The sequence below is a fragment of the Oncorhynchus mykiss genome, chromosome 17 (genome assembly GCF_013265735.2).
Source record: "Oncorhynchus mykiss isolate Arlee chromosome 17, USDA_OmykA_1.1, whole genome shotgun sequence".
Taxonomy (NCBI): Eukaryota; Metazoa; Chordata; class Actinopteri; order Salmoniformes; family Salmonidae; genus Oncorhynchus; species Oncorhynchus mykiss.
In genome coordinates this window covers 36,775,783-36,906,236 of record NC_048581.1, presented here as the reverse complement: position 1 = coordinate 36,906,236, position 130,454 = coordinate 36,775,783, and the positions used below count along the sequence as shown (strand labels likewise).

The 130,454-nt window shown below is 41.5% G+C and overlaps 3 protein-coding genes and 1 long non-coding RNA gene across 6 annotated transcripts; 3 read left to right on the top strand and 1 right to left on the bottom strand.

Moving 5' to 3' along the window:
- Positions 1-25,654: 25,654 nt before the first annotated feature.
- On the top strand, positions 25,655-26,979 carry LOC118940421. Its single transcript, XR_005036974.1, has 3 exons — positions 25,655-25,819; positions 26,143-26,191; positions 26,830-26,979. It is a non-coding gene; the product is annotated as an uncharacterized LOC118940421 (long non-coding RNA).
- Positions 26,980-33,851: 6,872 nt separating this feature from the next.
- Positions 33,852-99,090, top strand: cpne1 (copine I). Of its 3 annotated transcripts, none has more exons than XM_021568362.2 (16): positions 33,852-33,935; positions 58,819-58,950; positions 77,423-77,602; positions 77,757-77,831; positions 77,948-78,019; positions 78,152-78,235; positions 82,500-82,589; positions 82,962-83,060; positions 83,426-83,512; positions 84,334-84,393; positions 84,890-85,023; positions 85,498-85,552; positions 85,648-85,699; positions 88,869-89,002; positions 94,711-94,947; positions 95,205-99,090. In XM_021568362.2, exons 2-16 carry the CDS (start codon positions 58,819-58,821, stop codon positions 95,316-95,318), a joined length of 1,605 nt encoding a protein of 534 aa, XP_021424037.1. In that variant the 5' UTR covers positions 33,852-33,935; the 3' UTR covers positions 95,319-99,090. The 3 variants fall into 3 exon arrangements, with proteins under 3 accessions (XP_021424037.1, XP_021424036.1, XP_021424038.1); XM_021568361.2 differs by lacking the exon at positions 33,852-33,935 and adding an exon at positions 55,428-55,687; XM_021568363.2 differs by lacking the exons at positions 33,852-33,935; positions 82,962-83,060 and adding exons at positions 55,429-55,687; positions 82,800-82,895.
- LOC110493847 (RNA-binding protein 12) lies at positions 33,857-48,809 on the top strand. The gene is made up of 2 exons (XM_021568360.2): positions 33,857-33,935; positions 45,206-48,809. The coding sequence occupies exon 2, from the start codon at positions 45,231-45,233 to the stop codon at positions 47,838-47,840; it is 2,610 nt and encodes an 869-aa protein (XP_021424035.1). The 5' UTR covers positions 33,857-33,935; positions 45,206-45,230; the 3' UTR covers positions 47,841-48,809.
- A 4,847-nt stretch (positions 99,091-103,937) lies between the features above and the next one.
- Positions 103,938-110,398, bottom strand: LOC110493846. Its single transcript, XM_021568359.2, has 7 exons — positions 109,589-110,398; positions 109,281-109,343; positions 107,428-107,512; positions 107,125-107,339; positions 106,854-107,022; positions 106,588-106,715; positions 103,938-106,415 (listed from the first exon to the last, which is right to left on the bottom strand). The coding sequence occupies exons 3-7, from the start codon at positions 107,474-107,476 to the stop codon at positions 106,275-106,277; spliced, it is 702 nt and encodes a 233-aa protein (XP_021424034.2). The 5' UTR covers positions 107,477-107,512; positions 109,281-109,343; positions 109,589-110,398; the 3' UTR covers positions 103,938-106,274.
- Between the last annotated feature and the right edge of the window lie 20,056 nt (positions 110,399-130,454).

The following is a 130,454-nucleotide window of genomic DNA, read 5'->3' as shown; positions in this document are numbered from 1 at the left end:
AGCATGTATGTATGTATACACACCAGTGCCTTCAGAAAGTGCACACCCCTTGACTTTTTCTTCCACATTTTGTTGTGTTATTCTGAATTTAAAATGGCTTTTAAAAAAAATGATTGTGTCACTGATAAAAAATAAAAATGTAAAAAATAAAAAGCTGAAATGTATTGAGTCAATAAGTATTCTTATGTTACGGCAAGCCTAAATAAGTTCAGGAGTAAAAAAATTCTTAACAAGTCACATAAAAAGCATGGACATGGAATAATAGTGTTTAATAGGATTGTTGAATGACTACACCATCTTTGTACCCATCACATACAATTATCTGTAAGGTTCCACAGTCAAGCAGTGAATTTCAAGCACAGGTTCAACCACAAAGACCAGAGAGCTTTTCCAATGCCTCGCCAAGGCACCTATTGGTAGATGGGTAAAAATTATACTAAGCTAAAATATGGTATTGTTTTAAGGTGGCCATACCATGGATCATTTAGCTATTTGATTTGGAATTTTAGGACCCCTTTGGGTGTACAAAAATATGTAAATATGTAAAAGTTATTTGATAAAATCTTTTATTTGGCCTTTACTACTACAGCCCATAGAAATGTACTGAATAACACATTCATACATGTACAAAATAAATCATAATGTTGTCTAGGAGATATAAGAAAGCTCAGGAAAATTTCACTGCTCAAAAAATAAAGGGAACACTTAAACAACACAATGTAACTCCAAGTCAATCACACTTCTGTGAAATCAAACTGTCCACTTAGGAAGCAAAAGTGATTGACAATACATTTCACATGCTGTTGTGCAAATGGAATAGACAACAGGTGGAAATTATAGGCATTTAGCAAGACACCCCCAATAAAGGAGTGGTTCTGCAGGTGGTGACCAGACCACTTCTCAGTTCCTATGCTTCCTGGCTGATGTTTTGGTCACTTTTGAATGCTGGCGGTGCGTTCACTCTAGTGGTAGAATGAGACGGAGTCTACAACCCCACAAGTGGCTCAGGTAGTGCAGCTCATCCAGGATGGGACGTCAATGCGAGCTGTGGCAAGAAGGTTTGCTGTGTCTGTCAGCGTAGTGTCCAGAGCATGGAGGTGCTACCAGGAGACAGGCCAGTACATCAGGAGACGTGGAGGAGGCCGTAGGAGGGCAACAACCCAGCAGCAGGACCGCTACCTCCGCCTTTGTGCAAGGAAGAGCAGGAGGAGCACTGCCAGAGCCCTGCAAAATTACCTCCAGCAGGCCACAAATGTGCATGTGTCTGCTCAAACGGTCAGAAACAGACTCCATGAGGGTGGTATGAAGGCCCGACGTCCACAGGTGGGGGTTGTGCTTACAGCCCAACACCATGCAGGACGTTTGGCATTTGCCAGAGAACACCAAGATTGGCAAATTCGCCACTGGCGCCCTGTGCTCTTCACAGATGAAAGCAGGTTCACACTGAGCACATGTGACAGACGTGACAGTCTGGAGACGCCGTGGAGAACGTTCTGCTGCCTGCAACATCCTCCAGCATGACCAGTTTGGCGGTGGGTCAGTCATGGTGTGGGGTGGCATTTTTTGGGGGGCCGCACAGCCCTCTATGTGCTCGCCAGAGGTAGCCTGACTGCCATTAGGTACCGAGATGAGATCCTCAGACCCCTTGTGAGACCATATGCTGGTGCGGTTGACCCTGGGTTCCTCCTAATGCAAGACAATGCTAGACCTCATGTGCCTGTAGTGTGTCAGCAGGTCCTGCAAGAGGAAGGCATTGATGCTATGGACTGGCCCGCCCGTTCCCCAGACCTGAATCCAATTGAGCACATCTGGGACATCATGTCTCGCTCCATCCACCAACGCCACGTTGCACCACAGACTGTCCAGGAGTTGGCGGATGCTTTAGTCCAGGTCTGGGAGGAGATCCCTCAGGAGACCACCCGCCACCTCATCAGGATCATGCCCAGGCGTTGTAGGGAGGTCATACAGGCACGTGGAGGCCACACACACTACTGAGCCTCATTTTGACTTGTTTTAAGGACATTACATCAAAGTTGGATCAGCCTGTAGTGTGGTTTTCCACTTTAATTTTGAGTGTGACTCCAAATCCAAATTTGATTTCCATTGATAATTTTTGTGTGATTTTGTTGTCAGCACATTCAACTATGTAAAGAAAAAAGTATTTAATAAGTATATTTCATTCATTCAGATCTAGGATGTGTTATTTTAGTGTTCCCTTTATTTTTTTGAGCAGTGTATATATTTTTGTTGGCACAAAACTACCTCCATGCTTCCATTCATTTGTGTGGTTTAAATTCAGAGAGTCCAGTGGCACTGTTTGGTGTCGTAGACCAACCATTATCATGTTTGTGAGAGTCTTCCCTTTCCAACGTGGGGTCATATTAGTTTGTAGCACAAAGGATTCGAACGCTACAGACGTTTTCGTAAGACGGCAGATTTTCAGGATATCTCATGGTCTGACAAAACACCACTGTCGCTTGGCGACCTTCCAAGACAGATGCGGACAGCCGTTAATTGACAGGTTTTTGATGGGGATTGTTTTTTGTTACTTATAGCCTGTTATTAACGGCTGTGATAGGAGAAAGCTGAGGATGGATTAACAGTATTAGTTATTACACAATACTAACCTAATTGACAGAGTGAAAAGGAAGCCCGTACAGAATAAAAATATTCAAAAACATGCATCCTATTTGCAACAAGGTACTAAAGTAATACTGTCAAAACTTTGGCTAAGCAATTAACATTTTATCCTGAATACAAGGCACAATGTATGGAGCAAATCCAATAGAACACATTACTGAGTATCACTCTCCATATTTTCAAGCTTAGCGGTGGCTGTATTATGTTATGGGTAGGGCTGTTACGGTGACCGTATGACCACCACACCAGCGGTCACGAGTCATGATGGCAGTCAACTTCCGCGTGACCGTTTAGTCATGGTAATTAGGCTTCTCCAAGCGCTGATGCAGCGGATGGTCATTAGTAGCCTACCAAACTTGCTAACTGCCTGGTACTCAGCACTCCATTGTCCCTCTAATCACTGATATCAATGCAAATGTTTCGGAAATCTAAATCAAACACTTCATGAGAGCCCATGTTGCGCAACATTTCTATAGGATATGGCACAGCGGTCTAAGGCACTGCATCTCAGTCACTACAGACCTAGTTCGATTCCAGGCTGTTTCACAACCGGCCGTGATTGGGAGTCCCATAGGGCAGCGCACAATTGGCCCAGAGTCATCTGGGTTAGGGCTTGGCCAGGGTAGGCCATCATTGTAAATAAGAATTTGTTCTTAACTGACTTGACTAGTTAAATAAAGCTTAAATAAAAGATCCCATCGGCTTTCTATATGCTAGGCCTATTATATTTATTTATCAACTTTCCTAATATTAAGTACAATGCATCTCTTTACAACAGGAGGGCAATGCAAATTAAGTAAAGGAATAGCTTCCTCCAGTCGCTACTTAAGTGCATAGATGACATGTTTTTCCCGTGCCTGGAGACAGGTGCATGATAATGGTCCATTTTAAATCCAAACTAATTTCGGAAAGTATTCAGACCCCTTCACTCTTTCCACATTTTGTTACGTTACAGCCTTATTCTAAAATTATTAAATAAACACAAATTCTCATCAATCTACACACAATACCCAATAATGACAAAGCAAAAACAGGTTTTTAGAATTTGTGAATTTATTACAAATAAAAAACAGAAATGCCTTAGCCGAGACTCGAATTTGAGCTCAGGTGAATCCTGTTTACATTGATCATCCTTGAGATGTTTCTACACCCTGATTGGAGTCCAGCTGTGGTAAATTCAACTGATTGGACATGATTTGGAAAGGCACACACACCTTTCTATACGGTCCCACAGTTGACAGAGCATGTCAGAGCAAAAACAAAGCCATGAAACAAGATTCTCTGATCGGATGAAACCAAGATTGAAATCTTTTGCCTGAATAGCAAGTGTCATGTCTGGAGGAAACTTGCCACCATGCCTACGGTGAAACATGGTGGTGGCAGCATTATGCTTTGGGAATGTTTTTCAGCGGCAGGGACTGGGAGACTAGTCAGGATTGAAGGAAAGATGAACGGAGAAAAGTACAGCGATCCTTGATGATAACCTGCTCCAGAGCACTCAGGACAGACTGGAGAGAAGGTTCACCTTCCAACAGGACAACAACCCTAAGCACACAGCCAATACAACGCAGGAGTGGCTCTGAATGTCCTTGAGTGGCCCAGCCAGAGCCTGGACATGAACCTTTTCTAACATCTCTGGAGAAACCTGGAAATAGCTGTGCAGCAAAGCTCTCCATCCAACCTGACAGAGCTTGAGAGGATCTGCAAGAGAAGAATGGGAGAAACTGCCCAAATACAGTTGTGCCAAGGTTGTAGTGTCATACCCAATAAGACTTGTGGCTGAAATCGCTTCCAAAGGTGCTTCAACAAAGTACTGAGTAAAGGGTCTGAATATTTCTAAAAAAACTTTTTTTGCTTTGTCATTATGGGGTATTGTATGTAGATAAATGTTTTTAAAGCTTTAATACATTTTAGAATAAGACTGTAATGTAATGTTTTGGGGTAACAGTAAGGCTGTCTGAATACTTTCCGAATGCACTGTACATTATTTAGTATATGTAAAGACGAGATTAAATCAAAAATAGTCTGATGGTGACAATATTAGCCTATGACTTGTGAATGATGTATTTGCCGCTGGGAAATTCAAGTGCTTGTCAAATTGCGACTCGTTTCAGGAAACTAGGCATAGTCACGACTTCACAGGAGAGGCATTTGAACATTTATTATTATTTATTAAAAAAAATCATTTTTGGCAGAATTGCCTTCTGGAACATGTGAACTTTCATGTGCTTACATAACAAACTTGTATGCCATCTTTAAATACGAATAAAGTCGTTAAATTCCTAGCCTGGTTGGTTTAGCCACAGAAAAAGTCAGGAACCTTCCTGCTAGCCATGATTGGCTGAGATAATGAATGGGCTGGACATTCCGAGAGATGAGTTTCGGATTGGTCTGCTGTGTAGCATCTGTCTATAAAATGGAGCTGCTCGTTATGTGTAGATAATCCTTTCTACTGCAATATTTTCTAAAGATATAATGTTAGCCATGGAGAACTGCAAATGCATTGCTACTGCTCTCAACCAGAGTGACTTTGACACAGTGGGCCAAGCAAGCGAAACAATAAAAATGGAATGACACAGGACTAATGAAAGGGGTTGCAGTCTGCCAGATAGCATTCATCCATGTACAGTGGCTTGCAAAAGTATTCATCCCCCTTGGCGTTTTTCCTATTTTTTTGCATTACAACCTGTAATTTAAATGGATTTATATTTGGATTTCATGCCAGGGACATACACAAAATAGTCGAAATGGTGAAGTGAAGAAAAAAAAAAATTCAAAAAATGCTAAAAATAAAATACATTTTTTTGCATATGTATTCACCCCCTTTACTATGAAGCTCCTAAATAGGATCTGGTGCAACCAATTACCTTCAGAAGTCACATAATTAGTTAAATAAAGTCCACCTGTATGCAATCTAAGTATAACATGATCTGTCACATCTCAGTATACAGTAGGGAGAACAAGTATTTGATACACTGCTGATTTTGCAGGTTTTCCTACTTACAAAGCATGTAGAGGTCAGTCATTTTAATCATAGGTACACTTCAACTTTGAGAGACGGAATCTAAAACAAAAATACAGAAAATCACATTGTATGATTTTTAAGTAATTCATTTGCATTTTATTGTATGACATAAGTATTTGATCACCTACCAACCAGTAAAATTCCAGCTCTCACAGACCTGTTAGTTTTAAGAAGCCCCCCTGTTCTCCACTCATTACCTGTATTAACTGCACCTGTTTGAACTCGTTACCTGTATAAAAGACACCTGTCCACACAGTCAATCAAACAGACTCCAACCTCTCCACAATGGCCAAGACCAGAAAGCTGTGTAAGGACATCAGGGATAAAATTGTAGACCTGCACAAGGCTGGGATGGGCTACAGGACAATAGGCAAGCAGCTTGGTGAGAAGGCAACAACTGTTGGCGCAATTATTAGAAAATGGAAGAAGTTCAAGATGACGGTCAATCACCCTCGGTCTGGGGCTCCATGCAAGATCTCACCTCGTGGGGCATCAATGATCATGAGGAAGGTGAGGAATCAGCCCAGAACTACACTGCAGGACCCGGTCAATGATCTGAAGAGATTTGTGCCCACAGTCTCAAAGAAAACCATTAGTAACACACTACGCCGTCATGGATTAAAATCCTGCAGTGCACGCAAGGTCCCCCTGCTCAAGCCAGCGCATGTCCAGGCCCGTCTGAATTTTGCCAATGACCATCTGGATGATCCAGAGGAGAAATGGGAGAAGGTCATGTGGTCTGATGAGACAAAAATAGAGCTTTTTGGTCTAAACTCCACTCGCCGTGTTTGGAGGAAGAAGAAGGATGAGTACAACCCCAAGAACACCATCCCAACCGTGAAGCATGGAGGTGGAAACATCATTCTTTGGGGATGCTTTTCTGCAAAGGGGACAGGACGATTGCACCGTATTGAAGGGAGGATGGATGGGGTCATGTATCGTGACATCTTGGCCAACAACCTCCTTCCCTCAGTAAGAGCATTGAAGATGGGTCGTGGCTGGGTCTTCCAGCATGACAACGACCCGAAACACACAGCCAGGGACACTAAGGAGTGGCTCCGTAAGAAGCATTTCAAGGTCCTGGAGTGGCCTAGCCAGTCTCCAGACCTGAACCCAATAGAAAATCTTTGGAGGGAGCTGAAAGTCCGTGTTGCACAGCGACAGCCCCGAAACCTGAAGGATCTGGAGAAGGTCTGTATGGAGGAGTGGGCCAAAATCCCTGCTGCAGTGTGTGCAAACCTGGTCAAGAACAACAGGAACATGATGATCTCTGTAATTGCAAACAAAGGTTTCTGTACCAAATATTAAGTTCTACTTTTCTGATGTATCAAATACTTATGTCATGCAATAAAATGCAAATTAATTACTTAAAAATCATACAATGTGATTTTCTGGATTTTTGTTTTAGATTCTGTCTTTCACAGTTGAAGTGTAACTATGATTTTTTTTTTTAATTACAGCCCTCTACATGCTTTGTAAGTAGGAAAACCTGCAAATTTGGCAGTGTATCAAATACTTGTTCTCCCCACTGTATATACATACACCTGTTCTGAAAGGCCCCAGAGTATGAAACACCACCAAGCAAGCGGCATCATGAAGACCAAGGAGCTCTCCCGGAACAGGCAAGCAGGGCATCTCTGCTGTGCCACAGCAGAGATTGGAGTATCTGTCTTTAGGACTACTTTAAGCCGTACACTCCACAGATCTGGGCTTTACGGAAGAGTGGCCAGAAGAAAAGCCATTGCTTAAAGAAGAAAATGAGCAAACACATTTGGTGTTCACCAAAAGGCATGTGGGAAGTCTCCCCAAACATATGGAAGAAGGGTCTCTGGTCAGATGAGACTCAAATGTAGGTTTTTGGCCATCAAGAAAAACGCTATGTCTGGCGCAAACCCAACACCTCCCATCACCCCGAGAACATCATTGGCAGGGACTGAGAAACTGGTCAGAATGGAAGGAATGATGGATGGCGCTAAATACAGGCAAATTCTTGAGGGAAAGCTGTTTCAGTGTTCCAGAGATTTGAGACTGGGACGGAGGTTCACCTTCCAGCAGGATAATGACCCTAAACATACTGCTAAAGCAACACTCAAGTGGTTTAAGGGGAAACATTTAAATGTCTTGGAATGGCCTAGTCAAAGCCCAGACCTCAATCCAATTGAGAACCTGTGGTATGAATTAAAGGTTGCTGTACACCCGCAGAACCCATCCAACTTGAAGAAGCTGGAGCGGTTTTGCCTTGAAGAATGGGCAAAAAATCCCAGTGGCTAGATGTGCCAAGCTTTTAGAGACATACCCCAAGAGATTTGCAGCTGTAATTACTGCAGAAGGGGGCTCTACAAATTATTGACTTTGGGGTGGTGAATAGTTATGCACGCTCAAGTTCAGTTTTCTTATTTCTTGTTTTCTTCACAAGAAAAAATATTCTCGATCTTCAAAGTGTTGTCTAAATCAAATGATACAAACCCACAAAAAGTATATTTTAATTCCAGGTAAGGCAACAAAATAGGAAAAATGCCAAGGGGGTGAATACCTTTGCAAGCCACTGTATACGGGTAAGAGTCTAGCTATAGTTTCAGATATTATAAGTTTCTAAATTTGTCAGAAAGTTGTTTTAATTGCAAGTTATAGCTAGTTAGCTAGCTATCATTGAACCTATTTGGTTAACTTTAGCTAGCTATGACAAAATCGGTTTATTGCTAGTATGCCATGGCTTGGGATTATGGTTTATTGTTTAGCGAGCTTGCTAGCTAGCTATGTCTAAACAATACTCCACTTCGCCAGATGACTACATGACCCATCAAGTAGGCTAGGTGTGTCTGACAGTTATTACGGCTATAATAATGCATCTGGAATTTGTCTTTCAGCAACAGTAGAACAAGCCTGACTCTCCTCCACCAGTCAGCTTTGATTTTGTTCAACCCGTAAGAAACATTTCCTCCTTTATACTGATTAAGAAATATATGGGAAGCAGGCAAATGGCTTTCACTGATCTGTATAAAGACTGACTGACAGGGGTGAGACAAATTAAAATGAATTGTCTTAATGTTGTTTGCAGGTGCACTGTCCTTCTATGCAGCCAGGTCCCATCTTCTTTTTAACTTCTCGCAAGTGTGGCGTGTTTGTGTCTGCTGTGAAGGGATACCACAACAAGTCAACTACTTGATTGATGAAGTCATGTCATCCAACAAAGGCAGCAGCGCATTCATCAAGTACACACACCATTTCTTCACCAACTATGGAGTTGGGGAAACATGTGGACCTGAATTGTGATAACTGTAGTGGCCAAACAAGAACAAGTTTGTGCTCTGGTATCGTACCTGGCGGACCATGCACAAGCTCCACCAGTCTGGACCTTCACTTTCTGATCACAGGCCACACAAGTTTGCAAGTTTGCCCTGACTGGTGCGTCGGCCTCATCAAGCAGCAGTAACAGCACTTCAGGTGAATATAATTTATTGCATTGTATGGGGTTAATCTTATTATCTAAACTTGGGAGGTGAATTGATGTTATGCAAGGTTGTAATGTCTTCAACTATTGTTATTTCCTCTTTTACAGCTTCAATGCTCTGGAGCCTGGTGTTGTCACCAAGGAGCGTTCAGACTTAGTCGGGACCAGGTTTCAGCTGCTGAGCAACACTTACATCCTTCCTCCCATAGATGGTCTGCCTGTACAAGCACAACCTGGACAGGACACAGCTAGACAAAGGTATATTTTTTTAAAGACCAGGGAGCTTTGCGACAGAGGCTATTGACATCAGATGCCCTGCACCAAAGTCAAGTGCATGACAGAAACAGACTCTGTGAAGTTTGGCTGGTACTGTATAAGCACGGATTAGCATTCCAAGTGAAGCTGGCTGAGAGAATGCCAAGAGTGTCCAAAGCTGTCATCAAGGCAAACAAAGGCTGGCTACTTTGAAGAATCTCAAATATATTTTGATTTGTTAAACTTTTTTGGTTACTACGTGATTCCATATGTGTTATTTCATAGATTTGATGTATTCACTATTTATTCTACAATGTATAAAATAGTGAAAAGAAAAACCCTTGAATGAGTTGGTGTCCAAACTTTTGACTGGTACAGTAGATTCCTTTGTTCATGCGTGGTCCATACGGAGCAGTTCACTCTCTCCTAACAAACGCACCATACGTTGCTGCTACTATTTTATTTATTTTGTATCGTGCTGCTCAGCCACTTTACCTCTGATTGTATGCATATACCTACAGTTGAAGTCGGAAGTTTACATACACTTTAGCCAAATATATTTAAACAGTTTTTCACAATTCCTCACATTTAATCCTAGTAAAAATGCCATGTCTTAGGTCAGTTAGGATCACCACTTTATTTTAAGAATGTGAAATGTCAGAATAATAGAGAATTATTTTTCAGTTTTTATTTCTTTCATCACATTCCCAGTGGGTCAGAAGTTTACGTACACACAATTACTATTTGGCACCATTGCCTTTAAATTGTTTAATTTGGGTCAAACGTTTTGGGTAGCCTTCCACAAGCTCGCAATAAGTTGGGTGAATTTTGGCCCATTCCTCCTGACAGAGGATATTTGGCTAAGGTGTATGTAAGATTCTGACTTCAGCTGTGTGTATATATATATATATATATATATATATATATATATATATATATATATATATATGTGTGTGTGTGCCTTTCCAAATCATGTCCAATCAATTGAATTTACCACAGGTGGACTCAAATCAAGTTGTAGAAACATCAAGGATTATCAATGGAAACCAGATGCACCTGAGCTGAATTTCAAGACTCATAGAAAAGGGTCTGAATACTTATGTAAATAAGGTTTATGTATTTTTATTCATTTTCAGAATTGTCTAAGAACCCGTTTTTTCACTTTGTCATTATGGTGTATTGTGTGTAGATTGAGGATTCAATTATTATTTATTTTTTTAGAATAAGGCTGTAACGTAACAAATTGTGGAAAAGGGGAAGGGGTCAGAATACTTTCCGAATGCACTGTATATATTTCTTTATTTACCAGCCCACCCCAATAATATATGGTCTGGACCTTCTGGCATTTACCCATGTCTTTACTGATTCTGTATCCTCACAACAAAATCTGCAGAGCTTCGATGATTTTATGCCCCAAATATTCAACATTTTGTTGGTGGTAAGAATTCTATATAATTTTAGCTGTAAAGCACAGTCTTGAATTTTACGTTGTTTTATATATCAACTCATACACCCTGTACCATGGAATCAGTACAACAAAAATCTCTTCCCAACTATTTTGCAATCTGTATGGCACAGTTGTCAACATCCTGGTTGTTACGGATACAGGTATTCTGTGTGTGTATCCTGTGTGTGTGTGTATTTCTTTTCTCTCCTTCTCCCCTCACAGGTGGCAATCATCATTCCCCAATCAGTCAACATGCAGTCATCAATCAAGACACACCTCCTCCTTTTCCCTTACCCTATCACATTTCCTTTCCCTTGGTTTAAAAACCCAATCAGTTGTTCTCTCAGGAGCTCAATCTCTCTGTCAATATCTGTCATACATTCTCTCGGTAGTTCTCTTGTTTGTTTTAGCACCTCCAGATCACTTTGTCCCCACCTGTGAGTATTGTTTGTGTTATGGTGTTTGATGTTGGGAAAAGGGGGAACCAAGACAAGTTGCCCATGGGCATACACTACCCGTAGGACTACTTTGTCTAAGAACACTAGGTAGAACTGGGCGGACCACCCACTGTATTTTTTAGTTAGTTAGCTGTATAGTTAGTTAGTAGTAGGCTCATCTAGCTTAGGGGTGTTTTTGGATATTTGTTTCTTGTCTTGGGTCCAGCTCAGCCCATTTTCCTGCGATGGATTTTTGTTCGCACTTTTACTTTGTCACTATTATAATTTGCATGCGTTATATTACGGGTCTCGTTACCCCCCCTAGACTGCCGGGCCAACTTTGGTCCTCAAATAAAACTGGTGTATATATTTTTTTTTATTCCTCTGCCAGTTTTTTTTTTATTCATTTTTCAATTTTACCCCGTTTTCTCCCCAATTTCATGGTATCCAATTGTTTAGTAGCTACTATCTTGTCTCATCGCAACAACTCCTGTACAGGCTCGGGAGAGACGACGGTTGAAAAGCTGCACTGCTTCTTAACACAGCGCCATCCAACCTGGAAGCCAGCTCCACCAATGTGTCGGAGGAAAAACCGTGCACCTGGCAACCTCGGTTAGCGCGCACTGCGCCCGACCCGCCACAGGAATCGCTGGTGCACGATGAGACTAGGATTTCCCTACTGGCCAAACCCTCCCTAACCCGGACAATGCTAGGCCAATTGTGCGTCGCCCCACGGACCCCCCAGTCGCGACAGGTTACGAACCTAGAGTCTCTGGTGGCACAGCTGGCGCTGCAGTAAAGCGCCCTTAACCACTGCTTGGATCTATCAACTGTTCCTCAATCTTCTTCTGATGACTACAAGCATAGAATATGAACCTTCAAAACCTACACTATAGGATGGATGTGTTTAGGAATGGGGGATGAAAGGCACACCTGTCTAGAGAGCAAAAACCAAGCCAAATCAAATGTTATTTGTCACATGTGCCAAATACAACAGCTGTGGACCTTACCGTGAAGTGCTTACTTACAAGCCCTTAACCAACAATGTAGGTCAAGAAATAGGAATTATTTTCTGAACTCTAAGTCAACTAGTCAAAAAATGTATTAAAATCCATAAGTAACACAAGAAACTTACATAACAATAACGAGGCTATATACATGGGGTACCGGTACAGAGTCAATGTGCGGGGATACAGGTTAGTTGAGGTAATTTGTAAAGTGACTTTGCACTTATAATAAACAGTGAGTAGCAGTAGTGTAAAAACACTGGGGGGTGTCTTTGACAATTTTGTTGGCTCTTCCTGTGACAACGCTTAGTATATAGGTCCTTGATGTCAGGAAGCTTTGCCCCTGTAATGTACTGGGCCGTACTCACTAACCTCTATAGCGCCTTATGGTCAGATGCCCAGCAGTTGCCATACCAGGCGGTTATACAACCTCTCAGGATGCTCTCGATGGTGCAGTTGTAGAACTTTTTGAGGATCTGGGGACCCATGCTAAATATTGTCAGTCTCCTGAGGGGGGAAAGGTTTTGTCGTGCTCTCTTCACAACTGTGATGGTGTGTTTCGACTATAATAGTTTGTTGGTGATGTGGACACCAAGGAACTTGGAACTCTCGACTTGCTCCACCTCAGCCCCGTCGATGTTCATCGCTGTTCATCGACTACAGCTCAGCATTTAACACCATAGTACCCTCCAAACTCGTCATCAAGCTCGAGACCCTGGGTCTCGACCCCGCCCTATGCAACTGGGTACTGGACTTCCTGACGGGCCACCCCCAGGTGGTGAGGGTAGGTAACAACATCTCCACCCCGCTGATCCTCAACACTGGGACCCCACAAGGGTGCGTTCTGAGCCCTCTCCTGTACTCCCTGTTCACCCACGACTGCGTGGCCACGCACGCCTTCAACTCAATCTTCAAGTTTGCGGACGACACAACAGTGGTAGGCTTGATTACCAACAACGACGAGACGGCCTACAGGGAGGAGGTGAGGGCCCTCGGAGTGTGGTGTCAGGAAAATAACCTCACACTCAACGTCAACAAAACTAAGGAGATGATTGTGGACTTCAGGAAACCGCAGAGGGAACACCCCCCTATCCACATCGATGGAACAGTAGTGGAGAGGGTAGTAAGTTTTAAGTTCCTCGGCGTACACATCACAGACAAACTGAATTGGTCCACCTACACAGACAGCATCGTGAAGAAGGCGCAGCAGCGCCTCTTCAACCTCAGGAGGCTGAAGAAATTCGGCTTGTCACCAAAAGCACTCACAAACTTCTACAGGTGCACAATCGAGAGCATCCTGGCGGGCTGTATCACCGCCTGGTACGGCAACTGCTCCGCCCACAACCGTAAGGCTCTCCAGAGGGTAGTGAGGTCTGCACAACGCATCACCGGGGGCAAACTACCTGCCCTCCAGGACACCTACACCACCCGATGTTACAGGAAGGCCATAAAGATCATCAAGGACAACAACCACCCAAGCCACTGCCTGTTCACCCCGCTATCGTCCAGAAGGCGAGGTCAGTACAGGTGCATCAAAGCTGGGACCGAGAGACTGAAAAACAGCTTCTAGCTCAAGGCCATCAGACTGTTAAACAGCCACCACTAACATTGAGTGGCTGCTGCCAACACACTGACTCAACTCCAGCCACTTTAATAATGGGAATTGATGTAAAATATATCACAAGCCACTTTAAACAATGCTACTTAATATAATGTTTACATACCGTACATTATTTATCTCATATGTATACGTATATACTGTACTCTATATCATCTACTGCATCTTTATGTAATACATGTATCACTAGCCACTTTAAACTATGCCACTTTGTTTACATACTCATCTCATATGTATATACTGTACTCGATACCATCTACTGCATCTTGCCTATGCCGCTCTATACCATCACTCATTCATATATCTTTATGTACATATTCTTTATCCCTTTACACTTGTGTGTATAAGGTAGTAGTTTTGGAATTGTTAGCTAGATTACTCGTTGGTTATTACTGCATTGTCGGAACTAGAAGCACAAGCATTTCGCTACACTCGCATTAACATCTGCTAACCATGTGTATGTGACAAATACAATTTGATTGATTTGATTGATTGATTTGTTAATGGGGGCCTGTTCGGCCCTCCTTTTCCTATTGTCCACGATCAGCCCCTTTGTCTAGCTCACATTGAAGGAGAGGTTATAATAATAATCTTACATAATCACAAAAACAACACATTTCTCAATTTTTGTGGAAGTTGGCCATTAGCTAACCACAATTTTCCTGTCAAAGACGTTCATGAACTACGGAAACTATAACTTCACGATCTGACAGTGTGGGGTAGAGCAATTCCAACTAACGGGTGAAAAATTAACCAGGTTTTTTCTATGTATATGCAGAACAGTTTACAAATACACTAATAATGCATTCAGTCTCTGGTTATTGGTGATACTTTCCATTCTGCCCTATTGTCACCTTTGACCCCTTGCAAAGGGCCTTAAATTCCACGTTCTGGATGATATCCTGCCAAACTTTGTTGGTATTTTACTGTTTGATCTAGCGTGTGACTATTTTTCCCCCAGCACTTGCCCCATGTTGGCTGACCTACTGTGCAGTTAAATGGAAAGGTGCTACTTGATGTAGACATGACATGTGATTTGGGATGAGGGGAAATGTCAATCAATGACAATTGAAATTGCTAATTTATTCTGCACATCGCTATATTTGTTTATGTAGACATACTTTGAATATGTTTAATATGTGGGTGAAGCATTTCATTGGTTGTCTTTCTTAATTTATCCTTTTGAAATACAGTGCCTTGCGAAAGTATTCGGCCCCCTTGAACTTTGCGACCTTTTGCCACATTTCAGGCTTCAAACATAAAGATATAAAACTGTATTTTTTGGTGAAGAATCAACAACAAGTGGGACACAATCATGAAGTGGAACGACATTTATTGGATATTTCAAACTTTTTTAACAAATCAAAAACTGAAAAATTGGGCGTGCAAAATTATTCAGCCCCTTTACTTTCAGTGCAGCAAACTCTCTCCAGAAGTTCAGTGAGGATCTCTGAATGATCCAATGTTGACCTAAATGACTAATGATGATAAATACAATCCACCTGTGTGTAATCAAGTCTCCGTATAAATGCACCTGCACTGTGATAGTCTCAGAGGTCCGTTAAAAGCGCAGAGAGCATCATGAAGAACAAGGAACACACCAGGCAGGTCCGAGATACTGTTGTGAAGAAGTTTAAAGCCGGATTTGGATACAAAAAGATTTCCAAAGCTTTAAACATCCCAAGGAGCACTGTGCAAGCGATAATATTGAAATGGAAGGAGTATCAGACCACTGCAAATCTACCAAGACCTGGCCGTCCCTCTAAACTTTCAGCTCATACAAGGAGAAGACTGATCAGAGATGCAGCCAAGAGGCCCATGATCACTCTGGATGAACTGGAAGATGGATGGAGCCAAATACAGGACCATTCTGGAAGAAAACCTGATGGAGTCTGCAAAAGACCTGAGACTGGGACGGAGATTTGTCTTCCAACAAGACAATGATCCAAAACATAAAGCAAAATCTAGAAAGGAATGGTTGAAAAATAAACATATCCAGGTGTTAGAATGGCCAAGTCAAAGTCCAGACCTGAATCCAATCGAGAATCTGTGGAAAGAACTGAAAACTGCTGTTCACAAATGCTCTCCATCCAACCTCACTGAGCTCGAGCTGTTTTGCAAGGAGGAATGGGGGAAAAATTCAGTCTCTCGATGTGCAAAACTGATAGAGACATACCCCAAGCGACTTACAGCTGTAATCGCAGCAAAAGGTGGCGCTACAAAGTATTAACTTAAGGGGGCTGAATAATTTTGCACGCCCAATTTTTCAGTTTTTGATTTGTTAAAAAAGTTTGAAATATCCAATAAATGTCGTTCCACTTCATGATTGTGTCCCACTTGTTGTTGATTCTTCACAAAAAAATACAGTTTTATATCTTTATGTTTGAAGCCTGAAATGTGGCAAAAGGTCGCAAAGTTCAAGGGGGCCGAATACTTTCGCAAGACACTGTATATTTGACAATTTGGTGGGATGTCTGTAAGAAATCACTTATGATGATCATTATTTCAATTTAGTGTAATGACATCAAACACTCCCTTCTCCAGAAGGGCGTACATAATATGATTCCCTATTCACCATAAATGTAAGAGCATTAGATTGGCATATGCATGGCCCAAAAGGAGTTTCCACCATATTTCCTGTTCATGTAGAAAATTGAAAGGGGGCACTTTGGGAGAACTGAGATGTTTGGTACTGTAATGGAGTGCGTAACTGGCAACAGGGAAGTCAGCCGCAGGAGAGCAGAAATGGGTAGCAAACGGAGCCCTTTATTGAGGCGAACAAAAACATGGTACTAAGAAAAATAAACACACACGGGTTACATTAACCCGGCACAAACCAGCCTAGAGTACACATACATTTGCATATAACAATTCCACACACAGACATGGGGGGAAACAGAGGGTTATATGCAAGACAAGTAATGAGGGAATGCAAACCGGGTATGAGGGAATGGTTTTGGTGGCTCCCCACCTCGCTGGCAAAACGTTGTGGTGCCCCCCGCTTGACGGCAGATAGAAATTGACAGTGCATCGGACAGTGCCCAGGGGTGTGTCCACCGACTGGCAGCTGTACTGGCCATTGGCAGAAGTGTGGACAGTCCTATGCCAATAAAGCTAAGGACAAGGCATCTGGGCGCAAAACGCTATGGCCATAAGTGTGCCACCAAGGAGCATTTGCAGACAACTGCCAAACGCCAGGAAGAACAATCAACCGTTGATCACCAGATTTAATCTTATTTGGGTATGTCCCAAAAATGTTGACAATTTTACTAAGCCATGTGATCCTCGTGGGTTTTATGTATATGCAGGCCTGTCCCAAACTGCCACCATTATTCAATAGGGTGACCAATTCCAACAGTCTCTGTCTGAGAAACACCCCAGCAGGGACGACGAATTAGAGAATAGAGTAAGTGGAATGTGACTGTTTTGGTTACATTCTGCATGTTTTCCTACTGCATGTTGATCACATCTGTAGAGTCAGGCAGTTTGGACACCATTTGTATTACCATAACCTGTATAGGTGAAGAAACTGTGGGCAATGTCGTTGGATAGCGTGGACAGGGCAACCGCAAGGATTTTGTTGGAGGGATCCGTTGCCATCCTGCACCTCCATGACTTCCTTACGTTGAAGCCACGTGAGTGGCTAAGTGGGGAGGTATGTTCAGGTCGTCTACATGTTTTGGTTGAATTGTGTGACATTTCCATGGGTGCAGTTGGTAAAAAGTACATTTAGACTGTATTGCCTGGGAATCAGGTCAACTTTGACCAACCATACGCCATTCTGCTTAAGGTAATTGACTTCTACCTCTATCTGAAGAGGGTTGACCTTCAAGTGGAGAGGGATATTTTTATTGTGGATCACCTTCTGGCAGGGAGTATCCTGCATGGGGATACGGTAGTGATACGCAAGAGCACCTTGTCAAAGGTAAATGCATGTCTGCAGTTGTTTTTGTGTCATGGTTCTAAATAAGAGGCTAGAGGGGTCAATGTGTGGACAGCTGCCACCTTCCTGACAAAAGATGGCCTGCAACACCATATAAATGTATCTTCCTTCCTCTTCCTGTAGACCAGTCTGGAGCAGCACAGTTGCTTGATTGGAGCTTGCAACGTGACAAACTACCACTGGATACTCTTGGTAAGCTGCACAAGATAGACCATTTAGTGAGAGATTGGACAGTACTATAATTGAATATTTATTTGTATTTTATTTTACCTTTATTTAACTAGGCAAGTCAGTTAAGAACAAATTCTTATTTTCAATGACGGCCTAGGAACTGTGGGTTAACTGCCTGTTCAGGGGCAGAACGACAGATTTGTATGTTATGATTGAGGCCATTTTGATATACTGACTTGGTATTACCGCTTGTGTTTAGTATGTCAATCACAGGACCCACTCTGCCATTGTCCTGGACCCTACTGGTTCCCCTAATGCGGAGCTCCATATGAGCGAGAACCTAGTCAAGCACATCAGGTATGGTGAAGCCAGTAGTGTAAAAATACTTGAAAGTAGTTTTTGGGAGTATTTGTACTTGACTTTACTATTTATATTTTGGCAACTTTTAATTTTACTTTACTACATTCCTGAAGAAAATAATGTCGTTTTTACTCCATACATTTTCCTTGACACCCAAAAGTAGTGGTTCAATTTTGAACGCTTAGCAGGACAGAAATGTTAACATTCATGCACTTATCAAGAGGACATGCCTGGTCATCCCTACTGCCTCTGATCTGGGGGACTCACTACACACCAATGCTTTGTTTGTAAATACGTCTGAGTGTTTGAATGTGCTTCTGGCTATCTGTAAATTCAAAAAAACAAAAATCTTTCCTTCTGGTTTGCTTAATCTAAGGAATTTCAATTGATTTACCCTTAAACGTTTATGTTTGTTACTTAAGTATATTTTGCCTATTACATTTGCTTTTGCTACTTAAGTATATTTAAAACCAAACACTTTTAGACATTTACTCAAGTAGTATTTTACTGGGTCACTATCACTTTTACTTCAGTAATTTTCTATTAACGCATCTTTACTTGTAGTCAAGGAAAACAATTGGGTACTTTTCCCACCACTGGGTACATCTATTGTATGGTCTGGCAAAAAGATTCTTCAACCATTTCTCCAATGTCCGGCATACTATTCATAATGTTAAGTTGACCTGTCAATGTTGACACTATTGTTAATTTTATAGTCCAGTTGCATATTCATGACTTAATTCGCCTATGTGTTCATGTTATAAATGTTGTAGGCTATGAAGAGATAATTATGAAGCATTATTGATTTCCGTTCAAGCATGCCGTCTCAATCGTGACTAGCCATTCATGTGTTATGCGACACTATGCAGGTGCATGAATGTTGTGAGGAGAGCATGTCATAGCCTATGTATAAACCATGAATGTTTTCCTACCCAAACAGATACTGGTTTGAGGAACGAACCCACAGAACCGGCACACAATCTTGTGATCAGCAATGTTCCCTGGCAGGCGACAACAATACCACACACCAAGCAAAGAGACAGCTACAATTGTGGCGTTTATGTGCTGCTTATTAGTTCCAAGGATAATTCACTAGGCACATGTGTTATTCAGCAGTGATAAATTCATTAAGTTCTTTGAGGAAAAGATCATGATCATTAGAAAGCAAATTATGGACTCTTCTTTAAATCTGCGTATTCCTCCTAAACTCAGTTGTCCTGAGTCTGCACAACTAGGATCCAGCCAGGACCTAGGATCAAGAGAGACTCTCAAGTGTTTTAGTACTATATCTCTTGACACAATGTTGAAAATAATCATGGCCTCTAAACCTTCAAGCTGCATACTGGACCCTATTCCAACTAAACTTCTGAAAGAGCTGCTTCCTGTGCTTGGCCCTCCTATGTTGAACATACAGTTGAAGTCGGAAGTTTACATACACTTAGGTTGGAGTCATTAAAACTCGTTTTTCAACCACTCCACAAATTTCTTGTTAAACAAACTATAGTTTTGGCAAGTCGGTTAGGACATCTACTGTGTGCATGACACAAGTAATGTTTCCAACAATTGTTTACAGACTTATGATTTCACTTGTATCACAATTCCAGTGGGTCAGAAGTTTACATACACTAAGTTGACTGGGCCTTTAAACAGCTTGTAAAAATCCAGAAAATTATGTCACGGCTTTAGAAGCTTCTGATAGGCTAATTGACATAATTTGAGTCAATTGGGGGTGTATCTGTGGATGTATTTCGAGGCCTACCTTCAAAATCAGTGCTTCTTTGCTTGACATCATGGGAAAATCAAAAGAAATCAGCCAAGACCTCAGGAACTAATAACCGAGAACACAACACAAGCAGTGGGGCTGTAGCAGATTCCTGACTTTAAGTAGTTCAACAGCATTGACCATTGGATTCCATGACTGTGAGCAAGTTACAAAATGGTTAGTTTATGTAGTGCAGTTGAAGTCAGAAGTTTACTTACACTTAGGTTGGAGTCATTTAAAACTCGTTTTTCAACAACTCCACAATTTACTTGTTAACAAACTATAGTTTTGGCAATTCGGTGAGGATATCTACTATGTGCATAACACAAGTAATTTTTCCAACAATTGTTTACAGACAGATTATTTCACTTATGTATCACAATTCCAGTGGGTCAAAAGTTTACATACACTAAGTTGACTGGGCCTTTAAACAGCTTGGAAAATTCCAGAAAATGATGTCATGGCTTTGGAAGCTTCTGATAGTATAATTGACATAATTTGAGTCAATTGGGAGTGTACCTTTGGATGTATTTCAAGGCCTACCTTCAAAATCAGTGCTTCTTTGCTTGACATCATGGGAAAATCAAAAGAAATCAGCCAAGACCTCAGGAAAAAAAATTGTAGACCTCCACAAGTCTGGATCATCCTTGGGAGCAATTTCAAAATGCCTGAAGGTACCACATTCATCTGTACAAACAATAGTATGCAAGTAGAAACACCATGGGACCACGCAGCCGTCATACCACTCAGGTATGAAAAGTGCAAACCAATCCCAGAACAACAGCAAAGGACCTTGTGAAGATGCTGGAGGAAACAAGTACAAAAGTATCTATATCCACAGTAAAACGAGTCCTATATCGACATAACCTGAAAGGCTGCTCAGCAAGTAAGAAGACACTGCTCCAAAACCGCCATTAAAAAAGCCAGACTTAGCGACTGCACATGGGGACAAAGATCGTACTTTTTGGAGAAATGTCCTCTGGTCTGATGAAACAAAAATAGAACTGTTTGGCCATACTGACCATTGTTATGTTTGGAGGAAAAAGGGGGAGGCTTGCAAGCCGAAGAATCCCATCCCAACCGTGAAGCACAGGGGGGCAGCATCATGTTGTGGCGGTGCTTTGCTGCGAGAGGGACTGGTGCACGTCACAAAATAGATGGCACCATGAGGGGAAAAATGATGTGTGTATATATTGAAGCAACATCTCATGACATCAGTTAAGTTAAAGTTAAAGCTTGGTTGCAAATGGGTCTTCCAAATGGACAATGACCCCAAGCATACTTCCAAATTTGTGGCAAAATAGCTTAAGGACATCAAAGTCAAGGTATTGGAGTGGCCATCACAAAGCCCTGACCTCAATCCAATAGAAAATGTGTGGGCAGAACTGAGAAAGTGTGTGTGAGCAAGGAGGCCTACAAACCTGACTGAGTTACACCACCTCTGTCAAGAGGAATGGGCCAAAATTCACCCAACTTATTGTGGGAAGCTTGTGGAAGGCTACCTGAAACGTTTGACCCAAGTTAAACAATTTAAAGGCAATGCTACCAAATACTAATTGAGTGTGTGAACTTCTGACCCACTGGGAATGTGATGAAAGAAATAAAAGCTGAAATAAATCATTATCTCTATTATTTTGACATCTCACATTCTTAAAATAAAGTGGTGATCATAACTGACCTAAGACAGGGAATTTTTACTAGGATTAAATGTGAGGAATTGTGAAAAACTGAGTTTAAATGCATTTGGCTAAGGTGTATGCAAACTTCCGACTTCAACTGTAATAAACTGCTCTCTATCCACCGGATGTGTACCAAACTCACTAAAGCCTCTCTTGAAAAAGTCAAACCTTTACCCAGAAAATATAAAAAACTATCGGCCTATATCGAATCTCCCATTCTTCTCAAAAATGTTTGGAAAAGCTGTTGCGCAGCAACTCACTGCCTTCCTGAAGACAAACAATGTATACGAAAAGCTTCAGTCTGGTTTTAGACCCCATCATAGCACTGAGACTGCACTTGTGAAGGTGGTAAATGACCTTTTAATTGCGTCAGACCGAGGCTCTGCATCTGTCCTCGTGCTCCTAGATCTTAGTGCTGCTTTTGATATCATCGATCACCACATTCTTTTGGAGAGATTGGAAACCCAAATTGGTCTACACGGACAAGTTCTGGCCTGGTTAAGATCTTATCTGTCGGAAAGATATCAGTTTGTCTCTGGATGGTTTGTCCTCTGACAAATCAACTGTAAATTCCGGTGTTCCTCAAGGTTCTGTTTTAGGACCACTATTGTTTTCACTATATATTTTACCTCTTGGTGATGTCATTCGGAAACATAACGTTAACTTTCACTGCTATGCGGATGACAAACAGCTGTACATTTCGATGAAACATGTGAAGCCCAAAAATTGCCCTTGCTGAAAGCCTGTGTTTCAGACTTAAGGAAGTGGATGGCTGAAAATGTTCTACTTTTAAACTCAGACAAAGCAGAGATACTTGTTATAGGTCCCAAGTCTATAAATGGAGAATGTTCAGCACTGTTGCTACTCTCCCCAGGAGTGGCCGTCCTGCAAAGATGACTGCAAGAGCACAGTGCAGAATGCTCAATGAGGTTAAGAAGAATCATAAAGTGTCAGCTAAAGACTTACAGAAATCTCTGGAACATGCTAACATCTCTGTTGATGAGTCTACGATACGCAAAACACTAAACAAGAATGGTGTTCATGGGAGTACACCATGGAAGAAGCCACTGCTGTCCATAACATTGCTGCACGTCTGAAGTTTGCAAAAGTGCACCTGGATGTTCCACAGCGCTACTGGCTATTCTGTGGCCAGATGAAACTACAGTTGAGTTATTTGGAAGGAACATATGACACTATGTGTGGAGAAAAAAGTCACCGCATGCCAACATCAACCTCATCCCAACTGTAAAGTATGGTGGAGGGAGCATCATGGTTTGGGGCAGCTTTGCTGCCTCGGGGCCTGGACAACGATAAACTTGGGAATACATTTTTCCAATATATTTTGCAGGAGAATGTTAGGCTGTCCGCCGATTGAAGCTCAACAGTTGGGTGACGCAACAGGACAACGACCCAAAACACAGAAGTTAATCAACAGAATGTCTTCAACAACAGAATACGGCTTCTGGAGTGGCCCAGTCAGAGTCCTGACCTCAACCCGCTTGAGATGCTGTGGCATGACCTCAAGAGAGCAGTTCACACCAGACATCCCAAGAATATTGCTGAACTGAAACTGTTTTGTAAAGAGGAATGGTCCAAAATTCCTTGTGACCGTTGTGCAGGTCTGAGCCGCAGCTACAGAAAATGTTTGATTGAGGTTATTGCTGCCAAAGGAGGGTCAACCAGTTATTAAATCCAAGTTTTCACATACTTTTCCCACCCTGCATTGGGAATGTTTACATGGTGTGTTCAATAAAGACATGAAAACATATAATTGTTTGCATGTTATTTAGTTTAACCAGACTGTTTGTCTATTGTTGTGACCTAGAAGAAGATCAGATCAAATTTTATGACCAATTTATGCAGAAATCCAGGTATTTTCAAAAGGTTCACATACTTTTTTCTTGCCACTGTTCATAAAACTTGGGCATGTGAGACCATGCAGTGCATTCGGAAGTATTCAGAACCCTTCCCTTTTTCCACATTTTGTTATGTTACAGCCTTATTCTAGAATGGATTAAATAAATGTCCTCGTCAATCTACACACAATGCCCCATAATGACAAAGCGAAAACAGGTTCTTTTAGAAATTTTGAAAATGGTATTAAAAATAAAAAACAGAATATTCCTTATTTACGTAAGTATTCAGACCATTTGCTGTGGGACTTGAAACTGAGCTCCTGTGCTCCTCCTCCTTGGTTCCATTGATCATCCTTGAGATGTTTCTACAACTTGATTGGAGACCACCTGTGGTAAATTCAATTGATTGGACATGGTTTGGAAAGAAACACAACTTTCTTGTATAAGGTCCCACAGTTGACAATGCATGTCAGAGCAAAAACCAAGCCATGAGGTAGAAGGAATTGTACGTAGAGCTCCGAGACAGGATTGTGTCGAGGCACAGATCTGGGGAAGGGTACCAAAAAATGTCTGCCGCATTGAAGGTCCCCAAGAACACAGTGGCCTCCATCATTCTTAAATGGAAGAAGTTTGGAACCACCAAGACAGCCCGCCCGCTTGGAGTTTGCTAAAAGGTACCTAAAGGACTCTCAGACCATGAGAAACAAGATTCTCTCGGCTGATAAAACCAAGACTGAACTCTTTGGCCTGAATGCCAAGCGTCACGTCTGGAGGAAACCTGGCACCAGTGAATCATGGTGATGGCAGCATCATGCTGTGGGGATATTTTTCAGCGGCAGGGATTGGGAGACTAATATCCTTGAGTGGCCTAGCCAGAGCCCGGACTTGAACCCCCTCAAACATCTCGAAAGACCTGAAAATAGCTGTGCAGCAACGCTCCCATCCAACCTGACAGAGCTTGACAGGATTTTCAGAGAAGAATGGGAGAAACTCAACAAATACAGGTGTGCCAAACTTGTAGCGTCATACCCAAGAAGACTCGAGGCTGCCAAAGGCGCTGCCGCCAAAGGCGCTTCAACAAAGTACTGAGTAAAGGGTCTGAGTCATTATGTAAGTAGATTTTTATTATACATTTCTAAAATATTTTTCTTTGTCATTATGGGGTATTGTGTGTACATTGATGGGGGGGGGGGGGGAGACATGTAATCAATTTGAGTAAGGCTGTAATGTAACACAATGTGGGAAAAGTCAAGGGATCTGAAATACTTTCCGAATGCACTGTATGTACAGAAGCCGCTGCAGTGTTACAACTAAAAAGTTTGGACACGTGGCAATTGTCTGTCAAATGAATAAATACGTAGTAGTTGAAGAGTCTGATGAAGCATGTTGTAATTATGTGATGGGAATGTAATGTAAGGAGGTTGCGGTAGCTAGGATCAGGGCTATTCAGCACATGCAATGTGCCGGCAGTGAAAATAGCTGGAGTGAGTAGAGATTATATGGTTGTGGATGTCCCACAGTCTGCAGTGAATGCCAGGCAGGAGAAGGATCCCAACACACTAACTGTGAAGGTGGACTTTGTTGCATTTATAGCGCAAGTGATAAATTGCACTGTGAAGGCGACAAATAGATTTCTGGATCTCCAGGACTTTACAGCCTAAATGTTACAGGGTACTGAATGAAGACGTTTCCCCCTCACAGGTTCCTGAGCCTGTCTGTTTAAATCTGTCTGAAGTACAGATTTTTTTGTTTGAAATTCAGGGTAGTAGTGTATGTCCCACCCTGCATTGGCCTGATATTTTTCAGTGGCATTATTAACCCGCATCCAACGTTGTTTTAGAGAATTTGGCAGAACGTTAGTGTTTTTGGTAATTAGTATGAGTTTGTTCATCCACAACAGATTTTGTTTTGGGGGTATTTTTCACTACCCTGTACAGTAGATGGCGGTAAAACACTGTATGAGTGTAGTCTGCCAATAAACCTCAAAGAGGAAGGCGCTTGAATTTCCTGTCTGCGAATCCTGTTTGTCACTGGTTGAGGTTAGTTAGCTAGGTTATATAAACGTTACGTGAAGATGATGAGCAAGGCTGTTACGACGAAGTTTCTGAAATCCGTGCGAGGGTTCCCAAGCCACCGAATGAACTACGCTCAAAGTACTATCGAGAGAGGTAGCTGCGACGTTACACACAATGTTTCATTAGCTACTTATCTTGTAGCGAGCGAATGATTGTCATTCGATGACGCAGCAAGCTTAGCCAGTTCCCTAGTTATTCAAATATCACCTAGTCAGACCTGTTCCAGCTGGCTGATATGAGTTATTAGATAGCTAGTTAGGTACTGTTAAAGCGTCTGTTACGCCCGTACATACCCTGTAATGGCTAATGATCTGCTAACGTTAGCACCTGTTCCCCAACTTTTCTGCTCTGAATACTTGCTGGACCCTAATAACTAATGTCAATATTATGGTGTTTTTACATAATGTATGGAACAGGATAAAGATGAGATGCGACTTCTACATGGATTTTCAAGCAACACCAATGGTATTCTATCCACCAGCCTCTCCTACGATAGTTATAGAAAACTGGCGCCATGAAATCTGTAAATCATTGGGTGTTATTAATTTGATTAAATAAATGTTTGAGTATTGCAATTACCACAGAACCTTCAACTCAATAGATTTTATTTCATGACTCTAGGAAACAAGAGTGAATTATTACGGTAACCCTTACTCCAGAACACATGCATATGGCTGGGAAAGTGCAATGGAAAAAGCTAGAAAGTTATTTGAATGACAATTCATCGACCAGCTTTTGCATCATATCATCAAATGATGACAGAGGCTAACATATCTTCATTTGATGGATCCTTACAGCAAGTGGCACACTTGATTGCTACAGATCCTCATGAAATCGTTTTCACAAGTGGTGCCACTGAATCCAATATGTCAGTCACTCTTGTACTGCTTTAGTCAGATTAAGAGCAAGGTTGGCCTCTGGCAGGATTTGGGAGAGTGAATAATATATGCCAATAACTGCCTTCTGATGAAAATATTAATACATAAGGTGTTAAGGTCGATCAACTGTTCTGTTGTGTAATTCATTTGTAAATGAAGATACCGTGACTTAAGGAAAAGGAACAGTGTCTGTTTTTGTTTCTTCCCACAATGCTTTCCTTCTAGGGTGTGGTTGGTTTTACAAGGCCAAGAAGAAGCACGTTATCACCACTCAGACGGAGCATAAGTGTGCTTGGACTCCTGTCGAGTCTTGGAGGCAGAGGGCTTTGACATAACCCATCTTCCTGTGAAGACTAATGGCCAGGTTGACCTACAGGCAAGCTTAATTGTTTGGTTGTGTAATATAAACATTTGTTTGATGTGCAATGTTTTATAGAGCCTCATTGTATAAATCCACTACTGCTTGTATCAATAATAAGCTCAATTGTTCAAGTAACTTAGCCTATTTCTTCAATATGTTTGCATATCCTAAATACCCCACATGCTGATCTTAACGTTGACATTTTTTTTATAGCTACTGGAGGAAACAATTCATCCAGACACAAGTTGTGTCTGATGACGGTGAACAATGAGATTGCTGTAAGGCAGCCTGTCGAAGACATAGGTAACCTTTTAACCTAAATATAGTGAACAAAAATATAAACGCAACATGTAAAGTGTTGGTCCCATGTTTCATGAGCTGAAATAAAAGATACACGAAAAGCTTATTTCTCTAAAATGTTCACAAATTAGTTTCTCTGTTAGTGAGCATTTCTCCTTTGCCACGATAATCGTTCCACCTGACAGGTGTGGCATATCAAAAAGCAGATTAAACAGCGCGATCATTACATAGGTGCACTTTGTGCTGGGGACAAAAACGGGCCACTACAAAATGTGCAGTTTTGTCACACAACACAAAGCCAAAGCTGTCTCAGGTTTTGAGGGAGTGTGTAATTGGCATTCTGACTTCAGGAATATCCACCGGAGCTGTTGCCAGAGAATTGAATGTTCATTTCTCTACCGTAACCCGCATCCAATGTTGTTTTTGAGAATTTGGCAGTATGTCAAATACACAACGCAGATCAGGTGTAACCACGCCAGCCTAGGACCTCCACATCCGGCTTCTTCACCTGCGGGATTGTCTGAGGCCAGCCACCCGGACAGCTGATGAAACTCTGGGTCTGCACAACCAAATAATTTCTGCACGAACTGTCAGAAACCGTCTCAGGAATCTGCATGCTCGTCATCACCAGGGTCTTGACCTGACTTCAGTTTGACATCGTAACCGACTAAAGAGGGCAAATGCTCACCTTTGCTGTCCATTTGCACGCTGGAGAAGTGTGCTCTTCACGCTGGCAGATGGCAGACAGCGTGTATGGTGTTGTGTGGCGAGTAGTTTAGTTTGCTGTTATAAGCTACAGACAACGAACACAATTGCATTTTATCGATTGCAATTTGAATGCACAGAAATACTATGATGAGATCCTGCGGCCCATTGTCATGCCATTCATCCGCAGCCATCGCATGTTTCAACATGATAATGTACATGTCACAAGGATCTGTAAACAATTCCTGGAAGCTGAAAATGTCCCAGTTCTTCCATGGCCTGAATACTCACCAGACATGTCACCCATTGAGCATGTTTGGGATACACTGTCGTACGTCGATTCAGAGCGTTCCAGTTCTCACCAATATCCAGCAACTTCGCACAGCCATTGAAGAGTGGGACAACATTCCACTGGCTACAATCAACAGCCTGATCAACTCTGCAAAGGAGAGGCAAATGGTGTTCACACCAGATACTGTCTGGTTTTCTGATCCAGGCCCCTACTTTTGTGCGGGGGTCTGGATGTGGGAGTTCCGTGGGTGGCTTTTGACCTTCTCTTTGGATTCCTCATTCCCATCCCAGAGCTAATGGAATATAATATATTATCCTTTTATTTTGCAACATTATCAATGCACTCTAACAGTTCTCAATGTCTTCATTGTTCTCCAACTTCTTTTTCTCTTCAGCCCCTTGTGGGAGATGATGCAAGAAGGGATCGATATAAAGAGCATTAAGTGGACTCAGCACTAGAGAGAGCCTTCAGGAAACATACCTAAGAGCATTGTGAATACTGAACTTGCTCAGTTTCGCGCCTAAAATGCCACTCTTGGGATGACTGGAAATTATTTATACTGTTTAGAAACGCAGAACTTCCTGACTTATGTTAGTGTAGGCCTACAAGTATATTTTGTATTGGCAGACCTGAATAATTTTGTTCCTTTTGTATTTGACAAAGTATTATTATTGACAGAAATGATGTGCTCTTGAAGCAGGAATCCGCTACCCTGCTTGTGTTGTGCACACGGTTTTTAGTATTGCCCCAGCAATTTTATTGTTTTTGTTTCACCATAGTGCTGGGTCGGACAGTAATACTAATAACCGAGCACACAACACAAGCAGTGGGGCTGTAGCAGATTCCTGACTTTAAGTAGTTCAACAGCATTGACCATTGGATTCCATGACTGTGAGCAAGTTACAAAATGGTTAGTTTATGTAGTGCAGTTGAAGTCAGAAGTTTACTTACACTTAGGTTGGAGTCATTTAAAACTCGTTTTTCAACAACTCCACAATTTACTTGTTAACAAACTATAGTTTAGGCAATTCGGTGAGGATATCTACTATGTGCATAACACAAGTAATTTTTCCAACAATTGTTTACAGACAGATTATTTCACTTATGTATCACAATTCCAGTGGGTCAAAAGTTTACATACACTAAGTTGACTGGGCCTTTAAACAGCTTGGAAAATTCCAGAAAATTATGTCATGGCTTTGGAAGCTTCTGATAGGCTAATTGACATAATTTGAGTCAATTGGGAGTGTACCTGTGGATGTATTTCAAGGCCTACCTTCAAACTCAGTGCCTCTTTGCTTGACATCGGAAAATCAAAAGAAATCAGCCAAGACCTCAGAAAAAAATTGTAGACCTCCACAAGTCTGGATCATCCTTGGGAGCAATTTCCAAACGCCTGAAGGTACCACGTTCATCTGTACAAACAATAGTACGCAAGTATAAACACCATGGGACCACGCAGCCATCATACCACTTAGGAATGACGCGTTCTGTCTCCTAGAGATGAAGTACTTTGCTGCTGTTCTGGGATTGATTGACACTTTTTGCAAGAAGATGCTGAAGATGCTGGCGGAAATGGGTACAAAAGTATCTATATCCACAGTAAAACGAGTCCTATATCGACATAACCTGAAACGCCGCTCAGCAAGGAAGAAGCCACTGCTCCAAAACCGCCATAAAAAGAGCCAGACTACGGTGTGCAACTGCACACGGGGACAAAGATTGTACTTTTTGGAGAAATGTCCTCTGGTCTGATGAAACAAAAATAGAACTGTTTGGCCATAATGACCATCGGTATGTTTGGAGGCAATGTGGGGGGCTTGCAAGTCGAAGAACACCATCCCAACCGTGAAGCACAGGGGTGGCAGGATCATGTTGTGGGGTTGCTTTGCTGCAGGAGGGACTGGTGCACTTCACAAAATAGATGGCATCATGAGAATGGAAAAGTATGTGTATATATTGAAGCAACATCTCAAGACATCAGTTAAAGCTTGGTCGCAAATGGGTCTTCCAAATGGACAATGACCCCAAGCATACTTCCAAAGTTGTGGCAAAATGGCTTAAGGACAACAAAGTCAAGGTATTGGAGTGGCCATCACAAAGCCCTGACCTCAATCCTATAGAAAATGTGTGCGCAGAACTGAAAAAGCGTGTGCGAGCAAGGAGGCCTACAAACCTGACTCAGTTACACCAGCTCTGTCAAGAGGAATTGGCCAAAATTCACCCAACCTATTGTGGGAAGCTTGTGGAAGGCTAGCCAAAACGTTTGACCCAAGTTAAACAATTTACAGGCAATGCTACCAAATTGAGTGTATGTAAACTTCTGACCCACTGGGAATGTGATTAAATAAAAGCTGATTTTATTTCATTCTCTCTACTATTATTCTGACATTTCACATTCTTAAAATAAAGTGGTGCTCCTAACTGACCTAAAAAATGGGAATTTTTAATTGGATTAAATGTCAGGAATTGTGAATGGAGTTTACATTGATTTGGCTAAGGTGTATGTAAACTTCTGACTGCAACTGTATGTGTTACATTCCATTTAGTTAATGGATCATTATTCACTATATGTTGACAACATGCAGCATGCTAATAAGGTTGACAGACACTGGTTTCATGTCACATTAAAGGAGAAAATGGAGAATTTGTGTTTGCCTCATCTCAATGTGTGAATTTGAATCCCAACCTTGTGGAGCAATATTTGTATATCATTTGTTTTTTATTAGGGAGAGAAATACTGACATTTTACTAGCTAGACACACAAGCAGAAGTTGTTATTTTCTTTCTATATTTCTACATGGCATTTGATACCATTGAACATCAATTCCTTTTTCTTACTTGAAAACTGTCAAGGACATTTAAGTTCAGTCATTTTACAATCAAACACTATATCAAACGTTGGGTTCGTCAGTTATGCGGAATTTCACCTTTTCTGGTTTTAAATTTTGAATTATTATCTCCAAGTATCCTTAATGACGTCTATCAATATTTTGGAGAGGATATGATCTCACAGTTTGCTGACAATATTCCTGGAAAGCAAATATCAAATTGCCAAAGCACTTGACACCTATTGATTTGTTTTCTGTTATAGGATGGAACGTCTCAGTGTGATCTGTGTTTATATGATAATGTAGAAACTACAATATGTAATATTCATGTTAGACAGTGTTGGTGTCTGGGTATTCATATTACCAAAAACCACATTGTCAGACAGCTGATGAATTTCTCATCCAGACTTTTAAGATGGCGATTCTCCTTTTCAATAATTGGTTACAAAGAGACCTGTCTATACTAGACGAGAGTTATTTTGGTGAAAGCAGAAGGATTGTCTTGTTTCATATACCCTGCTTGTTTCATTATTTGTCCATGGAACTACTTGCAAACACATTAACAAAGCCTTTTGTGGATTTCTTCTGGAAGAATAAGCATAAAAATCTTAAGGATGCAGTTAAAGCTGGGGAGAAAGCAGGAGGGTTTGATATGTTAGACTTTTTGGATGGAAATGATAACTTTAAAAAGATAACTGGATGAAGAGGTGTATCGTTGCACCTGACTCCATTTGGTACTTCGTTCCACAATATCTTTGAGAAGATTGTTGGTTAGAATTTGTTAACATGTGACTACATCTAAATTGCCCATAATACTATCAAAACGTCATGAACAACATCTGTTAGTGTGGAAGTTGAGCTTCGTACACAACTTTTCCCTTTATCAAACCAATATCTTGAATAATGAGTTACTTCATTATAATTTGGTGCTGTGATCAATGCGATCCCAAATGGCCTTATTCACCTAATGAGGTCATATAGGATCTGAGACTTAACCATAAATGCTTAGTTGGAGGAATGGATATTTATAATAAATAATGATCCAAGATGTGGTAACAAACAAGAGGTGTTTCATTGTCAAAAGAGAGTCACCCCAAGATAAAGTTTTATTGGAACTCAGTATTCAAGACCCAGATTGGAAAAAAGCATGGTTAATGCCTTGCATGTTTTGTATACTAAACAAGGCTAGAGAGGTCCATTAGAAGGTGCTACATTATTTACACTGCACAAAACATTAGGAACACCTACTCTTTCCATGGCATAGACTGACCATGTGAAAGCTATGATCCCTTATTGATGTCACCTGTTAAATCCACAGTGTAGATGAAGGGGGAGGACACAGGTTAAAGAAGGGTTTTTAAGTCTTAATAGATTGATATATAGATCTGTTGTATTTGTTTTTAAGGGTAGCACATGCTAAATTAAGCGCACAAACGTTGTGGTACATTAAGGAAATACACAGATGGTTCAAAGGATGCAGTCAGTGATATGGTAGGGTGGGGGCAGGGGTGTATATCCCAGATTTCAATGTAAGAGTGTGTAAGTGGTTAACTGATTGTGTCGGTGTGTCGACAAATCTGTCGTTCTGCCCCTGAACAGTTAACCCACTGTTCCTAGGCCGTCATTGAAAATAAGAATTTGTTCTTAACTGACTTGCCTAGTTAAATAAAGGTAAAATAAAAGTTAAAGGAGAGGTGGGGAGTATGGGATGTAGGAGAGGAAGCTGTGTAGAGTAGACTACGGTTTGGGCACACAGGTTTGAATGCCACATTGGGAGACATGAAACAGGTCTGTGTGAGTGTTTAGTGGAGGAATGGAGAGATTGCGTGAAAGGGTTAGAGAGGCTGGACGGGGTTTGGGTGGTGTAGTGGGGGCAGGAAAGTGTTGTCCAGGGCTCTATTTTACTTTCTTAGAGGAACCGGACTAATGAAGGTAGGCCGTGACTGGCCTCACAATCCAGTACAGTAGTTGGCAGTGTATGCACTTTAAAAGTTGGATGCTGTCCTCCAACCCAATCTAGCAGAAGACCTAGATTGTGTATGTGTGCAATTCAGAGGGTGAATGGGCAAGACAAAATATTTAAGTGTCTTTGAATGGGGTATGGTGGTAGGTGCCAGGCACAACGGTTTGTGTGTCAAGAACTGCTAGATTTTTCACGCTGGACAGTTTACTGTGTGTATCAAGAATGGTCCACCACCCAAAGGACGTCCAGCCAAATTCACACAACTGTGGGAAGCATTGGAGTCAACATGGAATGCTTTCGACACCTTGTTTTAGTCCATGCCCAACGAATTGAGGCGTTTGAGGGCAAAAGTGTAACTCAAAGGTGTAACTCAATATTAGGAAATTGTTCTTAATGTTTTGTACACTCCGTGTATATCCAACAAACGCCTCTATTTAGAAGTTGTTTTTTTTATCAATATAATATCCAAATTCTGGGATATTATATAATACTCAAATAAGTCTTACCTTAAATCTTACCTTGAGCATCACATTTTTTATTTTTAAACATTGATAAGAAGCTAGATTTTATTGTTAATTTCAATACTAAGTAAATTCAAGATATGTACATTTCCCAAGAACCCAGATTTCAAGATTTCAAGAATGTATAGCTTTTAAATTACTTCTGTTACTATGTAATTTGTAGAATATTATAATGCAATATTTTATGTATGATGTGATGTCTTATTTTATTTAAAATTGTGTACGGTGATTTTTGATGTCTTTTTGTCTGAATTGAGTATTGTCTATTGTTACAAAAAAGAAAAACTACACAAGCAGAGAGAGAAGAGCAAGAGAGGAGGACGCACCATAAAATAAAGATCTGTTAACAGATATTTCGGTAAGGACCAAATAAAAACACAGCGGACAAATGCAATTACAGAGATAGTAATAATGAAATGGTTGTTACAGATTCGTGAAAATATACGCCTGCAGTTAGACATTGGGTGAATATAGCGTTAGCTAGAAGGGCTAGCTAGCTACTAGATATTTTTTTGGGGGGGGGGGGCATGTGAGATGTTCGGCCTGCCCAAATGGGGTAACGTTAGCTAGCTATGTGTTTAGCGAACAACAAGCTATATCACTAATGTATTACGTTATGCTTTTCGTGAGCTTTAGAAATGTGGGAACTAGCTAGCTAAACGTTTGATGTTCTCGTGTTTCGCTAGGTAGCTACTAGTCTGAATAAGTACGTTGAAGGGCAATTGTTCTGTCTTTAGCCAATGATGCTAGCTAGCTACCCATCTTGCTAATTAACTAGCTAGCTTCTAGGTCGGAGAAGGGGTTTTCATTGCAGGACCTGCTCTTAATATCAATCCAACTAACGTTAGCTAGCTTGCACGGCGCCCTTTCTCGAGTAATGTGGTACACATTCAAATGTTGAAATGGCTAGATATAATTGGTCTGTGGTCTCTTCCTGTAGCCTTGCAGAATTTGCTGTCTTTTTGCAGCCCTTCACATTTGGAAACCGCTTTAGTACTGTGACAGACTGAGCTTTTAGCTACGTTATTGGCAAATGTGTTTTACAATGAAGTCTCGTTCATGTTGACAGCGTTTTCGTGCCCATGCAATTCATTTGCTATTTCATCAACTTCCCCCAGTATGTGCTATTTGTCGTGACCAGAGATTGGGCAGTCCAGGGGTGTATTCATTACGCCTTGCAGCGGAAACCGTTCACCGTTTAAGAACCAAACGAAAGGGGGAGGGACCTACCTGAATTTGTCCAATAGAAACTCGTTTTCGTTGGAAACGGTTTCTGTTTGGAGGGAACGATTTCTGTTGCAAAAGTTTTACAACGGTATACCCAGCAGGGGTGTAACCATTCGTCCAAACATGGTTGAAATGCACAAATTGAATCATTGAATTTATATTTCATGATTTGAAACTGAATTGAAAATTGCGTTCAGTTTTAAAATGTGATTTCAAATTGAATATTTATATATTCAGTTTGAATATGGTAGATTGCATTCATTGTCTGTATCAAGTTTACAAACTATAATTTAAAGTTGATCAAAGTTTCATAATTTCAGATAAGGAGCATGTATCGAATCAAACGGTCTATGGTAAACAAAAGCTTCTGGTGGTTTCTGAAGCCAATCTGGCATGATGACCACAGGCCTCGCCAGGATATTATAGAAGGGAGTGGCACAAAAAAAAACATGGATAAACTTTTCACTCCATATTTAATCTTGTGACTGACTGGGTTCAAACCAGGTCTCCTGCATGTCACAAGACTGTGTTGACCCACTTGGCTAAAGCCTATAGGGATAACTTCAGGAAGTTAATGTTCTTATTGAGTACCATTTCCCCCCGATTCAGCTCATATCGAGACTCGGAACTCAGGACCTCTGCCTCGCAAACACATGTGACTGCCCTCTTGAGTTCCAACCCCCCGCGCTGTTGAAAAAGTCCTTCAATTGCGCAAGGGGCGACACTTCAGACTGATGAGTGAGTTGTAGATCTGAGTCCAGTGGCACCATTGTATATGAAGATGGCGCCGACAGACATGGCAGCTCTGCTTCTAGCTCCTAAGCAACTTTCCAGTATTTTGTTTTTGTTGTTGTTGTGATTTCTTACATTATTAGCCCAGAACGGTTTTTGTGTTATTACGTACAGCCAGAAATAACTTTTGGATATCAGAGCGGCGGTAACTCACCAACATTACAACCAGAAATATGACTTTCCCAAATTGGATCCTTTGTTCGTACCCTCCAGGGCAACTGAACTTATACCAGAGGCTGCTCCAAGACGCTGCTGGTGGAGAAGAGGTATTCTGAGTGGACTTGTAGTCCGACTCAGAAGGCGTGCACACCATCCGCCACTTCCGGGTATATATTCGCTAATGTGCAGTTCAGCTAATTTTCAAGTAGACAAGCTCAGGGCGAGGATCTCCTTCCAGAGAGACATCCGGATTGCAACATACTGTTTCATAAAATCATGGCGCTCTCCAGATATACTGTCCCCGTTCATACAGCCAGCTGGGTTCTCAATACATCGCTCAGACCGGAATAAAGAATTCTCCGGGAAGAAGAAAGTTGGTGTTTGTTTCATGATTAACAACTCATAATGTGATTGTGATAGCGTACAGGAACTCAAGTACTTTTGTTCCCTCAACCTAGAATGCCTCACGATCAAATGCCGACCATATTACCTCCCAAGAGAATTCTCTTTGGTTATAGTCACAGCCGTGTTTATTCCCCCTCAAGCCGATACCACGATGGCCCTCAAGGAATTACACTGGACTTTGTGCAAACTGGAAACCACCTATCCTGAGGCTGCAGTTATGTAGCTGGGTATTTTAACTAAGCAAATTTGACACATCAAAACATTGCCTTTAGTACTCGCACATCAGACTGGGATATGTTCCGGGTAGCCTATGAGAATAACATTGGCGTATACAGTGACTGAGTTCATCAGGAAGTGTATAGGGGATGTGGTTCCCACTGTGACTATTAAAATCGACCCAAACCAAAAACGGTGGACAGATGACAGCATTTGCACAAAACTTAAAGCGCAAACCACCGCATTTAACCACAGCAAGGTGACTGGGAATATGGTTGAATACAAACTGTAGTTGTGCCCTACGTAAGGCAAGCAAACAGGCAAAATGTCAGTACAGAGACAGTGGAGTAGCAATTCAATGGCTCAGACACGATACGTATATGGCAGATTACTAATGGAAAACCAGCCAAGACACTGACACCGGCATCTTGCTCCCGGAAAAGCTAAACACCTTCGCCCGCTTTGAGGACAACACAGTGCCACCAACACGGCCCACTCCCAAGGACTGTGGGCTCTCGTTCTCCGTGGCCAATGTGAGTAAGACATTTAAGCGTGTTAACCCCCGCAAGGCTACCGGCCCAGACGGCATCCCTAGCCGAGTCCTCAGAGCATGCGCAGACCAGCTGGCAGGAGTGTTTACGGACATTTTCAATCTCTCCCTATCCCAGTCTGCTGTTCCAACTTGCTTAAAGATGTCCACCATTGTTCCTGTACCCAAGAAAGCAAAGGTAACTGAACTAAATGACTATAGCTAAGCCTTTAACACAGTAGTACCCTCCAAGCTCATCTTTAAGCTCGGGGCCCTGGGTCTGAACCCTGCCCTGTGCAACTGGGTCCTGGATTTCCTGATGGGCTGACCCCAGGTGGTGAAGGTAGGAAACAACACCTCCACTGCTAATCCTAAACACAGGGGCCCTACAAGGGTGAGTGCTCAGCCCACTCATGTACCTCCCTGTGTACTCCCACTTAATGATGGGGGCCTACCACGTGTTTAAAGCGCAACTGAAGGCAATAAACAACTTATATCGATGCCACTTATCTGATCGAAAAGTCAAACATTTATTCAGTCTCATCCAAAACAGTTTATTTTTAAAGTGAGTTTGTCATGACTTGAGGGTTTGGTTTTGATTTCAACAAGGTTAACTTGCCCACTAACACGGGATACACACTGCTGCGCACTATCCAATCATACCGCAGAACACATATACAGTGAGACAGACCTGCCCAGCAGTGCAACAGATCAGAGTTTGTTTACATAAGACATGTCACACCTTGGATAGAAGTAAAATTGCGCGACTAAAACTTCCTCTGCAAAAACGTCAACTCAAGAAATCTGAAATTTTTTAAATCTTAGATTGACTATTTTGAGTAAATGATACTGGCATTGTATGGCCTCAAGTTATGCTGAAAACTATGATTTTGATATCTTGGTTGGCCAGTCATTGCATCAATAGCCATCTATGAATTTGAAAGTGGTTACATTTCTCCAGGCCTTTTCCTCAGTTTTTACCCAAAATAGAGGCGAGGTGCCGCTTTGTTATTGTTTCAACTGCGGATTGCCACTTTAAGATGGCTAGGTGGGACAACCACAGTTGATGACCTCACTTATTGTCCATTGTTGCAGATGTGGACCATGTTAGGTGCTTTCACAGGAGTGACCGTTGTCCCCTGTATGTTTTGTGGAAAGATTCCCACACAATTGAGATATTGTAGTGTGCTGAAGCTTTGAGTTCACACACATGCAGGTGGTTGTTTTTTCTCTAGCATTTTCCATACAAAATAAGGAATATGCGAGGCTACATTTTAGTGTAGGCCCAGGCTTAAATCTTTCATGGGGCAGGGTCTGAATACAATCCTCAGTGTGAGACTGATGACGCAGCAGACCTGATTTTAGGTTTGTCCGTAGTATGTTCAGGTATTGGGCTTCAGAGTCTCTTGATAACCATGATCAGATTATGTGTTTGGTGGGAGATGAGAAGCAGTCTTCCAACTGACCGGTCCATTACCATATTATTATACCTTATTTGCATATGTAGGCCATATAGTTGACATAATTTTACATAGAACACTTTAAGGATAAGCTATCGAGGGAAACTTGAGCAATGAAATACAAGTTTTCAATGACATGGATGTTTATTTCACTCTTATGGATTTCTGTGATGAATTAAATTTATTTTCATGCTTGATGTCAACATGAGAAATTACGAGATGCATAATCTTTGTGAAATATATTAGAGTATGGCTTTTTGGCGCGGCAGCCATTTGAAGGAGTTTGTGCTCTAATTGTTGAAGCCAATTTACTGCATTTCTCCTGATGCAAAACAAAAGCTGATATGGGGTTGAATCAAGAGTGTTTTGTACATGCTGTTCACTAAGGATGCCTACATTTGCCTGCCTTTTGCTCATGTTTTTGCTTCCATTTCCTATTGTTTTGTTAATCAAGAATTGATTTAAATAGCTTGCTGTCAGGATTGGCTTGGATATCCTGTGCCACAGTTTTAACGAAGCACCATTATTACAGGTAAGCTTGTGAATATGTCCTGAACAGGCTTGGACTTCCAGTCCAACCCCCACAACCTTCTGTCTGCTCGTCATGGTTTTTACCAGTAATTATTAGCTTTGTTAGGCTATATTCATTGACCTTATTGATTCCCTTTTTGACTAGTGTCCCTTTTGGGATAGTGTACTCTATTGTGGAAACCTCTGAAGTTGAGCAGAGCTAAGCATGACCTACCAAGGTATGAGTGGTATAGAGGAAGAGCATGGTATGTTGGTGGCTTTCTTTGACAAGATACCACATTATCCACAAGCCCCAAGTAAATGTCTCCACTTCATGAACTGATCTCCTTCTGTTGACCACATTTTCTACTTGCTTTTTACTAGGTTGTTTTGGCCAACACCTGCTCTGAACAATGCTTGAGACTTGAGCCTACACATAGGCTAATTGTCTTGCACCTTTAGTGTTTTAATGTTGTTATGCATTTATGCGATAACACATGGCCTAATTTGTCTGATACTCTCCGAATTTGAAACAATTAATCAAATAAATGTTTATTTGTCATGTGCCGAATACAACAAGTGTAGGTAGACCTGAGTGAAATGCTCACTTACAAGTCCTTAACCAACAATGCAGTTAAGAAAAATAAGTGTAAAGTAAAGAATAAAAATAACATGGTTAAAGAGCAGCAGTAAAATAATAGTAGCGAGGCTATATACAGGGGTTACCGGTACAGAGTCAATGTGCGGGGGCATAGGTTAATTGAGGTAATATGTACATGTAGGTAGAGTTAGTGACTATGCATAGATAATAACCAGAGTACCAGCAGTGTAAAAGAGGGGGTGGGGGAACAATACAAATAGTCTGGGTAGACAATTGAAATAGCTGTTCAGGAGTCTTATGGTTTGGGGGTAGAAGCTGTTAAGAAGTCTCTTGGACCTAGACTTGGCGCTCCGGTACCACTTGCCGTGCAGTAGCAGAGAGTCTATGACTAGGGTGGCTAGAGTCTGACAATTTAGGGCCCTATGAAATCCATTTAGTTTTTTCCCCAAATTCAATTTTTTTCTATTTTTATTTGTCTGAATTCTGTGTTTTACAATTTATGCTAATTTTATCATCAGAAAGAGTGTCTAATAATGTGAATGAATAAAATGTCAACAATTTAATTAGATAACAGTACATTTGTGATGATGCAATACAACATTGCACTATTTTTTTTATCTAGTCAAGTGCTTCAATACAGTTCTAAGTGTTTCATTATAAATTAAAATAAGTAATGCAGGAATCTAGGCAACAATGCAGCAAGCAATAGTCAAAACCTAGAGTTATACTTATGTAAAAAAAACAACAACATTGCATTCATTGTTTTTTGTCAAATAAAGTGCTTTGAAGTGTTTCATTGTAAATGAAAAAAAAAGGATTCAGGCAATAATGCAGCAATAGGCAAAACCTATGGAACTACCTTATGAGCTCCTATGTCTGTCTGTCCATTGTAAGTTTTCCATCTATCACAGACATCTCCATTGAAGTACATGATTGTCAGCCTATTTGTGTTGAGCTCAGTGAGTGCCCCTCGCTTGTCTTTGAGTAGAGTCTTGTATTTGAACACCCTAGCCAGCCGGTAGACCTCTGTGTCAAATCCAGCCACAATCTTTTGTGAAGGGGCCTTTTTCGAACATTTGCTAAAAACCTGTATGCTACCCAGCCAGCATAGATGTACATGTCCTCGGAGTACACGTCCTCGGAGTACACGTCCTGGTAATCCGTCTGGCCCCGCGGCCTGAATGTTGACCTGTTTAAATGTCTTTGGCTAAGGAGAGCATGGTCACACAGTCGTCCGGAACAGCTGATGCTCTCATGCATTCTTCAGTGTTGCTTTCCTTGAAGCGAGCATAGAAGTAATTTAGCTTGTCTGGTAAGCTTGTTTCACTGGGCAGCTCGCGGCTGTGCTTCCCTTTTGTAGTCTGTAATAGTTTGCCAGCCTTGCCACATCCGACGAGCGTCTGAGCTGGTGTAGTATGATTCAATAATAGTCCTGTATTGACACTCTACCCTTTAGCTCAATGCGGATGTTGCCTGTAATCCATGGCTTCTGGTTTTGGTATGTACGTACGGTCACTGTGGGGGCGATGCACTTATTGGTGAAGCCAGTGTGGTGTACTCCTCAATGTCATCGGAAGAATCCCGGAACATATTCCAGTGTGCTAGCAAAACAGTCCTGCAGCTTAGCATCTGCTTCATCTGACCACTTTTTTATTGACCGAGTCACTGGTGCTTCCTGCTTTAGATTTAGCTTGTAAGCAGGAATCAGGAGGATATAATTATGGTCAAATTTGCTAAATGGAGGGTGAGAGAGCTTTGTACGCATCTCTGTGTGTGGAGTAATGGTGGTCTAGAGTTTTTTTTCCCCCTCTGGTTGCACATTTAACATGCTGGTAGAAATTAGGTCAAACGGATATAAGTTTCCTTGCATTCAAGTCCCCGGCCACTAGGAGCACCACCTGTTTGCTTATGGCCTTATACATTTCATAGATGGTTTGTGGTGGTAAATAGACAGCTATGAAAAATAGATGAAAACTCTCTTGGTAAATAGTGTGGTCTACAGCTTATCATGAGAAATGCATTTGATTGTGTTTACCAGTTGCTACTGAAATTAGTGTTAGGGATACTGCATTGCAATTATATCAAATTGGCACGTTTATATTTTAAAGGTTGAGTAAGTAAGATTTTCATCAAATGTACCCACATTTATATTGTCAATTGTTTATAATTAGTGAATGCCAGAATGTAGTTATTTTGTTAGATACTTCTCCTTATTAGCTGAGATCAGATTTTTTCAGCCATTTTAGCTGTCATGCTAAATGTTTGGGAACAAACAATCTAGCATAGAACCATGCGAAATTGTAACACTATGCAGATTTTGCCTCCCAAACCTCCGTGACTTATCTTGGCAGCCCCTCCCCCTAACCCTTAATAAACCCCTAACCCTTAATAAACCACAACTTAATTGCTGGTGGTCTAGATGGTCTAGTCAGGTAAATCATTGAAAGTCGACATCAAAATGTGGTGTAGTTTTAGGAATTGCATCTGTTGTTGGTAAGTAATGCACCCTGTAAGTTTCTAAAACGACTTACTCAACCTTTTAAATTCATGCCCCTTCTTCCACCTGAAATGTATTGGACATGGGCCTAATTATGCATCAGATTGATCAATTGGAAGTTGAGCTATACAGTGCATTCGGAAAGTATTTAGAATCCTTGACTTTTTCCCCAAAAAATTGTTACGGCCTTATTCTAAAATGTATTAAATTGTATTTTTTCCTCCTCAGTCTGCACACAATACCTCATAACGAAGCAAAAACAGTTTTTTAGCGAAAGTATAATACATAAAATACTTATCACAGACCCTTAACTCTGTACTTTGTTGAAGCACCTTTAGTGATAGTGGTAGTGATTACAGCCTCGAGTCTTCTTGGGGTATGACGCTACAAGCTTGGCACACCTGAATTTGGGGGGTTTCTCCCATTCTTCTTCTCTGCAGGTCCTCTCAAGCTCTGTCAGGTTGGATGGGGAGCGTCGCTGCACAGCTATTTCCAGGTCTTACCAGAGATGTTACATCGGGTTAAAGTCCGTGCTCTGGCTGGGCCACTCAAGAACATTCAGAGCCTTGTCCCAAAGCCACTCCTACTTTGTCTTGGCTGTGTGCTTAGGGTCATTGTCCTGTTGGAAGGTGAACCTTCAACCCAGTCTGAGGTCCTGAGAGCTCTGGAGCAGGTTTTCATCAAGGCTCTCTCTGTACTTTGCTCCGTTCATCTTTCCCTCAATCCTGACTAGTCTCCCAGTCCCTGTCACTGAAAAACATCCCCACAGTATGATGCTGCCGCCACGCTTTACCATAAGGATGGTGCCAGGTTTCCTCCAGACTTGACGCTTGGCATTTAGGCCAAAGAGTTCAATCTTGGTTTCATCAGACCAGAGAATCTTGTTTCGCATGGGCTGAGTCCTTTAGGTGCCTTTTGGAAAACTCCAAGCGGGGGGCGGGGAGGGCATTTACTAAGGAGTGGTTTCCGTCTGGCCATTCTACCACAAAGGTCTGATTGGTGGAGTGCTGCAGAGATGGTTGTTTTTCTGGAAGGTTCTCCCATCTCCACAGAGGAACTCTGGAGATCTGTCAGTGACCATCGGGTTCTTGGTCACCTCCCTGACCAAGGACTTCTCCCCCGATTGCGCAGTTTGGCCGGTCGGCCAGCTCTAGGAAGAGTCTTGGTTGCTCTAAACTTCTTCCATTTAAGCATGATGGAGGCCACTGCTCTGACATGCATTGTCAACCTTGGGACCTTACAGTTGAAGTCGGAAGTTTACATAAACCTCAGCCAAATACATTTAAACTCAGTTTCACAATTCCTTACATTTAATCCTAGTAAAAATTCTCTGTCTTAGGTCAGTGAGGATCACCACTTTATTTTAAGAATGTGAAATGTCAGAATAATAGTGATTTAAATGGTTTAACTTGGGTCAAACGTTTCCGGTAGCCTTCCACAAGCTTCGCACAATAAGTTGGTGGCCATCACAAAGCCCTGACCTCAATCCCATAGAACATTTGTGGGCAGAACTGAAAAAGCGTGTGCGAGCAAGGAGGCCTACAAACCTGATTCTATTACACCAGCTCTGTCAGGAGGAATGGGCCAGAATTCACCCAATTTATTGTGGGAAGCTTGTGGAAGCCTACCCAAAACGTTTGACCCAAGTTAAACAATTTAAAGGCAATGCTATCAAATACTAATTGAGAATGTAAACTTCTGACCCACTGGGAATGTGACAAAATAAATAAAAGCTGAAATAAATAAATTATTCTGACGATCCTAACTGACCTAAGACAGGGAATTTTTACTAGGAATAAATGTCAGGAGTTGTGAAAAACTGAGTTTAAATTCATTTGGCTATGGTGTATGTAAACTTCTGACTTCAACTGTATCTAGAAAGGTGTGTGCCTTTCCAAATCATGTCCAATCAATTGAAACAGGATGCACCCGAGCTCATCATTTGAGTCTCATCACAAAGGGTCTGCAGATTGATGAGGGGAAACATTTATTTAATCCAATTTATTATAAGGCTGTAATGTAACAAAATGTGTAAAAAAGGAAGGAGTCTGAATACTTTCTGATTGCACTGTAGGTTTATACAATTAATTAATTGCATTAGGCTTGGGCTGTATCCAGATTGTCATACCTTTTTATACCGACCTTGTACCACACAAGGGGCACTATTTTCAAACCCCACTGAGCAATGCTAACAAGTAAATGTAAAATCCCATCTAAATGCTAACATTTTATAAAGTCTCTGACCTAAAGTATTTGCAAGACAGACATCCCAACTCAAAGTTATACAAGTAACAAAAAAATGCTACAGTTTGCTGCATGCACTAAACAAATATTAGACATCAAGGCTTTTGATCCAGTAGGGAATTGTCTGCTGTTTCCAAGCAAGCAAAGCTTAATTTTGGGAGAAGCTAACCACTTAGTGAGATGGCTAACTAGCTACTAAATTAGCAAAACAAATGCACAACTGCAGAGCATTTACAACATTTTAGACCGTTAACTTAGTATTCATACAATATCTAGCTTGCAAACATTTAGATGTGAATTCCATACAGTAAGTAGATCACCTGGTGCGTGCTTAGCAACAGTGAGTGACTCAAGGCTCTGGTCTTTCATCGTTGTGCTTGTAAACAAACACCACGTGACTTGGGACTACCAACAAGCTTCATAATGAAAAATTATGTGACGGGTGAAATGAGGGTTCGCAATCTTCATCTCCTAACGTATTACACAAGTTGACTGCAGGTAAACTAGCTACAAATATTCTAATTCATTAAAAAAGTCAAAGAAATTGTTTTGACGGTAATGAAAAACCATCCTGTGGTTATTTCCAAATACCCCGCTGTTCGGTATACCGCCCAAGCCTAAATTTCATTGAAATGTGTGGTACTATAATTATGAGCAAGATTTAGGCCTACGAGTAACATTTCTACATTAAAGATTTGCTTTTTAGACCTAGGGTCTACATAATGTCCTTGAGCCAAGGCTGATGTATGTGGTGAATGAAGCAATGTGTGGATGGCTGTCTAAGAGTGGTGATGAGTGGACAAACCGCCTAATACTTGTACATATACTTGTACATACATTTTGAATTTCTCTGATGCATTGGGCTCTCATCGAATATATACAAACATAAGCCATCTTGTAAATCATGGTTTCTCTCCTGCTCTTTGTTTCTTGTGTGTTCATTGCTCTTTCCTCTAGTCTTACGGTGGTTGCCTTTTTTCACCTGCAGGTGTGTGTTGTTTCGCCTCAGCAGCATGGCTGTGGTCATCCGCATGCAGGGTCTCCCGATAGTGGCGGGGACCATGGACATACGCCATTTCTTCTCTGGATTGACCATCCCAGATGGTGGGGTGCATATTGTAGGGGGTGAACATGGTGAGGCTTTTATTGTTTTCGCCACAGATGAAGATGCCAGGCTTGGCATGATGCGTAACGGGGGAGCAATCAAAGGTTCAAAAGTGTCACTTTTGCTGAGCAGCAAGACCGAGATGCAGAATATGATTGAGCTTAGCCGCAGGCGTTTTAAAACGGGCAATGTAGAGGGAGCAGCAGGAAATGGTAGAAGGCCAGGTCCCCCCGTCAACACATGTGGGAGGGGCAGTCTACCCAACACTTTACAAGGGTTCAGCAACACCACACCAGCCACCGTCACCACAGCTGCCTCTGCACATGAAACCATAAGCAACAAAAATGTGTCCACGTTTGCCACCACTGGCATGGGAAACATGCCCCCCAGTTTCAGCAACAACTTCAGCAGCCCAAATCTCACCATGGGATCCAGTATGAGAACAGCCATGTCCTCCCGCAACTCTGTACCACCACCTATTCACCCTTTGACAACCATGCCATCTTTGCCACCCATGCCTTCCATACCCCCCATGCCACTTCCACCACCAGTGTCCTCTGTGCCTCCTGTTCCCACTGTGTCACCTTTAACCCAAGGCCCCCCTGTCCTTCCCATGAGTCTGTCCCACATGGGCTCAATGCCACCATTCAACCCAGGTGTCCCACCCCCTAGTGGACTGGCCCCAAATCACATGTTTGTTGGCCATATGAACCCTCTGTTAAATCTCCAGGCACACATGAAGGCAGCAATAGGTAATTCAGACAAGTTATATGTTCACCTTCAAGGCCTGCCCTTCTCAGCTACTGAAATGGATATTGGGGAGTTTTTCTGTGGGTTACTGGTGGACTCCATCCGACTGGTCAGGGACAACATTGGCCGGAGTAGCGGCAGGGCCCTGGCCAAGTTCTTTTCCCCTCAGGACACTTTTGAGGCGCTCAAAAGAAGCAGCAGAATGTTAAGGCAGAGGTACGTGGACATCTCTCCGGCCACAGAGAGCCAGTGGATGAGTGTCAGCAGTGGTGGCAACGGGGTTGGAGGGCAAGCCCATTCAAAATCCAGTAATGTGCCCCAAGACCAGCACCACCGCAGCAACATGAATTCAGCATCTCCTTCAACCAGAGATCATGCAAGGTCTCGCTCCCCTCACAACAAGGAGTTCTGTGTCTACCTAAAAGGCCTGCCCTACGAAGCAGTAAATAAACAGATCTGTGAGTTCTTCAAAAAGCTGGACATTATGGAAGACCGCATTTACATTGCTTATGGACCCACTGGCCGAGCTACAGGTGAGGGCTTTGTCCAGTTGAAAAATGAAATGGATTACAAGGTTGCCCTCAGCTGTCACATGCAGTATATGGGAAGCCGATTCATACAAGTTCACCCCATCAGTAAGAAAGCTATGTTTGAAAAGATTGATTCCATTCGTCAAAGGATGCAGGGTGTTGATAAGAAAAACAACTCTGAGTCCGGCAAGAGCCCTAGAAACTGTGCACACATCTCAAATATTCCATATAATGTGTCAAAGAAAGATGTCCGTCTGTTTCTGGAAGGCATTGCAGTATTTGAAGAAAGTCTTAAAGTTCTGGTTGACAGCAGTGGTAACGGTCTAGGTCAGGCTGTTGTGCAGTTCAGGGTAGAGGAGGATGCGCTAAATGCTGAGAGACTACACAGGCAGAAGTTAAATGGTAGAGATGCCTTTGTGCATTTGGTCACCTTTGAGCAGATGAAGGAAATCGAGAGAAACCCACCACCACAGGTTAAGAGAGGCCAGAAATTTGAAGGGAACTCTCAAGGCCAGGCACACGGCCATGCTCAGGCACAGAATCCTATTCAAGCCCAAGCTCACCCCTTTGCCAGTATAACAGGAGAAGAGTTCAACTTCCTCAGAAACACTGTTGGCAATTTAGGCAATGGTCCTTTTGCTCAATTTACTGTCCCAGGTAATGGAATAGTGGGCCCTCCTCCTCTACCCCCATTTTCAGCAAGTCTAGAGAATGTAGCCCTTAGCATTCCCCCACCCATGGTTGCTGGTCACTTGCCTGGAGCAGTTCTGGCACCCCCAAGCTTCCGACCAGGTAGCAACAATGGCCCACCTGGCTTTGGACCAGAGGGCATGAGGGACAGGCCACCTTTTGACAACGGCTCTAGAAAGAGCGGAGGCCATAACAACCGAGGAAGTGGCCAAGGGCGTTTAGAAGTGCGCCCTCAGTCTGCCTTGGGCCGTGGCCCTGGCTCTGACCCTCTGAGAGAGCAGTCACCCGGAGGCCCTGGTAACCCTCGTGGACCAACCATTGTAAAGATCCAAAACATGCCTTTCACCGTAACAGTCGATGAGATCCTAGATTTCTTTTATGGGTATCAAGTGCTGCCTGGTTCAGTCTGTCAACAGTTCAGTGAAAAGGGCCTGCCCACTGGTGAGGCAATGGTTGCCTTTGAGTCACACGAGGAGGCATCATCTGCTGTCATGGATTTAAATGATAGGCCTATTGGGGCTAGGAAAGTGAAGATAACTCTAGGATAAGACTCCAATGTTCCTCTCTACCAATAATGATTAAGTGAAACATCCGGTTTCATTAATGCAAAGGTAAGAACTTGCATTTAGGATTTAAGCTCCCAACTATCTTTAGCTCCTTTACCAAAGTTATCAAGTTGCTAGTAGCGTAAGAATCAAATGGAACGCTGCTATATTGATTTGATGTATAATATAGCTAAAGTGGGATGTTTGGATTTTCCAAATGGCAAAAAGCCAACTGTTGATGTAGCTTGAGTCCAATCATATTTAGAGTAAGAGCCTTGGATGATATGGTTGGATTAAGAGGATAGTCTTATTTCTGTGCTGAGATGTCACTTTCACTTGGAAGCATGTATTATTTTCAAATGCCCTGACACATTTTGTGTTCTTGTATTTCTTCCATAGATTTAACATTCTCTTTGTGATGATTTTCTAAAGGGGGTACTTGCCAAATGCTGCCATGCATGGTGTTAGTACAGAGAACACTCATTGTGTCATGGTTAAAGCGTTTGCTTATTTGCTCTATGCTGTTTTTCACTGTTAATAAATGCAAATGTCAATGTTGCTAGCTATGTTGTATGATAAATTGTACTGCTTGTTTCTGAGAAAAAGATGTTGAACATTGCATTTGGTTTAATGGTCTGCAGAGCTCTTCAGAACTTTTTGTATCTGCCAACCCTCCCACTGCGATATACTCTTTTGAAAATGAGCTGTTTTGCAAAGATGTAAATACTATTTGGAATGTTTTAGTTTTGTAGTGTTGTCTAACAAGAGACACTTAAGTTTTATATTTTTGGGGACGTTCCAGCTTATTTCACAAGTGTGTATATACTGTTTAGCTTACACTTTTGTCAATAAAATGACATTCCTGACAGATTTACAAGCCATTCTATTTTTCTCATTTTTCACTTGCTTGATGATTTTCTATATGAACAATAAAATGGTTTTGGGAAGGCACCCAGATTTTACCAAACGGTCCAGGTAATTAATTAATTTTTATTAAGGCCCAATGTAGCAGTTTTCAAATCATTTCTGGGTAACAATTAAGTACCTTACTGTGATTGTTTTAAATTAAAATGGTCAAAAATAAACAAAATATCTTCAAAGAGCAGGCCAAAACCCCATCCCACCAAAACAGGTTGAATTGTCTGGCAGCCTTTTGAAACTGCTCTTACGGGGGAAAGGGGCATTATCATTTTCAGTGTTATTCCAACCTCATTTTAGAGAGCTTGACTGCACTGGGCCTTTTCAGTTAGGCCTACATTTAGCTGTTTAAACTACTTAAAAAGGGTAATATAGGCTGTATCGAGGTTTTGCAAGTGACCATATAGGGTTGAATGGGACATTTGATAGGGTTTGCCAAGAAACCCATACAGTAGGCTGGTTTTCCAGACCCAGATTAAGCCTAGTCCTGGACTAAAATGCCCTTTCAATGGCAATTCTCTGTTAAGAATTATTTTTAGAACAGGACCAGGCTTAATCTGTGTCTGGGAAACCAGCCTTTAACAACCTCTTAGAGCTACCCCCTACTTTTTAAAATTTCCATCTGAAGACATACCCAAATCTAACAGTCTGTAGCTCAGGCACAGAACCAAGGATATGCATATTATTGGTACCATTTGAAAGAAAACACTGAAGTTTGTGTAAATGTGAATTGAATATGGGAGAATATAACACAATAGATCTGGTTTAGATAATACAATGAAAAAAAAACGTTTTTTTTTCTTTTTATTGTTGTATTATTTTTTAAATGAACAAGATAAAACAAACATTCAGATAGGATGATGGGGACAATTTCAGTGAAAAACATGAGGGCAACAGTACTTGTGCAAAGTTTCAGAATGATAACTTCCAAAATGAGTGTGCTACATGACATTTATCATAAAGTGACCCAGGTGTCCCACACAAGTAGCCCAAATGTACCCAAGTGGACAAATTGGTGAAGTTATACATTTTGAATGGAATAACTATATACAAAATACCAAAATGGTATTCTAACACACCCCCACCCCCCCAAAAAAATGGAGAAAAAACATGAAAAAAATATATACATTTACAAAATAACACTTTCAATATTTGGAAGACCCTCAGTCCTCTACACAATATTATGCTGCTGATGCCAGGTGCCATAGCACATCCATGCCTGCAGAAATACATTTGGGCAGATGAACACCACTTGTGGCAGCAGCAGCTTCAGTGGGGGATGGACACCTTGGCACTGGGGGCTCCCATTCGGAGTCAGTGTCACTGTGAAAGAAAATGTTCAGTTAGAATAGTTTCACATATGAACCCTGTATCAACAGGTATAATAAACAGATATATATATATAGAGTACAGGGAACACAATATATTCAACCTTATTATAGACCTGCTAGATCTACTGTCTCATTTATATTATGACATTTCAGCTAGATCTACTGTCTCTATTATATTATGACAGACCAGCTAGATCTACTGTCTTTATTATATTACAACAGACCAGCTGTAACTACTGTCTCCATTTCACTTTGGCCATTGTTGTGGGCCTGCACTCCCCTCAACAGCCTCAAATAGGCTATTTAATTTCACAAATAATATTTTATATTATTAATTTCAAACAATGGCATTAGCATGAGAAGAACTTACCAGTCCAATACGATGTCCTCTCCGTTAAAAAATATTCCTCCATTTGGGAATCGCTAAATGAATCGCCCTCGATCAATTTCTTCTAAAATTGTGTGTACATCTGTATATCTAGACTTAGATTTAGCTTTCCCTGACTTAGTCGCCATACTGATTGATATATAAACAGCTGAATATGCGCTTTACCAAAACAACGCTGTGTGCAACATGCGTTGCTCCTTCCGGTATGAAACTTCAATGGCAAATGACCCTCTTTACGTCGGAGTTTACTACATGGGTTGGTCTTCCAACACATAAACATTACATATTGCCGTTTACCTCAGCTCATTGGCTATCTACCCAGCTAGATTTCAAGACGATCAGTGGTCATTGGGTTAAAATACAGTCAATCAACGAAACAGCGGGCAAATCATTGGTGCACAATGATGACTTGTTGTCTTCAAATCGGTTTCGTTCAGTCAATATGTCCCGCGAAATGACCCATCAGGTTTGGTTGTGTTACAAACAAAAAATCATGTTTGGTTTCATTGCAATCAACTGGTTGTGTTATAAACAAACCAGTTGATTGCAATGAAACCAAACATGACTGGAAAAGTCACGTTCTGTGTGTGTATTTACCTCGAGTGTGTCGTCGAAAATGGAATGAGACGGAATTCACGACACAAGCGGTTCACAAAATGTTGTGTTAGGCTATAAAAATGGATTTTATCAAACAATAGACCATTCATTGTGTAACAATGAGCATTGGGATTGCAAACAGAGGAAGATCGTCAAAGGTAAACTATTTATTTTATTGCAGTTTGTGATTTTGTTACGCCTGTGCTGGTTGAAATAGTTTTTTATGGGGCTCTATCCTCATAATCGCATCGTATTCTTTCGCAGTAAATCCTTTTTTAAATCTGACAACGCAGTTGGATTAGCAAGATTCTAGGCTTTCGAAACATGTGAGACACTTGTATTTTCATGAATGTTTAATATGACTATTTATGTAGCGATCACTGTATGTTGTCGAATTTCATCCCGCTACCGGGTTCTGTGCGCAGAGAGGTTAAAGCACCTCAAACGCCAGTCCTTGAGGGCCAAGTTCTGCGGGTTTTCACTTGTACTTGATTGATGAATTAAGGTAATTGATTAGCTAAAACTCCCCCTTACCTGGTTGTCTAGATCTTAATTGCAAACAAATTGAAAGGAAAGAACAAAACTCAGCAGACACATGGCCCTCCAGGAACTGAGTTGTCCACCCCTGCCTTTTAAAAGGGACATTTTTAAACATTTTTTTCAACTTCATATTCATCATCTCCAGCACCTCCCCAACATATGTGAAATTGGCACATTTCTATGTTTTGTAGTAAAAAAGAGAGGATAAGTGTTTCAAATTACATTATTGGAGTGCATTGTGTGATTTTAACCAATTATGTGTAGGCCTTGCCTACTAATTCCCTACTAATTGGTTAATGTCATTGCAAAACGCTTATCTTCTATCTTTTTTACTACAAAACATACATTTGCCATTTCCACATGTTGATACTGGGGTGGTGCTGGAGATGAATATGAAGTTGCCATTTTTTTTTCTCCCCCTTTAAGGATCACTTTACTCAATGTTTTTGTATTTTGTTCAGTAGTCTACTGTTGATATGGTCTCACATTTTTATTTCAGCACAAACAGTTTACAGATGGAGCACTGTATATAATTATGTTCATAAATTGTGTGTGTTTTAAGAGAGTACACATTTATTCCACTGTCACAAGGCCCACTTTCAATTCCACTGTAGATGCTAGTGGCAAACATGCCTACTAGAAGGCTAAGATAACATCTGTTTCTTGTCTTACAAGCTAGCCTAGCGCTAAACCTAAATGTACCTTGTTTTTATCATGCGGTTTAATGGAACATTTTTGACTGATTCATATAAGTTCTCTGAACATTCACTTTTATTTGAAGTGTTGTAAAACCTATACAGACTTTTTTTTATATAGGCTACTCATCAATTAAGTTGTTTATTTCATAATGTTTTAAAGAGTGAAATGCTGGGTGTTCTTTGATATTTGGGATATCTGCATGTCTCACTTTGTCCTAATGAGCCCACAGATTGAGAAAGGCCTAATATACGGCACTGGGGTGAAATGGTAGGCTGTTTTGTGGACATACATGACAACCTAGGGCTTGCTTTGAACATGCTGATGAACGTAAAGCATATTTAGAAACTAATATGGCCTGGAAGATGCCTTTTTCACTTTTAGAGAGAGCCCATGGAAAGAGCTGCTGAGTTGCAATGCAAAGCAAGTTTGGACTTAACTGTCATTCAGTATTCATACATGCCTATTTTGGTTTGCTTCTTTCAAATGTCACAGTGTGCTTCTGGATTTTACTTGTTAAATATTATGCATTACACTACTTTTTGGGTACCAAACTGTCAGGTATAAGGCAATGAGAGCCACTTGCAGAGCCAATTGGTTTACTGTTGGATTTGCATGCAAAGGTAAGTACTAGTTATATTTATGAATTGTGCGAGGTGACATTGTGTATAATAGATTAAGTATTTGTGGAATTATGCTTCCAATATCTAGGCAAAGTTTTGCTGGACATGATATTATGGTTAGACTTCACAATATTCCTTATTTTCCCATCTGATCTCACACTTTTGAAATCAAGCCGTTAACCGGATTGTAATCTAAAGCAGTAGGCTATATCAGAAATGGCCATATAGCTGGTCTTTGATATAGAGGACCACACAATCCCAAATCCGTAGTGAATCTGACATGGGACGCAAGCACAGCCTTGTGCAGAATAAGCCACAGTTTCATCACTTCCAATTGACACTGGATTTCATTGTGATGCATATTTTTGTTCAGTAAAAAGTGTATCCGATTGATTTGCCTAATTTGTGTCGTTCCCAATTAGTCAATCAACTTTACAAATGGCTATTTATTGAGTGCAGTTGATAGGCCTACAACACTAGAAGATCGAATGTATTGGGTTGTAAATGGCTACATTATCATACAGAAAAAAACATTTCAGTGATGCAGTGAACAGCTAAGACTAGTGTTGCTGGCTATTAACTAACTTAATTGCTTTACTTATTTTTTACTAATTGATGCCTACATAGGAAATAGAGCCTTGGTATTTGCTGTATACAGAAAGGGTTGTGTGCCCTTTGTGTGTGGTAGCCTAATTAATATACAAATAACTTCAGTTAGTGGTGTTAATGTTACTTAATTGTTTACATTTAAACCAGTACAAAGCATAAGTGGATTATAACAAAACTGATTTGAATGAGAACATGTATATTTTGATGTTGAATTTTACTGCAGACGTCCATATTTTAAATTAGGTGCTTGGCAAAAAATGCACCAGTTTCAAGCTCTGCTCTCTGTCATATGTAAGAATATTTTTGATCAGGACATGGTTACCTATTAATTTGCAAATTCGCAAGGCACGAGAGATCTGGGCTGCGTTTCAAACTGATAAAAGACACACCTTCGTCAATTTACCATCGCCTTATGCCCTTAGGGAAATTGCCGCGCCCAATCTTGTCGTTGGTCCAGATGAAGACGACTGCCAAGCAATGGCAGTTAGCAATGTTAGCCACTCAGCCCTCGTTTTTAATAGTGTTTGCGGATGTACTATTATGTTCACGTCGGGCCTGAAACGCCCCATAATTCAATTCGCGATGATTGTACATCTGCTAAGAAAAGTCTGCCAAAACTTAAAACCTCAACATCAATATGGATATGTCATCATACAAGTGTAGGTATAAACAAATGTAAATAAGTTATAAATTGTGCTACTAATTCACAAACACGTCTAGTAAAAGTGATGTTTTTGGAAATTGTAGAAATAAAACATTTTCCTTCTTCAGAAGTTCCAGGGCAGGCTAACGTTAGTTAGCTAATTAATTAGCTAGCTATTATACAGTAGGCGTATATTAATAATAATATATTTAATGTAAGTAGACAATCAATCATATTTGACTGTAGCGCATATAAAGCACCAACAAGCTACCGGTGGATGAAAACATGTGACGAATTTCCGGGCAAGGGCGGTCCGTTTAAAAATAATTCCTTCCTTCCTCACCCCGCAAGTGTATACTCGTCAGACGTCATGAAACGTTATCAGAAGTGTCCACTTAATTTGAGGGCTGGGGGGAAAGGATGTGTCTGTTAAGTGTTTGGAATACAGCGCTAGTGACACTAGAAAAGATATTGTACAAGCAAATTCTAATAATATAAAATGATTAACAAATGTACGTGTATCGCTTGGTTTAGTTAGCTCCGTTTCCAACGGTGGTTAATGGCTGGCTTTTTATTGAACGGAGTTTATACGTTAACATTGCACATCGGATGGATAGGCTAATTATAAATGGCTACATCTTTTATATCTGTAGGGTGAATTATTTTTTTTCTGTCTCAGTGGGTGCAGCTTCAACCAGGGATATGCGTTCGTCACTAATTACCACAGCCACAAATGTATTTTTATTTTTATTTTACCTTTATTTAACTAGGCAAGTCAGTTAAGAACAAATTCTTATTTTCAATGACGGCCTAGGAACAGTGGGTTAACTGCCTTGTTCAGGGGCAGAACGACAGATTTGTACCTTGTCAGCTCGGGGGTTTGAACTTGCAACACTCTAACCACTAGGCTACCCTGCCGCCCTAATGCGCCCCAAATGGCTAAACCCCGCCTATTTCTACCATTTCTAAACCTAACCATAAACTTAACCCTAAGCACACTGCTAACATTATGACTAACCTTAATCTTAAATTAAGACCAAAAATCACTTTTTTTTGTTGTTTTACTATACAGGCAATTTGTGGCTGTGGTAACTAGTGACAACCGGGATATGTGTGTAGTCACTTCCTGCACGGTCAGTACTATCTGGGATTCTTAGGACGTCCCCTACCTAACCATAACCTCAAATATACAAATATTTGCCTTAACCATGTTAAACTTCAACGGCTTGCATGGGGTAGGGACGTCCCAAGGAATTCGGCTAGCACGGACGGACCCTTCCCCCTGCACTGCGGGCACCACAAGTGACGTTGTCTCTTGTCCAATAAGAACGTTTTTATGGTGGCTGATCATCCAATGTTGAGCTCACTTGACCATCTGCCACACCTTTTTTAGGAAATATTTCCTCGACTCCACATTCATTTCGTGTTACGGCAGTGTGCTGTTCAGTTGCAAGACAATTACAACTGTTTCAAAAGAGACCTGATATTCCGTTTCGTGCGACAAGGTAATATTTGTAGCTTACCTATTTTTTATAAAGTAGCCTCTGCTAGTTTAGAGATCGAGGTGAGCAGGCAAATCCGTGTATTGTTATTTTATGGGCGTAATAGGCCCTGGCCTTGGGGTTCTTGTCAGGCTTCTTTTTTTAATGGTTGAGTTAACTTTATAGGAAGTTCTCTCTCCATGTCGAGTCTCTACTATAGAATAAGCGTCTGGTAGTTTTCAGGGTGTCTGATTTACATCTGAACTTTTGCTGTTAACTAGGAAGTATGTAGTTTATTGTAAATAAACAGTACCAGTGTGTTTTGAGCCAGGGTTTCTAGCATGACGACTACTCAAAACCCGCCCAAAAGGCCTGAAAACTAGCCCAACATTTTTTTCACAGCAAAAGAGTTGACATTTATACAAACCTTTTAACGTAATAACGTTGAGGCAATTAAGAAATATCGTAGTAATTTTTAACAACGTTAGATGCAATATCCGGTTTAACTCTAAATAATAATTATTGCGAGCTATGACTTAAAGGAATTTGAATATGTCTCAAGATAAGATAATTAGCTCGTATTAAACTCCCAAGATAAATCCACATCCATTGATGGAAAATTAACTCGTTTGACTGTTATGATTACTCAATAAGGCACAAGGGGGTGTGGTATGTGGCCAATACACCAGGGCTAACGCTTCGAGTACACCGATAGTATGGTTGCGCAATCTAGTGTGCAGCATCATCTGGGTATGTATGTATGCAACAAAAGTAAAACATTCACCTTCTGCTTCCGTTTCTGTCAAGCCGAACACATACAGTTTGACGCATACGTTCGATAGATATGCAACACACCGAACGCCCTCCAACTGCCTCTGCAACGCAATGCTGCAAGGCAAACGCAGCGTTCCATTGGAAATTAATGTCATTCTGGTGTATCAAAATGCAATGAAGCTGTCGGTGTGATCGAAACGTAAGGGCTGTTCTTATGCTTGACTCAACACGGAGTGCCTGGATACAGCAACATATACCACAAACCCCGCAGGGTGCCTTATTGATATTATAAACTGGTTAAGTGAAGTGCCTTTCTTGTAAACTCAAAACCCAGCAATCAATAATAATAGGAAATATGAAATGCACATTAAAGCAAGCATACTATATACAGGAAATATTTAAAGTCAGATCCAATACCATATTTACATGTGCAGGGAATTCTTATTTTCAATTACTGCCTAGGAACAGTGGTTTAACTGCCTTGTTCAGGAGCAGAACGACAGAATTTACCTTGTCAGCTCGGGGTTCGATTTTGCAACCTTTTGGTTACTAGTCCAATGCTCTAACCACTAGGCTACCTAGCGCCCCATACTGGAGTGATGGCGTTAGATATGTATAGGGGGAAGGGGACTAAGCAACAGGATATGACAAACAGTAGCAGCAGCTCATATGTGAGCAGGTGTGTAGAGTCTAGGGCTGAGCGGTAATACTGTATTTTACTATATACCGGTATTGATGCACGGACTGGTTTGGGTTTTTACTTTACCTTCTATAACAGTATTTGAATGTTTGGTTTGTTAAATGTGATACGACGCGTGTAACGTCAATTCTTATAGTTTACACCGCTACTTGAGTCATCCCACCACTCTTTCTCCATGCTGCTTTCCACACAGACCTAGTCCCACCCCCTGTCACTCAAGGAGCGCATTTGTTGTTGCTTTGACCACGAGACACTTTCGTTCGTCTGCATGGTCAATTTTTTTATTTTTTTATTTCACCTTTATTTAACCAGGTAGGCAAGTTGAGAACAAGTTCTAATTTTCAATTGCGACCTGGCCAAGATAAAGCAAAGCAGTTCGACAGGTACAACAACACAGTTACACACGGAGTAAAACAAACACAGTCAATAATACAGTCGAAAAATAAGTATATATACAATGTGAGCAAATGAGGTGAGATAAGGGAGGTAAAGGCAAAAAAGGCCATAAAAGGCCATGGTCGCCAAGTAAATACACAGTCAATTTAGTGTATGTAAACTTCTGACCCATTGGAATTGTGATACTGTGAAATAATCTGTCTGTAAACAATTGTTGGAAAAATTACTCTTGTCATGCACAAAGTAGATGTCATAACCAAATTGCCAAAAATATTGTTTGTTAGTGGTTGGATAAATTAGTTTTAATGACTCCAACCTAAATGTATGCAACCTTCTGACTTCGTGTGTGTGTGTGTGTGTGTGTACACACACACACTGGGCCCTTTTTAATTATGTCACTTTCTTGAGCTGACCTAGGCATTGAACTGGGCACCTTGCTCACGCCCGGAAGGCAGTCTGGTTCTAATGCAATCAACTTTCTCCTGGTGCACAACACACCTACCGAGTGCCTTGGCCAGATTAACCGAATCCCCTCAATGAGAGAAAAGATTTGAAATTGACAAGATGGCGGTGTGCCCGTTGTTGAATTACTTCCTGGAGCAAAACAAGTATTTAATAACATCACATTTTCTGAATTCAAACAAAACCCCCTGCAACTGGACATGGATGTTTAGAATACATTTGATTGCCTTCCAAATCGGAAATTGAGGAAAAATCGCCGTTCTCTGCTACACCAAACAGTATCTAACGTGACTGCTAATGGAGCATCGCATCCCAGCCCATTACAATCTGCTAGCTAAGAACCTGTCCCATTTTTTTTATTTCCTCTATGCCGACCTGGTTGACTCACTCATTCTCAAAATTGCCATTTTTACTGAGCAGTGTACATTAAAGCAAAGCCTGGGATATGGGAAGCGGTTAATGGTAATTTAAATTCTTTATATTATTTATTCCTGAAGAATATAATTTATAAATGCCTCATGGGCTGTTTTTCTTTATCATAACCCAACATATAAGGGATCGTTACTTGATTGTTTATAAACAACAAGAATGTAAACGGCTTCAAATATTTAAAAAATAAAATAAATGTAATGGACTGTCGGTCCCTGCATCTGGAGCGTTATCTATGAATTTGAGAGGATTTTAATTTCCCTGGCACATTTCCTTAGCGTCATACCAACGCAAGTGGCAGGGACCCCGTTGTTATTGTTTTTAACTGGAGACTTTAGCTTTTAATATAGTCACATTTGATCTGAAATCTTGTTTTTCTTCCTGTCTTTTTCAGATGGCTTCGCAATGTGTGTCAAAAGTAGAACTCTCCATCTCGTGCAGCAATCTCCTCGACAAAGACGTTGGATCTAAGTCTGACCCACTCTGCGTGCTGCTGCAGAGCATTGGGGATGACAAGTGGACCGAGGTAGGGAGAAAGTCTAACTAATCGACACATTTTAAAAATTGGCAACATTCAGTGAGGTCCAAAGGTATATTGACACTGATACATTGTGTGTTATGCCCCGGTATTCCAGCATTTTGGATTTGAAATGATACAATGACTGAGGTTAATGTGCAGACTGTCAGCTTTTGTTTCAGGCTATTTTCATCCAATATCGGGTGATTCGTTCAGAAATGACTGCACTTTTTGTCCACATTTTAGGGAACCAAAAAATATTTGGACAAATCCACCTATTAGTCAGAAGTTTTGTATTTGGTCCCATATTCCTAGCACGCAATGTCTACAACAGAAGTGAGACTAAGTCAATATTATTTGAGTCACAACGTTCGAGTCTCAAGTCTTTTCAAGTAAAAAAAAAATATATATATATATTGCTCAAAAAAATAAAGGGAACACTCAAATAACACATCCTAGATCTGAATGAACGAAATATTCTTATTAAATACTTTTTTCTTTACATAGTTGAATGTGCTGACAACAAAATCACACAAATTATCAATGGAAATCAAATTTATCAACCCATGGAGGTCTGGATTTGGAGTCACACTCAAAATTAAAGTGGAAAACCACACTACAGGCTCAAATCAAATTTTATTTGTCACATACACATGGTTAGCAGATGTTAATGCGAGTGTAGCGAAATGCTTGTGCTTCTAGTTCCGACAATGCAGTAATAACCAACAAGTAATCTAACTAACAATTCCAAAACTACTGTCTTATACACAGTGTAAGGGGATAAAGAATATGTACATAAATATATATGAATGAGTGATGGTACAGAGCAGCATAGGCAAGATACAGTAGATGGTATCGGGTACAGTATATACATATGAGATGAGTATGTAAACAAAGTGGCATAGTTAAAGTGGCTAGTGATACATGTATTACATAAGGATGCAGTAGATGATATAGAGTACAGTATATACGTATACATATGAGATAAATAATGTAGGGTATGTAAACATTATATTAGGTAGCATTGTTTAAAGTGGCTAGTGATATATTTGACATAATTTCCCATCAATTCCCATTATTAAAGTGGCTGGAGTTGAGTCAGTGTGTTGGCAGCAGCCACTCAATGTTAGTGGTGGCTGTTTAACAGTCTGATGGCCTTGAGAGAGAAGCTGTTTTTCAGTCTCTCGGTCCCAGCTTTGATGCACCTGTACTGACCTCGCCTTCTGGATGATAGCGGGGTGAACAGGCAGTGGCTCGGGTGGTTGTTGTCCTTGATGATCTTTATGTCCTTCCTGTAACATCGGGTGGTGTAGGTGTCCTGGAGGGCAGGTAGTTTGCCCCCGGTGATGCGTTGTGCAGACCTCACTACCCTCTGGAGAGCCTTTTGGTTGTGGGCGGAGCAGTTGCCGTACCAGGCGGTGATACAGCCCGCCAGGATGCTCTCGATTGTGCATCTGTAGAAGTTTGTGAGTGCTTTTGGTGACAAGCTGAATTTCTTCAGCCTCCTGAGGTTGAAGAGGCGCTGCTGCGCCTTCTTCACGATGCTGTCTGTGTGGGTGGACGAATTCAGTTTGTCTGTGATGTGTATGCCGAGGAACTTAACTTACTACCCTCTCCACTACTGTTCCATCGATGTGGATAGGGGGGTGTTCCCTCTGCTGTTTCCTGAAGTCCACAATCATCTCCTTAGTTTTGTTGACGTTGAGTGTGAGGTTATTTTCCTGACACCACACTCCGAGGGCCCTCACCTCCTCCCTGTAGGCCGTCTCGTCGTTGTTGGTAATCAAGCCTACCACTGTTGTGTCGTCCGCAAACTTGATGATCGAGTTGAAGGCGTGCGTGGCCACGCAGTCGTGGGTGAACATGGAGTACAGGAGAGGGCTCAGAACGCACCCTTGTGGGGCCCCAGTGTTGAGGATCAGCGGGGTGGAGATGTTGTTGGCTACCCTCACCACCTGGGGGCGGCCCGTCAGGAAGTCCAGTACCCAGTTGCACAGGGCGGGGTCGAGACCCAGGGTCTCGAGCTTGATGACGAGCTTGGAGGGTACTATGGTGTTGAATGCCGAGCTGTAGTCAATGAACAGCATTCTCACGTAGCTATTCCTCTTGTCCAGATGGGTTAGGCCAGTGTGCAGTGTGGTTGAGATTGCATCGCCTGTGGACCTATTTGGGCGGTAAGCAAATTGGAGTGGGTCTAGGGCAGGGGTGTCAAAGTCAAATGGACGGAGGGCCAAATAAAAAAATCAGCTACAAGACGAGGGCCGGACTGTTCGAATGTTCATTGAAAAATTTTTAAATGACGCATATAGTCTAGTGAACCTAATTGAACCTACTGAAAACCTAACAAATATATTACAATATGATCAGATAAATAAAGCAATATTTTCTTATGGCTCTGTCAGTAATCTTTAATTTTCAACAGACACAAAAGACAAATTTCCTTTATATAAATATCCCCATAACATGAACATTAAATGAAAGAAACCGGTATTCAAGGCACCATCAGTAGACTATATTTTCTATTTTAGCAAAAGTGGGCTAAATTTACTTCAAAGAAAAAACAATAATAGCAATTTTCTATCATCCACTCAACTGAAATATTTTTAAAATATAATTGGATTGAAATACAAAAAAATAAAGTGCAAAAATCTATTAATCAAAAACAACACTTTGTTTAAGGAGAAGTAACATGCAGTGAAAACATATTAAATTTTAACTTTTAAACTTGAACTGAGTAAAAACTCTAAATATGTGATTGCACAGTAATGTTCACTTGTTTGAGGTTGAGGGTGATACTTGGTGGTGTCCCATCTTTTCCACAAGTTCATCAATGTTCGGGGTAAGGCTCTGAGCTGAAGAAATCCTCAGAATTGAGTGGAGGTGTTCAGCAGTAAGTCGACTTCTGTGTGATGTTTTGTTCAGGTTCATCAAAGAAAACAGTTGTTCACACAGGTATGTGCTGCCAAACATAGACAACGTTTGAGCAGCCTGGATGCGCAGCTGGGGCATTGTGCCGGGGAGGAAACGGGCGAACTCCGCAGCACCCACTGCCGCATATTTTGCCCTCAGTGCATCATTGCATTGGAGGTCAATCAACTCCATTTGGAGGTTTGGTGGTGAGCTTTCCACGTCAACAGCAAATGGGTTACCGAGCAGTTCCAACCTGCTTTTTTGTGCTTCAAAGTCAGCAAATCGGCGTCGAAAGTCAGCGGCAAGCATACCTATTTTATCAGCCAACTGTGTGCTCGGGAACGCACTGGTAGAGAGCTTCTCTTTCATGGTCTGGCAGCTGGGAAAGTGGCTCAAATTTTCTTTCCGCATCTGCGTCTCCCACAGAGTCAGTTTGGTTTTAAATGCCTTCACTGTACTGTACATATCAGAGATGACACGATCCCGACCCTGCAGCTGCAAGTTTATTGCATTCAGATGACTCGTAATGTCACACAGAAAAGCCATTTCACACAGAAACATTTCGTCTCGGAGTTGTGTTGTGTCTTTCCCTTTGCTGTCCAAGAACAGACAAATCTCCTCACGAAGCTCGAAACATCTTTGAAGCACCTTTCCCTGGCTTAGCCATCGCACCTCTGTGTGATAAGGCAAATCACCATGCTCCGTTTCTAACTCCGTCAGAAATGCCTTGAACTGGCGGTGATTCAAACCTTTGGCTCTGATAAAGTTAACTGTGCGCGTGATGATGCTCATTACATGCTCCATTTTCAAGGCTTTACCGCACAACGCTTCCTGGTGTATGATACAATGATAAGCTGTCAGCTCACCTGTCGCGTTTTCCTCTTGCATCTTTTCCCGTATCTTCGCCACCAGTCCGCTCCTGTGTCCACACATCGCAGGTGCTCCGTCGGTTGTCAAACCCACGAGTTTTTCCCAAGGCAGCTCCATCTCATTTACACATCTTGACACCTCTTCATACAAATCATGCCCCGTAGTTGTGCCATGCATAGGACGTAAAGCCAAAAACTCCTCTGTCACGCTTAGGTTGGAGTCCACTCCGCGGATGAAAATTGACAACTGGGCAATGTCAGAAATGTCGGTGCTCTCATCCACAGCCAAGGAATATGCAATAAAATCTTTTCCCTTTTTCACAAGCTGCTCTTTTAGATTGATGGACAACTGGTCTACTCTCTCGGCAATGGTGTTTCTGCTCAGACTCACATTTAAAAAGAGTTGCCTTTTTTCTGGGCAAACTTCGTCACAAACTTTAATCATGCAGTTTTTGATGAAATCCCCCTCCGTAAATGGCCGGGCTGATTTAGCGATCTCTTCTGCCAAAATAAAACTGGCCTTGACAGCAGCCTGGCCTTGTGATTTGGCTTTTTTGAACAGAGCCTGTCGAGATTTGAGGCCTCGTTTTAATTCCTCTGCCTTTTGTAGCCTTTGTTCCATGTCCATATTCTTGTTTTTGTCCGCGTGTTTCGTTTCATAATGTCGTCTCAGATTATACTCTTTCAGTACCGCCACACTTTCTCCACACAGAAGACACACAGGTTTTCCAGCTACCTTCGTGAACATATACTCCGACTCCCACCTTGTTTGAAACCCCCGGTTCTCAGTATCCACCTTCCGTTTTGCCATTTTTGATGGGTATCTGAAAGTTAATTTTACTGTGATGCTGACGACTGCTGTGCCAATAAATATTGAAATGAAGCAGCCTACTGCTCGGTGCGTCACCTTTGCATTGTGGGAAATGTAGTATTGGTGCGTGTAAAAGATCTGCGGGCTGCCGGCTTGCTGCGGGCCGGTTCTAATAATAAATCAAGATCATCCCATGTGGCCCGCGGGCCTTGACTCTGACATATGTGGTCTAGGGTGTCAGGTAGGGTGGAGGTGATATGGTCCTTGACTAGTCTCTCAAAGCACTTCATGATGACGGAAGTGAGTGCTACGGGGCGGTAGTCGTTTAGCTCAGTTACCTTAGCTTTCTTGGGAACAGGAACAATGGTGGCCCTCTTGAAGCATGTGGGAACAGCAGACTGGTATAGGGATTGATTGAATATGTCCATAAACACTCCGGCCAGCTGGTCTGCGCATGCTCTGAGGGCGCGGCTGGGGATGCCGTCTGGGCCTGCAGCCTTGCGAGGGTTAACACGGTTAAATGTTTTACTCACCTCGGCTGCAGTGAAGGAGAGTCCGCATGTTTTCGTTGCAGGCCGTGTCAGTGGCACTGTATTGTCCTCAAAGCGGGCAAAAAAGTTATTTAGTCTGCCTGGGAGCAAGACATCCTGGTCCGTGACTGGGCTGGTTTTCTTCTTGTAGTCCGTGATTGACTGTAGACCCTGCCACATACCTCTTGTGTCTGAGCCGTTGAATTGAGATTCTACTTTGTCTCTATACTGACGCTTAGCTTGTTTGATAGCCTTGCGGAGGGAATAGCTGCACTGTTTGTATTCGGTCATGTTACCAGTCACCTTGCCCTGATTAAAAGCAGTGGTTCGCGCTTTCAGTTTCACGCGAATGCTGCCATCAATCCACGGTTTCTGGTTAGGGAATGTTTTAATCGTTGCTATGGGAACGACATCTTCAACGCACGTTCTAATGAACTCGCACACCGAATCAGCGTATTCGTCAATGTTGTTATCTGACGCAATACGAAACATATCCCAGTCCATGTGATGGAAGCAGTCTTGGAGTGTGGAATCAGCTTGGCTGCATTGGACAGACCTCAGCGTGGGAGCTTCTTGTTTTAGTTTCTGTCTGTAGTCAGGGATCAGCAAAATGGAGTCGTGGTCAGCTTTTCCGAAAGGAAGGCGGGGCAGGGCCTTATATGCGTCGCGGAAGTTAGAATAACAATGATCCAAGGTTTTTCCAGCCCTGGTTGCGCAATCGATATGCTGATACAATTTAGGGAGTCTTGTTTTCAGATTAGCCTTGTTAAAATCCCCAGCTACAATGAATGCAGCCTCAGGATGTATGGATTCCAGTTTGCAAAGAGTCAAATAAAGTTCGTTCAGAGCCATCTGCTTGGGGGGGAATATATACGGCTGTGATTATAATCGAAGAGAATTCTCTTGGTAGATAATGCGGTCGACATTTGATTGTGAGGAATTCTAAATCAGGTGAACAGAAGGATTTGAGTTCCTGTATGTTTCTGTGATCACACCACGTCTCGTTAGCCATAAGGCATACGCCCCCGCCCCTCTTCTTACCATAAAGATATTTGTTTCTGTCGGCGCGATGCGTGGAGAAACCCGCTGGCTGCACCGCCTCCGATAGCGTCTCTCCAGTGAGCCATGTTTCCGTGAAGCAAAGAGCGTTAGTCTCTGATGTCCCTCTGGAATGCTACCCTTGCTCGGATTTCATCAACCTTGTTGTCAAGAGACTGGACATTGGCGAGAAGAATGCTAGGGAGTGGTGCACGACGTGCCCGTCTCCGGAGTCTGACCAGAAGAACGCCTCATTTCCCTCTTTTACGGAGTCGTTTTTTTGGGTCGCCGGCTGGGATCCATTCCGTTGTCCTGGTTGAAAGGCAGAACACAGGATCCGCTTCGCGAAAATCATATTCTTGGTTGTACTGATGGTGAGTTGACGCTGATCTTATATTCAGTAGTTCTTCTCGACTGTATGTAATGAAACCTAATATGACCTGGGGTACTAATGTAAGAAATAACACGTAAAAAAACAAAAAACTGCATAGTTTCCTAGGAACGCGAAGCGAGCCGGCCATTGCTGTCGGCGCCGGAAGTACACACAGGAGATCGGCTGATCCAACTTTGATGTAATGTCCTTAAAACAAGTCTGTGTGTGTGTGTGTGTGTGTGTGTGTGTGTGTGGCCTCCACGTGCCTGTATGACCTCCCTACAACGCCTGGGCATGCTCCTGATGAGGTGGCGGATGGTCTCCTGAGGGATCTCTTCCCAGACCTGGACTAAAGCATCCCCCAACTCCTGGACAGTGTGGTGTTGGTGGATGGAGCGAGACATGATGTCCCAGATGTGCTCAATTGGATTCAGGTCTGGGGAACGGGCGGGCCAGTCCATATCATCAATGCCTTCCTCTTGCAGGAACTGCTGACACTCCAGCCACATGAGGTCTAGCATTGTCTTGCATTAGGAGGAACCCAGGGTCAACCGCACCAGCATATGGTCTCACAAGGGGTCTGAGGATCTCATCTCGGTACCTAATGGCAGTCAGGCTACCTCTGGCGAGCACATGGAGGGCTGTGCGGCCCCCAAAGAAATGCCACCCCACACCATGACTGACTCACTGCCAAACGGGTCATGCTGGAGGATGTTGCAGGCAGCAGAACATTCTCCACGGTGTCTCCAGACTCTGTCACGTGTTCAGTGTGAACCTGCTTTCATCTGTGAAGAGCACAGGGCGCCAGTGGCGAATTTGCCAATCTTGGTGTTCTCTGGCAAATGCCAAACGTCCTGCACGGTGTTGGGCTGTAATCACAACCCCCACTTGTGGACGTCGGGCCTTCATACCACCCTCATGGAGTCTGTTTCTGACCGTTTGAGCAGACACATGCACATTTGTGGCCTGCTGGAGGTCATTTTGCAGAGCTCTGGCAGTGCTCCTCCTGCTCCTCCTTGCACAAAGGCGGAGTTAGCGGTCCTGCTGCTGGGTTGTTGCCCTCCTCCACGTCTCCTGATGTACTGGCCTGTCTCCTGGTAGCGCCTCCATGCTCTGAACACTATGCTGACAGACACAGCAAACCTTCTTGCCACAGCTCGCATTGATATGCCATCCTGGATGAGCTGCACTTCCTGAGCCACTTGTGTGGGTTGTAGACTCCGTCTCATGCTACCACTAGAGTGAAAGCACCGCCAGCATTCAAAAGTGACCAAAACATCAGCCAGGAAGCATAGGAACTGAGAAGTGGTCTGTGGTCACCACCTGCAGAACCACTCCTTTATTTGGGGAGTCTTGCTAATTGCCTATAATTTCCACCTGTTGTCAATTCCATTTGCACAACAGTATGTGAAATGTATTGTCAATCAGTGTTGCTTCCTAAGTGGACAGTTTGATTTCACAGAAGTGTGATTGACTTGGAGTTACATTGTGTTGTTTAAGTGTTCCCTTTTTTTTTTTTTTGCAGTGTGTGTGTATATATACACACACACACAGTGGGGGAAAAATCCAGAAAATCACATTGTAGGATTTGTAATTAATTTATTTGCAAGTATTTGGTCACCTACAAACAAGCAAGATTTCTGGCTCCCACAGACCTGTAACTGTTCTTTAAGAGGCTCCTCTGTCCTCCACTTGTTACCTGTATTAATGGCACCTGTTTGAACTTGTTATTAGTATAAAAGACACCTGTCCACAACCTCAAACAGTCACACTCCAAACTCCACTATGGCCAAGACCAAAGAGCTGTCAAAGGACACCAGAAACAAAATTGTAAACCTGCACCAGGCTGGGAAGACTGAATCTGCAATAGGTAAGCAGCTTGGTTTGAAGAAATCAACTGTGGGAGCAGCAATTATTAGGAAATGGAAGACATACAAGACCACTGATAATCTCCCTCGATCTGGGGCTCCATGCAAGATCTCACCCCTTCGGGTCAAAATGATCACAAGAACGGTGAGCAAAAATCCCAGAGGGACCTAGTGAATGACCTGCAGAGAGCTGGGACTGAAGTAACAAAGCCTACCATCAGTAACACACTACGCCGCCAGGGACTCAAATCCTGCAGTGCCAGACGTGTCCCCCTGCTTAAGCCAGTACATGTCCAGGCCCGTCTGAAGTTTGCTAGAGAGCATTTGGATGATCCAGAAGAAGATTGGGAGAATGTCAGATGAAACCAAAATATAACTTTTTGGTAAAAACTCAACTCGTTGTGTTTGGAGGACAAAGAATGCTGAGTTGCAGCCAAAGAACACCCGACCTACTGTGAAGCATGGGGGTGTTTTTCTGCAAAGGGACCAGGACTACTGATCTGTGTAAAGGAAAGAATGAATGGGGCCATGTATCGTGAGATTTTGAGTGAAAACCTCTTTCCATCAGCAAGGGCATTGAAGATGAAACGTGGCTGGGTCTTTCAGCATGACAATGATCCCAAACACACCGCCCGGGCAACGAAGGAGTGGCTTCGTAAGAAGCATTTCAAGGTCCTGGAGTGGCCTAGCCGGTCTCCAGATCTCAACCCCATAGAAAATCTTTGGAGGGAGTTGAAAGTCCATGTTGCATAGCAACAGCCCCAAAACATCACTGCTCTAGAGGAGATCTGCATGGAGGAATGGGCCAAAATACCAGCAACAGTGTGTGAAAACCTTGTGAAGACTTACAGAAAACGTTTAACCTCTGTCATTGCCAACAAAGGGTATATAAAAGTATTGAGAGAAAGTTTTGTTATTGACCAAATACTTATTTTCCACCATAATTTGCAAATAAATTAATAAAAAATCCTACAATGTGATTTTTCTGGATTTTTTTTTTCTCATTTTGTCTGTCATAGTTGAAGTGTACCTATGATGAAAATTACAGGCCTCTCTCCTCTTTAAGTGGGAGAACTTGCACAATTGGTAGCTGACTAAATACTTTTTTGCCCGTGTGTGTGTGGTGTGTGTGTGTGTGTGTGTGTGTATGTATATGTGTGTGTGTGTGTATATATATATATATATATATATATATATATATATATATATATATATATATATATACTGCTAAAAAAATGCATGCATGCAATGACTTGTTCAACTACCAATCTTTGTCTATTTATTGAGCTGTTCTCATTATTTTGTCTTAAAAATATTGATTATGTAAAAATTTATTTGAACATATTCCAAATGCAATTTTGACATGCTAAAAGCCCATATGCCTGTGCTAGTAAATGTTGCTTTATGCCTCAATACTGGTGTGCTTGCAAAGTAAACGGTTAATATTTTTGCTCACCCATTTATTTAAACATTGTGAACTGCATATTTCCTTATTACAATATTCCTCACTCCCAAAAACAGTGTTTTAAAACCTCTTAAGGATCTGCTTAAAATGGCATATCTAACTGCCTGTAGCTCAGACCCTGAAGCAAGGATATGCATATTTTTGGTACCATATGAAAGGAAACACTTTGAAGTTTGTGGAAATGTGAAAGGAATGTGGGAGAATATAACACAATAGATCTGGTAAAAGATAATACCATTTTTTATTTTGTCTCATCTTTGAAATGCAAGAGAAAGGCCATAATGTATTATTCCAGCCCAGGTGCAATGATATTTTGGACACTAGACGGCAGCAGTATATGTGCAAAGTTTTAGACTGATCCAATGAATCATTGTATTTTTGTTTTAAAATTGTGTATCAAGACTGCAAATGTGCCTAATTTGTTATTAATAACTTTTCATTTTCAAAATTGTGCACTCTCCTCAAACAATAGCATTGTATTATTTCACTGTAATAGCTACTGTAAATTGGAATAGAGCAGTTAGATTTAACAAGAATTTAAGCTTTCTGCCAATATCAGATATGTCTATGTCCCGGTAAATTTTCTTTTTACTTACAACCTCATGCTAATCGCATTAGCCTACGTTAGCTTAACCGTCCCATGGACGGGACACCAATCCCGAATAATTTTAAAGCTTAAGCTGAAAGTCATTCATGTTAGTAGTATACAGTGCCCCTTGACTTTTCCACATTTTGTTACATTAGTCTTATTCTAAAATGGATTAAATAACAGTAAATTACATTTTTGCAAATATAATACAAACATAAGTACTTACGTATTCAGACCATTTGCTATGAGACTCGAAATTGAGCTCCGGTGCATCCTGTTTCCATTGATCATTCTTGACATGTTTCTACAACTTGATTGGCGTCCACCCTTGGTTGACAAAGTACAGAGATATTCTTGATGAAAACCTGCAGAGCACTCAACCTCAGACTGGGGTGATGGTTCACCTTCCAACAGGACAACGACACTAAGCACACAGCCAAGGCAACGCAGGAGTGGCTTCTGGACAACTCTCAATGTCCTTGAGTGGCCCGGACTTGAGCCCGATTGAACATCTCTGGGGAGACTTGGAAATAGCTGTGCAGTGACACTCCCCATCCAACCTGACAGAGCTTGAGGATCTGCGGAGCAGCCTTACAAGCTCACAGAACAGAGGACTGCTGAAGTGCGTAGCGTGTAAATATCGTCAGAACTCACTACTGAGCTCCAAACTGTCTCTGGAAGCAACGTCAGCACAATAACTGTTCTTTGGGAGCTTCATGAAATGGGTTTCCATGGTTGAGCAGCCGCACACAAGCCCAAGATCAACATGCGCGATGCCAAGCGTCTGCTGGAGTGGCGTAAAGCTAGTTCCAGTGAAGGGGAAATCTTCACTCTAAAGCTAACTGACGTTCTAGATGATTCTGTCCATCCAACTTTGTGGCAACTGTTTGGGGAAGTCCCCCGTGCACAAAGCGATGTCCATACAGAAATGGTTTGTCGACATTGGTGTGGAAGTACTTGCCTGGCCTGCATAGAGCCCTGACCTCAACCCCCATTGAACACCTTTGGGATGAATTGGAACGCAGACTGCAAGCCAGGCTTAATTGCCCAGCGTCAGTGCACCACCACACTAATGCTCTTGTGGCTGAATGGAAGCAAGTCCCTGCAGCAATGTTCCAACTAGAGGTCGACTGATTATGATTTTTCAACCCCGATACCGATTATTGGAGGAACAAAAGCCAATAAGCGGCCGTTTATTTAAAAAAAATATAATAAAAAAAAAAAAAGAACATTGTTATTTGTAATAATGACAATTACAACAATACTGAACACTTATTTTAACTTAATATAATACATCAATAAAAATCAATTTAGCCTCAAATAAATAATGAAACATGTTCAATTTGGGTTAAATAATGCAAAAACAGTGTTGGAGAAGTAAAAGTGCAATATGTGCCATGTAAAAAAAGCTAACGTTTGAGATCCTTGCTCAGAACATGAGAACATATGAAAGTTGGTGGTTCCTTTTAACATGAGACTTCAATATTCCAAGGTAAGAGGTTTTAGGTTGTAGCTAATATAGTATTTATAGGACTATTTCTCTATCGTTTGTATTTCATATACCTTTGACTATTGGATGTTCTTATAGGCACTATAGTATTGCCAGTGTAACAGTATAGCTTCTGTCCCTCTCCTCGCCCCTACCTGGGCTCAAACCAGGAACAACACATCGACAACAGCCACACCCGAAGCAGCGTTACCCATCGCTCAACAAAAGCCGTGGCCCTTGCAGAGCAAAGGGAATAACTACGCCCAAGTCTCAGAGCGAGTGAGGTTTGAAACGCTATTAGTGCATACCCAGCTAACTAGCTAGCCATTTCACATCGGTTACACCAGCGCCATTAGGCTGATAGGCTTGAAGTCATAAACAGCGATGTGCTAGCGAAGAGCTGCAAGTCAAACCGCACAAAAGTGCTGTTTGAATGAATGCTTACGAGCCTGCTGCTGCCTACCATCACTCAGTCAGACTGCTCTATCAAATCATATAATTAAGTCTAACATAACAAACAGAAATACGAGCCTTAGGTCATTAATATGGTCGAATCCGGAAACTATCATTTCGAAAACAAAACGTCTATTTCAGTGAAATACGGAACCGTTCGGTATTTTATCTAACGGGTGGCATCCCTAAGTCTAAATATTCTTGTCACATTGCACAACCTTCAATGTTATGTCATAATTATGTACAATTCTGGCAAATTAGTCCGCAATGAGCCAGGCGGCCCAAACTGTTTCATATACCCTGACTTCGTGAAATGACACAATTTCACCTGGTTAATATTGCCTGCTTACCTGGATTTCTTTTAGCTAAATATGCAGGTTTAAAAATATATACTTCTGTGTATTGATTTTAAGAAAGGCATTGGTGTTTATGGTTATGTACAGTCGTCCAACGATTGTGCTTTGTTCGCAAATGCGCTTTTGTTAAATCATCCCCCAGCGTTGCATCGATTATATGTAACACAGGACACGCTAGTTAAACGAGTAATATCATCAACCATGTGTAGTTATAACTAGTGATTATGATTGATTGTTTTTTCTAAGATAAGTTTAATGCTGGCTAGCAACTTACCTTGGCTTCTACTGCATTTGCGTAACAGGCAGGCTCCTCGTGGAGTGCAATGAGAGGCAGGTGGTTAGAGCGTTGGACTAGTTAGCCTCTCTGGGATATGTGGGATGCTAGCGTCCCACCTGGCCAACATCCAGTGAGATTGCAGAGCGCCAAATTGAAATACAGAAATTCTCATACAAATTCAGAAAAGATACAACTATTTTACATAGGTTTAAAGATTCACTTCTTGTGAATCCAACCACTGTGTCAGATTTCAAAAATGCTTTACGGTGAAAGCATACCTTACGATTATTTGAGAACATAGCCCAGTTGACAAATCATTACAAACAGTAACCAGCCAAGTAGAAGAGTTACACAAGTCAGAAATAGAGCGAATTAATCACTTACCTTTGATCTTCATATGATTGCACTCAGAAGACATTCATTCAATAAATGTTCCTTTTGTTCGATAAAGTCTCTATATCCGAAACCGCGAACAAAACTGAGGTTTTCTTCAGTAATCCACAGGCTCAAACGCAGTCACAACAGGCAGACGACAAATCCAAATTGTATCCGTAAAGTTCATAGAAACATGTCAAATGATGTTTATATTCAATCCTCGGGTTGTTTTTAGCCTAAATGATCTATAATGTTTCAACCGGACAATAACGTCCTCAATATAAAAGGTAAACAAGAAAGGCACTCTCTCGGTCGCGCGAATGAAAAAGCTCTGACACGACACTCATTCAGACTGCTCTTACTCCTTCATTTTTCAGAGTACAAGCCTGAAACAATTTCTAAAGACTTGACATCTAGTGGAAGGCATAGAAACTGCAATTTGAGTCCTAAGTAAATGGATACTGTAATGGCATTGAATAGAAAACTACACACACAAAGATCCTACTTCCTGAAAGGATTTTTCTCAGGTTTTCGCCTGCCAAATCATTTCTGTTAGACATTTTACGTTTTTTTTGAAACTTTAGTTTTCTATCAAAATCTACTAATTATATGCATATCCTATCTTCTGTGCCTGAGTAGAAAGCAGTTTAATTTGGGCATGCTTTTCATCCAAAATTCCAAATGCTGACCCCCCCCCCCCCCCCCCACCCTAGAGAAGTTAATCGGCCATTCCTCCTTCTCAGAAGAGTGGAGGCTGTTATAGCAGCAAAGGGGGGACCAAATCCATATTAATGCCCATGATTTTAGAATGAGATGTTCATTGGGCAGGTGTCCACGTTCATTTGGTCATGTATGTATGTGGTAAGGGGTAAAGTGACTAGGCAACAGGATCGACAGTAGCAGCAGTGTATGTGATAATTGTGTGTGTGTGGCGAATGTGTGCCGTGCTCGTCCGGCCTTTTCTGTAGTCTACGTTGAGGGAGAAGTTGTTGTCCTGGTACTCTGCCATGTCTAACGTTCCTATAGGCGGTATCATCGTCGTTGGTGATCAGGCCCACCAAAGCGCTGTGGCGGTCATGAAAATTTTATCCGACGGTTATTGTCATGCATAAGACTGACGGTATCACGGTAATTGATTTTAATTAACAAACATATTTAGCATCTCCAGGCCACTGACTTGTGCTTTTGGAACATTCAAATTTCCATTCACCAGGTTCAATGTAACAGCGATAGGTTTAGGCTAATACTTGATACTCAAATTTTCCATATACCCATCATGAGATTGCTGCAAGCTAGCCTATGAAAAATGTTCAACGTAGATGCACAAAGGTTGAGGAGAGAAATGAGGTGACACTATCTGGTTCGAATCCAGGCTGCATCACATCCATCCATGATTAGGAGTCCCATAGAGCGGCGCAAAATTGGCCCTGCGTCGACCGGGTTTGGCCGGGGTAGGCGGTCATTGTAAATAAGAATTTGTTCCTAACTGACTTGCCTAGATAAATAAATAAGAAATCACTGCACACCACATCAGCTGTATGTGACCAGGTAACAATTACTTTCCAGGCCAAACCATATCGTAACTGCTAAGCACCGCCTCCAGCGACGTCACCATATTAGCTAAAGTAACGTCATAGTCAGCATAGCTAATAGAACTAACGCCTTAGTAAACCCGATACAACGGGTTGTTAAACTTTTTCACCCTCGGACCCAAATTAGATATTCAGTTATTCCTGGGACCCAAGCTTATGAAAACATGCAACTATTCGTAAACATCAGTACATTTCATTGCCCTTATGCCAGCCTAAAACAAATGCAATGTAGACAAATAAATGAAATGTAATAATATAAATAGCTATTCATGTTTTATTTTTCCCCATTTTAAAAACACTTACATCAGTATAGGTTGGAACTGTTGCTGATACAATACATTTGAATACTGAATTGGAATAAACTGACCGATCACATCTCACAGAAAAACCCCACACAGTCCTAATGAGAGGTGTGTGTGTGTGTGTGTGTGGCTGGTTGAAGTTTTCAACAAGCGTGTCTATTCTGGGCTCAGTTTTTAACACTGCACCCCTGAGGTTGTGCTCACCATTGAGTCTGTTTCCGTACTTGTACTTAAAAAAAACACCCGAGTTGAGAGCCCTGACTCACACAGGTATGTATGTGGTGCCATCAGAACATTACTGCTTTCTCAGTCAGGCAGGAGACCGCTTCTTGCTGTAAATGCGGAACCCAGAACTGTGTGCGTGGTTTGCCTCAAAAAGCATCTTGCTTCAATAGATAGAGCTGTAAGAAGACTGATGGTAAAACAAGTAGAACTACCAGAGACGAAAGAGGATGAACAGAAGGAAAAAGAAGCCTGGCTAGCCCTTCTCCGAGCGGAACCCTTTCATGGGGCCCCCTGGTATCCACCACTGCCGAATCCTCCACCAGCAGACGAAGTTGGTGGAGTCCCAGCCCTTCACAACCAATTTGGGGGTGGCCAGGTGTCTGGTGGGAGATAGACTACCAGCAAAACAAATGGAGCAGAAGAGGGAGGGTGAAGAAGAAGCACTAGAGGACCTCAAGAGAACCGGAGAAATGTAACAAAAGAGAAAGTAGAAATACAAGAAGCACATTTAGGAGCGCAAGCAGCAGGAAGGATGTCCGTGAAGAAGAAAGTAGCCAAGATGAAATGAGCAGCAGGGAGGCTGTCCGTGAAGAAGAAAGTAGCCAAGATGAAACGAGCAGCAGGGAGGATGTCCGTGAAGAAGAAAGTACGAAACGTTCTTGCGGCTTCAAGTTCGGTAGCCATACCCGCGCGATCAGGTTGCGCGTATGGTTTCAAATTGAGTAGGCTATACATGAGCCTCCATTGTAAAATAAGAATTTGTTCTTAACTGACTTGCCTAGTTAAATAAAGGTGGGAAAAAGTTCAATAATTGGAGGAGAAGTACGGGACAGTTATTTTTCCAAGGAAATGTATTTCCTAAATAGGCCTATGATTAGGCTACAGTTTACAATATTGCCTAGAAAGGCCTAAATATTGATCACCCATATTTCTCCGTCTGTAATTCTTCCCACTCCTAAAAGGTAGGCTATAAAAATAGCTCAAGAGAAAGTGCAATTGCAACTCTGCTCTCTTCAAACTACATTTAGCATATTGGCTGATCTAGCCCAGTGAAGGATGTAAGTGCTATGCAATAACGAGGCTGGTCAACTAAATACTCTTGACTGTTGGGTTGAGCCCTGACACAAAGAATACCAAGATATTTTATATGGCATAGATGCACCCCCTTAGTCTACATGACAAACAGATGTGCGGATTGGATCACTTGATATGACAAAGGAGTATTCCCCCAGCCAGATAGCATTTGCTATGAAATAAATGAATAATTCACAGCGGACAGTATCTGTTGTGAAGACTTCTCATTGTAAGGAATCCAGGGTTTGGCCCCGAAAACGAAGTTCCTCTCAACCCGAGCCATCTCTCCCTGTTACCTTCCAGTCAGGCTGGAGCAATCTCCCTCGCATGGATGGAATGTGGCTTGTTAGGTTTATCACCTAAGTCATCTTAAATTTACTGTCAGTGTTAACACAGACACATGAGAGTTCTAAGAACCCTATTCTATTACATAAAACAACCATTTGATGCAATAACAGTATTATAACAATCTTGATTTTGGTAGCAGCAAACCTATTTACATCTCTTATGACTAAAAAGAGCTTCTGGATATCAGAACAGCGATTACTCACCTCGAACTGGATGAATATTTTTTTCCTTTAATGAGTCTGACGCAAAGTATATACTGCTTCTCCGAGACCAAATCCCCTTCATTCGCATGAAGAAAAGACAAATACAGGGGGCGGAGATCAGGCTGCCTTGTGAGAATTCTTCGGCGAGTGGGTAACCCACCTCTACCACCCGTTCTATTTTCACTGGAAAATAAAATGGATCTCCGTTCAAGGTTATCCTACCAACATTAAGAGTTATAATATCTTATTTTTGGCAGAACGACAACACGGATCATATAGAGATGGCTGGGTTTTCCGTGCGTCAGCAGGACAGAACAGCTACGTCTGGTAAGACGAGGGGTGGGGGTGTGTCTTTGTCAATAACAGCTGGTGCGCAATGTCTAATATTAAAGAAGTCTCAAGGTATTGCTTGCCTGAGGTAGAGTACCTCGTGATAAGCTGTAGACCACACTATTTGCATTATTTGTACTTTAGACCACCTATAATCCACACAGAGACAAATACAAAGCTCTCCCTCCATTTGGAAAATCTGACCATAATTCTTGCTTTTAAAAGCAAAAATTAAAGCAGGAAGTACCAATGACTCACTCAATACGGAAGTGGTCCGATGACACGGATGCTACGCTACAGGACTGTTTTGCTAGTATAGACTAGACAATTTTCCGGGATTCATTCAATGGCATGGAGGAGTATACCGCCTCAGTCACCGGGCTTCATCAATAAGTGGATTGGCGACATCGTCCCCACAGTGACTGTGCGTACATATCCCAACCAGAAGCCATGGATTACAGGCAACATCCACACCGAGCTAAAGGCTAGAGCTGCCGCTTTCAAGGAGCTGGACACTAAACCCGGATGCTTATAAGAAATCACGCTATGCCCTCAGACGAACCATCACACAGGCGATGCATAAACACAGGACTAATATTCAATCCTACTACACCGGCTCTGACGCTCGTCAGATGTGGCAGGGGTTGCAAACTATTACTTACTACAAAGGGAAAGCCAGCCGCGTGCTGCCCAGTGGCGTGATCCTACCAGACGAGCTAAATGCCTTTTTATGCTCGCTTCGAGGCAAGCAACACTGAATAGCCACTTTACTCCTACGTACAACTTACCTCTACTAACCTGTATCCCCGCACATTGACTCTGTACCGGTAACCCCTGTATATAGCCTCGTTATTGTTACTTTTTATTTGAATTTTTACTTTAGTTTTAGTAAATATTTTCTTATCTCTATTTCTTGAATTGCATTGTTGGTTAAGGGCTTTTTCCGTATTTTCCCAAATGGCCTATTGTTTGTTCATGAAGATGTTTTCTGTTTTACTATACAGTTGGACCGCACAGAGCAGGTGAAAAACTGCCAGGACCCCGAGTTCTCCAAGAAGCTGCTCCTGGACTACCACTTTGAGAAGGTGCAGAAGTTGAAGCTGGGTGTCTATGACATAGACAACAAGTCTGTCGATCTGAAGGATGATGACTTCCTGGGGGGGTTTGAGTGCACGCTGGGACAGGTGAGGATCTAAGAATGTGTGGACCAATTAGTCCGCATCCTTATTATACATAGTGTACATTTTCTTTTCTTAAGTGTAAACTTAACCCAATGTTGTTATAGAATTTCTAACACGAATGATGGTGTCTCCAACAACCAACCATTTTGCCTTTCAGATTGTGTCCAGCAAGAAGATTACCAGACCTCTACAACTGAAGAAGGGGAAGCCTGCAGGCAAAGGCACCATTACTGTAAGTATTTAACTGGCTGTGTAAATGTTGTGATAACAAACATAAGGCTAATGCAAACATTGTCTTGAGATATTCAAATGAATTCTCTCATTTGTGATAAATTGTGTGTTTTATAGATTACTGCTGAGGAGATAAAGGATAACAGGGCCATAGTGCTGGAGGTGGAGGCTAAAGGCCTGGATAAGAAGGTACAATCGAGGCACTTCAGTGCAGTCTTTTCAAATGGAAAGTGGCCTACTTTATTAAGATGTAATAAACAGTTCTGAATTCTCTCCCGCCCATTATTTATTCCCCAGTGCTCATGGTTGTCTCTATTGCAGGACTTGTTTGGGAAATCTGATCCATTCCTAGAATTCTTTAAGCAAGGAGATGATGGCAAGTGGCAGCTGGTTCACAGAACAGAGGTACTTATCACCATATTTCTTTGGGGTAGCTGCAACCCAATATGTGGAACAGAGACTGGGTATGTCAAAAAGAAAGTAGGCTTATTGAAAGCGCACATGTAATTGGTTTCTGTCAGTTCTTGCCAGCGAGTGCAGAGATTCGGGCAGACAAGGCTGTAGAGAGGAAGGCTCATCAAAGTTGGTGAAACTCAGAACTAAAATCACTCATACATTGGAAAAACATTGCATGTATCTTAACATCTTAATGTGTTGTGAACATTTGACATCTATCGTGTTTAATTGCGGTTGTGTGGGCTACCGAGGGCAAGGTGAAATATTAAACTTGTCGATGTCCAGTTTCTAAACCCCAATAGCAAGCGTGCTCAAGGGCCGACTTAAGCGTTTGCCTGCCCGGCTACACGTTTGTTGACGAGCTGGTGACAACCAATTTACGAAGTGAGCAGGCAGAAATGGCCTACAGCAGGATTTTTCAATTCCGCTACTGGAGGGCCGAAACACTTTTTTTTGTTTGTTTCTACCTGATCGTTAATTGCACTTAACTGGTGTCCCAGGTCTGAGTCAGTCCCTTATTAGGAGTGTATGAAAACCCAGTACGTGTTTTGGCCCCCCCGGACTGTCATAGAACACCCCTGGCCTTCCTTCATACCAGTCTTATACCAACACATATCAGCAAAGTCAAATGAGGATACACACTGGTTGCAGATCTTCATGTTGTCACAAATGCTTTTTTTTTTGTTGCTCTGTGTATGGGAACTCAACTGCTTTAGTAGTCATGCATTTCCTCAAGGAAAATGACTACGAGACTGAATACTCATTGGGTGTTTATGATGCAGAATACTGGTTATAAATTGTCATGTTTTGCTTTCATAAAAAGGTTTAGTTGTGTATGTGATTAAAAACTGATTTAGTAGTTATCCTCCATGAATTTCCTCAAGGACACAGAACAAAATAGGCTACTTCACGCGCATTTCGCCACCCATGTTTCTTTAAAAAGGCCCGCTTCTTTGCACAAGCCCACCACTACTCTGAGACCAGTCCAGAATACAGCTACCTCATTTTTTATAATTCATTCTGTCTGTTGAAGTTGTTTTCACCAGAACAGCATGTTTGAAACTTTCTCTAATAAAGTAGTATTTGTTTAATGGAGAGCGTATCGTGCCTGACCTTATTTGTCTGTATTGTTATTTTGGCATGGTTGCAATTGTAATTTTTATTTGTTGTGACTTGTTGCTCTCAGCCATTTGTGACCCATTTCAGGAAACTAGGTGTATGTCACTACTTCACAAAGCTGTTTTAACATAAACATTTTTCTTTTTTATTATCACAATTTGTTTTTGGCAGAAAAACGTGAACTTTCATGTATCTTAATAACAAACTTGTATTCCATCTGTAAATACGAATACAATTGTTCAATTACGAGTCTAGTTGGTTTAGCCAAAGAAAAAGTCAGCAACCTTCCCACTAGCCATGAGTGAGCTGGACATGCCGAGAGATGATTTTGGATTGGTTTGCCATATAGCGCGCCTCTGAACTAGTCAGTATGTCTAGGTAATCCTGTCTAAACGCATCTTTTTATTCAGTTACCAATTGAATTTTAATTAAATTAGTTGACTCTTCACATGGGATGATTTCACTGAACAACGAAAGAAAGGGAATATTGAGTGATCCCCCAATTATCCATCGCATCTCCCAAAAACATTTTCAATATACATCTGTAAAATGATAGAGGAAGACAACCAAAGCTTCAGTTTCTAGACTCAGGCTTCAATGTCTTCTCCCTGGAGATCCTCAATGTCCACCTCTTGAACATCAGACTGAGGCCTCATCTTCACTGTCACTTTCCAACCTTTTTGAGCCTGACAGCGAGACATCCTCAACAAGCCTAAAATTTGCCCGGGTGGAAACCAATTTTTCAACCCTTGTATTGGTCAGCCTGTTGCGTGCTTTGGTGTGTGTGTGTTCCCAAACAAGGACCAGTTGCGCTCTAAGGTTGCTGATGTTGGTGGGATTTGAAGGATGATTGAGGCAACAGGGGAAAGAATCTCAGATCCACTAAGTTCCTTCCACCAGGTAGCAGATGAGATATGTTGGCACGACTGCCATATTGCATCTCCATCCCAAAGCCCTTGCTTGGACGTGTACTTCGCCAGACTGCCAAGAACCTTGCCCTTATCCAGGACATGGTGGCGAGACACGGTAGTGATAACACCATAGGACTTGTTAATCTCTGCACCAGACAGGATGCTGTTGCCTGCATACTTGGGGTCCAACATGTACGCTGAGGCGTGTATGAGCTTCAGGCAGAAGTCTTCCCGCTTTTTGATATATTTCAGAACTGCAGTTTACTCTGCTTGGAGCAACAGTGAAGTGGGCAGGGCAGTAGGATTTCTTCTCTTACATCTGCTAGCAGAGTCTGAACATCAGACCGGATGGCATTGTCTCCCTCAAGCCGTGCAATGGCTACTGCTATAGGTTTCAGGCTGCTTACCACTCTCCCAAAATACATCATCCAGAAGGATCCTCTTGATGGGGCTGTCCAAATCGTCAGACTGTGATATGGCCATTTCTTGCAGAGACTCCTTCCCCTCCAGGAGACTGTCAAAGATGATGACAACACCACCACAACGGGTGTTGCTGGGCAGCTTCAATGTGGTGGTCGTCTTCTCACTTTGCTTGGGGAGGTAGTTTGCTGCTAACTTGATGACCCTTCACATACCTAACCATTTCCTTGGTTCTCTTGTAGAGTGCATCCATTGTTTTCAGTGCCATGATGTACTTGAGGAGCATATTCAATGCATGAGCAGCACAACCAATGGGTGTGATGTGATGGTAGGACTCCTCCACTTTAGACCAAGCAGCCTTCATGTTTGCAGCATTGTCTGTCACCAGTGCAAATACCTTCTGTGGTCCAAGGTCATTGACTGCCTTCAGCTCATCTGCAATGTAGAGACCGGTGTGTCTGTCCCGTGTCTGTGCTCTTGTAGAATACTGGTTGAGGGGTGGAGTTGATGTAGTTCATTATTCCTTGCCCACGAACATTCAACCACCCATCAGAGATGATTGCAATACAGTCTGCTTTCTCTATGATTTGCTTGACCTTCACTTGAACTCTGCATCCAGCAAATGAGCATACACCCCTCTGGTTGGAGGGGTGTATGCTGGGCGAAGAACATTCAGAAATCTCTTCCAATACACATTGCCTGTGAGCATCAAAGGTGAACCAGTTGCATACACAGTTTGAGCAAAACATTCATCAGCCTTTCTCTGACTACGTCCCTCCGTTGAGTCAAAACAACTTCGAATTCCAGGAGTACCATGAGCTGTTGCTATCTAAGGTGTATTCATCATTTTTCCCTCGACTAGAAGTAGAGGGACTTTTGTCAGAGGTTGCTTGTGAGCACCGAGGGAACTTATGGCACTTGGCCAGATGATTCTGCATCTTTGTTGCATTCTTCACATGCTTTGGCACATTCTCAAATGTACACAGCTTTTCATTCTACATTCGCTGCAGTGAAATGTCTCCACATCAGATTGTGCCCGTGGCATTTTCCTGTAAAGATTAGAAAACAATGAGTTAAAAAAAAAAACGAATACAATTCCATGTACAGATAAATAGTTAAGCAGTTAGATTTAAACAGCTCTTTTGTAAGGTAAATGTTTTAAAATGAAACTTGTATGGAAACAGGTGAATTTAACACTCCTCAGTAGCAAAAACTAACTAGCAGAAAGTGTTAAGTTAGAAATGATTTAAACACTTTTCTGTAGGCTACTCTTTACTAGTTAACAAAAATATATGTATGTCATGAAATATATACATCCCACCCATTTTATTGTAATCAAAACTTACCAGAAAGCATGTAGTCCTTGGCTCAGACAGGGTAGTGTGGGCTTAAAGCATCTCATTAGTGTGCAAGATCTTGAGAATCAGCTGTACATGTGATGGAAGAGTGCACTGCACATGTGATGGAAGAATGCACTGTGCATGCAGAGGGTTGCAATTCCATTGAATTGGGGATGGTTTAACTAAAATATGCCACAAGACCTAGAATAGCCTTATGTGTGTCCCACAAAAAAGGTTCACTGTTTAAGCTAACTTTTGACGAATTTAAGCAACATTTCCGGAAAGTTTTCCCACGCATTGCAACCCAAGTCTCTTATATCCAATGTAAAAATAAATACAACTACACATTGTTACATAAGACCAATTTTGAGCCGTCGGTCACATTTGAATTTTTTTACATTCTCTTTGTATTTATTTTTTTAGGTTGTCAAGAATAATCTGAGTCCGTCATGGAAGAAATTCACTGTGGCTCTGCAAACATTCTGCAACTGTGACATGAGCAAACCAATCAAGGTATGAATAGCTGAAAGACCATGGCATTTGACAGACCTGCACTAGCATGTAGAGAACTTTCAGAGCTTGTGGTGTCCTATAGAACCTGTTGAATTCGATATTGTGACTACAAAACAGTTGTTTTGTCTTGATATAACCTACAGCCCTATTGTTATAGTATCTCTGACCTACTGTAACCCCAGGGCTTACCTATGTGTCTGTTACTGGCAGGTCACTTGTTACGATAAGGACGAAGACACCAGTTCAGATATGATAGGCGAGTTTACTTGCACTACCCGCCAGCTTTTGGATGCTAAAGACCGTGCGGTGAGCCAAAGAGAACACCTCTGTCCTTTTGTCTCAAACTCCCTCTCTCCTGTCCCCCTTCCCCAGGTCCACTGCTCTGATTATGATAGTGATGGCTCGCATGACCTTATCGGTGTTTTCCAAACTAATGTGTCTGAGCTGCAGAAAGCTGCCCATGGTTCACCGGTGAGACCATGTATTTTTCTTCTAGCACTTTTACTTTTTGCTTACCTTACCATTAAGCTTCTGTCTCTCTATTGGTCCCACTTGACATTAAATTGTAAAGATACCATGTTGCATGAATTAAAAGTTTTGGGTAATTAATTGTATCCCACTACACAGTAACTTCACTAATTACTCATGTTTTTTTTGCCAGTTTCTGATTACAATTGAATCATTGTTCTGTGCCTTTACAGTATAGATACACATGTAGTTAATATATAATGTATATGGTAAGAGCTGAGCAGCTTAATGTAAATTGTTTCTGCCTATCTAATCATGGTGATAGTTTTGTATTTGAGGAAGTTGTGTATATTGTCCATTGTGATCAGGTGGAGTTTGACTGTATCCATCCAGAGAAGAAGAAGAAGAAGAAGAGTTACAAAAACTCTGGAGTAATCAGTGTCAAGAGCTGCCAGGTAGGTTATAATTAATTATACAGAACAAAAATATAAAATGCAACAATTTCAACGATTTTACTGAGTTACAGTTCATAAATGGAAATCAGTCCATTTTAAATAAATTAATTAGACCTTAATCTATAGATTTCACATGGGTGGTCCTTTTCCCAAGTGGGTGGGTCTATGCCCACCCATGTGAAAACCATAGATTACGGACTAATTAATTTATTTCAATTGACTGGTTTCCACCCACTGGGGTGCCAGCCTCAGCCAATTAGACCATCCCGCAAGTGAGGCCAGATGTGGAGGTTGTGGGCTGGCGTGGTTGCACGTGGTCTGCGGTTGGACATACTGCCAAATTTTCTAAAACAACAGAGATGGCTTATGATAAAAAAATGAACATTCAATTCTCTGACAACAGCTCTGGTGGACATTCCTGTAATCAGCATGCCCAACTGTGCGCTCCCTCAACTTGAGACATCTGCAGCATTGTCTTGTGACACAACTGCACATTTTAGTGTCCTTTTATTATCCCCAGCACAAGGTGCACCTGTGTAATGATCATGCTGTTTAACCAGCATCTTGATTGGCAAAGGAGAATCTCACTAAAGGGATATAAACACATTTGTGCACAAAATTTAAGAGAAATATGCTTATTTTTTTGCATATGGAACATTTCTGGGATCTTATTTCAGCTCATGAAACATGGGACCAACACTTTAAATGTTGAGTTTATATTTTTGTTCAGTACAATTGCACAGTAGCTTATCATTATCCCTTAGATTTTACCCTATTTTTAAAAGTTGATACTTCTAAAGCAAATTGTAATTTCCCCCTAGATACAGGCACAGTACACATTCCTGGACTATGTCATGGGAGGTTGCCAAATAAATTTTACGGTAAGTGCAGGCTCTTCAGATACAATCAGAAGTAAGGGGTTGAAGTTTTGTTTATTAGCGCATGTCTAAAACTCAAGCAATATCTTTGATGGATTGAAAATGTGTGATGTGGTTATCCCACCTAGCTATCTTAAGATGAATGCACTAACTAAATCGCTCTGAAATAAGAGTCTGCTAAATGACTTTAAATGTCAAATTGTAAATGGCTGAGGGATGGGGCTGGAGAAATGTAACCACACTCAAAATAGACAGTACAGATTTTACAGCAATTACAAACAATTGAGTAAAACAAGCTTATATTTGCAGTTCTGATGTGGCACGGCAAATAGACTAAGCTCATGAGGCATTTACAAGTTCTTTTAAGAATCAATGGCTAGATCTATAAAATTCCAACATTTGATGTACCATTCCCGGAATGCTTCTTTTAAATGAGTCTTTTATTCAAGCTTTTTGTACCAATATGGACCATCACTCATGGTTCCTATATTTTTCTAAGGTGGGCATTGACTTCACTGGGTCAAACGGCGACCCTCGCTCTCCACAGTCTCTGCATTACCTGAGTCCTGACGGTCTGAACCAGTACCTGTCGGCCACCTGGTCAGTGGGCCTTGTTGTCCAGGACTATGACACGTAAGAACTTTCTGCTCAGTAGAACGCTGAAGAGGGAGAGACCATGAGTAGATGTCTTCCCCCCCCCCCCCCCCCACCTCATTTTTAAAATAAATTATCTGGTTTAACGAATATGGTGGGTACGCTCTCCAGCCCATGCTGACACCAGTTCAATGCTGTTAAATTTATGAGAGGAAGATGGAACTGCACATTTTAGGGGGAGAGGCAAAGGGAATCTGAATACAGCAACTGAGATGAATAAGAGCACATGTCTTGACTTCCTGGTTGGGCAGATTTAGGTCATGGAAATGTTTAGCCTTAATGATCCTTACCAAATTGTTATTTCTATAAAGGCGTGGACCTAAATGGACTAACATGGCAGGTTTGGCCTATTACTCTGTGATTCTCTTCTATTGAGACGTGGACAACATCCCTCCATTGTTTTCATGGTAATTGTGATAGTCTACTCAAATCAAGTTTTATGCGCTTCCTCAGTGACAAACTCTTCCCTGCCTTTGGATTTGGAGCTCAAGTGCCCCCAGACTTCAAGGTTAGATACAAACATTTTTTTAAAGCATCATGGGTAAATATTTCAGGAAAACACGTTTTATAAGTTAGTAAATTGTTGTGTTATTAACCCTGCAGGTATCCCATGAATTTGCACTGAACTTCAACCCAAGTAATCCTTACTGTCAAGGTAAATATTTCCTTTCTGTGAAGTGTGTATGTTAATATAATCCACGTCCATCAGCATGACTATCACCTCATGTTTATTAATCCAACCTGTTTAGATTAAATGAAACCATACTCTGCCTGTTGTTGGCCTAAATGTACAATGATTTATTCATTCATTTATTTGCCATTTTAAACATATAAACCTACAGCGGCCATACTCAACACGGACCGAATAACACGGACTGTATTTTCAACTCAGTCAACCTAATGTGACGATTTAGTTCTTAGAACCGTGGTTATGTGTGTAACCTCCAATATCAAATTGTATTTGTCACATGCGCCGACTACAACAGGTAGACCTTACTGTGAAATGCTTGCTTACATGCCCTTAACCAACAATGCAGTTTTAAGAAAAATACCTTAAAAAAAAAAAGAAAACAAAGAGCAGCAGTAAAATAACAATAGCAAGGCTATGTACAGGGGTTACCGGTACAGAGTCAATGTGCGGGGGCACCGGTTAGTCGAGGTAATATGTACATGTAGGTAGAGTTATTAACGTGACTGCATAGATGATAAACAGAGCGGGCGGGGGCACACAATGCAAATAGTCTAGGTAGCCATAGTCTGGGTAGCCATTTGATTAGATGTTCAGGAGTCTTATGGCTTGGTGGTAGAAGCTGTTTATAGAAGCCTCTTAGACCTAGACTTGGTGCTCCGGTGCCGCTTGCCATGCGTTAGCAGAGAGAACAGCCTATGACTAGGGTGGCTGGAGTCTTTGACAATTTCTAGGGCCTTCATCTGACACTGCCTGTTTCGTGGAAATGTCCTGTATTTACCAAATCATGAGAGCAAACCACATACAAGTCAGAGTTATCACAAAGTCCATTTTTAATTATATGAGCTCCATCACAACCCTGTGACTCTCAGATCAATTCAGTGTCTATAAATGAATTCTCTGAGAGTCCCTTACACATTGCAACTGAGATCCTTTTATAGCAAAGACACACACAGCCAGACAGCATTGGCCATAATTTATCGTTCAGCTTTGTCTCCTAAACTATGTTATTTTCTCAAACTCAGAACCTAAACAAATCCTCACATCAACAGGCATATATCAAATCCATCCTATCTTGACAAGATCACAGAGACACATTGACTGGCACACAGACATTGTGGAGCCAAGAGATACACGCTTGACCTCTCCCCTCTCTCCGGCCCAAGTAACTTAGTCTTGACAGAGAACAGATACTGCAGCCCCGCCACAGTATTATTACAAAAATAAACATTCTGATGAGAAGTAACTTACAAACATATGATGAATATAAAACATCTTACCTATGTTACCAACTAATTTGGATTATTCCCCAACACCTGGTATAGAGGTCCTGGATGGCAGGAAGCTTGGCCCCAGTGATGTACTGGGCCGTACGCACTACCTTCTGTGGTGCCTTGCGGTCGGAGGCCGAGCAGTTGACATACTAGGCAGTGATGCAACCCATCAGGATGCTCTCAATGGTGCAGATGTAGAACCTTTTGAGGATCTGAGGACCCATGCCAAATCTTTTCAGTCTCCTGAGGGGGAATGGGTTTTTTTTGTGCCCTTTTCACGACTGTCTTGGTGTACTTTGACCATGTTAGTTTGTTGGTGATGTTGACACAAGGAACTCTTAACCTGCTCCACCACAGCCCTGTCGATGAGAATGGGGGCGTGCTCTGTCCTCCTTTTCCTGTAGTCCGCAATCATCTCCTTTTGTCTTGATAACGTTGAGGGAGAGGTTGTTTACCTGGCACCACATGGCGAGGTCTCTGACCTCCTCCCTATAGGCTCTCATCGTTATCGGTGATCAAGCCTACCACTGTTATGTCAGGTCTCTGACCTGGCTGTCTCGTCGTTGTCAGTGATCAGTCCTACCACTTGTCATCTGCAAATGTAATGATGGTGTTGGAGTCGTGCCTGGCCGTCCAGTCATGAGTGAACAGGGAGTACAGGAGGGAACTGAGCACGCACCCCTGAGGGGCCCCCGTGTTGAGGATCAGCCTGGCGGATGTGTTGTTACCTACCCTTACCACCTGGGGGTGGCCCGTCAGGAAGTCCAGGGTCCAGTTGCAGAGGGAGGTGTTTAGTCCCAGGGTCCTTAGATAGTGATGAGCTTTGAGGGCACTATGGTGTTGAACGCTGAGCTGTAGTCAATGAATAGTATTCTCACATAGGTGTTCCTTTTGACCAGGTGTGAAAGGGCAATTTGGCGTGCAATAGAGATTGCATCATCGATAGATCTGTTGGGGCGGTATGCAAATTGGAGTGGGTCTAGGGTTTTGGGGATAATGGTGTTAATGTGAGCCATGTCCAGCCTTTCAAAGCACTTCATGGCTACAGACGTGAGTGCTACGGGTCGGTAGTCATTTAGGCAGGTTCTTGGGCACAGGAACTAGGGTGGCGTTATGACATTGCCCTCTTTGGGTACAGCGAGCACTACCCTCCCTCTGCACCAGCACTTTTCTATGCACAATCCCCCTACCCCCTGTCTCCTACACCCAGGCTGCTGTGGTCAGAGAGGTTGTAAATTCCTGGAGGAGATTATCTCCTCATGGCCACAGTATAGAGATTTTGGACTGTTTAACCTCTCTAGGGTATGTGGCCAACATGAGATTGCAGAGCGCCAAATTCAAATACAGAAATACTCATTGTAAAAATTCAGAAAACAAAACATTTGACATCAGTTTAAAGATTAACGATGGAGTAAAATACTTGTATGGTTGAGGAATTTTAATTGAGATTTCTGTTGTTTTGAATTTGGCGCCCTGCTATTTCACTGGCTGTTGGCGAGGTGGGACGCTAGCGTCCCGAACGATCCCAGAGAGGTTAATAATTAATGTTGTACTAAAATCGCAGTAGCCTAATGTACAAATTCCTGCACTGTAAGGCACATTTTCAAAATCAAAATAGTTTTGTTTTTAATTAATTGAAATATTTAATTAGTCTCATTTGATGCATTGACCAGTATTCCTCAACATTTTATGCAAAAACATGTAACCCAAGTCATAAAATGTTCGCTAAATTACAATATCAATCCAGACTGTTGCCGCCTAGGAAATGTGTGATTGAACTTTCCCCAATAGTATTTGAGTATCACTGACCTACCTACACCAGTTCAAGCTCAAACTGGCCCTGTGTGTTTAATATGTTGCAGGAGTCCAGGGGATTGTGGAGGCCTACCGCATGGCCCTACCTCAGGTGAAGCTCTACGGTCCCACCAACTTCTCCCCCATAATCAACCACGTGGCAGGCATCGCGTCAGGGGCGGCACAGCAGAACAACGCATCGGTGAGTCTAGACCACATGCATCACCTCTTCCCCTCCATCTCATTAAAGGTTATCTTCACCTTTTCAGCTTACCTTTAAAATAGACCATAACAATATAAAACATGAGACTTGTATAGCGCTTTTCAAGGACCCAAAGTCGCTTTGCAATTGTACAAATTAAACAAGAAAACACCAGACTAAACAAAAACATGAATAAAGAGGGGTGGGCTCCAGGAAGGGAATGTGAGGCTGCCTGAGAGTCCGGCCCATTCATCATCCACAAAGGATACGACAGCTGGCTCTGGTTCATTGGGCCCCACCCCCCTTCGATCCTTGAGGGGTTTGCAAAACCAGTCAAGGCGACAGAATGGCCGGACCTCCTCCGCCATTGCACCAGCTGTTGTCATTGGCAGCTCTATTGGCCCACGAGTGTGAAAGATTCAGCAGGCTACTGGCATTACACACTTGGCTAAAAGATTACTGTAGCTCTGTTGAAATCACTCTTTATAGATAACTTTGACACCTGGAAACAGAAGATGCTCTACAGCAGTGGTTCCCAAACTTTTTATAGTACCGTACCCCTTCAAACATTCAACCTCCAGTTGCGTACCCCCTCTATAGCACCAGGGTCCGCACACTCTCTCAAATGTTTTTTTTTGCCATCATTGTAAGTCTGCCACATACACTATATACAATGCATTTATTAAACATAAGAATGAGTTTTGTCACAACCTGGCTCGTGGGAAGTGACAAAGAGCTCTTATAGGACCAGGGCACTAATAATAATCAATAATTTTGCTCTTATTTAACCATCTTAAGTATAAAACTTTATTTGTTAATCGAAAATTGTGAATAACTCACCACAGGTTAATGAGAAGGGTGTGCTTGAAAAGATGCACATAACTGCAATGTTGTATTGGAGAGAGTCTGTCTTAAATCATTTTCCACACAGTCTGTGCCTGTATTTAGTTTTCATGCTAGTGATGGCTGAGATTCCACACTCGCATAGGTACGTGGTTGCAAAGGGCATCAGTGTCTTGCCACGGGAGGATACTCTTGAGCGCAGCCCAATCAAGAAATCTGGCAGTGGCTTCTGATTTCAATTACATTTTCACAAAACCGCTTGTTGCAATTTCGATGAGGCTCTCTTGTTCAGATATTGGTAAGTGGACTGGAGGCAGGGCATGAAAGGGATAACAAATCCAGTTTGTCATCCGTTTCGGGGAAAGTACCTGCATAATTGCGCACCCAACTCAAGTGCTTCGCTATTTCACATTTGACATTGTCTGTAAGCTTGTTCATTTGGACACAAAAAATCATACAATGATGGAAAGACCTGTGTTTTGTCCTTGTTAACTTCTTGATGCACCCATCCCGTTTAGCGGGATCATTTGTCAACATCCGCTGAATTGCAGAGCGCCAAATTAAATTACTAATAATATTTAAATTTCATGAAATCACAAGTGCAATGTAGCAAAACACAGCTTAGCTTGATGTTAATCCACCTGGCGTGTCAGATTTCAAAAAAGGTTTTTGGCGAAAGCATACCAAGCATTTATGTAAGGACATCTCTCTCAGCAGACAAAACATTACAAACAGCTAGCAGCAAAGTAGATTGGTCACGAAAAGCAATAAAATGAATCGCTTACCTCTTTGATCTTCGGATGTTTACACTCACGAGACTCCCAGTTACACAATAAATGTTCCTTTTGTATCATAAAGATAATTTTTATATCCAAAATACCTCCATTTGGTTGGCGCGTTATGTTCAGAAATCCACAGGCTCGAGCGGTCACGACCAGGCAGACAAATTCCAAATAGTATCCATAAAGTTCGTAGAAACATGTCAAATGTTTTTTTATAATTAATCCTCGGGTTGTTTTTACAATATATAATCGATAATATTTCAACCGGACTGTACCTTCTTCAATAGGAGAGAGAGAGAAAATGTCTGCTCCAAGCTGTTGCACATGCAAAACGCTGCTGGCACCCAGCCATACAATGACACGATGTGATCTTTCTCGCTCATTTTTTGAAATAAAGCCTGAAACTATGTCTAAAGACTGTTCACAACATGTGGAAGCCATAGGAAAAGGAATCTGGTTGATATCCCTTTAAATGGAGCAAAGGCAAGCAATGGAACAGAGAGTTTTCAGGAAAAACAGCACTTCCGGGTTGAATTTTCCTCAGGTTTTCACCTGCACTATCAGTTCTGTTATACTCACAGACAATATTTTGATAGATTTGGAAACTTTATTGTTTTCTATCCTAATCTGACAATTATATGGATATTCTGGGCCTGAGAAATAGGCCGTTTTTCATCCAAACATCAAAATACTGCCCCCTTCACTCAACAGGTTAATGAATACATCAAAACTATGAAATAACACAGTAACCAAAAAAGTGTTAAACAAATCAAATACATTTGAGATTCATCAAATTGCCACCCTTTGCCTTGATGACAGCTTGGCATTCTCTCAACCAGAGGTAGTCACCTGGAATGCATTTTAATTAAAAGGTGTGCCTTAACCTAATTTGTGGAATTTCTTTCCTTATTAATGTGTGTGATCCAATCACTTGTATTGTGACAAGGTAAGGTTGGTATACAGAAAATAGCACTATTTGGTGAAAGACCAAATCCATATTATGGCAAAAACAGCTCACATTTTTATTTAACCTTTATTTAACTAGGAAATTAAGAAAAAATCCTATTTACAATGAAGGGTTACACAGGGCCAAACCTGGACGACGCTGGGTCAATTGTGCGCTGCCGTATGGGACTCCCAATCACGGCCAGTTGTGGTCGAACCAGGGTGTCTCTAGCGCTGAGATGCAGTGCCTTAGACTGCTGCGCCACTCGGGAGACGACACATAAGAAAAGAGAAATGACAGTCCATTACTTTTAACCTCTCTCTAAGGTACGTGGGACGGTAGCGTCCCACCTTGTCAACAGCCAGTGAAACTGCAGGGCGCCAAATTCAACACAACAGAAATCCCATTATTAAATATCCTCAAACGTACATGTATTTTACACCATTTCAAAAAGGCTTGACAACTAAAGCAAACCAAACGATTGTTAGGTGAGTGCCTATTCACAGAATAACACAGCCATTTTTCCAGCCAAAGAGATGATTCACAAAAAGCAGAAATATAGATCAAATTAATCACTAACCTTTGATCTTCATCAGATGACACTCATAGGACTTCATGTTACACAATGCATGCATGTTTTGTTCGGTAAAGTTCATATTTATATCCAAAAATCGGAGTTTACATTGGCGCATTGTGGTCAGAAATGCATTGTCTCAAACATCCGGTGAAAGTGCAGAGAGCCACATAAAAGGACAGAAATACTCAAACATTGATAAACTATACAAGTATTTTAATGGAAATATAGATAAACTTCTCCTCAATGCAACCGCTGTGTCAGATTTCAAAAATGCTTTACGGCGAAAGCACACTTTGCGATTATGTTAGCTAGCCAGAGAAACGCATACAGCCATTTTCCAGCCAAGGAGTCAGAAATAGCATTAAAATTAATCACATACCTTTTGATGATCTTCATCTGGTGGCACTCAGGTCTCAATGTTAGACAATACATTTTTGTTTGTTTGATAATGTCCCTCTTTATGAGCAAAATCCTCCTTTTTGTTCGCGTTTTGTCCAGTAATCTGAATTCAGAAGGTGCGGGCGGGCACTAATTCCAGGACGAAAAGTGTTGTTTTTTTTAAGTACAATAAAAGTTAGTAGAAACATGCCAAACGATGTTTAAAATCCATCCTCCGGTTGTTTTTGTCATAAATAATGAATAATATTTAAACCGGACAAAAGCTTTGTCAATAGGAAAGGAGAAACAAGAAAGGCGCATTCACAATCAGGGCGCATGGCTGATGAATGGAAATTTCCACTGGTCACTGATTGAAAAATGAGGGAGATTCAGGCTTTTACCCTGAAAGTGCTGTAACAATGGTCACATGTAGAGGAAGGCACAGAGCCCGTGAACTGGGTCTTAAGTCTTTGTATGGTGGATAGGCTTTCAATGGAAAAACAGCCTTTCAAAATAATAGTACTTCCTGGTTGGATTTTCCTCAGGTTTTTGCCTGACATATCAGTTCTGTTATACTCAGACATTATTTAACAGTTTTGGAAAGTTTAGAGTCTTTTCTATCCAAATCTACTAATTATATGCATATCCTATATTCTGGGACTGAGTAGCAGACAGTTTAATTTGGGCATGCTTTTCATCCAAAATTCCGAATGCTGCCCCCTACCCTAGTGAAGTTAAGACATGAAGGTCAGTCGATCTAAAAAATGAATGTTTCTTCAAGTGCAGTCGCAAAAACCATCAGGCACTGATGAAACTGGCTCTCATGAGGACCTCCACAGGAAAGGAAGACCGAGTTACCTCTGCTGCAAAGGATGTTAATTAGAGTTACCAGCCTCAGAAATTGGCAATTAACTGCACCTCAGGTTGCAGCCCAAATAAATGCTTCAGAGTTCAAGTAACAGACATCTCAACATCAATTGTTCAGAGGAGACTGCATGAATCAGGCCTTTATGGTCAAATTGCTGCAAAGAAACCATTACTATAGGACACAAATGAGAAGACTTGATTGGGCAAATAAACACAAGCAATGGACATTAGACTGGTGGAAATCTGTCCTTAAGTCTGAGTCCAAATGTGAGATTTTTAGTTCCAACCAACGTGTCTTTGTGACGCAGAGTAAGTGAACAGATCTCCTTGTGTGGTTCCCACCGTGAAGCATGGAGGAGGTGTGACGGTGTGGGGGTGCTTTGCTGGTGACACTGTCTGTGATTTTATTTTGAATTCAAGGCACACTTAACCAGCATGGCTAACACAGCATTCTGCACTGATACGCCATCCCATCTGGTTTGTGCTTCGTCCCACTATCATTTGTTTTTCAACAGGGCAATGACCCAAAATACACCTCCAGGCTGTGTAAGGGCTATTTCACCAAGGAGAGTGATGTAGTGCTGCGTCAGATGACCTGGCCTTCACAATCACCCGACCTCAACCCAATTGAGATGGTTTGGGATGAGTTGGACCTCCAAGTGAAGGAAAAGTAACCAAGTGCTCAGCATATGTGGTAACTCCTTCAAGACTGTTGGAAAAGCATTCCTCATGAAGCTGGTTGAGAGAAGGCCCAAAGTGTGCAAAGCTGTCATCAAGGCAAAAGGTGGCTACTTTGAAGAATCTCAAATATATGAAATATATTTTCATTTAACACTTTGATTCCATATGTGTTATTTCATAGATGTCTTCACTATTATTCTATAATGTAGAAAATAGTTTTAGAAAATAAAGGAAACCCCTTGAATGAATTGATGTCAGCTTTTGACTAGTACTGTATGTAAATGTGATATTTTTTAAAGTTTGAAAAAATGTCTAAAGCTGTTTTTGCTTTGTCATTATGGGGTATTGTGTGTAGATTGATGAGAAAAAAACACAATTTAATACATTTTAGAATAAGGCTGTAACAAAATGTGGAAAAAGTCCAGGGGTCTGAATACTTTCCGAATGCACTGTGTACAAACATGATGCAAATCAGACATTTACAATACAAGCCTACTCAACAGTTATGAAAAAGTGTCTTCGTCAGAATGAACACAGTGGAAAGCAGGAGGATTTGCCATGTCTAGCGCATGTGTGTTCATTTCAAACTAAATAAAATTTAACAAACTGTTCTGTCCTCTTTAACTTCCCTCAGCAATACTTTGTCCTGCTAATCATCACCGATGGCGAGATCACGGACTTGGACCAGACCCGGGATGCCATCGTCAAGGCCTCACGGCTGCCCATGTCCATCATCATCATCGGGGTGGGCGAAGCAGACTTCAAGGCCATGGAGCTGCTAGATGGAGACGACGGCGTACTCAAGTCCCTGAGTGGCGAGCCCGTGACCAGGGATATTGTGCAGTTTGTGCCCCTCAGACAGTTTGCCAATGTATGTTTATTTTAATCTGCATTTGTCATTGTGAAGTGTATTGTCAGTACCAGTACCACACCAGTTTGGCGAGGAATTGAGAAGATTCACAAGTGTACATCAGTAATAGTATCAGTGGGTAGTGTGGCACCATTCCATAACACTTTGGCGAGATATTTACAGGTTTTACGTACTTTTCTGTCTTGAATTTATTTTGTATGTTTTGTTGCACTGCTATTGGAGCACTTTCTTTCTCACTGTCCTTCCGCCCTCTGCAGGCCCCTAAGGAAGCCCTCGCCCAGAGTGTCTTGGCTGAAGTGCCCAATCAACTTGTGTCCTACTTCAAGTTGCTGAAACTGGATCCGGTCAACATTCCTACCCCCAAAGCTTAGTGGAGCAAGTAGAAATGCGGCACTTTGCATTCCTAGCCACATGAGGGAGCCACCACACAGGGTTTTGAGTATGCCCACTATCGGATGTGAAAATACTGAAATTATTTCTGTCAATGCTCATTTTGCCTTTTGATGCCACTTATGACAATTCTGACTATATATATATATATATATTTTTTTTTTTTTCTACAGTCATAGATATTTCTCATTCTTTGCTGCTTCAGATATTCTTCTTTCATTCCTCTGGAAGTAACAAGGTGTTCAAGAAGGGTGATGTTGAAAAATAGTGGAAAGGAGAGCTTTAAATAAAGCCAAAATAATCATGCATTTCATGTAATGCAGCTTCAAACATTTGATAAATAAAGTAGGCTACTCGCGTAACACAAAAGTTTGAACTCCTCGATCAGACCAAGAGCGTAATTGCGTTTTGGTACACAAACTCTGTGTTGCAGAAGCAGTGCGTTCTGTGTGGCGCATACATGGATTTATCCAAAGTATGCATTAAATTGTATTTGTAGACTTGACGGAAATAGTAACAAAAGGTGAATGTTTAACTTTTGTTTCACACATCCAGTAAAACGATTGTATTATGTAATGAAAAAAGTTTGACCACCAGAATTGATTTTGCAGCATTGCTGCAATGATGCTGTAGGTCTGATCAAGGTGTTACATCTTCAATATAATAATAATAATAATAATAATGGCTACAAATGCTTAGCTTGCACCGCACATTACATGTTTCTAAAGGCTTCTGTGTGCTTTGGTTCGGCTGGCACCTAGCAGAAATTGGCTCGGTGAACCGAACGAGTGTGCTTGCATACTCCCTTAAAAGACCTTCGCTTGAGGGAGAAAAAAAAAGCAGTGATAGTACTGTTTGTCCAACTTGAGACTCTGTATCCAGTATACACTTCCTCAAAATAGTCAGAAATAATCTAAGATAACTGAAGAAATCTGTCATAAATGTTTACTTTGTTGAATGACGGAGCGTAGCCTAGTGGTTAAAGCATTGGACTAGTAACGGAAAGGTTGCAAGATTGAATCCCCGAGCTGACAAGGTACAAATCTATCATTCTGTCCCTGAACAAGTCAGTTAACCCACTGTTCCTAGGCCGTCATTGAAAATAAGAATTTGTTCTTAACTGACTTGCCTGGTTAAATAAAGGAAAAATAAAATAAAAAATATATGAACGAACTATGCCAAACTGTTTCGGATAGGAAGCATGCGGACGCCTTTTGTCTCGTGTGGCCAGCCTTTCAAATCCCGTATTGGAAGTCTGGCCATCTTCAGATTTTGATTTTTGAGTTTGAAGTGGCTGCATTTGTTTTGTATCTTGTACATGTTCATGTGTTGCAAGTCAGAATCTCTTTGGAACTATACCAAACTCCAATTTAGAACCTCAGACTTTAACTCAATGTGTTTCTTAGCAGTATTTGTTGGGCAGTGGCAGTGTGTTTGTAGCTTTTTTTTTTCTTCGGGGATACTTCACTTTATTTCATCTTTATTTTCATTGCAAAGACGCTTCCTCCGTTATAGAGGTTAGGCAGGGTGATTCTACGTTATCAGTGCAAACATCTTAATTTCCTAATTGTGTTTATTACATCTTGGCCATTATCATTCCACCACTCAAACTTGAATACTTGTGCATGGCCTTTTGCACTGCTTATTAACCTTTATGCAATGTAGTTTTTTTACGATAGTGTATGTCACATTATGAGAGCTGGTATTATACACCACCTTGCACTTAATATGCTTAAAGTGTATGTCACAAATGTCAAAATGTAAACCTAACTGGAGACAAGTCATTTTTGGAGGCATGACGCTACAGTATAGGTAGTAATAGGATTGGTAGCTAGCTAACTCTAAATCAATCTATAAAACTCAAGCGAGCTAACTGAAACAAACTGATGTGGCTCCAGTAATGTTCACATTTTGACGTTTGTAACGTATCCAATTTAGAATGGTATTCTCATGCTGGAGATTAATTAGAAATGTATGATAAATCATATTAATCTGCTGCAATAGAATGTATGCTATGGATTGCTAAAGTTTTGTACCAAAGATAAATAAAATGTGCCTTAATTAGAGTAGTGCTGTAGAACTTCTCACATTGTTTACTACCCCCATTTGAACACCACATTATTATCAGGAAATTGCTATTGATCCAGATGTTAGATGCTTTCGCCTATTCTATTTTCTCCCTAAAACAATGGAAACTAAAATGATAGATTTGAGAATGTAATGTTTATGTATTTACATTTATAGGGTCGTCCCACATGTCCATATCTTGGTCATTGATTCGGACAAAGTGTTGATTTTGATGCAATTTGAAAGCATACAAACAGGGTTGTCATTTTTACACCTTTTTGACGTCAATTAACAAAACATGTTTTTCTTGTGTTATGCTGTAGTTTATACCCTATTTCACATCAAATTCGGTGTTTGTTATGCCCATCTTTAAATACAGTACAATATTAAAATGTAACATTTCAACTCCAAATGGTACCATAAAAATTGTTACAGGTCCACCAATCAGAGAATGTTGACTTGAATGGGAATATCCATTGTTTTAAATAATATTGTCAATCTTCTATAGCAGGGGTATTCAACTCACCCTACGAGGTCCCGAGCCTACTGGTTTTCTGTTATACCTCATAATGAATTCCACACACCTGCTGTCTGTCCCAGGTCTAAATCAATCACTGATTAGAGGAGAACGGTGAAAAAAATACAGTGGAACTGGCTTTGAGATCCAGAGTTGAGTTTGAGGGTTCTATAGGAAACGTGTTGAAATCGTAGAAATATAGATGATCGAATAGACCCCTCAAACGAGACTCCAGGTGTGTGTGAAATAAATTCCGGTAGAACAAAGAACCAGCAGGCGCCGGACCTCGTAGGGTATGAGTTGAGTACCGCTGGAATAGACCGTCCCATTCAACGGTGAGAGGACCGGCAGCCATCTTTGTGGTTAGTAGTTGGACTTTAAAATGTCAATACTATTTAATACCTATGGCGTACCAGCTAAATTGTAGTGGTCTGATTGAAATTACACTCCCTGTTATCAAGTGTGCTGATGGTGGGGACAACGAACACCACAGATTTTGTAAAATAGGGTCTCCGCTACAATATGTGAATATGAAAAACTGAGTTAGTGAGTTTAGATAATTGACTAATAAATAATTGACTTTAAACAACCTTATACAGTGAGACGATGGCTGTTTTTCAAAGGGGTCTCTGTATTTCCGAAATGTGGTGTGCAATTATAATTAAGACAAATGTTCTATTATATTTTTATTTTATTATTTACGAAAATGAGTTCTTTGTGCCATGAATCTGGTTAGCTTTAGTAATGTGCTTTTGAGGCCAAAGTGGATTTGGGTGTAATCTACACATTTGAACAGAATCTTAATTTTTTTGTTCTTGCCCCACATTGTTTGGGTTACACAGGGCCATGGGATTGATTTTGTGTTCGTTATACAGCAAGACTGATGGCAGCATTTGTGCAATTTAGATCAGAAAAAAACACACTTTCTAACTTAATGCCAAACAGTTGTGTTATGAGATTTAATTGAACTAAATTAAGGAGCCAACACAAATGATATAAAAATGAAATATCATTGTAATTGTAACCAAGAGACCATAACCTTATCTAAGCCTAGCCATACTTACATTCAGCCAATTATATATAGAATGCTTTCGTTTTCACCCTTTCTGAAATATAGCTTTTTGCAACATGTCTTTTGCATTCTGAAATAAATACATATTTCAAAATGACTTGCCTGGTTGCGGTTTTATTTATTTTTTACCCCCTTTTTTTCTCTCCAATTGGTAGTTAGTCTTGTCTCATCGCTGCAACTCCCGTACGGACTCGAGAGGCGAAGGCAGAGAGCCGTGCGTCCTCCGAAACACAACCCAGCCGCCCTGCTTCTTGACACAATGCCCACTTAACCTGGAAGCCAGCAGCACCAATGTGTCGGAGGAAATACCGTACATCTGGCGACAGTGTCAGCGTGCACTGCGCCCGACCCGCCACACGAGTCACTAGTGCACGATGGGACAAGGACATCCCTGCCGGCCAAACCCTCCCCTAACCCGGACGATGCTGGGCCAAATGTGTGCCGCCCTGTGGGTCTCTCAGTCACGACCGGCTGCAACAAAGCCTGGACTCGAACCCAGAATCTAGCTAGCACTGTGCCACTCGGGAGGCCACTGCTTCCATTTTTTGTAATTAGTTAATGCTGTAGGTAGGACTACTCTTTCCTATTTATGAACTCAAACTCCATAGTCCCTGAACCTGATTTAGCTTTTTTGTAAATGTCTTTAACACTAGATAACCATGCACCTTTCAAAACATCAGTTAAAAGTAGATCGAATGCCTGGTTCACTCCTGAATTATCTGAAGTAATTCGTAAGAAATGTTGCCAAGAACATAGGCCTGGATTGGCGATCGTTTAGGCATCTGAGGAATCAATGTATGACTAAATAGAAAGGCTGATTATTATGTAAGCACTATTTCTGATGGTGTCGTGGAGGATCGTTACAAAATATAACACTTACAAGAACTTGTGAATTCAATATAGGCTTTTAATACAAACATATCAGAAGCCTAGATGGTCTGCGGAACACACACTTCTCCAGAGCTCTGGCTCTGTTTTTATACACATACAACATATGAGTCCATCCCACATGCAAATGAAGTTACTTCCCTCAGTCCATCTGCCACCATTATATCCCAATCTGTGCATCCTGCTTGTTCACGCACGATAACGCCCATATCTGCTTTCAGTTAAGTTATAATGGTGACAGGACCTCTTCATGTCCCAAAAATAATACATGCCCATCTTATCCTATTCCTAAGTTCAGCTTGGTGTGTTCTTTGATATGTCTGTCCTTATTAGGACTAGTAGACTGTCTCTTCTCTTCATGTCCTAAAAATATATGCCCTATGTCTGTAGTCCATCCGTTGGTCATTTGGCTGACCCCCTCCTTTGTGTGTCCCTCTGACCTTGGTATGTCCAGCTGTCCTATGCTCTCATGGCCTTACTTTGGTTTCCTGTCCTATACAATAGACAATGCTTTTTACCCGAATGGCAAATGCACTCTAAGTGTATCTTTCTCTTGTGGTACAGTATTATGTTTCTCCCTATATGTACATCTTGCTCCCACAATGGTAAGGGGAATCTGGCCAAATTCTGGAAAACTGTCAAATCTCTGAAGGATTGTGCTTCTTCCTCTCTGCTCCAAGAAATTAATTCAGACTCAGGCCCCAGTACGGACAAAAATGCCATCAATGATGTATTTAATCGTTTTACTTTTCGAAAGAGCCTCTTGCTCTACTCTCTGAGCTGAATGCTGATTTGGAATTTTGCAGATTGATTCAGAAAATGGTATAAGTTTTAGCATTTTGGCAATTCACAGTTGCCAAAGAAATACACAGGGGCTGACCAATTGGAACCGGGTATACTCAAGTGTGCTGGCTCAGTAGGCCATATCTTAACAATGTTATGTTTAACAGGAAATATTCCAAAAGCAGGGAAAACGGCATATGTACTGCCATTCCAAGGGCGGGGATAGTATTGTACTTGATAATTAACATCCCATCTCCAGGCTTCCATGTCTAGCTAAGATTCGAGTCTTTGGTATATAAGCAATAAACTCTGAGCATGGTTTATTGAATATGAATCAATCTGGGTTTAGGCCAGGGCACAGCAACCACATTAGTTAATGCTTTAGAAACTTAAATGAATTGTGCTGCCTTGTTTTTGGACTTGTCAAAAGTGTTTGATACTGTCGGTCATGCTGTTCGATTGGCATGGGCTCTGATGCCTGCTCATGGCTTCATGATTATCTTAGTGACAGAACTCAGGACATTGTGATTGAGGTTAAGTTAGAATTTCTTGAGGTACATAAAAGGTGTTCTGCAGGTGTCACTACTAGGACCTGTTCTTTTCACCATTTATATTAATGCTACTGGTCAATATGTAAAAAAAATTACATTTCATCTATATACGGATGATACTATTATGTACGCAATTGCCCCGACTGCTGACCTGGATATGATAAGACTACAGTCCGATTTTGCAGCTGTACACAAAGCCCTAACTGATTTAAAACTTGTGCTTAATACATGTTTTCATGTTCCGTTAAGAGAACATCTTCACTCATCAGATGGTTTTATAATTGAACAAGACCCTGCATACAAATACCTTGGTATTTGGATTGACAATGATTGAATGTTTAAAAAGCATACTAAGAAGCTAAGATTTAAAGAGGCAGTGGGAGAACCTATTCAAGTAATTAAATCCATTTTTGTGTAAATAGAAACCTATTATCTGGCTACAGTAGACCACTTTGTAGGCTAACGTTACACACTGTTTAGCCAAGTGAATGAAATGCCATCAGCTAGCTAACTTTATTAGCTACCTATCCAAATTCATTTGTAGATTTGAAATTGCCGCTCCAGCTGTCAGTAAAGGGAGAATGTAGGCTACTGGATAGGGCAGGTCATTTTGTGGGAAGACATTATGAAAAGATTCTCCAGTTCCAATCCCTAGAGGGGAAAACTTTGAGAGATACTAGCAACATAATATTCAGTGCTGTCTAATGAGTATAATGAAGCCTATTTGTTTTCTATCCTCAGATATGGAAAGCTGTGAAAGCTTGTTTGCAAATGAAAAGGTCTCATTGAATGCCACGAGACTAAGAGTATATCCTATATGCCATATCTATAGGGCTACCTAATGTTAGCAAATGATGTATACAAAATACAGTTAAACATCACAAGTGGCAATGTTGATTAATCACATTACAATCCTGCAATAAAGAGGGGAAGGTCTGTCTCTGTTTTATTCTTAAATTAACATTTCCTTTTTGTCTCGTAAGATCTCAATCTAATCATAGATAAAATGTGGCCCTGCTGAAAGGTCAATTCCAATCTTTGAGAATTCAGGGATGTATTTGTGACTTGACACAATGACAAAAGAATCATCATTAATATAATACACCAGTGTGTTGATGTTAGCATTCTATTAGCGTAATCATACTTTGTGAAGTCATTTGAGTATGTAGTATGCTTATTGGTCTTAAGATACAAATGATTTGTTTTGAACTAATTATGACTTTTGTTGGTTGCGCTACCCTTATGAATCGAACTTGCTAGTATATTGACTTCACGTCATGCTTGGCTAAATGGCATAGTCGTTGTGCGTTTTCAATGGAAATTGTTAAATGGGGTGCTTTATAAATTCGCTCTGGCTATTTTGTTCGGATTTCAGAGCACTGGTTTGAATGTACCAGAGCGCAGAATTCGACGGGTTGAATTTATCCTTGTCAGTAAATGTTAGGGAAATAACGTAATTTGAATTATTGCCAGCAGCACAGGGTAGTCACCAACTTTTGAATAACATGAAAAAAGCCTAACCAGCATTGCTAGATGAGTAGAATGGAGAGTGAGGATGTATTCTCTTGTTTGTTTCTAGAAGTAGCATTAAGCTAGCCAACTTTAGCCAGTTAGCTTGGGTGTGAGACAAAAGTATTATATTTTGTGAGGTCAGAGAGCTTGGATCAACCCTGCTTCTTGGCAGACTTTGGGGTTGTATAATCCTTGTGAGAATCAGACAGTGGATATTGGGTAACATTACATTTAGCAGTATATATGGGCAAGAGCACGATTGATGTTACGAATCGTCAAACTTTGTTTTACGCAGCATTTTAACAATCGCTAAAGGGTGTAGATTTGAGGGTTCTGTGTTGATATATGTAGTGACTATTGGCATAAAACCTGTGAACAGAAGTTGTTTGTTTTGAAAATAACTTAACTATTGCCATGTTTGTTCTTAGATATAGCAGCTAGTGTTTGTTTTAAGATGCAAACTGAACATTTTAACTCCTTGCTTAGTTCAAATACACAGTAAAAAGTGTTAATTTAACTCCTTTTGAGTTGAATTCAACACTGTTTCAGGTAACATTTGGTCCCAGTCTACACTGTCACATTTTCAGAGTTAATTTGACTCAAAATGGTGTTAAAATTGTAATAATATTTAACACTGGTTTAGTTACACTCCAGTGTTATTTAATCACTCTTTTCAGAGTTAAGTATACTCAAAGTTGTCTTAAAATGTACACTTATGTGTGATCATATTCGACAATGGTTTAGTTGCACTCTACAGTGTTATTTAATCACGCTTTTCAGAGTCAAGTATACTCAAAGTTGTGTTAAAATTGACACTTGTTTTTTTTTCTCTAGTGTTATCCAGAAAGCTCCACTGCACAGTAGTATTACCCAATTACTTAACTTGGTGTCAATGTGAATAAACACAATTACACATGATAAAAGTAATCCATTTCAATGTTAATGCACATCAACCCACCCCTCACCTTGCCTTTAATCAATGTAACCATTTACACTGTCAACATCGCAAGTGACATGCTCACCAGAGAAAGCAATATGGGACAACAAATAGAGATCTAATTCCTTCCATACGACATGTGTATATCAAATGGTCAATGATTATGCAGGTTGTCGGACATGAAAGAAAACAAAACCATGTTTTGACTTGGTTACTTTGTACACATTGAAATGTTCTTGAAAAGCTAGAGTAATTAAAGGCACTGTGAGCAGCAACACTTTTCCATTTGATAAAACGGAGGCATTTCAAATTCAATTTTACAACATAACATGCTTGGGCGGTAAACAAAGCCATGGTATTTAGCCCAGTCCACTTTCATAACCTGAGTGCTAATGGGCACTTGCATTGCCATAGCAATCATAGAACCAGCTTTTACCATATTCAAAGGCACCATTTCACAGGACCAATGTCTTATTGACTAAAAAGTGTAGAGGATTGGCAATTATACGCCATATAGTTTTTATTTTTTTAAGATTGTAGTTTCAAAAAAACATGCTTACCTTCATACTGCATACACCAACTATGAATTACAGGTCCAATTTTCCAGATGCAGCGGGGATAATGGATTAGAAAATGGTGCTTTGGTAAAAGTTCTCTCTGGGAAAACAACTGTTTAAATAAACTCTGTTAACATAGGAGAAAATATTATGTTAACTATTTGAAGTAATAAAAGGAGTAGGCCCCAGTGCTGTTCAGTAGAAGTTACCAAATCCCCCAAAATAAGAGGAGCGTTTCTCAGTAGGCACTGTGACTGAATTGCATTAAGCCCCAAATCATTCGATCCTTCTCATAAATTCATAGCCACTGGTTTGTTTCTTTCCATTAATCCATAATCAAAACTTTGTATTCTTAAATCTAATTCTGCTGATGTTACATGTTTTTTCTTCGGATAAATAACTTCAACTCGTACTGGGACCCACCCTCTAACACATCATGCATCACATCAACTGAGAATTTCTCAGTTCTGTGATAATACTCAGAGTTTAATAAACACGAATGCGTCACACCAAAAACGTAAGGAAGAGATGGATTCCTATTCATTTCCTGACAGTGAGCAGTCTGCATTTCTTTAGTTCACAACACTATCTTGGGACAATCTTCAGAGAATTCTGTCTGAGTCATCTTTTTCTGCAAGACAGAGCCTACAGCAATACCTTGCGCTGAAAGACTCCACCAGGCCAAACAAACTGTAGACCCAGATTATCGCCAGTAACCTGAACCACACTGCCATGAACACAACCACTGTATAAAGGAACCACAATGCCATCACTCTAACACTTTAATGTCTCGAACAATAGGAGCAAGGACTGCCCTTAATCCATAACATTTAAGATCTTGAGCATGAAATAAGGCACACAGGTATATGTTAGCCCAACAAGAATTCCATTTAGGAGAGAAGTTCCTTAAAGTAAAATATATAGCACCCAATTTATGAAATCCTCGCTTGAAACCCACAGGGTTTGCAACCTTAAAATAATCCTAGAACAATTTAATCTGTATGATGTGTCTTTCTGTTGAGAAAAGAGGGTGACTCCTAATAAAAGATCCATCACACAAGTCTTGTGTCACTAGGATCGCAAAACATCTCTGAAACATGTTTACATTTGAATATTGACTGCAAGGTAGACAATATTGGAACATACATGAATTTGTCTTGAACTACAGTCTGGTCATATGTTCCAGTCTTTTTATTTCGTCTTGTGTCAAATCTTGAGCCAATGACATGTTCAACTGGTTCTACAGTTTCACTTCTCTGAAAAATGTGGACATCTTGTATTCAGAATTTATCACAGTGAAAGGATTCTCTAACCCTTCAAAAGATGCGTCCTTTCTTGGATATTTCAGTTTGTCCTTCATCACATAGAACATGCTTAACGACAGTTTCTTCAGCTCGCTGTTGGATATCATGAACTCTCTCTTCCATGGAATTCACAACAGAATTAACTGTACTTTGACCTACACCTCCTGCCTTTAGATCAGCAATTACAGACGCACAACTATTTACAATGTCTGGGGAAGACGTTGCTGACTCACTCTACATTTTCAGTCAACACTTCTCCAACATCACTACCTTTACAAGTGTTAAAGGTACTTTGAGAGTTTGAAAAATCCACACCACCGACTGAACCAAATAAACTGCTAATGTGGCAATTACTTAAATGCTTTCTAAAACCAGAAAAGCTACCAAAGGAACGTGAACATCCCACTTGACCACATTTTAGATAAAGAGTTCTCCCTGGACAAAGTCCATTAATTACTTTAAGGTGCTTGACAATTATTATTATTATACAATCATCATTTTCTGATTGACACTTGAAGCTGAATTTGTATGCTCAGTCTTGCATAGAAAACACTTCATAATTTCACCTTAGCAGATCTTCACTAACGCAACATTCTTGCTCTCAACTCAGCAACTTGGGGAGTCTCCTTTGTTTCCCCCCATATCAATGTTATAGATGGTTGTTTGCACAAAAGTGAAGAAGTTACTCAGGCAAGAACTGTATGATGTACCAACGACGAAGTGAGTCTTAAAGAGTTCGTCAAAGGTTCCTACTGAGGCCATTGCCTTGCATGCTTGTCGATCACAACAAAGTAGGAGTGAATGCTGCTCTTTGTGGATCCCAAGGCAAGAAGGTAGGGCTGACCGCTTTGGGTGATGCTATCCAGATGCTGCTGCACACTGGTTACAACCTAAAACACAAGAGATATTGGTAGGAGCATTTCGTGACTAACTTCTTTCAAAGGTTATAGGAACATCAGGTCACTTCACACTATGCATGGGAGCTTGAGGTAGGGACAGATTATTAAACTTGAGCCATTTCTGGTGTCTGGTGTACACATTTTAGACAACTTTTCAACACACCTTTTGAAATCTGATGAGCTGATCTACCCCTTGACATGCAGACATCTGTCCTGGCTTCTTACGACCTTGCACAGCTGATGGTAGAAGATGTAGCAGCAGCAAGATAGCAGCCATGTCACTGTCCCAGCCTGTTGATCAGTAAATCAATGTCAAATGTACATTTGCATTCAATTCTGGTTGTCACAAACTTACATTGCTACCAAAATGTATATTGTGCACCTGCACAAAAACAATAATGGCAAGATAAAACATTGCTTTGCTCATACCATTCTCATTTTCAACAGCTGACTCAGCATTGCGCATCAATTCCAAGAGTTCTGTGGTGGGTGTAAGTCCATGACTGTCCATCACTTTTCCCTTGAAAGTGGTTGGCCACTTCTCCAAGAACTTGTTGGCTGTGGCCTCACCAAACAGAAGCCTGAAGTCTTGTTCTATCTGCAATGAAACAAACACAAAAATAATAAAAACATAATTTTCTGATTGACACTTGAAGCGGTATTTGGTATTTTGGTGGTGTAGTGATTTAACATGTCATACCAGTCCTGGTATATCCAATGCCCTGGGGAAGACATCTGCTGATTTGTCTGCATCATTAACCATTGCTTGGCAATGAGGGAAGGCAGTCTTCATCTTCTCCCGGACAGAGTCTTCATCAGCAGAGTATCTCAAAACAGCAATGGCTGCCTCGATGTCTTCGTTAGTTGGCACTTCGTCACGGGTGAAGGGCTGTCGACCATGGCCTGGCCCACCAACTGGAGACAAAGTCAATTTGAGAGCCTGCATGATTCACAACTCATTAAATCATTGTTATATTAACCTATAATATGTATGTGAACCTACCTTTGGGAGATGTGCTTTTATTTTGTATGGTCTTCAATCGACATGCCATGTATCCAGACCCACTCTCTTGATCATAGTAATGTTCCTACATAAAACATACATATAAATGCATAACGTATACATTTCAAAGACTGATCATGTACGTAATGTTCCAGAGACACTTTTACTTTACTTACATATACAGTGCCTTGCGAAAGTATTCGGCCCCCTTGAACTTTGCGACCTTTTGCCACATTTCAGGCTTCAAACATAAAGATATAAAACTGTATTTTTTTGTGAAGAATCAACAACAAGTGGGACACAATCATGAAGTGGAACGACATGTATTGGATATTTCAAACTTTTTTAACAAATCAAAAACTGAGAAATTGGGCGTGCAAAATTATTCAGCCCCTTTACTTTCAGTGCAGCAAACTCTCTCCAGAAGTTCAGTGAGGATCTCTGAATGATCCAATGTTGACCTAAATGACTAATGATTATAAATACAATCCACCTGTGTGTAATCAAGTCTCCGTATAAATGCACCTGCACAGTCTCAGAGGTCCGTTAAAAGCGCAGAGAGCATCATGAAGAACAAGGAACACACCAGGCAGGTCCGAGATACTGTTGTGAAGAAGTTTAAAGCCGGATTTGGATACAAAAAGATTTCCCAAGCTTTAAACACCCCAAGGAGCACTGTGCAAGCGATAATATTGAAATGGAAGGAGTATCAGACCACTGCAAATCTACCAAGACCTGGCCGTCCCTCTAAACTTTCAGCTCATACAAGGAGAAGACTGATCAGAGATGGAGCCAAGAGGCCCATGATCACTCTGGATGAACTGCAGAGATCTACAGCTGAGGTGGGAGACTCTGTCCATAGGACAACAATCAGTCGTATATTGCACAAATCTGGCCTTTATGGAAGAGTGGCAAGAAGAAAGCCATTTCTTAAAGATATCCATAAAAAGTGTCGTTTAAAGTTTGCCACAAGCCACCTGGGAGACACACCAAACATGTGGAAGAAGGTGCTCTGGTCAGTTGAAACCAAAATTGAACTTTTTGGCAACAATGCAAAACGTTATGTTTGGCGTAAAAGCAACACAGCTGAACACACCATCCCCACTGTCAAACATGGTGGTGGCAGCATCATGGTTTGGGCCTGCTTTTCTTCAGCAGGGACAGGGAAGATGGTTAAAATTGATGGGAAGATGGATGGAGCCAAATACAGGACCATTCTGGGAGAAAACCTGATGGAGTCTGCAAAAGACCTGAGACTGGGATGGAGATTTATCTTCCAACAAGACAATGATCCAAAACATAAAGCAAAATCTACAATGGAATGGTTCAAAAATAAACATATCCAGGTGTTAGAATGGCCAAGTCAAAGTCCAGACCTGAATCCAATCGAGAATCTGTGGAAAGAACTGAAAACTGCTGTTCACAAACAAAATTCACTCTTCACAAAAAATATACAGTTTTATATCTTTATGTTTGAAGCCTGAAATGTGGCAAAAGGTCGCAAAGTTCAAGGGGGCCGAATACTTTCGCAAGGCACTGTACATTTTTTGAAAAGGAGTCTTCGAGATAAGGAAACAATGCAACAATTCCCTGTGCATACATCATCCTGACATCTGCCTTCTGGTGGCATCTGTCAGAGTCTTGGTTTTTCCATACTCTTGTATGATGCGTTCACCACCAGGTTTTGATGTTCGGATTCTTTCAATCAACTTAAAAGAAATTAGGTGCTCTTGGTGAGTAAATTAAACTTTAAGATTTTAAAAATAGTAAAGAATCAGCTCAAGAACACTCCCCAATCCCATAATATGAAACAAACATACAGATTACACTAAACAGTAGTTTCTACCACATACCGTTTTAGCCTCAGTTTATCCGGCACTGTCTTTTGGGTTGGCTCCCTTCACCAGTGGCTGCTTCTTCATGATGGTCATACACAGTGAAATTCAGAATTAGTGTCATCAGATCTTACAGAGGATGACAATGATGATTGAAAAGCTTTAAAATAGGAGAGCAAAAAATGTAAAAACAATGTGAATATGTGAACATTTAGTATTTTGAATTGTGTCATACTTGCTATAAATCAACCTTTCAGCTTAACATTAAACTGTGAAGAGTCTGAATGAATAAATACTACAAATCATTTCACACAGTGATGACCCACCAAGTCCTTCATCGCCTAGAGTGGTCCAGAAGGTGCCAGGTGACTCCTTTGCAATCTCTACAAACACCTCTGAGTCAATTTCTGTGTGAGACTGGTCATACACTTTGAGGTCAGACTGTCTTTCCTCTGGTATGCTGAATTTGATGAAAACTGAAGAAGACAAAAAACACAGACATTGTGTGTCCAGGTGAAATAGTAGGGGACTAGTGTCAATATGAAGAAAAATACAAGTTAACTAACTAAAGGCACCATCAAACCTAAGATAACGCACACATGCCTTCTTTCAAGAAAGAATCAAATGTCAGCTCAGACAGTTTCACATATTTTTGCTCTGCCACGTATACCTGGTTTTAAACAGAAATCCCAAATCTTCACATGTGCAATCAAACCAGCTAACTCAAATGTTTCTCAGTCCTTCTCCGACCCAGCACAATATAGGCGTCTCTCTGACATAGTTCAGTCTTCATGAGTTGAAACAGATGTGTTAGATGAGCGAGACATTGTTCAGTACCATGGGGACCGGCAGCATTAACACACTGACCTAGTCTAGTATAACCCACTGAAAAATGTTTTATTTATCTTCATTTGCTGAGTCTAAGTTAATCATAACATGCTGACCAGACCGGGCACGTCGCGTGCCCAAGCGTTGCAAAATAAATTTAGAAATCCATGTTATTCAATTATTGCACCCACTGCTCGCGAGCGTCTGTGACGCCAAGGGCTACAATAGAAGTCATTCCTATTTCTGACACAGATTGCACTGATGTCCTGCCTCTCCCATCTCCTCATTGGTTTATCAGGTACTCATGTGTCATCTCCTCATTGGTTATACCCACGTGTGTGACTGAAAGACGAACTGCAAGGTACACACTCCAGTCCAGTTGGTGGCGGAATGCACCTTAAATTGGTTGCTAACCGCCATATCAAGTCTGGAAGTTCCGCCTCTCATCAACTCATTGGTTCTCACAACAAACATACGTCCGTCCCCTACTTTCTGTTAACAAAAGCCAACGTGGGTCCTTGAAAGATGGACGAGGAGAGATTTTTCGTCGAAGTAGAGAAGTACTCACTTTTATATGACCCGTCTTCAAAATTCTACAAGGATCCAACTAAAAAGATGCGTTATGGAGAGAGATTGCAAAGACCATGCACATTTCAGGTAAAGTATAACAACCCAATGTTCATCCTCCGTATAAAACGAACTAGCTAGCGTTAGCTGAATGTAAATGCCATGTGTGCTGTATGCTTTTATTAATACAGAAATCCTCTGAAGCCAACAGTCGTGAGATTTTTGTGTTGTTGAAAATTACAAGTATTTCAATTTTTCAAATGTTCATGTAAATGTTTTGTTCGTTGAAATAATGGTAGAATTGTACAATCGTTTTAAAGTGTAGAGTGAATACACAAAACAAATGAAGATGTCAAAGTTGAACTTACTATCCCGAGTTGATAAACTACACACACACACACTCTCACACAGTGCATCTAAGTAGGCCTAGCTACAACCATTCTGTCCTGGAAGTCAATTTTGCCTTCCACAGAGGTGAAATACTTAGTAAACTTTTGTCTGACAGAAACTGCCTCCTGACCTGCTCTGTTGGCCTGGATGGCTATGCCTCTCATGCCTTGCCTCAGCCCTGCCCCACCCTGCTGTAGCCACATCTCCACATCACAAGGCTTTGTGAGGAAGTTGTGGAGGATGTACATTGCAACCACTAGGATATCAACCTCGCTTGGCAGTAGGTTTATTTTTTGGTAGAGGATCCTCCATCTGGCCGCAAGGATCCTGAATGCCTTCTCCACTGTCATTCGACAGAGACGATAGTTGAAGATTTCTTTCTCGTAGCTGATGTTATGCCCGGCATATGGCCTCATCAGGTAGGGCTTTAGTGGGAAGGCAGCGTGCACCACCAATGTGTATGGTATCTTTCCTAAATCTTCACCCCCAGGCAGAAAGGCACCTGCAGTGTTTTTGATGCCATTGCCCTTCCAAGTGGGGAGTTGGCATAGACTCCTCCATCACTGTTTCTCCCAAAATCCCCCACTTGAATAGCTGTGAAGTGGTAATTGGCATCCACAAGGGCGAGTAACACCACAGAGAAGGTTCCTTTCTCCCTGAGTTTGGTGGTTTGGTGATCATAATATGTTTTCCATCAACCGATCCCAAACAATTGGGAAAGTCCCATTTTTCATGAAAACTCTTGAAGTTTGTCTCCAGGTTTCCTCAGTGGGTCGTGGCAGATGGATCGCCAGCATCTTCCTCTCTATGGCCTCACAGGTCTCCATAATGCACTGCGACACTGTCTCGAATCCAAGACGATAGTTGAAGGCCAGGCTGCAAATAGTCTCCAGATGCCAAATACCTGTAATGACAAAATAAACGTTTTGTTATTGGATAACAATCTAAATTGTATTTACTCTTCACAGAAGTTGAATTGTGCAAAACCAGATGGAAGTCCCTCCGTGACACTTTTGTAAGGAACCTACGGAAGGCCCAGCCCAGTGGTTCTGGGGGAACCAATCAGAAAGAATGGAAATACATGAAAATATTATCATTGATACCTTACGTCCAGCCAAGAAGGTAAGTTATAATATACATTTGAATTTATTGCACAGAATTTTAAATCTCAACAAATTGCAGTATTGCTGCCTTTATTTTCTACCTGCTAAGTCACTACGTGATTGGTTCATGTCAGCTGATATCCCATTTCTGAATGAGTGATTATATAGGCCTATAGATTATGAATCAGTCTCTTATTACAGAGGAATGATGAAAACCAGCAGTATTAGACATTGTGGCCTAGATTTTAGAAATAGGATTAACTGAGCCTGAGCTGAGGTTTCTAAAGTTTACTTAAAACACATTTAACTTTTCATTTATGTTGACCTTTTTTCAGCTCAAGAGGCAACCTCAGCTTTGAAAATGCTGATTCGCCTCAGCCACAACCTATGGAACCCGATGACGCTGAAGACGACGTGGTGTCCCTGAGCCATGACCCTGTGCTTCAGATGCCTGAACAACAGTCAAGACCAACCACTACAGCAGTCCTTCTAAAATAGTGGGGCGTGCCCCCCTGGGGGGGCTCAGAGCGATGCCAGGGGGGGGGGGGCGCGTGTGACCCCAGGGAACATGCTTTTTTTGCCGCAGCAATCCCGTATCCGGGAGCGTAATCATAGCCTCAAGCGCATTACCATAACGCAACTTTTCCTATTCATGAAAATCGCAAATGAAATGAAATAAATATATTCAAACACAAGCTTAGCCTTTTGTTAACAACACTGTCATCTCAGATTTTCAAAATATGCGTTACAGCAAGCAACATTTTCACGAAAATAAGAAAAGCAACCAAATTAAATAATTTACCACTTGCGTTGTTTGTTCTGTTTTGTTTGATAAATTCACCAGATTGGGTCTGCTTTGTTTAAAAAAAATATTGTTTCAATAGAATGTGTTGTTACTCTCTTTGACATTTGTTTTAGAACTTTGCATTAAGAATATTGGTAGTAGTAATAATATGTCATACAGTAGATCATTTGTTTGGATTTCTTGAATGCTTGTCTGGATTTCCTGAATAAGAGATGCACTGAACTGAATTCTTGTTTTGTTCTGTCCTTTCTCGTGATTATGGATTGTGACTACAGATGGTATCTAGATGCCTGGAAGGAAATTTGACCAAACAGGGTGTGGTCAACCCCCTCTAACCGGCTGAAGAAATGGCGTTCACTACGGCCCTGTGCTGCACCACTTCTATCGAGAGACCTGAGTCCCACCCAGCAACCGGTGTACAGTATCCAGTTGTTATCAACTGCCTTTTCTTTTAGGAGTGCAACAGAAGTCCATGTGGAGTGAGCATGGAGAGAGATCCTTTCCAAAACTTCAGTCATATTGCTGGTATACTGGTTGGCAAACGGATGGGACATAATGAGTTTTGGTGGTGATCAGGTGAGACATTAAAATTGTCATAAGCTATCTGAAGACAATGAAGAAGATTCCAGAAGATTGAGTGCTGGGAAAGGGAGGGGGTTGGTCAACTGTGCCTGTAATTTATTTAGACTTGTCTGAAATTGTTATTTGGGGTATCAGGTTGATGGGGGAGGTCTACACTGTTGAATTTATAGTGATTTCGGGCTAAGAATGCATTGAGATACTGATCTGTAATTATGACCCTGATGAGAGAGTTAATTGGGTTAATTATAAAGGTGAATATATTGTATGTTAATATGGATGTACATTCTGCCAGTGTTGATGTATGTTAAATTGGGGTGGGTAATTTTGAGTGATAGAACCTATGTGAATCACTGAGTGAATCACTGAGCAATGTCATTCAAAATGTTGGTTGGATAATTAATTGGGTTTTGAATTATGATTTGGAAACTGAATGATTTTTAAAACTGACTGACTATGTTAAAAACTATATGAGTGGAGCAATGAATGTATTTTTTATTTCACCTTTATTTAATCAGGTAGGCATGTTGAGAAGAAGTTCTCACTTACAACAAAAGAGCAAAAAAGTAAATAAAAACAATATGGGGATTTGGTAGGTAGTTGGATGGGCTATTTACAGATGGGCTGCAGCGATCGGTAAGCTGCTCAGATAGCTGATGTTTAAAGTTAACTTCTTGTAGATTGGTCACGAAAAGCAATAAAAGGAATCGCTTACTTTTGATCTTTGGATGTTTGCACTCACGAGACTCCCAGTTACACAATACATTTTCCTTTTGTTCCATAAAGATTATTTTTATATCCAAAATACCTCCATTTGGTTGGCACGTTATGTTCAGAAATCCACAGGCTCGAGCAGTCACAACGGGGCAGAAAAATTCCAAATAGTATCCGTAAAGTTCGTAGAAACATGTCAAACATTTTTAATAATCAATTCTCAGGTTGTTTTTACAATAAATAATAAATAATATTTCAACCGGACCGTAGCTTTTTCAATGTCTGCTTTCGAGCTGCTCGAGCATGCAAAACTCTGCTGGCACCCAGCCATCCACTGACGCAAGTGATCTTTCTCGCTAATTTTTCAGAATAAAAGGCTGAAACTATGTCTAAAGACTGTTCAGATGTGGAAGCCATAGGGAAAGGAATCTGGTTGATATCCCTTTAAATGGAGGGAAGGCATACAATGGAACAGGGAGCTTTCAAAATAGAAGGCACTTCCTTTCCTCAAGTTTTCGCCTGCAATATCAGTTATGTTATACTCACAGACAATATTTTGACCGTTTTTTTTAGTGTTTTCTATCCTAATCTGACAATTTTATGCATATTCTAGATTCTGGGCTGGAGAAATAGGCAGTTTCATTTGGGTACGTTTTTCATCCAAACAGCAAAATACTGCCCCCTACACTCAAGAGGTTTTAAAGTTAAACTTCTGAGATTTTTGCAATTCGTTCCAGTCATTGGCAGCAGAGAACTGGAAGGAAAGGTGGCCAAACTATGGGTGGGTGCTGCTATGGTTACCAGTGAGGTGAGATAAGGCGGGGCTTTACCTAGCAAAGACTTATAGATGACCTGGAACCAGTGGGTCTGGCGAGGGCCAGCCGACAAGAACATACAGGTCGCAGTGGTGGGTGGTATATGGGGCTTTGGTGACAAAACGGATGGCACTGTGATGGACTGCATCCAGTTTGCTGAGCAGAGTGTTGGAGGCTATTTCGAAGTCGAACATCGGTAGGATAGTCAGTTTTACGAGGGTATGTTTGGCAGCATGAGTGGAGGCTTTGTTGTGATAAAGGAAGCCGATTCTAGATTTAATTTTGGATTGCAGATGATTGATATGAGTCTGGAAGGAGAGTTTACAGTCAGACACCAAGGTATTTGTAGTTGTCCACATATTCTAAGTCAGAACCTTCCAAAGTAGTGATGCTAGTCGGGCGGGCGGGTGCGGGCAGCAATCGGTTGAAGAGCATTCTAGTTTTACTAGCGTTTAAGAGCAATTGGAGGCCACGGAAGGAGTGTTGTATGGCATTGAAGCTTGTTTGGAGGTTTGTTAACACAGTGTCCAAAGAAGGGCCAGATGTATACAGAATGGTGTCGTCTGCGTAGAGGTGGATCAAGGAATCACCCGCAGCAAGAGCAGCATCGTTGATATATACAGAGAAAAGAGTCGGCCCGAGAATTGAGCCCTGTGTTACCCCCATAGAGACTGCCAGAGGTCCGGACAACAGGCCCTCCGATTTGACACACTGAACTCTGAGAAGTAGTTGGTGAACCAGGAGTCTGCCAATAAGAATACAGTGATTGACAGAGTCGAAAGCCTTGGCCAGGTCGATGAAGACGGCTGCACAGTAATGTCTTTAATCGATGGCGGTTATGATATCGTTTAGTACCTTGAGCGTGGCTGTGGTGCTCCCGTGACCAGCTCGGAAACTGGAATGCACAGCGGAGAAGGTACGGTGGGATTCAAAATGGTCAGTGATCTGTTTGTTAACTTGGAGACTTTAGAAAGGCAGGGCAGAATGGATATAGGTCTGTAACAGTTTAGGTCTAGAGTGTCACCCCCTTTGAAAGAGGGTGATGCCCGCGGCAGCTTTCCAATCTTTCGGAATCTCAGACGATACGAAAAAGATGTTGAACAGACTAGTAATAGGGGGTGCAACAATGGCGGCGAATAATTTTAGAAAGAGAGGGTCCAGATTGTCTAGCCCAGCTGATTTGTACGGGTCCAGGTTTTGCAGCTCTTTCAGAACATCTACTATCTGGATTTGGGTGAAGGAGAAGCTGGGGAGGCTTGGGCAAGTAGCTGTGGGGGGTGCAGAGCTGTTAGCCAGGGTTGGGGTAGCCAGGAGGAAAGCATGGCCAGTCGCAGAGAAATGCTTATTGAAATTCTTGATTATCGTGGATTATCGGTGGTGACAGTGTTTCCTAGCCTCAGTGCAGTGGGCAGCTGCTCTTATTCTCCATGGACTATACAGTGTCCCAGAACTTTTTGGAGTTAGAGCTACAGGATGCAAATTTCTGTTTAAAAAAGCTAGCCTTTGCTTTTCTAACTGACTGTGTGTATTCGTTCCTGACTTCCCTGAAAAGCTGCATATCACGGGGACTATTCAATACTAGTGCAGTACGCCACAGGATGTTTTTGTGCTGGTCTGGAGTGAACCAAGAGCTATATCTGTTCTTAGTTCTACATTTTTTGAAAGGGGCATGCTTATTTAAGATGGTGAGGAAATTACTTTTAAAGAACAACCAGGCATCTTCTACTGACGGAATGAGGTCAATATCCTTCCAGGTTAGGTCGATTAGAAAGGCCTGCTCGCAAAAGGGTTTTAGGGAGCGTTTCACAGCGATGAGGGGTGGTCGTTTGACCGCGGACCCATAACGTATGCTGGCAATGAGGCAGTGATTTCTTAGATCCTGATTGAAAACAGCAGATCTGTATTTGGAGGGCAAGTTGGTCAGGATAATATCTATGAGAGTGCCCATGTTTATGGATTTAGGTTTGCACCTGGTGTATTCCTTGATTTGTGATGCTAATATATTATTATTAGTATTGGATAGAAAACACTCTGAAGTTTCTAAAACTGTTTGAATGATGTCTGTGAGAATAACAGAACTCATATGGCAGGCGAAAACCTGAGAAAAATCCAATTAGGAAGTGGGACATCTGAGGTTTGTTGTTTTTCAAATCTTGGCCTACCGAATACACTGTGAGATATGGATAAAGTTGCACTTCCTACGGTTTCCACTAGATGTCAACTGTCTTTAGAAACTTGAATGAGGATTCTACTCTAAAGGAGGGGCTCATGAGACCTCTTTGAGTCAGTAGTCTGGCAGAGTGTCTCAGTCTCATGACGCGCGCTCCCGACAGAGTTACCTCTCGTTCCAGTGCTTTTCTTCAGACAAAGGAATTCTCTGGTTGGAACATTATTGATGTTTTATGTTAAAAACTTTTTTTATGTTAAAAACTTTTTTTTGATTCCATACATCGTTTGACATGTTTCTAAAGAGAATGTAACGGAACTTTTCGAGTTTTTGTCTGGATGAATTGCCTGTGCCTTATGAAGATGGATTACTGGGCTGAACACGCTAACAGCAAGTGGCTATTTGGATATAAATGATGGAACTTTATGGAACAAATGAGTAATTTATTGTCGAACTGGGATTCCTGGGAGTGCCTTCTGATGAAGATCATCAAAGGTAAGTGAATATTTATGGTGTTATTTCCAGCTTCTGTTGACTCCAAAATGGTGGATATTCCCCTCTGGCTGTTTTGGGTTCTGAGCTGACAATTAAATAACATGCAGTAAGACACAACTTTTAAAGGAGGAACCACTGTATAAAGCATCCACAAGTACCGGTGGCTGAAAACACAATCATCGTGGGATGGACGAATGACAAAATTCAGGGCAAGGGCAGTCTATTTAAAATCATTCCTTCCTCCCTCAGCCCTTGCCCTGCAAGTGTGTACTCGCCATGATATGTCATGTCATTGGAAAACATATTATTAGATATACTGAAGGCCTACCATAGGTGAAAAACCATGTCGAGATTTGCGTTTGGTGTGGGGGGGCCAAAATCAATTTGCGCGCGTCCGGTTTGGGCATGGCGTTAGGCTTTTTTCAAACAACTTCCCCCCCTCTCCACTCCAGCGCCATTTCTCAACAAGCCTAGCGTGACTCCCCCTTTCATTCTAAAACGTGTGGATTTGTTTACACCGGCATAGCTAGCTAGCCAGCCATTTCATACAGCTACAGCAGCAGTCTACTAGCTAACCACTGGACACATAATATCGAGTGATGAGATGAAATATAACGTTAAACTCCAAAAAGTATTTGCATTGTAATCCTATATGGCAACGTTGTGCAAGTTTTCGTGATGTGTTCTATCGGTTCCCTTGCTAACTTTTGCTAAACCAAAACTAGTTTGACACAATTGCAACTACAGCTAGCTGCAATTGTTTCAAAGTTGTGAAATTGTTTTGTAATAGCCAATGTATGTAAGAAAGTATTTCACATAGCAGTGTCTTGTTTTTCACACTTTGTACAAAATAATTAAATGCAGTACTACAGGATATTTCTTAACGTAGCTCTTTATTAGCTAACTATAACTGGCATGTTCACGTATTGCCAACCAGGATCAAACTGACCATGACCTTACTATTTGGGTGGTCTTAACAGTATGATATGGCGGTAAAATGCATCCAATTACAATTCAGTATGTTTACACATGAATATTACAAGCAGAACATACAATATCTAACTAACGTCATTCATTGTATGCGCAGGTTGCTTCGGACAATGTTGTGGACGGCAGTCCGACTAGCAGGGCTTGAGGGAGAGTCAGGGGCAGAGAACGGGCAGGCAGCAGGGAGACAGAAATTAGGAAGAGGAGAGGCTTTAAGCCCCCCTGACGTGATAGAATGGCTGCCACAAAGGTATGTATTTTGTTGAAAATGCCTATATATTTAACAAAAATGTGTTCATTTCTGAATAGAATAATTGGTGGCTAAATACATGTTGGTTTTTGGTATTTTTTCACACATGCTACTTCAATACAAACATGATCTAGTTTCATAAATGTGCAATAGAAAGTAGTTTGAATTGGCTTTGAATGAATCGTAGACCTTGACCATACATATGAAAAATACCTTTGGTGTGGAGAGTAATATCACATTATGCCTTACTGATAATAGGCTGTGTGTGCATCTGTTCATTCAGGAATTCTTCATCGGGGAGCTGGATGATGCAGACAACAGGTAGGTGGTGAGGCTGATGTTTCAGTGAGAGCCAGGGTTGGTTATTGATGTCCTAGAGATTTTTACCGGCGGCAGAATGGTGGGCCACCATCTGCACATGTACCACCTTGGTGCACCTGTGGCAACTGCAGGGAGATGCCTACAGACAGAGAGAGGAAGTGTTACGGTCAGGGACCAGACCTCTGCATAAGCCAGCTGCCACATTTTGCCCATTACTGCCTAGACAATGGATATTTACGTTTGCACAGGCGGCATAGGGTTGACGTGTTGGCAATGGCTGATGCAGCAGAGCCTGGAGATGATGCCCGGGAGTACAAGCATGCTGCCTACACACAGTTTGCGCCCTTGGTGCAGGAAACTGAGTTGTCATCCCCAGTTGCTGTGTTTGGAGACTCAGGGACACTTTCCCTGATCCCCATTCACAGTACAATGGGTTCCACCCTGGGCGCTAGGATTCTCAAAGCATTTGGCATGATGACATTAGTATGTATGTCCAAAGAGTGTCTGTTGCCATACACTTATTGGCATGACATTAGGATGGCATCATGTCACTTGCTGTGAACAGAACACAACCTCTCCCTCAGTTTGCATTCTCCAAAAATCTTCTTACCGGGCACACCATGTCATATCAAAGATTTTAAAGGTTTTATACATCTGAAAGTGTGCTTGAATAAATAACCATTTGAAATTTGTTTGTTTTGCAAATTTGTTTTTTACTTCATATAAAGTTTCAAACACACAGTTCTACACATTTGAGATGTTTGTCTATATTGAAAATTGGTTACCATTGACATAACTCTACGGTTGAAATGTCACCCTCAAAACAACTGTTAACACCAATGACTTGTGCCAGGCCTATGCACTTCAAGCCTTGCTATTCAAGGAGACATGGGATGTCCAGTGAAAAAGACAAGACAGGCGTGAAATTATTAGTTTATGGTACCGATATTCCAGAGGAGTTTTCAACTGGGATATGAAACACATAACTACCCCTGGACAAATGAACTCCATTACATATTTAAAGTGGTAATCAGAGAGTCGTCCATGTCCCCAGGCTTCCCCCCGCTTCTTGTGTTGTTTATATATACACAATCTATGGTTGTGGGAGAGCGCATAGATTAGGTAGATAGGGTAGGCCATCATTGTAAATAAAAATGTGTTCTTAACTGACTTGCCTAGTTGGGCATGAGGGAGCTGGAATGTAAACAGCAGAGTCAGCTGCTAGCTAGTTGTAGATAAACAGTTGTGGTAGCAGGGACATGGTTTTTAAGAAATGTTTGACTGAACAAGCATCCTCATCAACTCGACCCAAAAAGAAAAGTGAGAAAAATAGGTGTATTGGGTTTTGTTACAAATTAAATAACAAAACAAGTGCATTCTAAGGGTCGCAGACAACTCACTGATTCCAGCTTTAAGGAGTTAAGATGCAATGTAAACAAACTGAACAAGTTCCACAGACATGTGACTAAAAGATGAATAATGTGTCTCTGAACAAAGGGGGGGCAAAATCAAAAGTAACAGTCAGTACCTGGTGTGGCCACCAGCTGCATTAACTACTGTAGTGCATCTCCTCATGGACTGCACCAGAATTGCCAGTTATTGCTGTGAGATGTTACCCCACTCTTCCACCAATGCACCTGCACGTTCCTGGACATTTCTGGGGGGAATGGCCCTAGCCCTCACCCTCCGATCCAACAGGTCCCAGACGTGCTCAATGGGATTGAGATCCGGGCTCTTCGCTGGCCATGGCAGGACATTGACATTCCTGTTTTGCAGGAAATCACGCACAAAACGACCAGTATGGCTGGTGGCATTGTCATGCTGGAGGGTCATGTCAGGATGAGCCTGCAGGAAGGGTACCACATGAGGGGGGAGGATGTCTTCCCTGTAACGCACAGCGTTGAGATTGTCTACAATGACAACAAGCTCAGTCCGATGAGGCTGTGACACACCGCCCCAGACCATGACCCACCCTCCACCTCCAAATTGATCCCACTCCAGAGTACAGGCTTCAGTTTAACACTCATTCCTTCAATGATAAACTCGAATCCGACCATCACCCCTGATGAGACAAAACCGCAACACTTCAGTGATGAGCACTTTTTGCCAGTCCTGTCTGGTCCAGCGACGGTGGGTTTGTGCCCACAGTCCACCCTCTCTCAGCCTATTGCGGACAGTCTGAGCACTGAAGGAGGGATTGTGCGTTCCTGGTGTAATTCAGCTAGTTGTAGCTGCCATCCTGTACCTGTCCCGCACGTGTGATGTTCGGATGTACTGATCCTGTGCAGGTGTTGTTACACTTGGTCTGCCACTGCAAGGACGATCAGCTGTCCGTCCCGTCTCCCTGTAGCGCTGTCTTAGGCGTCTCACAGTACGGACTGGCCCTGGCCTGGCCACATCTGCAGTCTCATGCCTCCTTGCAGCATGCCTAAGGCACGTTCACGCAGATGAGCAGGGACCCTGGGCATCTTTCTTTTGGCATTCTTCAGAGTCAGTAGAAAGGCCTCTTTAGTGTCCTAAGTTTTCATAACCGTGACTTTAATTGCCTACCGTCTGTAAGCTATTAGTGTCTTAATGGCCGTTCCACAGGTGCATGTTCATTAATTGTTTATGGTTCATTGAACAAGCACGGGAAACCGTGTTTAAACTGTTTACAATGAAGATCTGTGAAGTTATTTGGATTTTTATGAATTATCTTTGAAAGACAGGGTCCTGAAAAAAGGGGCGCTTCTTTTTTTGCTGAGTTTATGATCTAGAACCTTGTGTCACTTGTCACCTAACAAGAAATTAAATTTGTGTCAGCCCAGACTATTATATACACCCCTAGAGGCAGGTAGAGCCCCATGAACACAGGGATGGGAGGATTTAGGAGGGTAAAGAGATCAACAATGTATTTTAATAGAGCTATGGCTGACAAGTGGTTCAGGTAAGACATAGCAGCATAGGTGGATCAATGGATCTAGCTGTGTAAAGACCTGTATAGATTTAATCTGAACTAACTGCTTAAAGGCCCACTGTCATCACATGATCTCCCCATTCAAATCACCTCACATGTACACAACCAAACACATTCTAAATCAAAATACGGTTCAGGTGTCTGCTCTGTGTTTCAATAGGCAAAAATGACGTTGTCACTCTTATTTTGTCTTCTAAACCAATAAAAAAAATGCAAGTTGGGATGTGTGATGTCACTTTGCTCGTTGTGTGATTTCTTCTCTCATCTACACACTCTCCTCCTCTCACCTTTTCCCTTCGCTTGTTGTCTTCAGTGCACAACACAACAGCTGTCTGTCACTAGGCGAAAAATACTTTCCAAGCCAAACCTTCAGCTACCCCTACATTGTTGTCACCATATTAGCCAATGTCATAGTCACCATAGCTACTAGAACTAACACGCTAGTAAATCTGCCTTAATCACGTCGTATAGTGTACAGCAAGTAGATGAGCAGTTACACAACGAATTATAAAAACGAATAAAACCGAAAGCTTACCTTGACTTGGAAGAGTTCCAGTGTTGGATAGCCTTAGCCAGCATTCTTCCTTGTTTGAGCCGGATGTATAAGTAGGCTAAATTAGCTAGTTAAGTCAAAGTGAAAGTGGAAAAAATACAACACTTCTCCTTAATTTTTGAAAAAATATATTTGTTAACTGTTCAACTATTGTCTTTCTCGCTCTGAGTCAACTACACACCACATTTTATGCACTGCAGTGTTAGCTTTGCTTTCAGTACTAGATTCATTATCTGATCCTCTGATTCGGTGGACAACATGTCTTTTCATGCTGCAAAATCACTTTTTTAATGTTTCACTATTTTTATTTTTATGAAATTCACTGAGTAGGATCGTCCTCCCCTTCCCCCTCTGAGGAACCTCCACTGGCTCACACAAACTCACACATAGACACACTTCACATATGCTGCTGCTACACTGTTTATTATATATCCTGATTGCCTAGTCAGTTTCACCCCTACCCACATGTACATACTGTATTACCTAAACTACCTCGTACCCCTGCACATTTATTCAGACTGGTACACCTTGTATATAGGCTTGGTTTTGTTTTTGTGTTATTATTTCCTTTTTTATTTAGCAAATATTTGTCTTACTTTTTCACACTGCATTGTTGGGAATGGGCTCCAAATTGATCCCACTCCAGAGTACAGGCTTCAGTTTAATACAATTTGATTATTTAAACAGAAACAAAAGAGCAGACCCAATCCTGTAGCTATGCATGACTGACCAGCCTGTACAACACAGAATGTATGAGTGAATGCAAGTAAGAAGTCCCTTCATAAACACTGATCACTAATAGTCTACCCCTCCAATGGTTAAAGTCAGTGCCAATTGCAAGCAGCTGAGTTAATTGTAGCGCCTTTTGTTCACTATTATATCAATTTAGCTGTTGCCCAAAGACTTTGAAATGAACACAGTGAAGAAGGCACACCACCGAAACGGATTTGTGGAGGGTAATCTGATGCTAGATCTGTGTCTGAGAACTTCTACCTGTAACACAGATTCCTTAACACCAATCAGCATCGTCTTCCTCCAGCACAACCAATATCTCGCCCTTGTTGAAGGTGAGCTCATCATTGGTGGTCATCTCACAGTCGTAGATGGCTTGGACCCGCCTCATTTTTAGCTTGGGCTGGAGAGAGAAACACCACATCACTATTGAATGAAAAACAACAGTAAGGAAAGAAAAACATTACATCATCCCTAAAGGTGACTAAGCCAAACCTGTGCTTAACCAAAATAACATATTTGCTCTGAGGAGGAAAACCCCCATATCATTGAAGAAAAATAGGTGTATGCCCAACAGTAATGAGTCAGGGAAAATGTCAAAAGACATATTTTGCTATCATCAGATTAACTAAAGATCTCTGAGGTTAGGTGAACCAATCCTGCTGTGGTGACTAAGAGTTTCCAACTGTTTGCCTCCTATAGATGGCTCTATTGTCAACTTGGAGTATCCAAGGGTAGCTTGTCCAAAAAAACACAGATAAAAATGCCTGGCCTTTGGATGTAGAAACAACTACACTATATATGCAAACGTATGTGGACACCCCTTCAAATGAGTGGATTTGACTATTTCAGCCACACCCGTTGCTAACAGGTGTATAAAATTGAGCACACACCATGCAATTTTCATAGACAAACATTGGCAGTAGAATGGCCTTACTGAAGAGCTCAGTGACTTTCAACGTGGCACTGATGAAGGATTTTGAGGCTGATTCCCTGACCTGTCAATGTTTTTAATTTGCTGTTTTATACTCTTGTGAATTCAATGGTTTTTACTAGATTACTTGTAGTTTTTCATGTTGTCTGTCTGTAATTTTTTTGTAATGACTTGGTGCTGCCTATCTGGGCCAGGGCGCTCTTGAAAAAGAGATTTTAATCTCAATGAGCCCTTCCTGGTTAAATAAAGGTTAAATAAAATAAAAACTGTCAATAGGATGCCACCTTTCCAATAAGTTAGTTTGTCACATTTCTACCCTGCTAGAGCTGCCCCGGTCAACTGTAAGTGCTGTTATTGTGAAGTGGAAACACTCTAGGAGCAACAATGGCTCAGCCAAGAAGTGGTAGGCCACACAAGCTCAGAGAACGGGACCGCCAAGTGCTGAAGAGCATAGTGCGTAAACATCGTCTGTCCTCGGTTGCAACATTCACTACCGAGTTCCAAACTGCCTGTGGAAGCAACGTCAGCAGAAGAACTGTTCGTCGGGAGCTTCATGAAATGGGTTTCCATGGCCGAGCAGCCGCACACAAGCCTAAAATCACCATATTTAACGCCAAGCGTCGGCTGGAGTAGTGTAAAGCTCGCCGCCATTGGACTCTGGAGCAGTGGAAATGCGTTCTCTGGAGTGATGAATCACGCTCCACCGTCTGGCAGTCTGACGGACAAATCTGGGTTTGGTGGATGCCAGGAGAACGCTACCTTCCTCAGTGCCAACTGTAAAGTTTGGTGGAGGAATAATGGTCTGGGTCTGTTTTTCATGGTTCGGGCTAGGCCCCTTAGTTTCAGTGAAGGGAAATCTTAATGCTACAGCATACAATGACATTCTAGACGATTCTGTGCTTGCAACTTTGTGGCAACAATTTGGGGAAGGCCCTTTCCTGTTTCAGCATGACAATCCCCCATGCACAAAGCGAGGTCCGTACAGGATGGTTTGTCAAGATTGGTGTGGAAAAACTTGACTGGAACACAGCCCTGACCTCAACCCCATCGAACACCTTTGGGATGAATTGGAACGCTGACGGTGAGCCAGGCCTAATCTCCCACCATCAGTGCCTGACCTCACTAATGTTATTGTGGCTGAATGGAAGCAAGTCCCAGTAGCAATATTCCAACATCAAGTGGAAAAGCCTTCACAGAAGAGTGGAGGCTATATAGCAGCACTATGCCCATGATTTTGGAATGAGATGTTCGACGAGCATGTTGTCCACATACTTTTGGTCATGTAGTGTATATACAGTAATACTAAAACTGAAATATAGCCTGCTAGCCTTGGCCTCTACTAAATTGAACTACCAAACATATCAAACTATAGATTACGAAAATACACTACTTTGAGGTGGAAAATTACTGTGAACAAAAAATAACATTTTCTGAGGAAATGTGCCACTCTGCCAACTCTCACCAGTGATCTCCTGGGCAGAGGGTGCAGGGCGTTGCCATAGTGGGAGAAGGCCCCATTGGACTCCAGGATGAAGGTGTGAGGAGATGTGGGGAGGGTTTCTGCTGATGGGTTGAGACATCTGATAGAGAAAGTGGGACGAGTTGCTCGCTCCATCTGCGCAGAATCCTGGGTGACACAACAGGGAGAGAGAGCAATAAAGACATTATGCCTGTGAAGTAAATGTAGTTGAATTCTATAGCATCTAGATAGCATACTATATGTGGTTTTTCCACTTCAAGAAAGAGGTGTGCTTTCACGTGTGATACAACAGAGTAAAATCGATTAAATTTGTAAAATATAGATAGAATAGTTTACCTCTCTCTGGCAGTTCAGATAGGGAGTTGAGGGCAGTGACATAGTATTTTGGAGACCCTGTGCTGAAATAGATGTGGCAAGACAATGGGCTAGATTCAATCTGGACTGCGGAAGATCCACGTTATAACGCGATTTAAATTTAAAGGTAATTTCTGACTGAGCTGATATATGCAGTGTTTAACGTGAATGCAGTCTCCACGAACGTGGGAACATTGCCTTTAAACATCAATTACACTATAGCGCAGAACTTCCGCGATCTGGATTGATTCTAGGCCAATATAGAGTTGGCCCAGTGTTATGACAGAATAAATGGATTTATCTGGTGATAGTACTACATATCAGATCTGGTGATTGAAACATCACTGCTGGGTCATGTATTGCAATACCCATAATTAATGTACTATTCATTGAAAACTCCCTTCAAAACCAATTTCAGGTAGTTAATCCTCTAAGCAAACGAGGTCAGTATTACCACAGTATGCCAAAATAAATTTGTCATAGAAGTAACACACAGTTCTGAAAGGATGACCCTGGACCACCATAGCCTCTATTATGGTACACCATAATCTACACAGACGATTAACAGATCACAGTCAACACTAAGTCAGAGACTACCGTTCAGTCCCCACAGGTCCCTGCCCCAGAGATACAAAACAAACTGAGGTCAATGGACATGTTGCTGCCCAAAATTAACAAAGTATTTCAAGACTAGTGCAGTTAAAAAAAATATATATATTATCATGTACAGATAAACTGTTTCTATCATTCAGAAGTGGGCATACTGTTTCTACATAATGGAAGCTGCTGCTGTGATGTGACATACCTCCGTGGCTCTGTCGGGAGAAATGGTGGCTGTAGGGCATCTATTGGTGGGCTCTAATTAGGTGCGCTTGTGGTGGATAACCAGAGGCGGAGGGGGGGTCCTCTTCTTGCTGCTGCTACTGGTGGTGGGGATGATGACATCACATCAGCCCTCAGGTGGGCTGACTGGGTAGGAGGGGGAGGGACGTTTGGACCTGGAAAACACAAGTTACATCTTTATAATATATAACATGGTTTAACATTGGCCATCCGTAAAAGACAGAGACCATCTGGATATAAGTTAAGAAAACTGCACAAGACAGTGTCCCATTTGTCTATGCCCTTGTGACTGTCCAATAATATTGCTGTCAAGGAGTGTCTGTCAACTAAGCACATTGGTGTACTGTCTAGATCACGGGTGGGCAAGTAAGGCCCGTGAGCCGAATAAATGTGGCCTGTGGTGGCTTGATATATTTATATTTTCTGGGCTACAATTGAACTTCTAAAACCAGATAAAAGTATGAAGACATGCTAATGGACCGATAATAACAACCCTTTTTCCGGCTGGCGAACTAATCGGTCCAAAAAATGTATTTGTGCGGACCTCCGTCCGATTTATTTAATTATTGCCCATCCCAGGTCTAGATCTATTTTCTTTTTATGCATCTCAATGGTATAGACAGTCAGTTCCTAAATCCTAGAAAACTGCAGTCTGGGTTGAAGGAGAGAAGACTGATTGTGACTCACCTTTGACTCTGGGAGGGAAAGGGGGAGCAGATGAGGGTGAAGGTGACAGGGAGCTGTCCATGCTGCATGTGTGAGTGATGGGAATGGTGTAAACCTCACGCTTCTGATCACGGACCAGGGCCAGCCTGGTCCGTGAACTAAAGAGTCCATCTCCTCCTCCTCCTGCTAGTCCTCGGTCCAGGCTGGAGGAGCTGGTGTGGGTCTGGTACAGACTGAAGGGCCGGATCCGTCCTTCTTCACCGGACCCGTCTAAGAGAGTCACAAACAAACACACTCTAAACAGCAGACATAACAAACAATATATTTCTGATCAACTAACACCTCCCAATCAGGATCTCACCAGATACCATAGAGTTGTGAACGACTGGGTTGCGTTGATTATTAGAGCATGCAACAGAAAACATTGTTAAATGTTTTGTAACAAGAAAAAAAGTGTTTCTTATTGGACAAGTTCAAATAGTTCCTCCCTGTTTAATCGGTGTTCTTCCATTTGGTGCCTAATGAACAAGATCAAGATGTAACATAATGTTGCTGACCTTGTCGTCCAGGTCGTCATCACTCTCGTACAGATCATCCTGATGCAGCTGTACTCCACGTGCATGTTGAACTGGGACTGGTTGATCTGGTACACAACACACAACAGGAGAATTGTAGTGTGTCAATCATCATATATCATACAATATAGGGAAAGGAGGATACCTAGTCAGTTGCACAACTGAATGCATTCAACTGAAATGTGTCTTCCGCATTTAACCCAACCCCTCTGAATCAGAGAGGTGCGGGGGGCTGCCATAATCGACATCCACGTCTTCGGCGCCCGGGGAACAGTGGGTTAACTGCCTTTTTCCAGGGGCAGAACAACAGATTTTTACCTTGTCAGCTCGGGGATTCGATCCAGCAACCTTTCGGTTATTGGCCCAATGCTCTTAACACTAGGTTACCTACCGCCCTAAACACAGAAACGTATAGAAACACAGACAGTGCATACTATATATCATAGTTGATAGCATGAACTGGGACTGGAACCTTCACTGCTTCTGAACTGAGCACTTTTCATTTTTTGTCTACGCTATGGAAATCTATTTATCATTACAAAATAAATCTGCTTAGTTCGGTGTCCACAGACGAGGGAGCAAAAAACATATACTGACAAGGAGGTGCTGCTGGCTATGAATGACAAGTGAATTGGTTTAGTTGATTACTTGAATTGTCCAGTCCTAGAACAGTGTAGCTGTGAGAGAATGACATCCAGCTGTAGGCAGGTGTGTTGTCAGGTGAGTGTTATTTAATCTCCAAGCTATATTCAGCCCTGTCTTGCCCACCTCGTCTCTGAGAGAGAAACAAAAACAAAACAGCAGGCACTAATGTCTGGAAAACAAACTTCACACATGCGGAGCCACAATATGAAGCTCTCACGATCACACTGTGGCAAAATACAATACATTACAACACTTGCTTAATTGGTCCATTTGCACAGATATTCTTAATTATTTGCTAGATTGACGTTTATTGGGATGAGTCTTGTCCTTGAGGCAGAACTGAGGGATTTCTGCAAGATGGGCCAGCTGCAAAAAATCATGACGTTTTTTAAAATTTAAGTTTAGAGTTAAAGGCGCCTGCAGACTAGGTTCTTGGGGCCCGATTCAGATTTAAGAAATGTATGCCTTTGCTACGCACGCCTTTCCAACGCACATCTCAGTAGTTGGTATTCAGACTTACCTTATTCAGGTGCGCACCAGGCTTTGCAAGCGTGGTTCTCTTGCACGCGTTGAATAAATTGAATTAAAGCGCTGAAATACTATGATCTTGTAAATTATTTAGGCACATTTCTGGGTTAGGAAATCTGTGAATCATTTTAAAAAAAAAACTAGTTTGGAGAGTTTTACGCACAAAATATATTGATTAATAATAAAAATACGTTTGAGGTTTGATTCATCCTAAAAGTTGTCATATTCAAGTTCAATTCATGAAATATTGGAAGGCGGAAAAAACATAGTCCTATAAATCTACCCTAATCCTCACTAATCATGGAACTGACAATGGTCCAGTCGTTGCGAACCGTGCGCCAGGCTCAAGGTTTAGCCTAGTATGTGAGTTCCATAATGAAGGCTACATGTCCTAAATTATTGCACAACGTTAGCCTAATATGATCCATTAATGCTAACAACCTTCAGGAACAAGTATACGGACATAACAGTTTAAAGAAAGGTAAAAGGAATGGAATAATGCAAATTGAAAGAAACAAACACTAAAGTGACAGTTCTATATGGGTATTACTGATGGCGGCTCCCGACATATCTAGACATAACTGATATGGGCGGAAAGCTTACATTCTTGTTAGTCTAACTGCACTGTCCCATTTACAGTAGCTATTACAGTGAAAGAATACCATGCTATTGTTTGAGGAGTGCACAGTTATGAACTTGAAAATGTATCAATAATCCAATTAGGCACATTTGGGCAGACTTGATACAACATTTTGAACAGAAATGCAATGGTTCAATGGATCAGTCTAAAACCTTGCACATAACCTGCTTCCATCTAGTGGCCCAAATCGAAATTGCACCTAACCTGGAATATTACATTCAAATCCAATTGGACTTTTCGCACATGTGAATACAACAAGTGTAGA

Excerpts from the sequence above, each read along its gene's own strand:
- LOC110493847 (XM_021568360.2), top strand. The coding sequence starts at position 45,231 with ATGGCTGTGGTCATCCGCATGCAGGGTCTCCCGATAGTGGCGGGGACC.
- cpne1 (XM_021568362.2), top strand. The coding sequence starts at position 58,819 with ATGGCTTCGCAATGTGTGTCAAAAGTAGAACTCTCCATCTCGTGCAGC. Across the intron at positions 77,832-77,947 it reads CAGGCAAAGGCACCATTACT|ATTACTGCTGAGGAGATAAA; the intron begins GTAAGTATTTAA and ends TGTGTTTTATAG. Across the intron at positions 82,590-82,961 it reads ACATGAGCAAACCAATCAAG|GTCCACTGCTCTGATTATGA; the intron begins GTATGAATAGCT and ends CCCCTTCCCCAG.
- LOC110493846 (XM_021568359.2), bottom strand. The coding sequence starts at position 107,476 with ATGGCATGTCGATTGAAGACCATACAAAATAAAAGCACATCTCCCAAA. Across the intron at positions 106,716-106,853 it reads AGCTGTTGAAAATGAGAATG|GCTGGGACAGTGACATGGCT; the intron begins GTATGAGCAAAG and ends ACTGATCAACAG. Across the intron at positions 106,416-106,587 it reads AGCTCATCAGATTTCAAAAG|GTTGTAACCAGTGTGCAGCA; the intron begins GTGTGTTGAAAA and ends CTTGTGTTTTAG.